Source organism: Miscanthus floridulus, chromosome 8 (genome assembly GCF_019320115.1).
Source record: "Miscanthus floridulus cultivar M001 chromosome 8, ASM1932011v1, whole genome shotgun sequence".
Lineage (NCBI taxonomy): Eukaryota > Viridiplantae > Streptophyta > Magnoliopsida > Poales > Poaceae > Miscanthus > Miscanthus floridulus.
Genome location: NC_089587.1, coordinates 21084229 through 21226973, shown reverse-complemented (window position 1 = coordinate 21226973; position 142745 = coordinate 21084229). Strand labels below are relative to the sequence as shown.

The window sequence follows — 142745 nt, the reverse complement described above, 5'->3', positions numbered from 1 at the left end:
TTCGCCGGTCTAGAGCCAGCCCGGATATCCAAGGTGTGCTCGGTGACCTCCCTCGATATGCCTGGCATGTCCGAGGGACTCCATGCGAATATGTCGACATTCGCACGGAGGAAGTCGATGAGCACGGCTTCCTATTTGATGTTGAGGGTGGCGCTGATCCTTAGCGCCCGGTCGTCGGGGCAGGCGGGGTCGACCGGGATGAGCTTGATGGCCTCCGTAGGCTCGAACGTCCCTGTGCGATGCTTGGAGTCAGACGCCTCGCCACTGAATTGGTCGAGGTTGGCGATGAGGGTCTCGGCCTCGGCGAGAGCCTCGGCGTACTTGATGCATTCGACGTCACAGTCGTATGCATGTTCGTATGTGGACTCAATCATGATGATACCGCTGGGCCTGGCATCTTGAGCTTGAGGTAGGTATAGTTGGGAACTGCCATGAACTTGGCGTAGCACGGCCGCCCCAGGATGGCGTGGTAGGTTCCTCTGAACCCGACCACTTCGAAGGTAAGGACTTCCTTGCGGTAGTTGGAGGGGGTGCCGAAGCAGACGGGAAGGTCGATGCGCCTGAGGGGTCACGTGCGTTTCCCTGGCACGATGCCGTGGAAGGGTGCGGCATTGCCTTGGAGCCTCGATCGGTCGATCTCTAAGAGCTCCAGGGTGTTGGCGTATAGGATATTGAGGTCGCTACCTCCGTCCATCAACACCTTGGAGAGTCGGGTGTTGCCGATGATCGGGTCGATAAAAAGTGGGTACTGCCTGGGATTCGGAACATGGTCGGGGTGGTCGTCTCGATCAAAGGTGATCGCCTCCCGAGACCAGTCGAGGTACCGGGGGGTGGCCACCTTGACCGAGAAGACCTCTCAGCGTTCCCTCTTTCGCTGCCACGCCGTAAGGCATGCCGAGGGTCCACCGAAGATCATGAAGGCGTTGTGTACCTCGGGGAACCCATCGTCCTTGTCATCATCTCGGTCGCCGGTGCCCTTCTGCTTGGCGTCGTCATCGGGGGGCCCGAGCCTGGCGTAGTAACGCCGCAGCATGGAGTAATCCTCGAGGGCGTGCTTGACCGGGCCTTGGTGGTAAGGGCAGGGTTTCTTAAGCATGTCATTGAAGGGTCTAGAGCCCCTAGGGCCTCAGAGATTCTTGCGTTCTGTGATCGCGACCATATCGGTCTCGAGGACGACCCGCTTCCCCTGGCGATCCTTCTTCTTCCTTTTGGGGAGGTGGGGAACCAAGGCCTTGAGGGCCTCATCCCTCCGCTTCCCCTTGGTGTCGTCTGTGGGGAAGATGGCCCCTACAGCCTCCTCACCTGAGGCGAAGTTGGTGGCGATGTCGAGGAGCATGGCGGCCAAACGCGGCACGTTCCGGCCTAATTCTTGGACCAAGTCTCGGCAGGTGGTGCCAGAGAGAAAAGCCTGGACAATCTCTGAGTCGCCGACGCTGGGCAACTCGGTGCATTGATTCGAGAAGCACCAGATGAAGTCTTAGAGAGACTCGTCTGGTTTCTAGCGACAACTCTTAAGGTCCTAGGAGTTTCCAGGGCGCACGTATGTGCCCTAGAAATTCCCAACGAAGATCCGAACCAAGTTGCGCCAATCGTGGATCTGAGAGGGAGGAAGGTGCTCGAGCCAGGCTCACGCTGAGTCTGATAAGAGCAATGGAAGGTTGCGAATGATGAGCCGGTCATCGTTGGCACCGCCTAGCTGACAAGCCAGGCGATAATCGGCGAGCCAGAGCTTGGGGTTGGTCTCACTGCTATACTTGGTGAGGTTGGCTGGCTGGCGAAACCGGGCTGGAAACTGAGCGTTGTGGATGGCTTTGCTGAAGACTCGGGGGCCGGGTGGTTCGAGAGAAGGACTGCGGTCCTCCTCGCTGTCATAGCGGCCACCCCGATGCGGATGGTAGCCTCGGGCGGGCCCCTCACTGTCGTGGTGTCGTCGTCGGCTGGCCACCTCATGTTCACCCTGCGCCTCGCGTCGGTTATCGAGGCGGTCATGGACTGGGGGGACCCTATTGATTGCTGGTACCTGAGCAGGCTCGGGATGAACCGAGGCCTCCCTATCCTACCGATGCGGTGCTGAGGGGAGGTCCGAGACAGCATCGCGCCGCCGGGAGGTAGAACTCTCGGCCTGCTGCACCGCGGCGGTCTCGAGGAGATCCCGGAGCTCACCGCGAACCCATCGTCCTTCTGTGGTGGAGGGCTTGGGCATCGCGCGCACTAGCATCGCCGCAGCCGTGACATTCTGGCTAGCACGATTGAAGATTGGGGGATGATCATCCCCTTCGTCGTCGTTGATGCGGTGGTGCACGTCGCGAGCCCATCGCCGGGCTCCTCCGCCGTCACCACGGCCTTGCTGCTCCTGCTCGAGAGTGCTTCAGAGCTGTTGCAGAAGGAGTCGATCTTGCTCGACCTTGGCTTGAAGCTCGCGGAGTTGCTCTAGGTCCGGGCGTCGAAATTGTCCGAGGGCAGGGCTCTTGTTCCATGCTGCCGGTGGGACAATGCATGAAGGCGTGGCATCGCCCATTCCCTGATGAAGCGGAGTGCGGTTGCCTACCCCCTCGTCCTCGTCGCCCGTGCTTGGCATCCCAAGTCCAACGTGGAAGCACTCACGAGTGGGATCGTAAGTATCCTCATCGTCGGAATCGGAGTAGCCAAAGCAATAGTCACTCGTGGCCAAGAAGCGGCGCATGGTCTCACGGTCATGGAGGTCGGAGAAATCTGCTCCGGCCCATGCCTCGTCCTCCTCTGAGGAGCCGACGTGGGTGCGGGTCGACGCGATGGTGTTGAAGTTGAGGGCGAAGCGCTGACGGCGCTCCGAGAGATCCACGTGAGTAGAAGCATAGGCATAAACATAAGAAGCGGTGGTATTTCTCAACCCGAAGGGGTATGGAGATAGTGCCGTCGCCGGGCTTTGCTCCGCCGGAGGTGGTTCCTCAGAGAGTGGTGGAGCGGAGCTTGATGTCGGGGCGTCATCAGGTGCCACCGGCGTTTTTCCCTTGTCCAGGCTCAGGCTAGACAGATCCCCAACCAGGGACCCTACGCCAACAGCTGGTCGTGGGGTGCCGGCAGAGAGCGGCGAGCCGCCCTAGGTTTGCGTGGCATCGGGATGATCTTGCTCACGTCGTGCCTGGCGAGCGCGGCGAGAGCGGCCGCCCGGGCGCCGCCTACGCCTGGGCTGCCGATGCGTGACGTCGTTATCGTCAGGCGGGGCTCGGGGTGTGAGAAGTACCATGTCGTACTCGTGCCCTAGAGACATGAACTCTAGGCTCCCAAACCACACCACCGTGCCGAGACGCAGTGGTCATACGGGGTCTGCCATCCGGAACCTGTTGGGATGATGAAGCTGACACGCAGAGGCCCATACCTAGCGCGCCAACTGTCGGTGTTTTGGACCGGGGGATCCTCAACCAACTAGTGAATTTGTGCTGCGTGTTCCTAATCCCGGATGGTGATGCAAAGAGACACAAGGTTTATACTAGTTCAGGCAATCGATGCCCTACGTCCAGTCTGAGAGATCGATCTTGTATTCCTTGAACCGAAGTGCTTGTAGTAGGGGGTTACAAGCTAGGTGAGAGAAGGAGTTAGTCCCAGGTCTCGGCGGGGAGTGATGTGGGCTGCTTGAGACGTTGCTCTCAGGCGGCCGGGAAGTGTGTGTGTTACCGGGTGTTCTTCTTTCAGCCCCCCCTAAATGGCCCAAGTCCTTTCCTTTTATAGTTGAAGGGAGGACAAGGACAGTACATGTGCTAACTATACGGTGTCGTGCGAACAGAGACGGCGTGTCCAAGCCCTGTAGCCTGTTCCTGTGGCGGTGTGGTCGTCAGAGTGGTCCATCCTTGGAGCGCTGGGGTGACGTGCTGGTCACATCAGATCCTATGCGTCATGGGAGCTCCAGGGCTGCCTCGGGGCGGGTGCGGCGGTCAGCGTGTGGGTCGTTGTGGATTGACTGTGCGCGCGGCCGAGGCTCGGTTGGTGCCGAGGCCGAACCGTGGTGGGGGTCTCGGCAGACGTGAATCCCAAGATAGCCGAGACCCTAGCGTAGAGTGCCGAGGCCTGGGGGGAGCGGTCGACCTGGTACACTAGCTCGGGGGTGATGACGATCCGGGCCAGTTCTCCCATGCTGCGTTGTCTTCGGGGCGGGAGTTACGGGGCACAGTGCAGTGCAGGCGCTGATTGCGGGCACAGCGTTTGGGCACAGTGGCCGGTAATCCCCGCCACACCCTGTCTCAGCCGGTATGGCACTGATGCGACTTCTTGTCCCGTCGGCCTCTCCGCGGTGTCGAGCCGTCGTCCGGCTAAGATTGCGGGAGTGGTTGACGCATTAATGGGACGCGACATGCTATCGGGAAGACCGGTTGAGGCGGGAGCGACGGGTTGTCGTCCAGCCTCGAGCGATACGGAGGATAGCAGTCTCATCCGAGGCTGGACGCACAGGGCCTCGGGCGAGACGGAGATTGGGCTCCTTGCCGAGGCCTCCCGCGAAAAGCCTCGCGCGAGGCGGAGATCGTGTCACTGTGCCGAGACCTCCCGTGCGAGGCCTCGGGCGAGGCGGAGAGCCGGTGGGCTCGGATGAGGCTGGTGATGAGCCCATGGCTTACCCTCTAGCTTTGTTGATGGGATTTAAGTGACCCTTCTGGTGTACGCTTGGGGTACCCCGTTTTATGGTACCCGACACCATGTTTGGCTCAACTCCACTTGTGGACTAAGTCACCTGTTCATCTCACATAAAAAACATTAGTCCGCCTAATATTGTCATAAAATTATCAAAACTAAACTGGAGCTTTCACCTTGCTATGTAGACATCCCTCTGCTTCGTGTCTAGGCCGCATGTGGCCTCGAGCAATTAAGCCTTACCTGGTGTGTGACCATCCATGTCAATAATAACCTACAAAGGAGAAAAAGTTATGTTTCTCTTCGAACGCTAAGTCATTTTTTGCACAGCCAAAGTGAGTAATAAGTGTGTGATGTTCTTCTAGCAGGACTAGTGGCCTCAAATCCTTACTAACTCCATGTAGCCAACTACCGAATAAGTGTAATACACTTTAAGGTTGTTTAAGACTAGAAGCCACCTGAATTATTGCCTGCACAGCACGAGTAAAACGGTACTCCGGCTAAATAAATCAACTCTTAGAGTTGTCTTAAGGCAAACTCTTTTAGTTTGCCCAAGTTTATATAAAAAAAAGTGCCAAGATTTATGAAACTAAATTAGTATCATTAGATAGACCATAAAATATATTTTTTATGTGCTCATTTGGTGTCATAAATATTTGAGCTCTTTTCATAAATTTAGTCAAACATAAAAAGAAACTTTGGCTTAACACAACTTCAAAATTGACTTATTCAGAAACGGAGGGAGTATTTAAAACACATGTGCTTACTTATTTATTCTTTGCAAACAAATAACAGTTCCTGTTGCTGTTAACAGTTGAGCTAGATGATCTTTTGTCAAGTCTACTCCTTGCATAAATACCAAAGAGAAATCTTGATTTTTCAAGTAGACTTTTTAATTTCTAAAGCCGCCTATTAATATTAGTGACATCAGAATGGATCGCCAGATAACGATCTAACAATACAAGTTGGCCAAAGAAGAAGCTGAATACCTAGCTGCATGGGTGGGTCTAAAACAGAACGTCTCCGCCTGTAAAGAGCGTCTCTAGTTCAAGTCATACTCCCTCGTGACGGAATATACTCTAAAAGACCCGTGTAGAAATCGCTCCCTAATATGCAATATCACCAAAGAAGCAAAGGAAATCCTTCAGAGTTTTGTTGACGTAGCTCATGAGTTGTGTCAATTAGGTAGGAGAGAGCTTTCTGATGTTTTCGTTGCTAAAGGCATCCTGGCCTGCATGTTGGCAGCTTTAGTCCCTGCGTGTAATTGTGTTCAATTAATATAATTAAGAGTAATTAAGCTCTTCGCATTCAAAAAATAATAATGAAAACATTCTTCTATTTTGATGTAGGAGTAGGTTGCTGATAAATTTGTCTTCCATTTGAGATGGCACGATGTTAGTAATGCGTGAAAGTAAAACGTTCTATTCTACAAACTCATGACCTATGAGATCTCTGCGCCATGAAAGATTAATAAGTGAGGTTCTAAAGACTCTTGGTATGGTAACATCTTTGAATCTAGCAATATTGGTCAACCTTGAGGATTTGTCGGCTCAGTATTCAAAGATACTCATAGGGATAAGGTTTACGTGTGTGCGTTCATAGAGGGTGAGTGTGAGTATGTTGTGCTGTATAATAAAAAAAAGAGAGAGTAAGAGTTCCTTAAAAAAACAGTCCCCGTTTTCCCATCTCTTTATATATCACACATCTATCTATAAATATAGACCAATGGAAACAACTAAAGGTGCATAATTCGTGGGCACCTTAGAGGCCCCATCATCTATAAATAAACCAATGAAAACAATTAAACGTGCATAATTCGTTGGCACTAGCTAGTGTCTACTAGTGGGTAGTACGGTAACTAGTCACGTCGGTGTCATTTGATTCGTCTGGTCACCTTTCCCTCTCATCTGGGAATTAAAAGGCTATTATCAATTGCCTCAGTGCTAACGGACGGTAGAGGTAGTGCTAATATGAGCGTGAAAACAACGTCATCTCAAACAATGACAAGCACTTGCTCGCTGTTGCCACAGGACACAAATATCGATCGTTAGCTCCACAGTCAAATCAATTATTGTCCCTTTCGATTGCAAGTGCGGGTCGTTTTAGCCTCTTCAATCATTCTCACCATTTTTGTATTTTTCCCTTTCTTCAGCCTGTTTGTTTGGCTGTGGCTTATCGTAAACGATCATAAATTTCCAGCTGGAATATTGTTTTTCTCTCACACAAACCAGCCAGCAGTACTTCTTCACGAACCAGCAACGATATGAACCAGCCAACCGAACAGGCTGCTTGTCTTTACTTATTTTTTTATAGCACAAATAAATAAAGGATACCAAGTTCATTTGGTTTTTAGTCCTTGTATATTCGTATTAAAAAATGACCAATACCTTTCTGAATGGAGTATATAATTTTTAGACTACACCACAGGGATGCACAATAAACCAATAAACTCACATATATCGAAATAAGTAAACACCAAGATCTGAATCATGGTGGATGGAGTAGTCATGCACCACACCACATGGCTCCACCGCCTCACCAATTGTGCCTTTTCACTACTATGGGGCTATGACCCTGGATACCCACGGCAGATCACATGGGCTGTGTCTTCAGGGGCGGCCCAGCCCACAAGACGAAACCTTGCAGGGCACGATTCTGGTCGACGCCTTTCGCAAGATATCTGGAAGACATCCTAAAGATACTACGAGATCTGTTAGGATATGTATGATCCCAAGATTCCTGTAGTCAGTTATTACTTTCCGGTTATCTCTCAGATCTAACCGACTTGTAACTCTACTCTCCGGACTATATAAGGCGGGCAGGGACCCCCTCCAAACTCACGCAATATCATACGATAGCTAATACAAACCAACAGACCATAGGAGTAGGGTATTACGTCATACTGACGGTCTAAACCTGTCTAACTCGTGTGTCTCTGCTGCCTTCTTGTTCTTGATCTTACGCTCCTCTGCTGATCAATCTACCTTCATCTGAAGCTACCAGAGGAGGCAGATCAATAACGACAATCTGATCGAGTCCATCGATCGGGTTGGTCTGAAGCTTGCTGATTGCCTCTCCATCGCCGAATTGACCCTGGACACTTTAGTTCAGCACCGACCACCCTCCGATCCAAATCTATTGGAGGCTACTCAAAAAACTCTAGGAGTTGCGGCTCTATCCTTCGGGCTCACCAACGTCGCCGCTACTTACCAAGACACCCTGAGGGGAAATTCGCCGACTAGGTGGGAGACGCCCATCCACTCGCCGACCAGCTCGCTGTCCAGCCTCCGCTAGCCGTCAACATGCTACACATAGGCCGGTGCACTGGAGCGTCCCTCTAGACCACCCCAGAGGAAAATCCGAGCTCTGAGTCTCAGGGCTCTACGAAGACCCTCGCCGAAACCTTCACTGAGAAACTCCTTCTCCCACCCTTTTGGGATGGCGCAATCTTCAACTTCAGCGTTGACAGCCCTCCTCAGAACGGTGAAACCGAGGAGGAACGTGTCGCTCATGAGAACCGGAACGTCAACCGCGCGCAGCCCCGAGAAAACGAGGCAGCCATTGCGAGGGCCGAGGCTGCTCGAAATAATCGGCTTGGCTCACAAGGAAGGCCACTCCCACTCCACCGTGACCTCGACGTCTTCAAGACTCCAAGCGCTAATCTAGTAGTGGCCGCCAACGAGCTCGCCCACCTCCCGCAGATGTCCGAGCTCGCCAAGGTCGCCGCCATGCTTAAAGCGACACACTATCAGGTTAATGAAATCCGCGAGGATCAGAGACCTTTGTGATCTATGAGCATGATTCGTCAATCAGCTGCGCTGAGATCCAATCGCCGCCCCAGTCAAAGCTGTTTCACCGACCAGTCACTGCCTCTCCAGGGGGAGCCGGGGGCCATCGCGCCGAACACCATTGTAAGGAAAATGGACCCTTGGCCCATTTACTTTGGATTTTGGTGCTTGATGACCAACACAACCAAATTGGACTAATGAATTTGCAAGTGTTGTTTTGTAGTCCAATAGGGTGCAAGACGTGACTTGGACGAAGGTGACGTGATGATCCGATGGTCAACACCTCAAGCAAGATTTTAGAAGCACAAGAGAAGACCCAAGAGATCAAACAAAGTCCAAGCATGAAGATTGGAACCAAGTCGTACGCAAGATCGCGAAGAAATGAGCTCACTGTGGTGACCGGACGCTGGACCAGATGCTGGACAAGCGACCGAACGCTGGGTGGAGACTCGGCAGACAAGCGACCGGACGCGAGGACCGGACGCTGGTGGCAACCGACCGGACGTAGGAACGCAGCGTCCGATCGAGTACAGAAAGGTTCTAGAGCGGCATATCTGTGACTGGACGCGTCCGGTGGTAGGTGACCGGATGCTGCCCAGCGTCCGATTAGTGTTTTGCCGTCTCAATGGTCGGGACGACCGAACACGTCCGGTCAGGACGATTCAGTGTCTGGTCAGTAGCAGAATTGCGGGAGTTCGACCCCAACGGCTACTTTCTCAGTGGAGCTTATAAATACAACCCCCAACTGGCCATTTGAGTAGTGTGGAGCTGAGGAAATATACCAAGGGTGTTGATACACCATTTTAGTGATCTCCACTTGCATAGTGCTTAGTGTTTCATCTGGTGATTAGCGTAGGTGCTTTGCGAAGTGCTTAGGTTGATTAGACCACCGCTTATGTGCTTGCTCTAGGTGTATGCCTAGTGTTTAGTGAGGTTTGCATACCTTTTGCCATCCCGTGCTTGCGAGCACAAGAGTTGTACATCGGAGGGGCTTGAAGTCTTGCGAGATCGCACCAACTACGTTTGTGGTGTGGCCGCCACCGTGTACCGAAGGGAACAAGGCCCACGACGTTTTGGCTGAAAGCTTGATAGTGAAGACGGCGGGGAGCATCCGGGAGAGGCTTGCCGGAAGGCACATCGGAGACCTACTTGCACGTGGGGAAGGCCCGAGGCTATCCACGGAGTTACCCGACTAGGAGCTTGGCCCTTGCGAGGGATTCCTTGCGAGGGGCTCCAACGAGGACTAGGGTGAAGCTTGCGCGCTTCTCGATACCTCGGTAAAAATACCAGAGTCATCGACGGGAGTTTGCATATCTCTACCTTGCTCTTTAAGCTTCCGCATTTATATTGATTATATTATTATCATTTGTGGTAGAGATAGCAACACACTAGCAAAACCATAGTTGCACATCTAGATAGATTATATTTTGCATAGGTTTTGCTAGAGGAAGAAAAAGAGGCCATAGTTTAGAGTTAGATTTTTAAGTTGCCTAACTCACCCCCCCCCTCTTAGGCGTCCATGTGTCCTACAAGTGGTATTAGAGCCGGTTGGCTCATTTTGGACCTTTGGCTTAACCACCGTTGAGCTGACGCTATTTAGAGTGGTTGGGATGGATACCGCTAGGCCTCCGCAATTTGATGGCACTAACTTCCCATACTATAAAGCAAGAATGGCTTGTCATCTTGAGGTGGTTGATTTAGGTGTATGGAGAGTCACTCGTGACGGGATGAAACCCATTAAGAATCCCGAAAAACCCACGAAGAGTGATGAAAAAGAATTGCATTTCAATGCTAGAGCTAAAAATTGCTTGTTTGAATCATTAAGTCTGGATGTTTTTAACCAAGTGTTCACTTTAAATACCGCACATGAAATTTGGTTAAAACTCCAAGAGCTCCATGACGGCACAAGTAATGTCCGTGAGCAAAAACATTGTCTAGCTAAACAAAATTATGATTCCTTTACTATGAATGATAATGAGCTTGTTCATGATATGTATTCTCGTTTGAATCTAATGATCAATGAGCTCCATTCAATAGGACTATTAAAGCTAGATGATGCGGACATCGTGAGGAAGATCATCTCCGTGCTACCACAAAAGAAATATGCAAGCATCATCACCATCCTTCACAACATGGAGGACTTGAGCAACATGACCTCGGGCATAGTCATTGGCAAATTAGTGGCATTTGAAATGTCACGTAAGATGGGTCAAGAAGAAGCCTCTTCATCAAGCAAAGGCAAAGCTCTCACATGTAGCGAGAAAAAGAAGATGAAGGGCAAGAAAGTTGAGTCAAGCTCAAGCTCAAGCTCCTCAAGTGAAGAAGAAGATGATGAGGATGATGATGATGAAGAAGAAGAATCAAGTGATGATCAATCTTCCTCCTCCACCTCTGACCTTGATGAAGAATCAATCAAACTTATCAACAAGGTGGAGAAGATGATCCAAAAGCTCAATGTCAAGGGTGTGCCCATCCAAATTGAAGACCTCATTTTCACAAATCAAAGAAACGAGCAAAGAAAGAGATGATGCTATGGATGCGGCGAGATGGGCCACTTTGTGGAAGTTTGTCCAAACAAGCCCACACCCAAGACAAAGAAGAAGGCGTGCAAGAACAAAGCCCTCACATCAATAAGATCATGGAATGATTCTTCAAGTGAAGAAGACCATCACAAGAGGCGAGGGCGCAAGCACTCATCATCAAACTCTTCTCGTGTGTGCCTTATGGCACGAGGTAACGAAAGCTCATCCTCTAGTGAGAGTGATAGTGATGATGATTTGCCTTCTTATCATGAAATTGTGCAAGAAAATCTTAATTATGCTAAAGCTTGCACTAGTCAACATAAGAAGCTCAAAAGTTTAAAAGAAAAGCTAGATAGTTCACAAAAAGCATACAAAACCTTGCTTGAATAATATGAGAACTTTGCTAATCTCAATATTGAACTATCTACTAAAATTGAGAAACTTGAGGCTAGTGCAACAATAAATTCATGCACAATGAATGATGAGCAACTTGTAAAGAAAAATGAAAAATTAAAAGAAAAGTTAGCTAGCTCACAAAATGATTATCAAAGTTTGCTTGCTAAAATGGAAATCATGTGCAAACATTGTGATGAGCTAACTAATAAAGTTGCTAACCTTGAAGCCATTAATAATACCCTCACCAAGGCATTTAAAAAGAAAAGCTCTATTCTTAACATGTCTAAAAAGGATGCCTCTACTTCTTATAATGATTCATGTTTAGACTCACCTTTGTACAACCAAGCTTGTGTTGAGAAAATTATTGTAGATACATGCACACAAGAGGTTGAAAAGGAAAATGAGCATCTCAAGCAAGAAGTAGCTCGCCTCACAAAGGACTTGACCCAAGTAAAAGGCAAGGCAAGGCAAACCCAACTTCATCAAGATAACACCGTCAAGGGAGTGAAGAAGCTTGATGAAGGACAAACCATGGTTTGCTATGTGTGTCACAAAGAAGGCCACAAGTCCTATGAGTGCAAGGTGAAGAATGGGGGAGGAGCAAAGAAGCAAGAGAAAAAGCCAACAAGCAAGCTCTCCAATACCTACACCAATAAGGTGGACAAGAAGGCCTCCACACCTTATCTCTTGAAGAAGAAGAAAAATGATAATGTGGTGGCCACCAAGGTGAACAAGCAAGCCAACGATAGGGTCAAACGCTTTTGGGTGCCAAAGGAAATCATTTCCAACATGAAAAGCACCAAGAAGGTTTGGATCCCGAGAGAGAAGTGAGAAGTCCAATGGACTACGGGGAATTTGGAGACTTGGCAAGGTGTGGGTGCATTTCATGGGGTGCATCATGATGGACAAAATCATTGCCAAGTGAGTTAGTGAATACTATAGACCCAAATTCCCCTTCCCATGTTAGGTAATTAGATGTTATTGCTTTTTAATTGGTACATCTTGCAATTAGTTTTTCCTACAATTGGTATCTTTAAGCATCTAGTTACTTTTCATGTCTAGGTTTGCTTTTGCATGCTTATATCTTTTATCATGCATACACTAGGTATATCTTATGGTAGGCTTGCTCGGTCTCATTTTTAACCCTTGGAGCAAACCTATATGGTTTAAAATTGCTTAGAAGCACGGCGCATAGCTTGTCTTACTTTTATTCATCTAATATGTGCCAAAGTCCAAATTGTAGATAATTTCTCCCGGATATCTTTTTGAAAATGATTCTCACATTCATGAGATGTCTTCTTTCAAGTGGTATTTTTTTATTCTAAAATCAATGTGCATGATTTCTACAAAGTATTCTACATTTGTGTGCACATATTTAGGGGGAGTATTTCTACAACTTGGATGCTTTGAGACTAACACTTTTTTTAAATGGTATCAATTTTTCAAACCTATCATATGTGTAGTAGTCTCATTGCAAGGAAAAAGGAGTCCCTAGAGTTAAGCATCATACTTCAATTAGTATCATCACGTTGATTTCATTTCATATTTATATGTTTTCTCCATGCATTATATAGATTAAACTCTCTTATGCAATCAATTGCTAATTATGCATATGTTTTGCCTTCTATCTTATGTATGCACAAATTTAGAGGGAGCTTAGTCTATATAATGTGAGAGTCAAATTTTATGATCTATTTCATTCAACACACAAAGGATCACAAAGTTTGACCCTCCCTTGTGCTACTAATGTCTTCCTTTTCGGTGTTTGATGCCAAAGGGGGAGAATTTGAAGGACCAAAGGCAAGCATTAAGTTGATGTCTACAAGTGGTAATGGTCCGAGAAAGGGAGGAAAGTGGATTATGGATTAGTCTAAGTAATGGTAAAATTTGTAGGAATCCATAATGCCACAAGGGGATTTTTGCAAGGGCAAGATATGCGTTCATTTAGTTTTAATTGGTATCTTTTAGTCTTTCAATTGATTTCAGTTGGTATCCCTTAATATCATAAATGATTTCAATTGGTATCTTTTAAAATTGCCCTTTGCATTGCATCCTAGCAAGTAGATAATTTTTAATTTCCAAATTCTTATTATTTGCTTGCTTTGGTCGTGTTGGCATCAATCACCAAAAAGGGGAAGATTGTAAGGAAAATGGACCCTTGGCCCATTTACTTTGGATTTTGGTGCTTGATGACCAACACAACCAAATTGGACTAATGAATTTGTAAGTGTTGTTTTGTAGTCCAATAGGGTGCAAGACGTGACTTGGACGAAGGCGACGTGATGATCCGATGATCAACACCTCAAGCAAGATTTTAGAAGCACAAGAGAAGACCCAAGAGATCAAGCAAAGTCCAAGCATGAAGATTGGAACCAAGCCGTACGTAAGATCGCGAAAAAATGAGCTCACTGTGGTGACCGGACGCTGGACCAGATGCTGGACAAGCGACCAGACGCTGGGTGGAGACTCGGCAGATAGGTGACCGGACGCAAGGACCGGACGCTGGCGGCAACCGACCGGACGCAGGAACACAGCGTCCGATCGAGTACAGAAAGGTTCCAGAGCAGCATATCTGTGACCGGACGCGTCCGGTGGTAGGCGACCAGGCGCTGCCCAGCGTCCGATCAGTGTTTTGTTGTCTCAACGGTCGGGACGACCGAACACGTCTGGTTAGGATGATTCAGCATCTGGTCAGTAGCAGAATTGCGGCAGTTCGACCCCAACGGCTACTTTCTCAGTGGGGCTTATAAATACAACCCCAACCGGCCATTTGAGTTGTGTGGAGCTGAGGAAACATACCAAGGGTGTTGATACACCATTTTACTGATCTCCACTTGCATAGTGCTTAGTGTTTCATCAGGTGATTAGCGTAGGTGCTTTGCGAAGTGCTTAGGTTGATTAGACCACCGCTTATGCGCTTGCTCTAGGTGTATACCTAGTGTTTAGTGAGGTTTGCATACCTCTTGCCACACCGTGCTTGCGAGCACAAGAGTTGTACATCGGAGGGGCTTGAAGTCTTGCGAGATCGCACCAACTGCGTTTGTGGTGTGGCCGCCACCGTGTACCGAAGGGAATAAGGCCCACGGCGTTTTGGCTGAAAGCTTGATAGTGAAGACGGCGGGGAGCATCCGGGAGAGGCCTCCGGGATGCACGACGGCATATCAAGCAATGCTGCTTTGGTCACCATGAAGACAAAGTACATCGCTGCTAGGAGTATGAGCAGGAGTACAGAAACCTGGACTTAGCTCTCAAGCCGATCGACACTGGCAACGCTGCGGCCGACACTGACCACAACCCCGAAGGGCCCCCAGCGTTTACGAGGGCGCTTTGAACACTTCAGTGGCCCTAGGGTTTAAAAATCACTAGGGTCGAGCCCTACGAGGGAAAGATGAATCCAACACAGTGGCTATAGGCTTACGCTACCGCTGTCCGCGCCACTAGAGGAGACACTAGTGTCATGGCAAACTATCTCCCCATCATGCTCACGCCACCTGCCATGAGCTAGTTTACTAGCCTTGCCCCGGACTCCATCGGATCCTAGGAAGAGCTAAAAAAGTCTTCACCGATAATTATATGGCTATGTGTACTCGGCCGGGCACCAAGCATGATCTCAACCACATCAACCAGAAGCCATTCGAGCTCCTCCATAGCTACATTCGATGCTTTTCTGAGATGAGGAATTATATTTCCAACTTCACGGAAGCTGAGGTCATCACCGCCTTCATCCGAGGACTCCACCATCGCGAGCTTCGCTCCAAGTTCAACCGCAAGTCGCCCATAGGCATTGGTGAGATGATCACTACTGCCAACCAGTACGCCAACGCTGATGAAGCTAAGGTGCACTTCAATGAGGTTGCGGGCACTCATCACCCACCTCGCCGCTTCAATGACCGCCCCGACGACCGACGCCACAATGACCGTCGCTTCGACAACCACAGTTACCATCATGACAGTGGCCGTGATCGAATAGAAGGACCCAAGTCTGGCCAAAATCACCGCCACTAGCTAGACCACATCGTCGCCGCCGTTAGTCAACCTCGCGCCAAACACAACTACGATGAGTAGTACCAAAAGATCCTCGATGGCCCATGCTCTCTTCACAAGAATGCCAAACACAAGACGAAGAACTGCCTCAGCTTGGCTAAGGAGTTTCGAGACAAAAAGCTGGAAGACGTCGCCAACGATGGAGCCAGAGGTCACCGACCACCTAGGGACAACAACAATGCCTTCTAGGACCACGACAAGGTGGTCACCACCATCTTTGGGGGGCCTCTCCTCCACCGAAAGTAGAAGAGAATGGAAGCTCACTGCACGGCGGGTGCTCTCCGTCACTACGGAAGACGCCACAACCAACCCCAATTATCGCCCATGGTCCAAGGTCCCCATCACCTTCAGCAGGGCCGACCAATGGGCGGACATCCTCTACACAGGGCGTTTCCCCCTCATCCTCGACACAACTGTCCAGAAGGTGCTTTTCAGAAAGGTGCTCGTCGACGGTGGGAGCGCTCTGAATCTCCTCTTCGTCGGAGCCCTAAAGAAGCTGGGCCTTGGGTTATCAGATCTCACACCCTCCGACTCCTCCTTTTGGGGTGTGGTACCTAGCAGGGCCTCCAAACCACTTGGAGAAATCACCCTACCAGTACAGTTCGGCACAGCAAGCAACTACCATGTCAAACACATCTACTTCTACGTCGCTGACTTCAACACTGCCTACCATGACATACTTGGTCGGCTAGCTCTAGCCAAGTTCATGGTTGTACTGTACTACACATATCTGGTGCTGAAGATGCCTTCGCCTGTAGGAGTTCTGGCCCTATGGGCCAACCTCTCCATCGCCTACACCTGCGAGACAGTCTCGCTCTCGCCGAAGCCACCGACCTCTCCATCTAGATGGCCAGCGTGGCCACCGAAGCCAAGATGTTGCCCATCGACGACATGGAGATCCTAGAGCTAGAGCCTCCCTGTGCCTCCGCCAAGTCCAAGGATATAAAAGAGGTCGGCCTTGGCCTCGACGACCCCTCCAAGATCGTGAAGATTGGGGCTCACCTTGACCCCAAATAGGAAAGCGTGCTCGTCTCCTTCCTATGTGCCAATGCCGACGTGTTTGCTTGGAAATCTGTAGACATGCCGGGGGTACCACGGGAGAAGATCGAACACACCTTGAATGTCTCGACGACCGCCAAACCGATCAAGCAGAAACTCCACCGATTCACGCTAGACAAGAAGGAGGCTATTAGGGTAGAAATAAAACGGCTCTTAGCTACCGGATTTATAAAAGACTGAGTGGTTAGCAAACCCTGTTCTCGTTCGAAAAAAGAATAAAGAATGGAGAATGTGCATTGATTACACTGATCTTAACAAACACTGCCCTAAGGACCCCTTCGGTTTGCCTTAGATAGATGAGGTTGTAGACTCCACCGTCGGCTGTGAACTGTTCTCCTTCCTTGGTTGTTACTTCGGCTATCACCAGATCTCCCTCAAGGAAGAAGACCAGATCAAGACGTCGTTCATCACGCCCTTCGGTGCATACTGCTAGAACATCATGTCCTTCGGACTCAAGAATGATGGGGTGACCTGTAACACCCCAGGTGTTTGGCTTCCACATTTGCACTTGCATTTCATGAACATGAGCATCATTCATCCATTCATGAGCTTATGTTGCCTGAAACATGTTTATGAAACATTGCAACGTATCGTTATATTTCATGTGTGTTGTTTCTATTATGAAATGACAAGTGTGCAACACTTAAGTGCAACATGTGCAACTCACTTTAGTGAAACATGGTTAGTTAGTACCATGCAACAAGATCATGAAACATGTGAAACATGACTATGAAACAAGTGTAACATTTCATGTGTTTTTCATTGTTTCAGTACATACCATGCTTGATTCTTGTGTGACCAATGTATGGTGTGGCTAAAAATTCTTTTAAGTAACTTAGTTACACCTAGAATGTCATTTGGAACATTGTTTATGTTGATCATTTTGACTAATTAGGTTCCCAAGTCATGGTTTGACCAATTTTGACCCCTAAACCCTTTGGTTTGACTGTTTAAAAAGTGTAGCTTAGGATGCTTGCATGTCTGAGCAACCTAAAACAAAGTTGTAGCAAATTTTATAAGGAACAAACTTTGTTTAGAAGCCAAGTCATGAAAATGTGCACAACATGTTCAAAAAGGACCCACAAGTCAGAAGTGAAAGCTGATTCAACACTTGAAAATATTTCTAAGTCCTTAATGCCATTTCAGTTTGATTGGGCCAACTTTGGCTTGATACAACTCTTGATCCTCTGTGATTTAGCTATTGATTTCTAAAGCAAAGTTGTAGACCTAGCTTAACTCTACAACTTTCATGTACATTGCTTCCACTAATTCGTCACGGTTTAAGAGATCAAACACTGTCAAACATGGCTGTTAGGCTGATCGAGTTAACTGAATGCGAGCTACAGTACCAGATAGAATTCAGAAAATGAGCGCCGCGTGGGTGACACTCATCGCCGGCCATCTGACCACGCTGCCATGCGCCATGGGCGTCCTGGCACTACTGGCCACGACTTGAACTCGCACCCGCCTGCCTGACGCACTCGCCATTTCATTTTCTCCATTCCAGTCGCCTTCCACCGCGTGCAGCAAGCGAGCTCAGCTGCTCCGCCATTGCCGAGCAAACTGCGCTGTCGCAGAGCTTGCTCGCCGACGCAAAAACACAAACTACGTCTTCACCATAGCTCCGTCGTGTTCTCCTCTACCTCCTCCACCTCTCAGCCATGCCAATTGGGTCTTAGTAAGGGCGTATTTGCCGTTTCCACCACTGCCGCCATGACGGGGTCTCGCCGGAGTTGGAGCTCCACGTGGCCAACTACCACCGAGGCTTTCCCGTCCCCTTTTCTTTGCGTGGGTAGCACGGTAGTGACCTCCTAAAGCTCGTACCGAGCTCGGTTGAGCCAGCCAAGGCTTGCCGTCACCGACAGCTCGCGCCGGAGCTTTGCCGAGCCACCGTGCGCCATGGCCGACGTACCTAGGGTTCGGTAGAGGTTGAAGTAAGGGCATGGATGGGTGCGCATCGTTGTGGGGAGCACACCGGTGCCGTCGGTTTCACCGGAGGAGCCGCCGTCGGTGAGCTTCGCCGTGTTCTGCACCGTCGTAGCCACCTCCCCTGTTCTGTCTCACTGACAAGCGGGTCCGGCTGACAACCGGGTCCCACACGTCAGTGACTGCCTGTTCCATAGGATAGTTCAAATTTTCAGTTTTTAATGCTGTTTTGTAAATTTTGTAACTCCAAATGTGTAGATCCAAATGGTGTGGTTCAAATTTTGTTAGACTCACTGTGAAATCTAGTATTTAAGAAAAATATGTCTTGAGCACATGATGTAGAAATTTTGGATGAATTAAATAGGAACTTGAAATGTGTTTTTGAATGCATGCAAACTTGTTTAAATCATATCTTGAGTTTCTATGATCCAAAAATTATGAAATTTTGTGGGTAAGGTAGTCTTGCTTAGTCGAAGCTCTGGTTAAAATTTGAGAGTCATTGCATGTATAGTTTTTGAGTTATAGATTTTCCTTTTATCATTGATGGATACTTGTATGAATTTTTGTAAATTATCTAGGAATCCTATGACCATGAAACTTGGTGGGTAGTATCTTAGTACCTTAAAGATGAAAGAAAAAATATGAAATCTGTTGCTTGACACTTTTCACTAAGGTTTACTAATTATGCCATTTTAAGCCATTATGCCTTATCATTTTTGTGTAGGCTGTTATACTTACTCAAATGGTGTAAAATTTTTATGGTAGGCTACATAGAGCATGTAGTACCTACTGTAATTTTTGTAGATTTAATGGTGTGGTTTTCATATATGTTTACCATTTTCTCTAATTAATTAAATAAATTAAGAAAGGTATTAAAAGAAATGTTTTGGTGATGAACACCATACTTTATGGTGTTCTTGTGATATGTGTAATATGTGAGTGGAGTTAGTTTTGTTCAATTATGTGTTTACATCATAAGTTAATAATTATTTGTTTGCATTATGTCCTTCTAGACAGATCTGGGGACTTTATAAAGTTCCCTATGATATTTTAGATTTGCTGTGAATGTGATGAATACAAAAGTTGTAGATAATTTATGTATCAAGCTCCTATCAAAATTTAATGGCATTTGGCCTAGTAGTTTGGGAACTACAACTGTTTAAGGTTAGGTTCCAGTTTTACCTACTCTCTGTCTTGTGTGGAAAGATTTCTGTTGATCAAAGAATTCAACTTGGTAAAGTGTTGAATCATGCTTTGAGGTCTGAAAATGAATTGTAGAAAATTTCATAAGCTTTCCAGATTGTCTTGTCGCATGTCATTTGGATGTATAAATCTCCAGTTATGGCTAGTTTACTGTACCGCTACATTGTCTTTATTTTTCTAAAATACAAATGCTTGAGTGGATGCTTGATGCAATGTTCTCGTTGATTGTTTAGGGGTTAGCCTAACTTGAGAATATGCTTAGGTGCAGGTGCTAGGTCATTAACTGAAGATGAGTAGTTATACATTAGGTTGTATCAACGTGGTAAGTAAAGTGATTTGAATAGGGCTTAAGTTGGAATATGCAAACTACAGCGAACATGTGCATTCCCCGAGCATCCCTGACATTCGTTTATGTGCATCCATGATATTTATCTTGCGTATTCATGCAATAGGTGTGCCGGAGGGAGTGACGTTGCTGGAGTTCGAGGGGGGCAACCAGGAGGAGCCCGAGGTGTAGGAAGCCGACGAAGCAGCCGCCACGGAGGAGTTGCCCGAGTGCCCTGACACCAACCTTCCTCGTTCCTGAAAGACAAGCCCCGGAGCATATTAAGCCTCCCATGTTTTACAAATACACTGAGTATCTTTTATTGTTGATGATGCATTAAGTATAGAAATTGGTTGGAACCAATTGCTGCATTATATATCCTTCCTTGTCCAGATATCGCACTAGAATCCTAATTAAGTTCAGGACGGGTCAAATGCTTAGCCATGCTTAGTGCGGTAGAAGTCAGGTGATTTCTTGTCACCTGCGAGCTTTAGGATGAGGTGGATCACGGTTGACTATATTTGCTATCGTGGAAAAGAACCATGTGAATAATGAATTATGACCGGGTGGAGTCTTGTGTAGGTTTGAACATAGTGACTCCGTCTGAGTCGTTTAAAGACCGATACGCTGTACGTCCTCATGTCATGTTGAACATAGCCTAACACTTAGCTGGCCAGATAAGTCGTTCCGACTGCGAAGCCTAGTAGCTCGACTCAGGCCGGGGACGCGAGCAGTGGCGTGCATTCTGGAGGTAATAAGGATGTGTGGAGAGCCATTGGCATAAGTCTAAGGCGGGTTAGAGTCCCGAACAACCTTGGCAGAGTGGTTCTTTGAGAATGTCGATCTGTTCGAACTCGCAACTCCTGAATCGTACCAAAGGTGACTTGTTTGCGACCCTGACGGGGGAAGCAGGGTTTGTGTTTAGGAATACCCCTCCAGCTGGATAGGAATCGATTTGAATCGCTGTCTCTCCCGGATAGTGAGAACTTGACTGAGCAGCGGCAATGTAGATTCAATTAATTTAACAATATGGTTAAATGGATGATGATGATAAAATTGCCACAGTGTATACCTGCTATGGTTATTAATGTTTGCACCCTAATAAAATGATTGCTTAGTACAGGTGCTAATATAGATGACAGGTTAATGGCTAAAAGTCACTGCTAGTCCAGGTTATGAGTTAATCATTATTACTTATGCTTTTCCACAAAAAGAAAGTGTCAGCCAGATCCACTAAATTAAGCTATACATAATCCTTGGTGTCATTTGTTTTGGTTCTCGATTTGTAAGTCTAGCTGAGTACATTCCCGTACTCAAGGTTTATTCCCTCTTGTTGCAGATGACCTTCTATATTAGGGATTCTGTAAGTATTGTCTCCACCCGGCGGGTGATGAAGACTAGATCATGGGCATGATCTCCATTTCTCTTATCTGCATGCTTTTGCAGGATTGTGATCAGTGAACCAGTATGTGTATTTGAACTCGGGTGTGTTAGTTAAACTATTTGCTTCCGCATGTTTTACAAGACTTGTTTTGTAATAACGATGACTCTGTGATGATGTAATCTATTTGCGAACGTCTGTGAAATGTTGTAATGTATGATGTGTTATGTTGAATTACTGTGATCTTGGTTGTATGCAAGTTGGTTTGAAATCCTTCGAGATTTCGGTTGACTACCGGGTTTATATGGGCTCAAGTTTGAGAATTTGATCATTTCGGCGATTATTTTTGTACTTGTGCTCTTATAAATTGGTTGGTTCCATGACATGACCTATCAAAGGGCCATCCAGATGTGCCTCGATCAATAGATCGGCCACAACATCGAAGCTTACATCGACAATGTGGTCGTCAAGTCTAGGACCACCGACAATCTTATTACTGACCTCAAAGAAACGTTCGTCAACCTGAAAAAGTACCGATGGAAGTTGAACCCTTCAAAGTGCATCTTTGGAGTTCCATTCGGTATACTGCTGGGCTACATCGTCAGCGCTCGTGGCATCAAACCCAATCCTAACAAGGTCTCTGCCATCACCAATATGAAATGGTCAACATGCATTAAGGATATACAGAAGCTCATAGGCTGCATGGCTGCCTTAAGCCGCTTTATATCGCGCCTCGGCGAAAAAGGGCTACCTTTCTTCAAACTCCTCAAGGCCTCCGAGTGCTTTTCCTAGTCAGAAGAGGCAGACACAACTTTTGAGCAGCTTAAGTTGTTCCTAACAAAGCCTTCGATCATGACGGCGCCACGGCCAGATGAAACTCTCCTGATCTATATCGCCGCTATTTCTTGAGTCGTCAGCACAACAATTGTGGTTGAACGTGAGGAGGCCGAGCACGCCTATCAGGTGCAACGTCCTATATATTTCATCAGTGAGGTTCTTAATGAGCCCAAGACTCGTTATCCTTAGGTCCAGAAGCTATTGTATGCCATCCTGATCATGTCGCATAAGCTTCGTCGCTACTTCGAGTATTACAAGATCGCCATGGTCACCGAGTTCCCTCTAGGGGACATCCTCCATAACAAAGAGGCCAACTATTGTATCATCAAGTGGGTTGTCTAGCTCAGCATGTACTCCATTGAATTCATAAGCAGGCCTATGATCAAGTCTTAGGTGCTTGCTGATTTCGTCCCTGAGTGGACTGAGATCCAAGAGCCCATCGCTGCCACCTGCCCTGAGCACTGGGTGATGTACTTCGATGGCGCCCTTAACATCAATGGTGCTGGTGTGGGCATTCTATTCATTACACCACCAAGGATAAGCTCCGATACGTTCTCCGGATACACATTTTGGCCTCCAACAACGCCGCCGAATATGAAGCATGTCTCCACGGACTTCGTATAGCCATTGAGCTCGACGTCAAACACCTCATGATATACGGGGACTCCGTGCTGGTCATCAACTGGCTCAACAAAGATTGGTCTTGCTCCGGCGAGAAGATGGATGCATATTGTGCTGAAATTAGGAAGCTTGAAGAAAAATTCTACGGCATCGAGTACTACCACGTGGTACGCGACCAGAATCAGCTCGCCGATGATTTATCCAAGTTGGGCTCTTCTCATGCCGCGATTCCGCCGGGGTCTTCATTCAAGATCTCCTGGCGCCATCCATTAAAGAAGATAAGGAAGTTCAGGAAGTTCCCCCCGCCGAGCAGCTGGTACTGGCGGTACCTTCGCCAGCCGCCGATTAGAGGGAATAATTCATCAAGTACCCTACCAGCACCGAAGTACCCACCGATAAGACTGAAATCAAACACCTAATCCATTGAAGCAAACATTATGTGCTGGTGGACGGCAACTTGATGAGGAAAAGTGCCACGGAAGGGATTCTGCAAAAATGCATCATCCAAGAAGACAGAGTGAAGTTACTTCTCAAAATTCACTCTGGTTCCTGCAGCAACCACGCGGCTTCGAGAACACTGGTCGGCAAAGCTTTTCGAGCTGGTTTTTACTGGCCCACATCCATCTCCGATGCAGAAGACCTCGTTCGACGTTGTGAAGGATGACAATTTTTTGCCAAGCAAATACACATGCTGGCACAAGAACTACAGACCATTCCAGCTTCTTGGCCCTTTGCATGCTAGGGACTAGACATGATTGGCCCTTTTAAGCTAGCACCAGGTGCCTTCCAGTACATATATGTCGCCATTAATAAGTTCTCCAAGTGGATTGAGTATAAACCGCTTGTCTCGACTACTGCAAAGAAAACAGTCGAGCTCTTCGAAGACATCATCCACAGATTTGGTCTCTCGAACAGCATCATCACCAACCTCAGAACTACATTTACTGGCCATCACTTTTAGGACTTCTGCGAAGATCGTTGCATCTCCATCAAATACGTCTTTGTTGCTCATCCTAGAACCAACGGCCAGGTCGAACGGGCGAACGGCATGATCCTTGATGTCCTCAAAAAGAGACTATATCAGAAAGAAGAAAAGCACCCGGGCAGATGGCTCAAGGAGCTACCAGCTATAGTCTGGGGACTGCGTACTCAAGCTAGTTGCAGCACCAGGGTGTCTCCATACTTCTTGGTCTACAGCTCAGTAGCCATACTACCAGTGGATATTGCCTTCCAAGCACCTAGGGTGGAAAATTATGATGAAGAGTAGGCCATAGCTGTTCGGACAGAGGACATCGACTGGGCCAAAGAAGAACTCCTAATCACCTATGCCCACATAGCCAAATATCTAGAAGGCTTGCGGAGGTACTACAATCGCAACATCAAAGGTCATTCATTTGCTGTCGGCGACCTTGTTCTCTGCAAAAAAACAAAAAACCGAAGGGATGCACAAGCTCTCCTCCCCTTGGGAAGGGCCTTACATCGTCAAAGAGGTCACCCGACTAGGGTCTTATCGCCTATGTGACTTGGACGGAATCGATGTTCCTAACTCATGGCACATCGAGCACCTTATACGTTTCTATCCTTGAAACGCTCTAGATATGTACTCTCCACTTTATGTTGAATAAAGTTTTGGTCTCCATAACTTGTCTCCACTTTTTCTCTATTGTGGTTTAACCCCCCTTATGGTCGCTGAGCTCTATGCTACTCCATAGCAAACTCCAATTCGAAATCGCCATAACTGCGCCAAAATAGTTTCTCCAAATCTCCAACGTTATCGCCGAACATGTTTTTGCCAAAATCGCCGAACACGTCTTCTCCAAAAATCGCCAAATAAGTTTTCTCCAAATAGCCAAACGGTTATCTCCAAATCGCCAAACACTTTGCTCCAAATCTCCAAGATATTTCATCGATCAGCGAGCCGCATACTTTCTTTTCTATTCTTTTTGGAGAAGATCCAGTCCCCGATCTCTCCCTACACGTGCCACAAGCTCCACGCTCTGCGTTATGGGTGGTCAGCTGTGGTTTCTTGGTCATGCCTGTTCCTCCTACACGTCCATGGGCTCCGCGCTCTATGTTATGGACTATGGGCTAGCCAAGGCTGAGAGCTCAGCACAGAACTAATTGCTCGGACATCGCTTATACTACCTATATCTCCAAGTTATTTCGATAACCGCCGAGCAGCACATGTTCCGCTCTGTTCTCTATGGAGAAGACCTAATCTTTGATCTCTCCCTACATGTGCCACGGGCTCCAAGTTCTGTGTTATGGGTGGTCGGCTACGGTTCCATGGTCACGCCTATTCCTCCTACACATGCATGGGCTCTGCGCTCGACGTTATGAACTATGGGCTAGCCGAGGCCATGGGGTTCAGTAGCAAACCAACTGCTTGGACGCTACTTGTACTACATATAATTGCATTATGGTTAAAACTATGAAGATTTTTTCACTGAAATACAAGCTAACTGCATACAAATGCATCTTATAACATTTATCATATACAAAAGTGTTTTTTGCGCTTTCACGCGTTCTAACTACACTGTCCAGAAATTATAGATAATACCCTCCGAGTATATCATTGTGCTCTGCCATCATCGTCCGTCTCACCAAAGAAGTCTATATCACCGGTCAGCTTCTTCGCAGCATCCTCCACCTCATCCTCCAGCTGCTAGGTTTCCGCCTCACTCAGCCCTTCAATGAACCCGCATCCTATTGCCTGAAGGTAGATGGCTGGGTAGTGGGACCAAATCACCATAAGGACGTGAGTAGCGATGGACATAATGGCATCGTGGTTGAGGATCTTCAAGTTCTCCCACGCTGCTTTGCACCTCTGGATGATGGTGTCCGAATGTTGCCGTCTATCGATGGGCAAAGGAGCCAGTTCTAGGTCGACATAGTCGAGCATCGGTTTAATTGCGGCGACTACAGCATTGAAGTTATCCTTTTGGGTCCCGGCCTCTTGCGCCAGCACATCAAACTATGCCTTGGCTTTATGATGGTAGCCTGCAAGCATTACAATGTTCCATCATACAAGGAAATTACTTCAACAGTAACTCCGACCAGGAGGTATTCACCTTTCAGCTCCTCGGCCAATTTGTCTGCTTGGTCTGACTCCTTCGCCTTCTCCTATCGGAGTTGTTTGATGGCTTGACACAGTTGGCCAAGCTCCACGTCTTGCTCTACAAGCACAACAGTTATCACAAAAAATATGGCTGTTCAGCAATACAAAGTACATTCACCGATATACCATACCTGTTTTCTGCTTGGATACACTTCTGAGCTATTCGGATTTCTGTTTCAACTGTTCGGAGGCATCCCTCAGTTGTTCGGAGATAGTGGTAAGCTATTTGGACTTGCTCCATAGCTGCTCGGATGCAGCCGCCAGCTGCCCGGATAGGACCCTCTCTGATATTCCAGGTCCCACATGTTGGACTCTACAAGGTCTTGCTCGCGTCGGGCCCTCTAGATGTTTCTCTCCAAGAGGTTCATCAGCTCCCTAAGTTTCTCATTTTCCTCAGCAAGGGGTTCCATCCTTTTTATCAATTGGTGCCGCTGCTCGGTAGTCCGAGTTATCCCCTACAAGTGTACAATGCTAATGACGAAGTCCGATCTCTAACATCATAGTCGAGCAATCCAAAAGCAGTACTGGCCCCGATTTGTTTCATTACTCCAGCGACGGTGGATTTAAGTCTCTTCATCTCCCTAGTGGTGTCTTTCTCCTCGATAACCACCACCTCGTCACCACGCTTGCGGAGGATTCGGACGGATTGGAGTCGATGTTCAGCACGCTCGATCTCTTCCACCTCATCCTCTTCCGTCGTAGCTCGAGGCACCATTGGAGGGCTCCGTGGCTAGACAGCGGGTCTGACCATCCCTGGCGATGCCTCAGGGGGCGCCGTTTGCTCCTCGGCCACCACCAGCTTCATCGCCCTAGACTCTGGCGCATCACCGATAGCTCCAGCTTCTGCTCCTGAAGACCCGACGGTTCCCACCGCTGCCTTGGGTATCATCGCCGACTCATCTGCTGTTGGCATCAATTGTTCACCACTGCCAAGTCCGCCAGTGGCGGTGGTTGACTCCTCCACCGACGTTGCTTCCACCCCGGGTTTAGCCCCCAGTTGTTCGATAGTCTGGACTGGCGGGGTCAGATCCTCTGTACGCTTTGCACTGCATCAAATTGGCTTGTCAGTCACTAGAAAAATTAAGAAACTATAGCAAAGTAACTCCAAGACAAGGGTACTTATGGTTTGGTTTGCCGGTTCAACTTCTTGAACCGGCGATGCCTGCCCAAGCCCCTAGGCGCAGCCATGGGGTCAACTCCCATGCTTTGGGGAGAGGTCCTTCTTCCTCCACAGTCGACCTCTATTCTACCTACCGCTCTAGAACGCTCTCCGCCTACCGTGCCGGGTTTACCTCTGCCTATTGCTTAGGGACTCCCGTCGCTCGCCTCATAGGGACTCCCGTTGTCTACTATGTGGGGACTTCCCTCGTTCGCTGCTCAGGGACTTCTTCGCCTCCCCTTGATTGATCCTCCACACGCGTGCTGCGTGGAGGCTCCTTCGTACTCAGTGGAGGAGCCATTGGAACGTCGTCGTCATTAGACCAATCGAACACCACGGTCCTTCACGTTCGAGTGGTCTGATCATCGCCAAGCGAGATGCCACCTAGTTTTAAGGGAGCAGCAGCCGCAGTCTTCCTCTTCTTCTGGGCTGGTTCGTCTGCTGCTGCCCTCTTCCCTCAGGCTTTCTCTAACACCGGGGGAGGACTCTCTGTCCGACCAGCATCCATACCTTTGGACTTTGAAGAAACACCGACAAAACTTTCTTCAAGTCAAGCCGATGGTCGTGCATCCACCATTGGCGGCCAATCGCCTTTTGGCACACTAGAAAATTACACCGCCCTATCCTATGAGTGGATCTTCGCATAAGTGAATCAGTCCACTGCTCGGCAATGATAAAGGATAAAAAGCATCAGGAATGCACAACTAAAATGTTTACCTAAGGAGGTAGATTTTTGCAGTTGAAGGGCTTCGTATACCCTAACATGTTGAATGAGGCAAACGGAGCGAATAGCTCTGTAGCCCGCTCTTCAACAATGTTCCTCGACAGCATCTTCGGCCTCTCCTAGGTACCGTCGGTCTCCCCCTTGAACTCAAAGGCTGGGTGCGCCCTCTCCTTATAGGGCTACACGCAGCATACTATAAAGCTCGCTGCTACCAATCCATCGTTGGTCCTCACGCCCTTTATTAAGGCAAGAAGCTCCCTCACTTGCTCCATGTCAGTGCTGTTCGATGTCTCCGACCAGCTCCTCTGGCTCTCCGGGATGTGGTCGGTGTCACAGCGGACAACTAGGTGGCTCTATTTCATGTAGAACCACCTGGCGTTCCACCCCTTCAATGATGTGTTCAGCGGCACAGTAAGGTACTCGCCCGCCATCCCATCGTGCAGCTGAAAGTACACCCTGCCGACCACCTTGGAACCACCACCGCCTCTCTTCTTTAGCCAGAACAGGTGACGGAAGAGGTTGAAGTGGGGGAGGATTCTGAGATATGCCTCACAGAAATGGATGAAGATTGAGATGTGCAGAATGGTATTGGGATGGAGGTTGCACAGACTAACCACCCAGAGCTCCAACAGATCCCTCAAGAATGGATGAACAGAAAATCCCAACCCGCGCCAGAAATAATCCTCGAATTTCACCACTTCATTAGTATGAGGCGATGGGAAGGACTCACCGAGGGCCAGCCACCATCCAGCGGTAGCACGGTCAGGAAGAACGCCAGTCTCCACCAATCTGTTAAGCTCCGCCTCTCCCGTTCGCGATGGCACCCACTCTTCATCACGCCAGGCACCGGCGCTCGCCTTCTTGGGGCTTGTTTTCTTTGATTTGGCAGCTCCCTTCTTTGGCGCCATCTCTCAGATGTGATTGGGGTTTGGCGGCGAAAGCAAATGTGGATGCGAATCTAGAAACGCGAGGATTGAGGATGTAAACGGAATGGCAAAGTGGCAAAGGTGGGGAGCGAAGGATGCGGCGTAGTAGTTATAAAGCACTTTCCCCACCCTTTCGCATTCGAGGGTTTTTGGGGAACCGTTCCCATGATTTGCGCCCCTCCGAATTCTCCGGCGCGGCTTAATGGGTCATAACCTGGGCTTTCATGCAACTACAGCCCACGTCGCTCATTTATCGCTACCATTGGTTATCACTCGCCGAATAATCACCGACTTCTCCGCCATTTATTAAGGCTCGGTAACAGTTACTGTACAGCCGTTACTCCATTTTTTTCTCCACGGTTGGGTTTTTTAGATATCTCCATAAACGGCTCGGGGACTGGCTGGCTGCTCGGCTGGCTTTTTTATTATTTTTATGTTTCTGACCCTAGCACCATGTGACTGTGTCACCTACTGTCAGGCTCGGGGACTAAGTGGGCACACTTCACCTTGCAGTGAATGTGCTCTCTCTCATTTTAGGGCTTCGCTCGAGGACTGGTTGCCTTCTCGACTGGTATTTTACTATTCTTCTACTTTGGACCCTGGCACCACATGACTATGTCATCTACTGTCAGGCTCGGGGACTAAGTGGGCACACTTCACCTCATGGTGAATGTGCTTGCTTTATTCCGGAAGACTCCATGCCTCTTGAAGTTGAAGAAGACTATCTCCTTTTCTCGTGGTCGGACTCTAAGTGGGCAGACTTGTTCCACTACGAAGAAATTTTTGGTTTTGAACATGAGCTCCTTACACCCTTATGGCAAGCCATGCTTGGGTTATGCTGCTCAGCTATGGTTCAAGCTGCTCAGTGACAGTACACGCTGCTCGGCAACTGCTCACAACTGCTTGGCAACTCATCATGGTGGTCGGACTATGAGTTCGACTGCTCGGCTTCATTCGCACCTGCCCGGACAAGCTCAAGGCGGCGTTGCACGATGGGTACAAGGTGCTCGGGGACTAGCTATGGGGGGTATGACCCCAGATACCCACCGACCACATGGGTTGCACCCTCAGGGGTGGCCCAGCCCACAAGACGAAGCCTTGTGGGGCATGATTCTGGTCGGCGCCTTCCGCAAGACATCTGAAAGATATCCTAAAGATACTACGAGATCTGTTAGGATATGTATGATCCTAAGATTCCTGTAATCAATTATTACTTTCTGATTATCTCTCAGATCTAACCGACTTGTAAGCTTACTCCTTAGACTATATAAGGTGGGCAGGGACCCCCTCAAAACTCACGCAATATCATACGATAGCTAATACAAACCAACAGACCACATGAGTAGGGTATTACGTCATACTGACGGTATGAACCTGTCTAACTCGTATGTCTTTGTTGCCTTCTTATTCTTGATCTCATGCTCCTCTACTGATCAATCTACCTTCGTGGGATACCCCTCGGAGGACTGCCGATGATATTCTGTCGACAACTACCTTATATTTTTACCACCCACAACTAAGATCCAAATGCTCTTTTCACTACATCTAGATATTGCAAGAAACAAACATTTGAATATTAATTGTATGGGTTATATTGCCTCAATCATCATCATCAGATCCCATTCCTTGCAGATTATGAATGAACCCTCTAGCCATCTAACTAGAGTGGCTCTACACTTGACCTCGCTTTTGTCTACCAAAATTATAATTTCTTGAACATTTAGAAGAAAAGGCTGACCTAGGAAGAATCAATGGCATGTAGCCCATTGGTTGCCTTTTATTTTAGAAATTAAGATATTTATATAAGTTTTCAGATTTGGCACATTATGTATCTTGTGAAGTATAGGTTGCATTTACGTGTGTTCTCCAGTACTATGAGGACAACAGCAAAACAATATCGTGTCAATTTTAAGTGGCTTTTCATAGTATAATTAAGTGTTTTATCTAGAGAGACTTTTTCTATTAGTGGCAGGTATGATATTGCTTCATGACTTTGTAACAACACAACACATGGGTTTATTTGAAGATAGGAATCAAATGAGCATCAAAGTAATCATGGTGTCCTATTTTATCATTTGCCTTATGGTCAAACTTGTGACTGCAATCATCAAGGTTAAGTACCAAGGTAGTCATCATTGGCAAATAAGAATATGGTACTACATGTCAAAGAACATACCACTGTGTCAATTCATCATGCATATATCCATTCAAAAATTAATACGCTAACTCAATTTCGTCCTCAGTTAATAAGACCTCCGTCCATTCATCCATTTCTACAAATGATTTCTAGCATTGATCGAGATTCAACATATCTATTTGTCTAAATTTGGCCTATACTTACTCACTAAAGGTGAGTGATGAAGTGATCACGGTGACGAGGATCATTGTGAGGATAAAACCATGTGGGTGGCATCTCAGACTCTAGTGGAAGTGTGTTGATGAGTAGGTCGTTGGCGTGAATGTTATTCTACCGAGCAGCAGGCCTGTAGAGCGCACGAGGAGGATGCTAGGGTGGACTCATTGTTGAGGAGGCCGGTGGCTTGAGGTTTGGGTAGGCGTGATGAGTATGTAGGCTAGGAGAGCATGAGAGACACTAAGCGAGGTGTGTTGAGTAGGACACGGTCACAAGAAGGCTGTATCAAGCAGTAGGCCTATATGGCACACGAGAATGTGTTGTTGAGATGGCTAGAGTCAACTTAGGGAGAAGGGGTGATGGCTTGGGTGACAAGGTAGTACTTGTAATCCGACACACTGGCAACAGGAGATGTCCAAAGATCACAATGTATTAAATCAAAAGGTTTACACACATGAGTATTTGGCATGCTAAAAGGAAGGCACAAATGACGACCTAACTGACAGGCATGACATATATGATCAGAGGTGCATTTATTACAAGAAATATCATTGGAACTGGCAAGCTTGGACAAGGCCTTATGACTGGTATGATCGAGACGACGGTGCCAAAGAGTGGTGGAGGACAGTATGGCGGCGAGGGTGGGAGTGCTGGCTACTAGTGGAAAGAACAGGTAGAGGTCGCACATAATATTGCACCTGGCGATCACGCTCTGAGTTTGAAGGTCCTTCATAGAGAGGCCAAATGGGTCAAACTCAATAGAAAAGTTGTTATCAGTGGTAAAGTGATGAATGGAAATTAAGTTCTTAATAATGCTAGGTGTGACTAAAACATTAGAAAGAACGAGTGATCGTTGTCGCTTCGAAAAGGAGGATGACCCAACAGAGGTAACAGGAAGCTAGGCCTCTTTCTCGATAATGATAGATGAAGGACCAAATGAAGAAGGGGGTGGGAGGAAGTGAGTATACCAGCACTGTTAGTCATGTGAGAGCCAGCCACCGAATCAGTGTACCACTCAGCGGAAGATGGCGGTCATGAACATGGTGTTGAAGTTGCTGATCAATGATCCCTGATTCAAGGAGCCGCCCACCATTGGCGTCCAGGAGGGATGGGGTGGCTGTTGGGGAGGTGTAGTGACGTAAGCAGGCATCAAGGTAGGCAAGCCCCCATAGGCAAAGCGTGGGGGAGAACCAAGGTGGGCGTCGAGGCCCTGCTGTGGCGCGTAGTTGGACAGGAATTGCTGGGGTACTGTGGTGAATGTTGCCTATGGCTCAAACGACGAGAACGGACGGCGCGACACCAACCCAGATGGAGCACTAGGGCCATAGGGGTGGGGCCACAACTGCATAGTGCCCACCCAAGGGTTAGGGATCGGGGCGAGCGGAGGAGTGGCGCTAGGGCGGGTTCCTCCAGAGCTATAACCATCGGTACCAGGAGCAGCAGATTTTTCGCCATGCCCGCGGCGATGGTTGGTGGAATGCTGGTGGGAACCACAGTTAGGATTGTCGCCCGGGCCACCGAGCACCCCACTAGGAACACCGCTAGGACTGCCACCAACGGATCTGCCTAGTGGGAGTTGGGGATCAGGAGGCGCAGCGACAAAAGCAAGCGGTGGAGCATCCTTGGCGGCGGCGATGTCGATCTCTTCGACGAGGTGCAGGGTGTGGACCTCCTCAAAGGTTGGGAAGGCACTCAATCTTCATGTTAGAAATCATATGACAGAACTTTGATCCCATTGAGCCCGCGAAGGAGTGTCAGCACGAGGGTCAGAGGGTGAGATCGCCGACGGGATCCCCGAGCTCGGTGAGGGCGCTGTCCATCGTCTCGAGTCGACGACAAAAGTCGGTGATGGGCATCACCCCCTGCTTGATCGTGCGAAACTCGACGGAGAGGAGGGTATGTGATTCGCGCTGGCCAAGAAACTCATATTCGAGGACCGCCCAGGTGACGTGGGCGTTCGGGTTGCGAAGCATTACCATCTGTTGAAGATCGCCGGTGATGGTGTCGTAGATCCAGGTGACGATGGTGCAGTCCATCTGCACCCACGCCGAGCGGTCGGGGTTGGCTTCATCGGAGAGGACGTGATCCATGAGGGCGTACTTGCCAAGGACGACGAGGAAGAGGGTGCGCCACCAGCTCTAGTTGTTGGTGGCGCGATCCAACGTCACGGGGACAAGCACCTTGATGTTGAGGACGGCGAGGGCCTGCGCGTGCACGGCGGCGCTTGGCCCCATACGCGTCAAGAGCGGCGGCGCGATCGGCGGTGGCCTTGGCTTCGGCGCTGGAGGCATAGCTGTTCGGCGGCAGCGGCGTCGGGATCGGCCAGCGCCATGGAGACCCGGTGTGATCTCTGTGGCGGCGGCACGAAAGAAGATGTGCATGCGGTCGGCGAGATCGGACAGTAGTAGGAGGCGGACGCCGACGAGAGGACTCAGCGATGGCGAACTGGGCAGCGAGGGGCTTAGCGGCAGCAGTAGGGTTTGCGGAAGCGAGGAAAGGTCGAGGAGCGAACCGTCTCGTTGATACAATTAGAGAGTATTAAGGTTTTGATAATGCTCGATTAACACTGATTAGTGACAATCATTGAGTACATATAGGCAAGATGGGGAGCCTGAGTCGGCAAGCCCATGGCCCATGGGCTTACACTCTAACAAGGGAACGCTTATGATGTGAAGTGATGCCAGGGAATGGCGAGGAACGGTGATGAACGACGACAAGTTTCGGCGATGAACGCCGAGTGATGGTGACGAAACGGAGACTGATGGCAACGCCGACGAGAGACGATGATGGATGGCAAGCGGTGGTGTCGTGGTGACGAACGATGACGAGTGTTGGTGACGAACACCGAGTGACGCAGTGGGAAAGCCGAACAGACGCACTGATTGTCTTATTTCCTTCACAACACCTGGATTGCAATCATATGGTTGGAGACGTGCAGTCGTGGAGTCACGCGGGCCCCACGCGCCCGGCGCCCCACTCACCAATGGTGCTCTTTGAAAAGATCGGTAATGAGAAGCAATATAGAACTGACATGATGTGCAGCATGCCCTGCTGACAAATGGGCGAGGACGGGTCTCCGCAGTCCGTGGAGACGAAGACGGCGCCGCCGATGTTGAGGACGTTCGCGATGGTGTTCAAGCACGCAGATGCAGTGGACGTTGCGCTGATGGTGGTGGGCCTGGTGGGCGCCATCGGCGACGGCATGTCCACGCCGGTGATGCTGGCCATCACCAGCCGCGTCTTCGACGACGCCGGTAGCGGCCCTGATCATCTCCAGCAGTTCGTCCCCAAGATGAATGAGGTGCGGCCGAGTTAGTTCCATCTCTTATCTCCGTACAAATCCTAGCAGGCAATGTTACATGAACAACAACACTGACGCATCCACCGGGTCTCTATGATCAGAACGTGAGGTATACCCTCTACTTGGCTGCCGCACACGGGATCACGGCGTTCCTAGGTGAGCGTGCACAGCGCATGCATACATGCCGCCAATGGTCCGGCCGGCTGCTGGCTCTCAGCCTCTCACACCGTAGATTTGCCGTTCTTCTTCGTGCAGAGGGGTACTGCTGGACGCGGACGGCGGAGCGGCAGGCGTCGCGGATGCGGCTGCGATACCTGCGGGCGGTGCTCCGGCAGGACGTGGAGTACTTCGACCTCAAGGAGGGATCCACGTCGGAGGTGATCACCAGCGTCTCCAACGACAGCCTCGCCGTGCAGGACGTGCTGAGCGAGAAGCTGCCCAACTTCGTGATGAACGTCACCGCGTTCTTGGCCAGCTACGCCGTCGCGTTCCTCCTGATGTGGCGGCTCACGCTGGTGGCGCTCCCATCCGTGCTGCTGCTCATCATCCCCGGCTTCCTCTACAGCCGCGTCCAGATCAGCCTGGCGCGCCGGATCAGGGAGCTGTACACGCGCCCGGGCGCCATCGCCGAGCAGGCCGTCTCGTCGGTGCGCACCGTGTACTCGTTCGTCGCCGAGAGGTCCACCGCGGCGCGGTTCGCCGCGGCGCTGGACGAGTCGGTGCGGCTCGGGCTCAAGCAGGGGCTCGCCAAGGGCCTTGCCCTCGGCAGCGGTGGCATCCGCATCGCCATCTTGGCCTTCACCGTTTGGTACGGCAGCCGCCTCGTCATGTACAACGGCTACAAGGGCGGCACCGTCTACAACGTCGCCCTCGTCATCGTATTCGGAGGCGGGTACGTCGGTGAAGCTAGCTGTAAATTCTGTTTCGATATGATGATACTTACTAGACGCCTACACCATTGACGATTGAACCACGCAGAGCACTGGGGACGGCCCTGTCAAACATCAAGTACTTGTCGGAGGCGAGCGCTGCGGCAGAGAGGATCATGGAGCTGATCAGGCGGGTGCCCAAGATAGACTCAGAAAGTGGCGCCGGCGATGTGCTGGACAACGTCACCGGCGAGGTCGAGTTCAGGAACGTGGAGTTCTGCTACCCGTCGCGACCCAAGAGCCCCATCTTCGTCAACTTCAGCCTGCACGTGCCGGCCGGGCGCATGGTGGCGCTGGTGGGCGACAGTGGGTCAGGGAAGTCGACGGTGATCGCGCTGCTTGAGCGATTCTACGACCCGTTGGCTGGGGAGGTGACCCTGGACGGCGTGGACATCCGGCGGCTGCGGCTCAAGTGGCTGCGCGCGCAGATGGGGCTCGTCAGCCAGGAGCCGGCGCTGTTCGCGACGTCGATCAGGGAGAACATCCTGCTCGGCAAGGAGGACGCAACGGAGGAGGAGGTCGTCGCCGCGGCGAAGGCGGCCAACGCCCACAGCTTCATCTCGCAGTTGCCGCGGGGATACGACACACAGGTAGCATCTTCTCCTTATTGCACTAGCGCTTTCTCCTTTTTTATTAAAAAAAACTACTTTACGAAAAGCCAAAGCATTATAAGATTTTTTTTCTTTTCCTTTTTTGTTTCTCCACATATACTAAGTTGAGTTTTAAGTAAAAATTGTGTAGGGTGATAGCGGACATATCATAAGTTAAGTTAGAAAAGTAGAATGCATTTTTCGTAATCATTATTCATAAATTTTGTATCTCTTGTATTAATTTATAATTGATGTCCTAACCTATCAAACTAATGACTAAAAATCTATAATTTATTTTTTCAACGTAAGTTATGATGTCCGCCGTGACCCTTAATTTAACTTAAAAATCAATTGGTAGGTGGATAAATGAAAAGTATAAATCTCATTAACAGGTCCAACAATAACAACGAAGCCTTTCACTCCCAAGAAAGTTAGGTCGGCTAGAGTTGAAATCCATTATGAGCCCCTAGTTACGGTTTGGGCACGTCAGTATCTGCTTTAGAAGCACTCATATCCAAATACAGATCTATAGGTGTATCACAACCTTTCAAATCTATTTTTATTGCCTATTAAAATAGTTGGCGGTAATTTGAATTGAAAATTATTATAGAGGTTATCAAAACACAAGTCTTACTTGCTATAATAATTTAGACTTTATACTTAAAACTATAATGTTAATGTGGTTCGCCATGTAGCCAAACATCAATGTCGATAAAGGATGATAAATATCAAAGAAAAATTACAAATAAACAAGAAGAGTAGTTGCATTGAAGTCAATATTATTGCAAGCTATGCGTAAATAATGCACACAAAAGGTTAGAATGTTCACAAAGAAGATGACGAGACCTATCTGGTATATTGAGCCAAAGTACACACTTATTGAGTAACCTTATCATCTTTAAAGATGGGTAACCTTAGCATCTTTCGATTGTAACAAAAGCACACACTTATTGAGTAGAATGATCACTTCAAAGTTCAAACAATCACATATTGAGCCAAGATGCTTAATTTATTGATGTTTTAATCATTGAAAAAGATAAAGAAGGCATATGCGGGCCCTTGACAACTTATGTATTCAGTTCACGACAATGGGAAGGTAAATGCATATAAATTAAATATGCAATAACTCGTTAAAACAATATACCATTGAGCAAAAGTTTCAAGAGACAAACTGAACAGACATGTCAATTTACATGTGTCTATAACACAAAACTTCAAATATATATATTCTCTTCTAACTAGGGGATGTCTTGACCATTTTTCAATAGTCGTGTATCGTGCAATGTACACACTTACTATTAAAAAAGTTTTTAATTGGAATAAAGAATGTTGTACAAAGTTACAAACAAAAGTTTGCTGAGTCAATTAGCTAGCACCAAACATGCCAAAATTGCTAAAGTAATTAACAAAGTCAATTCTCTATATTCATGCCACAACAAACTTCGGTTAACCTTTTTGTTTCAAGAAACTACATATGGTTACAAGTGTTAGATCAACATGAAACAAGTTCATTTTATTTGTATACATTGTCCAAATCCTTAGAACTTAGACCTTTGAATGAAATATAAGTTTTTTTTACTTGGACACTAATGAAATACATACTAAAAACAGGTGGGTGAGCGTGGTATCCAAATGTCTGGAGGGCAGAAGCAAAGGATTGCTATTGCTAGAGCAATCTTAAAGTCACCCAAGATCCTCCTCCTTGATGAAGCTACTAGTGCATTAGACACTAATTCAGAGCATGTGGTCCAGGAGGCACTTGACCTGGCCTCCATGGGCCGAACTACTATTATCATTGCACATCGACTCTCCACCATACGAAATGCTCATTTGATTGCTGTCATGAAGTCTGGTGAGGTCAAGGAGTTGGGCTCCCATGATGAGCTCATTGCCAATGAGAATGGCCTTTACTCAACTCTTGTCCACCTTCAACAGACCAGAGATCCAACTGAGACTACTGAGGTTTGTGAGACTAGAAATGCATATGTTATGTTGCAATCAAACAACCAAAGTAGGGGTTTCTCTGCAGCAAGTAGGTCGATCTCAACAAGGTCAATGGTTGATACAAAAGACAATGGTAACATAGAGAATCCAAAGCTTCCTGTGCCATCCTTCAAGAGGCTACTAATGCTCAATGCACCAGAGTGGAAGCAGGGGTTGTTGGGGAGCTTTAGTGCAGTTGTCTCTGGAGGCATACAACCTGCATTTTGCTATTTCATGGGCAGCATGATTTCGATCTACTTCTCTACAGATCATGAAGAGATCAAGGAGAAAACAAGGACCTACGCACTTATCTCCATCGGCCTTGCAATGCTCACGTTCATGGTTAATATTGGGCAACACTACAATTTTGCTTCCATGGGGGAATACCTCACCAAGAGGGTCAGAGAACAGATGCTCGCTAAATTTCTCACTTTCGAGATTGGGTGGTTTGACCATGATGACAACTCTAGTAGTTCCATTTGCTCACGGCTTACCACTGATGCCAACATTGTAAGTACAAAATAAAGCTAGTAATATTTAGAAGAGAATAATACTTGACTAGACATAACATTTGTGTTGCAGGTGAGGTCGCTTGTGGGTGATCGAATGTCTCTAGTGATCCACACAGTTTCATCTGTTCTAACTGCCTACATCATGGGTCTGGTGATTGCTTGGCGTTTAGCAATTTTGATGATTGCAGTGCAGCCATTTAGCATTATCTGCTATTATACTCGCTATGTCTTATTAAAGAGCATGTCTGAGAAATCAACACAAGCACAAGCCGAATGTAGTAAGCTAGCTGCTGAGGCCGTCTCTAATCTTCGAACCATAACTGCTTTCTCATCCCAGAACCGCATCATGCGCCTGTTTGACGAAGCACAAGAAGGTCCATGCAAGGAAAGCATAAGACAGTCCTGGTTTGCAGGTATTGGCCTCGGCACCTCCACAAGCCTTTTGAGATGCACATGGGCACTCACCTTCTGGTATACTGGCATACTCCTGGCTGGGCACCACATTAATGCAAAGGCCTTCTTCCAAACCTTTCTAATTCTAATAAGCACAACAATGGTGATAGCAGATGCAGGTAGTATGACAGCAGATCTTGCTAAGGGTGCTGATGCAGTTGCTTCAGTGTTTGCCGTTCTTGACAGGGAAACGGAAATGGATCCTGACAGCCCTGAGGGATACAAACCAGAAAAGCTCAAAGGTGAAGTGGACATTAGAGGAGTTGATTTTGCATATCCATCAAGACCAGATGTGATCATCTTTAAGAGATTCTCCTTGAGCATCCAACCAGCTAAGTCAACAGCGCTTGTTGGGCAAAGTGGTTCAGGCAAATCAACCATCATTGGGCTTATAGAGAGGTTCTATGACCCAACTAGCGGGGTAGTAGAGATCGATCGTAAAGACATCAAAGCATACAATCTTCGTTCCTTGCGACAGCAGATTGGGCTAGTCAGCCAAGAGCCAACACTATTTGCAGGTACCATTAGAGAGAACATTGTGTATGGCACAGAAGCAGCTAGTGAGGAAGAAATTGAGAATGCGGCAAGGTCAGCAAATGCACATGACTTCATTAGCAACCTCAAGGACGGATATGAGACAAGGTGTGGTGAGCAAGGTGTTCAACTGTCTGGAGGACAGAAGCAACGCATTGCAATCGCCCGTGCAATATTGAAGAACCCTGCTATCTTGCTACTAGATGAAGCTACTAGTGCATTGGACAGCCAGTCTGAGAAGGTGGTCCAAGAAGCATTGGACCGAATGTTGGTCGGCAGGACAAGTGTAGTGGTGGCACATAGGCTCAGCACAATTCAAAACTGCGACACGATTATTGTGCTTGAGAAAGGAGTTGTTGTGGAGACAGGCACACATGCATCCCTCATGGCCAAGGGTCCCGCTGGAACATACTTTGGATTAGTTAATTTGCAGCAAGGAGGCAACCAGGTGAACAACGCTATGTTTTTGCAAGAGAACACATCAATTCCTGATTAGCAGCCTTAAATCACCACTTTGGATTAACCAGCAAGGAGGCCGCTGTGTCAACCATTGATCAATTAATACATATAGTATAGTAGTGTGTCAACCTTGTAGTTTCTTGATATAGCTGTGTTGGATATGTATTTACAGTTCCAGCTGTGTGAAGGTCAAGGAACATGAGAGAAGATATGCATTAGGTTGTATTTATCTTATTCTTCTTCTACTTGTTTGATGATGAACTTATTAGCCCTATTTGGGCAAACGGATTACTAAATATTTTAATGCCATGAACTCCATCAGTATAACAGGTAGCAAAATGGAAAGTTACAGGAGAAAACACTGCCAAAGAAACGAAAGTGGAGCAGAAGTTATTTCTTTCAAGTGTTACTAGCTTATGATTTGCATGTGTGTGTCTCAAGTGTTACTAGCCATGAAGTCCATCAGTATAACAGGTAGCAAAATGGAAAGTTACAGGAGAAAACACTGCCAAAGAAACAAAAGTGGAGCAGAAGTTATTTCTTTCAAGTGTTACTAGCTTATGATTTGCAAGTGTGTGTCTCATGCAACAAAACGATCAACAAATTTAGGGCGATGAACCATAATTAAGCATACTCGTCACGTCAAACATACATCGATGGGTGCAACTTCTAAGCTCTACCGGCAGTGCTTCTTTGCTGAATATCTTCAAGGAAGAATTAGCAAAAGAGGAGACAGTTCATGGAGCATTACCAAATTCCTATCAGCAGCTCTACCAACCATGCATCGATCCATGATATTTGAACCTGAACGAGTCAGACGAATTTTGAGGGCATCGCCAACAGTCAGCTTGTTCGGCTACAGGGATTTGGGAGAGGCAAAAAAAGCTATAGCTGCAGCAGGAATGGCTTTTTTTAGCAGCCGAACAAGCTGAGTTTCATACATGACTGGTATCAAACAATTCACTACTACATATATATTTGCAACTAACTAAAGAGTGAAAATCAGCGGCTCCACTCAAGCGTGATATTGCTTTGGATTTACTCGTACAGAACTGCAGGTACATGTACTAGAGCCGACATTTCAGTGGAGCCGACATAATATCAAATGTAAAATTGGGAAAATGAAGGTTACTACCGGTTGGAGCCACGTACTGAACCGATAGTGACCCCATGCTATCATTGTTGTCTAGGGACGGCGGTTCTAGACTCGATAATGCATATATGAGTAATTTAAGCGTAACCTTATAGTTCCTTTGTATTATCTTTCATAATAGTATAAATTGATAATTTATAAAAAATACTAGATGATTATTTTAAATTATCTTTCGCAATGGTCCCGGTGTATACATGGCCGGCCATTTTTGTAAATTTATGATACAACATATAAGCGAAGTTGAGGCTGTGTCAAATAGTTTGGCTATGTGATTGTTAGCTGTAGACAAGAAATGGGTTTTCAAGTTTAAAGAAACTTTACATGGAGTAGGTGATATCTGTTGATGTGATAAAAAACTACAAGCTGTCTTGAAGTTCGCTGATTAGTTGGTAACGAGTCACGAAACTTCCAGCAGGAGGCCAACTAATCAGTGACCACGGATTATCTGCAGTTTTTAGAGGAATCGCACTACGGGAGGCGCGCTCTTTGTCGAGTGCTCGGAGCTTTGCCGAGTGTCGAAACACGGACACTCGGCAAAGAGACAGTTTGCCGAGTGCCGCACTCGGCAAAGCCCGTCTTTGCTGAGTGTCAAACACTCGGCAAAGAGTGACACTCAGCAAACGTCCTATTTGCCGAGTGTCAGGCACTCGGCAAAGAACAACCCTCGGCAAAATACCTCAGGCGACGCCGGTGGCCCCTCCGTCATCCTTTGCCGAGTGCTGGCCGTTAGCACTCGGCAAACGTGTTGTCTTTGCCGAGTACTGCAAGCCTGGCACTCGGCAAAAAGGTTCCTTCGCCGAGTGCCAATTGCGACATTCGGCAAAGTATTTTTTTTTAATTTTTGTTTTCAAATTTTTTCTGTGGCATTTATACAGTACCTAGAAGCACATGTTCCTATTTGGAACTTTTCTATGACTTTTTGGTATATTTTTTTAATTTTTTATGTTTACTTGAATTTTTCTCAAAAAAGTAAATTTGAACTGCAGGTGCATGAAATATTAGAATTTAGCGATTTAAAAAATGGTATTCATGTTTTTGAGTATATTTTGAGGCCGTGTGCAGGGACATTCGTGAAATTTCGAACATCTGTTTCACGAAACATGACCACCAACTTGTTAAAAAAGTGTTTTTTAATTATATAAAATGCAAACGAAGTCCGAAAATCACGAAACTTGTCGAGGTGTCGTGTCGTCGCATGTAGAGGTTGTGGTAAAAAATTTAGAAGTTTTCGAGCAAGTTGTGACGTACGATGCCTAAAATCCAGACATCTCCATATGTGATCGTGCAGGATGCCCTTGTGCAGGATGCTCCAGATCATAATGGCATCCGCTCTACAAACAAGGCAGATCGGGTGATTAGGGAGTTGTGGGTAAGTCTTTCTTGCACTACATTCCTCAATCCCTCGTATTCATTGAACATTCTTGAAATAAAATAAATGATATCTCGTGTCTTTATGCAGGACATCTTCAGAATCCAGGAATGACAGGAGGAAAGTGCGTATCAGGTGGCTTACGCTTCCTGTAAAAGGCGTGTCACGGACTTACACTACGAGTCCCGCATCCAGGCCCACATAGACTACAACGCCAAGTTTCTACTCAGGCGTGTCAACAAAGAGGAGGCAAGACGGATGACGCTGACAAGGGAGCAGTACATACAGGTAAATACAAAACATGAATATTCATTTCTTTTGAGATTAAGTATGCCTAATTTGATCTTCTGATATGTCGTCTACTTGATGTCCTGTAGGCGATTCCAAGCTGGTGCGCCACTGTCGGATACCGTGAGAAAGGGTACCCTAAGCAAGAACCAAAAAATGACTGCTTAGACTTCATAAAAATCGAAACCAGCTAACAACCGCTGGCCTCGGCCGATTCTCCGACTCGCCCGAGGCCCCCTCATCACTGGCCTCGGACGATCCCCCACCGAAGGCCTCGGCCGACCCCCTCTCGTCGTAGGCCTCGGCTGGGTCGCCGACCCTCCGCCTCACGCGAGGCGGGCTCGGCAACACTCCGCTGCCTCTTCCTTCACCTGTCCCTCTGATAAAACGTCGCGTCGCATTAACTCAGCCAACTGCTGCCACTGACATCGGCCGCATGCTCGGCACAGTACAGCGGAATGGCCGACGGGACAGGAGGTAGGACTGGGCAGGGGTTACCCGCCACTATGCCCACTGCTATGCACATGGTTGACGCCCATACCTCACTGTGCTGCCAACTCCTGCTCCGAGAATAACGCGGTGTGGGGAGCCACGTCCGGGATACTGTGGCCTCAGAATCAGTACCCAGGACCAATAATTCCCTCCAAAGCCTCGGCAGTTTGCTTCAGGGGCTCGACAGCCTGAGGATCCATGTCCGTCGAGCCCCCCACGATGGCTCGGCCTCGGCATCTGCAGAGCCTCGGCTCCCTACGATGTCATCGTATGATGACCAGCACGTCACCCGCCATGTCCTGCCTCAAGCTGTACTGGAGCCCCACGACGCACAAGATCAAGTATGACCGGCGCGTCACTTCTGCACGACAAGGACGGGGCCACTCCATCGACCATACCACAACAGTGGCCGGCTGCAGGGCTCGGACATGCCATCCTCATTTATAGAACGCTATGTAGCAACATATGTACGTTCCTGGTTCTCCCTTAGAGTATAAAAGGGAGGGACCGGGGCCATTTCTAGGGACAAGAGAACAACGAACAGAAAGAGGAACTCACCAATAGAACTACACACTTCTACGCTGCTTGAGAACAACGCCTCAAGCAGCCCGCACCACCCCTGCCGAGACCTGGGGCTAGCTCCCTCTCTCACCTAGCTTCTAACCCCCTACTACGAGCACTCCGGTGCAAGGAATACGAGATCGATCTCTCAGACTGGACGTAGGGCGTCGACTGCCTGAATCAGTATAAACCTTGTGTCTCTTTGCATCACCATCGGGGATTAGGGGCACGCAGCACAAATTCACTCGTTGGTTGAGGACCCCCCGGTCCAAAACGCCGATAGTTGGCGCGCCAGGTAGGGGCACGCTGCGTGTTAGCTTCATCGTCCCAGCAAGTTCCGGATGGCAGACCCCGTACGACCGTTGCGTCTCGGCACGGTGGTATGGTTCGGGAGCCTAGAGTTCATGTCTCTAGGATGTGGATACGATATGGTACTCCTCACACCCCGAGCTCCACTGCTCGACAACGTTACCATAGACCCACAGCCCAGGCGCAGGCAGCGTCCGGGCCGCGGCTCCCGTAGCACTCGCCAGGCGCGACGCGAGCGGGACCGCCCCGACACCACGCAAGCTCGGGGCAACGCGCCGCGCTCCGCCGGCATCCCTTGCCCAGCTGTTGGTATAGAGCCCCTGGTCGGGGACTTATCTAACCTGTGCTTGGGCAAGGAAAAGATTCCGGCGACGCACGGCAATGCCTCGTCATCGAGCTCTGTCCCGCCACCTTCTAAGGGGCCAGCCCCGGCGGAGCGGCGCCCGGCAATGGCACCATCCCCGTACCCCTTCGGGTTGATAAACGTCGCCGTCGCCTTCACTTCCGCCTACGCTTCCAAGCACGCAGAGCCCTCAGGACTCCACCAACGTTTTGCCCTCGACTTCTCCCATGCAACATCGGTGCACGCCCACGCCGACTCCTCGGAAGAAGATGAGGCATGGGCCGGAGCAGACTTCTCCAGTCTTTGTGACCCCAAAGCCATGCGCCGCTTCATGACTGCAAGCGACTACTGCTTCGGCTACTCCGACTCCGACGACGAAGGGACTTACGATCCGTCTCGTGAGTGCTTCCACGTCGGGCTCAGGATGCCAGGGGCGGGCGAAGAGGACGAGAGGACAGGCAACCATTCCCCGCCTCGGGCAAGGGCGGGCGATGCCACACCTCCATGTCTCGAAGCCCCGGCAGCACGGAACGAGAATCCCACCCGCGGGGAGCATCGACGCCCAGACCTGGAGCAGCTCCGCGAGCTTCAAGCCAAGGTCGAACAAGACCAACTTCTTCTGCAACAGCTTTGGGACACTCTCGAGCAGGAGCAGCAAGGGCGCGGTGAGGGCGGAGGAGCCCGACGGAGGGCCCGCGACGTCCATCACCGCATCAACGACAACGAGGGGGGTGAGCCACCCGCAATCTTTAATCGCGCTAGCCAGAATGTCACAGCGGCTGCGATGCTGGTCCGAGCAATGCCCAAGCCCTCCACCACCGAGGGGCGACGGGTCCGCGGAGAGCTCTGCGACCTCCTCGAGACCGCTGCGGTGCAGCAGGCCGAAAGTTCCGCCTCCCGTCGGCGTGGAGGCACTTCGGAGCAACCCACGGCACAACCTCGCCAGGGCCAGGATGCCTCGGTCCGTCCTGAGCCTGCTCGTGCGCCGACGGCCAATAGGGCCCCCTCGGTGCGCGATCGACCTAGAGACCAATGCGAGGCACAAGGCGACCACGAAGTAGTTGGCAGGCGACGACGCCACGACGATGGAGCCACCCGGGGCTACCACCCACACCGAGGCGGTCGCTACGACAGCGAAGAGGACCGTAGTCCTTCTCCCGAGCCACCTGGCCCTCGGGTCTTTAGTAGAGCCATCCGCAACGCTCACTTCCTAGCCTAGTTCTGGCAACCTGCCAACCTCACAAAGTATAGTGGTGAGACGAACCCCGAGCTATGGCTAGCCGATTATCGCCTGGCTTGTCAGCTAGGTGGTGCGGACGATGACCTGCTCATCATCCGCAACCTCCCTTTGTTCTTGTCAGACTCAGCGCGAGCCTGGCTCGAACACCTTCCCCCCGCACAGATCCACGACTAGCACGACTTGGTGAGGGTCTTCGTCGGGAATTTCTAGGGCACCTACGTGCGCCCCGGGAACTCCTAGGACCTCAAAGGTTGCCGCCAGAAGCCGGACGAATCTCTTCGAGATTTCATCCGGCGCTTCTCCAAGAAATGCACCGAGTTGCCCCGCGTCGGTGACTCAGAAATCGTCCAAGCATTCCTCTCTGGCACCTCCTGCCGAGACCTGGTCCAAGAATTGGGCCGGAACGTACCAACCACAGCGGTCGCACTCCTCGACATCGCCACCAACTTCGCCTCGGGCGAAGAGGCGGTTGGGGCCATCTTCCCCAACAACGACGCCAAGGGGGAGCAGAAGGACGAGGCCCCCGAGGCCTCACCCACCCGCGTCCCCAAGAGAAAGAAGAAGGGTCGCCTAGGGAAGCAGGAGGTCCTCGAGGCCGGCCATGTTGCCACAGTAGATCGCAGGAATCCCTGAGGCCCCCGGGGCCCCGGGCTATTTGACGACATGCTTAAGAAGCCCTGTCCTTATCATCAAGGTCCGGTGAAGCATGCCCTCGAGGAGTGCACCATACTCCGGCGTTACTATGCTAGGCTTGGGCTCCCCGATGACAATGACGCCAGGAAAAGGGGCGTCGACGAGAGGGACGACGATAAAGATGATGGGTTCCCCGAGGTACGCAATGCCTTCATGATCTTTGGCGGACCCTCGGCATACCTCACGGCGCGCCAGCGAAAGAGGGAACGCCGGGAGGTCTTCTCGGTCAAGGTGGCCACCCCCCGGTACCTCGATTGGTCTCGGGAGGCAATCACCTTTGATCGGGATGACCACCCCGATTATGTTCCAAACCCCGGGCAGTACCCGCTTGTCATCGACCCGATCGTCGGCAACACCCGGCTTACCAAAGTGCTCATGGACAGAGGCAGCGACCTCAACATCCTCTACGTCAACACTCTGGAGCTCTTGGAGCTCGACCAGTCACGGCTCCGAGGCGGTTCCGCGCCCTTCCACGGCGTCGTGCCAGGAAAGCACACACGACCCCTCGGGTGCATCGACTTACCCGTCTGCTTTGGCACTCCCTCCAACGACCGCAAGGAGGTCCTCACCTTCGAGGTGGTTGGATTCAAGGGGGCTTACCACGCCATCTTGGGGCGCCCGTGCTACGCCAAGTTCATGGCGGTCCCCAACTACACCTACCTCAAGCTCAAGATGCCAGGCCCCAATGGCATCATCACCGTCAAGCCCACGTACGAACATGTCGCAAGTTCCTGACGTTCTGCGACGACCACCACATCCGGGTGGCCTGGTCGGCCGTAGGACACCCTAGGATGAATGGCCAAGTAGAGCGTGCCAATGGCATGATCCTACAAGGCCTTAAGCCAAGAATATTCAACCGGTTGAAGAAGTTTGGCAAGAAATGGCTTGCCGAACTCCCATCAGTCATCTGGAGCCTAAGAAACACCCCGAGCCGAGCCACAGGATTCACACCGTTCTTCCTAGTCTATGGAGCTGAGGCCATCCTCCCCACTGACTTAGAATATGGTTCCCCGAGGCTACAGGCGTACAACGAGCAAAGCAACCGCACTGCCCGCGAAGACGCCCTCGACCAACTGGAGGAAGCCCGAGACGTCGCGCTGCTACACTCGGCCAGGTACCAGCAAGCCCTATGACGCTACCAAGCCCGGTGCGTCCAAAGCCAAGACCTAAAGGTGGGCGACCTGGTGCTGAGACTAAGGCAGAGCAACAAGGGCCGCCACAAGCTGACCCCACCCTGGGAAGGGCCGTACATCGTCGCTCAAGTGCTGAAGCCCAGGACCTACAAGTTAGCCAACGAGAAGGGCGAAGTCCTCACCAACGCTTGGAACATAGAACAGCTACATCGTTTCTACCCTTAAATTTCCAAGCATTGTATATTTTGTTTCTCGAAATACATTAAAGAAGCGTCTTTAGTTGTTCTAATTTTTCGAGAAACCCCCATCAAGGGGAACCTGTCCCGTACTAGGACAAGTCGATTACAAAAAAACCTAAGGACCAGAGGTTCGCCTCAAGAGCAAAAGGCTGTTCGAGCCGAGAGATAAGCCTACGCCTCCGGGCTACGGCAACTCCCTCACCACCTTTCACTCGAGAGGCAGCCCAGGCTCCGAGGGGGTTTTTTCAAAGGACTTGTCTAGAAATCGAAACAGAAGGTAAAATGCTTTACGATAACGCTTCAAGGGAGACTTGGCCATGCCTCCGCAGGGTCGAGCCTCCCTCGGGGGCTAGAAGGGGGGGGAACCCCCCTAAGTCCCGGACACCATTTCTTAATCGATTTTCAGTTAAATTCCTGCGCCAAACTCTCTCTAGCGTGCTCTAACAGACCATTTGTAAAGAACCTAAAGACCAAAAGTATGTCTCAAGGCTAAAAGGCCAGCCGAGCTGTGAGAACGACCTACGCCTCCGGGCTATGGCAACTCCCTCACCACCTTTTACCCGAGGGACAACTTAGGCTCCAAGGGAGTTTTTACAAATGATACGTTCGGAGGTGAGACAGAGGACAGAGGCTCGGAAATACAATAAAACGATTAGAAAAAACGTATATATACAAGCACCTCACAAAGGCCTCGATGGCCACAAACGTCATGATACAGTAATAAATCTAACTTATTACATGGCCCCCTTGGCCCAGGTCAAGGCGTAGGGTCTCCCGCGTTGGCAGACGACGGCTAGGGCGTGTTTGACGCCTGTGTGTAGCGCCTCTCGCAGTCGCTGACGCGCTTGGCCAATCAACGTAGTCAGGCGGCTCCTAAGGGAGCTGCCCGATTGAACCCCCTCCATCTCCAGGGCCTCGCAGACGGCACGAGCGGCGCTCTGCAACACGTCGTGCTCCTTGATCTCGCGATCAAGCACTGTCTGCAGCGTGACGGAGGCCTTGGTCAACCGCGAGACCTCATCGTCCAACCCTGCGCCAAAACAAGTAGAATGGGATTAAGCGTCAAAGAAAACAAGCCAAACAGGGGTGCGAGGCCTGCGGGACTCACCCTTGGCCTTCTCCTCCTGGCGCCGAACCTCGACCTGAGAGGCCTCGGCCTTCTCCTTCCAGCGCTGGACCTCGACACGAGAGGCCTCGGCTGCCCTGGAAGCCTCCTTCTCCAGTTCTGCGTTGCAACAAGAAGTCAGGTGTCGAACGCATGAAAAAACGAACGAAACAAAGGGAACAGGACTCACCCTCGGCCTTTTCCCTCCATTTTAGGGCCTTGCCTTGGGAAGCCTCAGCCGCCTTGGTAGCCTCTGCCCACCTTTCGTCAGCTCGTGCGCCCGCTGCTCCACACCCAGCTGATCAGCGGTGGCTATGACGGTGGCCCTCACTTCTTCCGCCCGGGAGTTGGAGGCGTCTCGCTCGTCGGCCACACGGGTCAGTTCCTCCTCCAGCTCCTTGACCCGTGCCGCCAAAGGGGCGACCTGCCCCTGAGCCGTGGCCGCCTCAGCCTCCCGGTTGTCACAGCAAAGACGGAGATCCTCCGCCTCCATGCTCTGCACTGATAGAAGCTTGTTGGCGTGGGTGAGCAGCTCCCTCTGCCGACAGAGCTCATCCTAGACGTCCCTCTCCCGCCGAAGGAATAGCGACTTCCCGAAGGACCGGGCCTCGAGCTCCTGGATAGGCAGAACACAAGTTGAGCACTACGAATAAACTCGGAGAAAGACGACGTCACACGAGAAAAGGGGGATACGTACCTGCGAGACCCCGGGCAGGTCATTGGCCATGACGGACAGCGCTGTCCGCAGCGACCATTCCGCCAGGCTGCGGTACTGCTCGAGGGTGTCCCAGCGACCCCCCTCGACCACGTCCTCAAGTGCAAAGATGGGCTCCCCCTCGGGGTCATCCCGGCTCCGCCACCAGACGTGCGGGTGATCCCACCCGTACGGCTCAGGCCGCACTCGCACGAGGGCCGCACTTCCCTCGCCCGAAGCCAAAGCTGGCTGTTCCACGGCGCTGGCCACCCCGGCATCGGCCACCCCCTTCCCCTGGGAAGAATTGTCGGCAGGGATCGGGCGGACCTCCGCCTCCCGAGCGCTCCCCTGTACCGGAAGTGCGCTCTGAATTGGCAGCAGGGTTGAAGCTTGCCTCGCCTCTGTCTTCACCTCCAGGGCCGCCGCCCTCGCCGCGCTCACTCCGGCCTCCACCACTTCGGCCCCGAAGTTCCCGGGCGCTGCGATCTCCACCACTTCGGCCCCGAAGTTCCCGGGCGCCGTGATCTCCACCACCTCGGCCCCTGAGGTCCAGAGGGCCTCGGCAACCGTGGGGGCCTCGACCTCGACTTCGCCCTCGGTGGCCTCGACAACCGAGGGGGCCTCGACCTCGACCTCGCCCTCGGTGGCCTCCACGGCCGAGGGGGTCTCAGCCGCACCCACAGTGGCCTTGACAGCTGCAGGTGCTACGGCCTCGCGGGGTGTAGGCTCCTCCTCCTCCTCTCGCCCCACGGCCGCCTGGGTAGCCCCTACCTGGGCGACCAACTCCTGTACCTTCACCGCCCCTAGGGCGATGGAACCCGTGCCCACCATGAGCGCCTTGCGCGGTGCCAAGGCAGGCACTTCCACCTGACGCTTCCGGCTGAGGGCAAAACACGGTCAGACCCACGACCAAAACAAAAGCAGGAGATGTTAAAAATTTTCACTAGCAAAATGCTCACCTCGAGCGGATGCTCAACCGCTTCTTCACCGCGTCCCTCCTCTGCAACGGCGGCGGTGGCGCGGCCCCCGTATCCGCCGAGGCCGGCCGACCTTCGCCGGACTCCGGCGCTCGCTCAACCCTCGGTGGAGCCGGCCCCACAGCCGCCTGCTCCACCTCTACCGTCGAGCCTAGTGGGCTGACGGCGCACTTTCCCAACGCCCTTGTCCTGGGCATATCGGCCTCGGCCGTGGGGCGGGCGCTCATCTACCCCGAGTCGCCATCTCCTCCTCCTCCTTGGGACGCCGGACCACCCGCCGACGCCCCAAGAACCATCTCCCTGACAACAGGGAGGTGGTCGAGGGGACCCCGCCCCACCTCACCACCATTGTCGCCACTCGAACCCTCCACCGACGTCGACGGAGATGCCTCCACTGGGAGACCCTCGAGCTTCTGCTTCCGGCGATGCTTTTCTAGAGCGTCACGCTCAACGATCTTCTTCTTCTGGGCCTCCGCGTACGCCCGGTTCACCGCCCGCCGCTGTGCGTCTTCGGGGACGGGCAGTGGGGAGGCTCATATGTCCCTCATCCCTTGCAAAAAATGACAAATACGAATAAGGGCTTAGGCCAAGGAGAGGAACAAGGAGGCCTTGGAGGCTGCAGCCGCACACGACTCACTAGGGAAAGGTACCTCGGCATCAGGCGCATCGGGAATGGGGACAAGCCGCCGATCTTCTGCCGCCCCTCGACTACCTCGTTCACCCGGCGTAGAACCTCCTTGTCGGAGAGGGGCGCGGCGGACATCTGGATGCCATCAATCGGCTCGTCCGGCGTCATCTCGAACAAACGTCGCCGCCGCGCCATCAGCGGCAGCACCCTCCGGTGATGGAAGGCCGTCATCGCCACTGCTGCCGTAAGGCCACGATCGCGCAGCCTCTCCAGCGCCTTCAGCAGTGGCCACAGCTTGTGTTGCTCCTCGCTCGGGATGCCATACCGCCAGTGCTCCGGCTGAACCTCCACTACCCTCCCACTATAAGGAGGAAGCCTGCCGTCATCGTTGCAGAGGTAGAACCAGCTAGAGTACCAGCGACGATTGGACGACGTGATTTGGGCTGGGATGTAGAGGTTCAGCTGGTCCTGACACACTTGGAGAGTGCAGCCGCCGGTCCTCGTCGCCTTCCTCGTGCCTGTCATACCCGTCGGCCTGGTGGTATGCGTCACCCGAAATAGGTGAAGCCACAGCTCCCAATGGGGAGGGATTCCCAGGTACCCCTCGCAGACGGCGACGAAGGTGGCCGCCTGTGCAATGGAGTTGGGGTTGAAGTTGTGGAGCTCCACGCCGTAGTAATGCGGAAGCGCCCGCATGAACCGATCCACCAGAAGGCCGAAACCACGCTCGTGGAAGGACACGAAGCTCACGACGTAGCCATCGCGAGGCCTCGGCTCTGGTTCACCTCCTGGAGCCATCCACTCCGGCCTGCTAGGATCGGTGATTGGGCGGAGGAGACCGTCGTCGACAAGCGACTGCAGCACTCCCACGGTCACATCAGACCGATCCCATGGGTCCGCCGGGAGGACCACGACGTTGGCCATGCGCGCGGTGGAGGTCGCGACTATGGTGGTAAGGCTCGCTTTCTGCCTCTCACTCCCCCCTCTCTCTCCCATCTTCCCGGTGCTCTCTGTTTTTCTTTAGCAATAGCTAGAAGGCAGCAAAGGCAGACATAGGCAAGGTAAGGGGAGAAGGGGCGAGGCTCGTTTCGTATTTATGCAGGGAAGGGAGCAAATCGTGGGCGACGAAATCGGGGAAGTTTCCCCCAAAAATCCGATGCGGTTATCCAGATCCGGTCTTACCGCCCACGCGCCCACTCCCTCCTCATTAATCGCGCATACGGTTACGTCCCGTCGGCTGACACCACGTCGCATCCAACCGCAGTAGCAGCAGGCGCCGTTTTGCCTCCCTGAAAAAGCTGCCTCAAAAGACGCGCCTGCCATTGTTAGCCGTAGGGAGAGAAATAACCCCCACCCAATTCCTTTCAGGCAAAGGAACTGGGCACCAAGCCCACTACGGTCCAGGGGTTCGAAGGCTGGGCCCTTAGGGGTTTCGACAGCCGCCCCAGGGCAACAGAGTCAGGGGCGACTACGGGCGAGCCTGTACGAGGCCGAGGCCCAAGCAAGCGAAACGCTTGGGATGCCCTGTGTCGTGTCCGAGACCGGCAGGGAGGTCTCCGAATGGGATCCCACCATAGGGAGGCACCGAGCCACCGAGGCCCAGCGAACGGCCTCGTCACCCACTAGAGAAACCCTCCGGTACTCTTAGAGCGCGTCTCCGGACCGCTAGCCGACCCCCAGTGAACGGGGTACGGGCCTCCACTCGGACTTACCCGATAACAGCTCACCGGAAATGCCATCGCTCGCGCCCACCGAGGGTAGCGTGGCACATTCCACCCCTCCTTCCGAGCGAAAAGGAAGCGCAAGGGTCAAACAAAAAGTCAGGAGAACCCCTGACGGCCCTCTTGCTCCACGTAGAGGCTAAGGGACTCTTCCTGCAAAACATTGCCGAGGCCTAGTGACTTAGGCTCGTACACGAGGGGGCTCGGCAAAACAAACCCTCCTTCCGAGCAAAAAGGAAGCGCGAGGGTCGTTCAAAAAGCCAGAAGAACTCCTGACAGCCCTCTTGCTCCGTGCAGAGGCTAGGGAGCTCCTTCTGCAAAAACACCGAGACCCCGCGACCTAGGCTCGCACTCGAGGGGGGCTCGGCAGACAGACCCTCACGCGCGAGGGGCGAACCAAAAGCCAGGGGGACCTCTGACCGCTCTCTCGCTCCGTGCGAGAGACTCGGGGGCTCCTCCTGCAACTTTGCCGAGACCCAGCGGCTCAGGCTAGCACACGAGTGGGCTCAGCAAACAACCCCCTGTCCGAGCGAAAAGGACGTGCGGGGGATGGACAAAAAAGTCAGGAGGACCCCTGACCGCCCTCTCGCTCCGTGCGGAGGCTCGGGGGCTCTTCCTGCACCCAAGATAAAGACAAGCGACCCAAGCCCGTTATGGTTCAGGGGTTCGAAGGCTGGGCCCCCAGGGGTTTCGACAGCTGCCCCAGGGCAACAGAGTCAGGGACGACAATGGGTGAGCCTGTACGAGGCCGAGGTCCAAGCAAGCGAAATGCTTAGGACGCCCTGAGTCGTGTTCGAGACCGGCAGAGAGGTCTCCGAATGGGATCCCACCGTAGGGAGGCACCGAGCCACCGAGGCCCAGCGAACGGCCTCGGCACCCACTAGAGAAACCCCCTGGTACTCATGGAGAGCATCCCTGGACCGCTAGCCTACCCCCAGTGAACGGGGTACGGGCCTCCACTCGGACTTACCCGATAACAGCTCACCAGAGATGTCATCGCTCGCGCCCACTGAGGGTAGCATAGCATCTTTCACCCCTCCTTCTAAGCGAAAAGGAAGCGTGAGGGTCGTACAAAAAGCCAGAGGAACCCCTGACGGCCCTCTTGCTCCAGGCAGAGGCTAAGGGGCTCTTCCCATAGCATCGTCGAGGCCCAGCGATCCGAACTCGCACCCATGGGCTCGGCAAACACAATGAAAACCCCTCACTCGAAAGAGAAAAAAGCCCCTGAAGAAGTGAAATCACTCCTCCAGGGCCTCGAGGACTACACTCGGCGGGTGCGCTCGCACGTACCCACCGAAACCTTGAGTACGAAACACCATCCCGACAGGAACTATCAAGAGCCAATTCTCGTCAGAACCTCAGGGGGAGTGCCTCCACTCCCCCCAAGGCTCGGGGGCTACTGTCGGATACCATGAGAAGGGGTACCCTAAGCAAGAACCAAAAAACGACTGCTTAGACTTCGTAAAAATCGAAACCAGCTAACAACTGCTGGCCTCGGCCGATTCTCCGACTCGCCCGAGGCCCCCTCATCGTTGGCCTCGGGCGATCCCCCACCGAAGGCCTCGGCCGACCCCCTCTCGTCGCAGGCCTCAGCCGGGTCGCCGACCCTTCGCCTCATGCGAGGCGGGCTCGGCAACACTCCGCTGCCTCTTCCTTCACCTGTCCCTCTGACAAAATGTCGCGTCGCATTAACTCAGCCAACTGCTGCCACTGACATCGGCCGCATGCTCGGCACAGTACAGCGGAATGGCCGACGAGACAGGAGGTAGGACTGGGCAGGGGTTACCCGCCACTGTGCCCACCGCTATGCACATGGTTGACGCCCATGCCTCACTGTGCTACCAACTCCTGCTCTGAGAACAACGCGGCGTGGGGAGCCACGTCTGGGATACTGTGGCCTCAGAATCAGTACCCAGGACCAATAATTCCCTCCAAAGCCTCGGTAGTTTGCTTCAAGGGCTCGGCAGCCTGAGGATCCATGTCCGCCGAGCCCCCCACGATGGCTCGGCCTCGGCATCTACAGAGCCTCAGCTCCCTATGACATCATCGCACGATGACCAGCACGTCACCCGCCATGTCCTGCCTCAAGCTGTACTGGAGCCCCACGACGCACAAGATCAAGTATGACCGGTGCGTCACTTTTGCACGACAAGGACGGGGCCACTCCTCGACCATACCACAACAGTGGCCGGCTGTAGGGCTTGGACACGCCATCCCCATTTATAGAACGCTATGTAGCAACATATGTACGTTCCTGGTTCTCCCTTAGAGTATAAAAGGGAGGGACCGGGGCCATTTCTAGGGACAAGAGAACAACGAGCAGAAAGAGGAACTCACCAATAGAACTACACACTTCTACGCTGCTTGAGAACAACGCCTCAAGCAGCCCGCACCACCCCCGCTGAGACCTGGGGCTAGCTCCCTCTCTCACCTAGCTTGTAACCCCCTACTACGAGCACTCCGATGCAAGGAATACGAGATCGATCTCTCAGACTAGACGTAGGGCGTCGACTGCCTGAACCAATATAAACCTTATGTCTCTTTGCATCACCATCAGGGATTAGGGGCACGCAGCACAAATTCACTCATTGGTTGAGGACCCCCCGGTCTGAAACGCCGACAGCCACCCACCCCGATTGCTGGAAATATATTGTGGACACCTGGTTGGACGGAGAATGGCAGAAGAAGCACGAGGAGGCCCACGATAGGCGTTTGCAGATGGTAGGTGTACCTCACCATCAGGGCAGCCGTAGCCTCAGCAAATATACAAAGGCATATGTAAGTATCCGCCATTGCTCTAATCTAGCCGTGCTCAATTCTGCATCATTTCTAACCACATGTTGTTGTCTTTCTCGTAGTCAGATGCACACGGTGGCCAGCCAGTTGGTCAACTCAAGGCATATGCTCTGGCTCACATGGGCAAGGCGACGGCCGACATCGAGTATGACCCAGATGCCCCGGTTCAGGCATACACCAACTCCAACGTCCACACCCGCCTCTCTTCGTACACGGAGGCGGCAAGGTCAGTCCATGGGCCGAGCTACGATCCAAGAACCGAGGAGCGCCTTGATCCTCAGCTCGTGATGAGGGTGGGGCAAGGCAAGAAGCATGGGCGGTTCTGGATTGGCGACGGTGTCCTCGACACGGCCTCTACTCCTCCTCTCCATCAGCTCCGAGCATCGAGCACGAGCTCAAGCGTGCCCATACGCCAACGGCGGACCGCGGTGTCGGCACCCCAGGTAAGCATTCCTGTTTCATTCGTTGTTCTTTGACTTTTACATACCTTACCTATGCATTATTGAAACATTGGGGTCAAATGTTGTAGGCCCAGGTGCAGGAACTGCAGGCCGAGCGGGAGGTCGAGCGGCAAAGGCTATAGGCTTTGGAGGCCCAGCGGGAGCAAGATCAGCGGCAAATGGCCGAGATGATCAAGTTCATGCAGCAAATTGGCCAGCAACAAGGTTGGGCGATCCCACAGACACTGCTTGCTCCAGATCCACCTCCACAACATCCTGATTCTACCCCGGTAAGTATAAGTATGAAGTTTTACTTTCTATGCTGAAACTTAGAGAAACCTAATGAAACCTAGAGAAACCTAGTGGTGGTGGTGGTGGTGGTGTGGTGGTCATGGTGGTGTGGTGGTCATGGTGGTGGTGGTGGTGTGGTGTTGGTGGTGGTGGTCACAGTGTTGTGGTGCTCATGGTGGTGGTGGTGGTGGTGGTGTGGTGGTGGTGGTGGTCATGATGGTGATGTGGTGATGGTGGTGTGGTGGTGGTGAAGTGTTGGTGGTGAAGTGTTGGTGATGTGGTGGTGGTGGTGGTAGTGGCGGATATTTATCTTGCATATTTATCTATTCTCTTGTCGCTCACGTGCAATCTCTTTTATTTTGTGCAACATCAATCGGGGGCGGCGTCGAACCACCTCGGAGGGTCGCCGGGATCGCACTTTGGGCCATCCCAACCTAGACCGTCGCCGTGAGCTTCAAATGACAGCCGTTGTGATATAATGCACTTGTGAACTTTGTGAACTATGCTTGTGTGTTTGGACTTTGGACTTGGAAGTCGAGATTGTGATACTTGTATGCTATGTTTGTGTTTGTGGTGGATTATGATATACATTTGTATATATTTGTGTGATATATAATTGTGTTATATATATATGATGTATATCTTGTTTGCAACCATGGAACACTAAAAACAAAAAAAATGAATTTTTTTACTTCTTTGTCGAGTGTCATGACCATGACACTTGGTAAAGCTGGGAATCTAGGACACTGAGCTTCCTAGCTTTGCCGAGTGCCATGGTCAAGGCACTCGGCAAAGAAAATCCAAAAAAAAGAAAACAAGCTTTGCCGAGTGCCAGATGCAGGCACTCGGCAAAGCATTTTATAAAAAAAATAAAAAACACATTTTTTTGCCGAGTGCCGTCGTGGCACTTGAAAAATCCTTTGCCGAGTGCACGATATGCGGCACTCGGCAAAGAAGCCTTTGCCGTGAACGGATATGCCGACAATTCTTTGCCGAGTGTAGCACTCGGCAAAGACTTTGCCGAGTGTAATTGTACTCGGCAAAGCACGCGTCTGCTGTAGTGTCGGTGGCAAGATGAGTACCGGGGGCCAGTTTGGTTGCCAAAAAATTTGGCAAAACGCTACTGTGGCGTTTTCGTTGTTATTTGGCAATTAGTGTCCAATCATAGTCTAACTAGGCTTAAAAGATTCGTCTCGTAGATTTCGTCTAAACTGTGTAATTAGTTTTATTTTTTATTTATATTTAATGCTTCATGCATGCGTCTAAAGATTCGATGTGACAGAGAATCTTAAAAAATTTGACGTTTTAGAAGGGAGGCCCTGGTAGCTTGCACTGCACGAACGGAGCTGGCATCGTGGTGTCGCCGGAAGGGCCGTCTGGTAGCTTGCACTGCACGAACGGAGCTGGCATCGTGGTGTCGCCGGAAGGGCCGTCTGGTAGCTTGCACTGCACGAACGGAGCTGGCATCGTGGTGTCGCCGGAAGGGCCGTCTGGTAGCTTGCACTGCACGGAGAACTAGTGGGGACATCTAGCAGCGTTGTCTCCCAGGTGGCGAGAGAAAGAGGGGCACCCTCCGATGTGGTTAGACGGCGGCAGGCGGCAGGCCGGCAGCCTTCAAGAACGTTTCGTGTCAGTTATTTTTCTGGAAGGCTTATTTTAGAATTTCAGTTTTTCTTTTACTTTTGGCATCCTTTGGTAGAATTTCGTTGTTGGGCATTCCGAAGCCTTTGTAAGGTCCCGCGTCTAAAAATTGCTTATATGGTTCAGCTCCGCACATAGAATGGGTCTGTATACGTGTAGCACCTCGCTTCGTATGAAAGGGTTAATCCTCCTAAACTTTCAAGGCGGTACTAAACCCACCAACAACTTGAGGATAGGCGCTGGCCCGCACCCTCCTAAACTTTCAATGTGGTACTAAAACCCACCAATATGTTGGAACGACACCTGGTTAACCCCGCGTCCAAAAACTGCTTACATGGTTCAGCTCCGCACATGGAACGGACCTGCATACGCGTAGCACCTCGTTTCGTGTAAAAGGGTTAATCCTCCTAAACTTCCAAGGTGGTACTAAAACTCACCAATATGGCCTCGTTCACATGCCCTTAAACCTGGCTTGATCCGTTTCTTTTTTTATCCGAAACAGTGTTTTTCTCTCATAAATTCCTTCAGATTCCTCCAGAAATCCTCCAAGCGAACGGGGCCTATGTTGGAACGACACCTGGTTAACCCCCGCGTCCAAAAACTGCTTATATGGTTCAGCTCCGCACATGGAACGGACCTGCATACGCATCCAAAAACTGCTTATATGGCCAAGCTCCGTACGTGGAACGGGCTTGCATACGCGTAGCGCCTCGTTTACATTTCCGTGTCCGCTTCGTGTAAAAGGATTAACCCGGAGTTGCTACGTTTGGAACGATAGGACATATAAGCTGGCCATCACCCTCCTAAACTTTCAAGGTGGTACTAAACTTACCAACAACAACTCTACATGTGCCACTTAGGCTACATGCGCCAACTTGACAACTACTGCATGCTATTAATGGGCTGTGGTGTTACAGCCTTCTTGCTTCGGTTCTCTCAAAGGCTGGCCCATAGAGTTGGGCCAAATGACTGATGCTACTTATCAAAAAAAAATGACTGATGCTACTTATCAAAAAAAAAAGACTGATGCTGCATTACACTGTCAAACTGTTGCATCAATTTGTAGTGTTCCTTTTCAAACAATCAAGTTGGAGTCAGCATGGTTCGAGCGTGTTTAGAAGAAGCCAAAGATGTCCAGTACTCGGTCTCGCAAAAGATGTCCAGTACTCCCTCCGATCTAAATTATAAAATTTCTAGTTTTTTTATCGTGTATCTAAATATAACATATATTTCGTCCGTTCTAAATTATAATGTTTTTTAATTTTTCTATGTACATTGGTTTTAGTACGTATCTAAGTATAGTGTATATTTAAGTGTATAGAAAACACCTAATAAAAAGGTTAATGTATTATTATAAGTGAAGTTAAAAAAGTATCATCTCTTTACTCTCAACGGCTAAAACCTTCACAGTTATCCTATATATTTAGGTTATAAAGGTCAAGATTTATCAAAGCTATAGTAAATAAATAAACAAATAAATAATTCAATACAAATGAAACACTTATGGAAAAAGATAATAGTGTAGAATTAATCGGTGTTATAGATTAAATTTTGTCATGGTAACAAAAATAAGGAGACAATAAGGCTTGAGATCAGCAGGTCATTGATGTTAGGGACAATTGTCTAGCGGATATCCAAAGTGATGGTCGTTTGCTGATGGACATCTCATTTTGACCAGTTTACCAGAAGACACTCTGGTTCGGTGAAATTAGGCCGCAGGACACCGCGGACCGGTTGCAACCGGTTGAGGAGAGAGAATAGCGGTGAAATAACATTCTTGCCCCTGCCGCTTTCTTCTTCCTCTCTCCCTTTCTCTTTTTTCTGTTTCCTGTCCACCGCAGGGGACGTGCCTACCTAGGCTCGGCCACCTCCACAATGTCTCGCTGCTCTCCTCGCCTCCGCGCCCACACCGTCTGATGAGGACATGACACCCATGCACATGACCATGTTTGGCACATGGTATGGAGGGGTAGGAGGGCAGCAAGGGTGTCCAAGTCAAGAAGGAGGCCCGAGGCTAATTCGGTTTGAGTCCCCGAGGTGGAGGCCCAAAGCAACTCAAATTCGAGTCTGTCTCGGCCTCCAAGACCAGTCTGCCTTAAATTGGCCACCCAAGACATATCCGGACTCCGTTTTCGACGATCCATATATGGTTGGAAAGCTAATTTGATAAGGAAGCCAATCAAAGTGGTTTCACATCAAAAGACCTTCGGAATCAACGGGAATCGTCGAAACAAGTCAGCGTCCAGAATCTGTCAGGGTGCTGCGACACCGTCTTTTGGTCTGTTGGACCGTATATCGTGTTTGGGCCCATTAGGGGGCGCGTCCAGGGGGTGACGCCCAAGACTCTATAAATAGCAGCCGTCGCTCTCCTTAGGGTTTGGGGGTTTTGTTTAGTTCTTGATTTCCTCGTGAAACAGATATCGTTTTGCTGCAACTGTCGCCGCCAAGGCCGCTTGCTGTGAACCAGGGCCCTAGTTCTTGATCTTGTTCGTCTGTGGTGATTAGTCCTTTCGAATAAAGACTTGAACTCTTTCTCATTATCATAAGCCTCATATTTATTTACAATTTCAGATTGCGTTTATCTCATTTTTGCTTGTGTTCTCGATTCGCTTGCAGGAAAGCCTTCTCGGTGAGGTCAATCATGTTCACGTGGTTGATAACCAACGGAGCAGTGGTGTAACGGTTGTGGAGGCCTGAATCGGTCTTGGTTCGAAGCCTAGATCATGAACGTCGAGTCTCCACCAATCGATGCTTTCATACCTTTCGGAAGATCAGGCCTAGTCTACATCACCATCCCCATCCTCCTCGCCTCCAACGCATGCCTCCTCGCCTCCGCGCCCACGCCGGCCCCATCATCATCCACCGCCTCCTCCTTTTCCACCGCGGAAGACACGCTTGTCTCCTGGCTCCGCTTGGGCTCTGTGACCTCCCGCGCCACCGGAGCCCTGGTCACTGGATTAGCTGGCGAGCACCGCGCCCGCACTGTCGAAGCCCTTCACGGCTGTGGTCGTCTCCGCAGTGGCGGCGCTGCCCGACTATGTCTCCGCCGCAGCGCAGCGCTGGTCCCACTGATGGCGTCGTCGTGGACGTGCTTAAGGAGGAAGGGAGCTGGCGCCCGCTGAGCAGGAGCTGGCATGCGATGCCCACAGGAAGCTGCACGTACCCCACCGGCAGCTCGCAACACGTACCCCACCGGTGCCGGGCTGGAGGCTGCTCCAGCTCTGCCGGCCGCCCGTCGAGAGATGTAGGGCCAATGCCGAGGCAGAGGGAGGTGGACATTGACGTCGTGGGTGCAGCAGTGGCCGTAGTCGTGGGTGTTGGGTTGGTGCGGGTGGCGGCGGGGACCTTCAAGATGGGCACAAGTAGCTGCGGATCTAGGGCGGGTTGGGGGTGAGGGAGGAGGGTCGTCGGGGTCTGGGCTCGTGCCGGTGCGCCACCAGCGAGGGCGCTGTCGCCCTACGCCCACCGCTGCCTTAGGAGAGATGGAGGGGTGCGCGACGCTGTGGGGCAGAGTCGCAGAGAGGGGAGGGGAGCGGGAGAGGAGTCGTCGAGTCGCATTGGGGAGGACACCAGATGTCCAAAACGAAATTTTCTCTCTCATCAACCGGCTGCAACCGGTTCGCGGTGTCCTGTGGCCTAATTTCACCGAACCAGAGTGTCTTCTAGCAAATTGCTCAAAACAGGGTGTCCGCCAGTAAACGACCATCACTTTAGATGTCTACCTGACAATTGTCCCTTGATGTTAATGGATCTGATGGTCCACTGTTTGTTTGGAAAGGCTTGAGGCGTCGGATATTTATGCAATAATGGAGCATATTAGTGGCTACTTGTACTTGAGGTAGTAGTGGCTTCAACACAGATGTGCAATTGGCGATATTTGTGGGGATGGGGAGTAACTATGAATTTACAAGAGAAGTTGCAAGATGATCCAAAATTTAAATTTACTAGAGGGCCATGGAACTGAATAGCTTGTGAGGGACTCCGGCAATGGTTTAGTTATGGGAATAGAGCTCACCAATAAGAAATTGAAGGCTACCTTGATTTTGGGGGTATTTGGGACTGCTCCGCTCCACGTTTTTTAGCTCCACTCCATAGTTTTTAGCCAAACGCTTTTAACTCCACGCACTCTATTCGAGAGAAAAGAAAAGGGTAGAGTTGTGAGAGCACCTAAAGAGGCACTCCACAAACTTCAGTTTTTTGTGGAGCTGCTCCACTGTGGAGCAGAGTTTGTGGAGCAGTCTCAAACACCCCTTAGCCTCGGAGTTCAGTTGAGACATAAATACTTGAGGGGACATGTAGGACCGAAAATTGGAAAAAAACAGCAAAATTTCAATCGAAATTTTTGAATCTTTATGAAATTTTGGTTGAAGTTTGATAAAAACTGAACGAAATGGAACCGAAATTACCGGTACATATATTTATTGGAGGTCATAAGTAGGATATATAGAAAATCGATGAAAATTGGTTGAAATTCCAAACTCTGTTTGCCCTCGTCGAAATTGCGTGGCCATAGAAAGAAAAGGGAAAAAATAAAGGAAAAAGATACCACGATAACTCTAAGCCAACTTGTTTAAACGGTAGCTATACAGAGGTTAAACCCAACGATAATGTTGACACACGTGTGTCTGTCCAGGCCTATTCTGTCCGAACAGCTTGTTCCCATGCCTGCCCAACGATCGGGCCCAACAAGCCTCCTCCACTCCACCTTCAGTATGACGCGGTTTCTCTAAAAAATAAAAAACACAGCGACACTTCCTTTCCCACTGCCGCGCGCATGCGACCGTTGCCCGCCCGCCGCTAGCCTTCTCCAACACGGCGGCCTTCTCCAGCCGTCACCTTCCTGTTCGAACGCCGCCCGCCCACTCCTCCTCGCTGCTGCCGCACGCCCACTCCACCTGCTACTACCATGCGCCTATCCCGCGCCGCTCGCCCCGCCCGTTGCGCTCTCCCGCCCCGAGCCACTCACTCCCGCCCTGCCCGCCTGGCCGAGCCAAGCTCGGTGCTGCTAGCGATGGTGGAGGTGGTGGTGCATGCGCGGTGTCGGCTCCAACCCCGACGGCTAGAATCACCTGGCCCTGGGCTCTCCTATTTTGTAAGCGCATGTTTCAAGTGTTTCAGATGTCTCGTAGGTATGTTTCAAGTATTTCATGCACGATGTTGCAAAAGTAGATAGGGATGTTGCATATATTGCAATGATTGTGCACGTATATTGCAAGTGTCTGTTCCCCATGTTTATTTGTTTTTTCAGACGTATGTTGCAAGTGAGTTTATTTAGATGTTGTATATGTTTCACACATATATTGCAAGTGTTTTACCTAGATGTTGCATATGTTTGCAATTGTTTTTCAAGTAATTTCATGTGTTTTTGCATGTGTTTCAAACGCATGTTTTGAATGTTTAAGTTGTTTCGTACATATGTTGCAATTGTTGCATTTTGATGTTTCAAAAGTAGATTGGAGGTGTTGTGCATGTTGCAATGTGAGCCACTTGCCGCAGCTGCTGGGGCGCTGTGCATAGAGGGGAGTGGCGCAGCATGCGTGGAGGGGCGCGGGAAGCAGGGAAGCGTGGGGGTGGCATGGGCAGGCCCCTTATGCGTGCAGTAGGCGCTAGCGTGGGCGTCTGGACGCGTTGGTGCCCATCGTGTTGGTGTTCGTCGTTGTTTACATATAACGACGGCTTCAATAGCAACTGCAGGGGCCATCGCTATAGCCTTTAGCAACTGACTGTCCATCGTTGTACACCCCTTTCAGCAACTCCAAGTCAGTCACTGATTAAGGGTTGTGGTGTAGTACGTGGTCCATCCGGACGTCTGGGCGCTAGTGCTGCCCTAAACCCGTTGATATAATGGAAGCATGGAGACCAATCCAATTAAATAAATAAAAACTATTTTTAGTTTTAGTAAAAAAAGTTATAGTCCCTCCGTTCTAAATTATAAGTCGCTTTAATCTTTTGGCTCATCCATTTTACTGTCACGCGGTGTCCACCGTGAATACCTGTTGGGTAAGAAATTACTCAAGTATCAAAGTTTGAATACAAGACAAAATTATATTCATTTCATGAGCGTACTGTATATGTCAGAGGGGTATTTATAGGGCCTCAGTATTCGTATTTTACATGAAATGACTATTTTGCCCCTAACTGAAATATTTACATTCCTTTTGTACCTCAAGGGCGAAGTGGTCATTTTACACTACTTCAGTCTTCGTTCTTCTATTTAGCCATCATTCTTCCAGGAAACCTTGTCTTTTGACTTAGTTGATTTCTGCTCCGCCTTTCTTTGTCTTCGTTACTTAGCGAAGTCGAATTCTTATTAGTGAAGCCAAACTTCTGTCTTCACTCTAGTATTGACTTCTACGTCTTGATTACTCCATCTTCAAGGCGAAGCCGAATCTTTTCATATGAAGTCAAAATGTTGCTTTTGCTCCCTTTTTCCCTGCAAATAGATATTGTTACGGAATTTTAAGGTTTCATCTCGAAAGTTGGAGGCTATGTTTTCTGACGAAGTTAAATTCGCAACAATGGCCCGTTCGTTTCGCTGGAAAAAAAGCCGAAACACTGTTCCGACTAATTTGTTATGAGAGAAAAACACTGTTCCCACTGAAAAAGACGAATTATAAGAGAAGTGAACAGGGCCAATACCCGACCGTTCCATTGCTTTCATGCCTCCAATCTTAACTTGTCCACAGAAAAAAATTGTCCTCGGACAGTTCACAGGAGGTCGCTAGATGCAAACAGTGAGATACGGAGTAGTGTTTTTCCATCGACCCCTTCCACGGAAAGGAGTGTCCTTGGAAAGAAGTGTCCTCGGAAGCTTAATTTGATGCCACTTCCACACACAAAGGCGATTCGGCGACCCCTTCGCCGGCGGAGTGCCCGCGCCGTCCACACTCTAGGGGTGTTTGGTTACTTAGGCCGCGTTTAGAAGCAAAAAAAAATTTGGTTTTGGGTACTGTAGCTCATTTATTTGTATTTGGTAATTAGTGTTTAATTATGGACTAATTAGGTTCGAAAGTTTCGTCTCACGATTTCTCATCCAACTGTGCAATTAGTTTTTTTTTCGTCTACATTTAGTACTCCATGCATATGCCACAAGATTCGATGTGACGGGTACTACACAAAAATTTTTAGGAACTAAACAGGGCCTTAGTCGTTCATGAAATTCATATCACATCAAATGTTTAGATACTAATAAGAAACATTAAATATAGATTAATTATAAAATCAATTATATAGATGGAGGCTAATTTGCGAGACGATTTTTTAAGCCTAATTAATATATCATTAGCACATATTTACTATAGCACCGCGTTGTCAAATCATGGACTAATTAGGCTTAAAAGATTCGTCTCGCAAATTAGTAACAAGTTGTGTAATTAATTTCATAATTCGTCTATATTAATACTCCATATATGTGCCTAAACATTCAATGTGACAGGACTTTTACATGGCACTGTAGGAGACAAACAGGCCTATGCACCCGTAGGTATGCGTGCGTTCAGTGCGGTGCGGAGTACACATGTCCCGCCAGTGCGCCGGCCGCCACGAAAATGGCACGAACGGAGCAGGAACTAGAGACAAGTCAACAGCATGTCCCTGGCGTGTCTCTGCTTCTTCTCACCAAACTGCTTGGAAGTTGGAACGACTTGGTAGTCTCTACGGAGTACATCCGATCCGCCGCCTCCGCTTGAATTTGATGCACTGCACCACCTGCTGATCGAGTCCATGTCTAAGGCTCTGTTTGGCATGGCTCCAACTCTGGATGGAGCTGTTCCACTCCAAAACTTTAGGTAGAGCCAGTTCTAGTTGGGGTTGGAGCTCTAGGTGGAGTCGGAGCTGTAAAAGAGGTGCTCCAAAACTCCACCTCTATTTGCACTATAGCTCCATAGAGTTGGCAGCTCCATAGAGTTTTGAAGTTGAGGTGTTTGGCTAGAAAATTAGCTGAAGTTACTGGAGTTCAGCTCCAGAGCCATGCCAAACACCCCCTAAGTTTCTTTCCAACTTCGACATGAGCTCGGCACGGCAAAACTTGCCGGACTTTCGCTGTCGATGGACGTGACTGTCACTATAACCCAGCACAGATTACGCTCGCTGCCATGGCGTATTGGCGTGTCGTCTGTTGTGATCTTCTGATCGACCAGCTGCTTCTTCGAATAAGTGGGCGTTTGGATGTCTTGCCGCCTGCCCTGGCTTGGCAGAGCCAGTTTTGCCAGACAGGCCAGCCAGATCCGCTCTCTAGCAGTAGCGAACAAAAACCTTGAAAGCACAAGAACCGAGGTAAGCGGCAAAGAAACCAAAGCTTGTTTAGGTCTGAAAATTTTAGCAAAATGGCACTGTAGCAGTTTTCGTTGTTATTTGGCAATTAGTGTCCAATCATAGTCTAATTAGGCTTAAAAGATTCGTCTCGTGGATTTCGTCTAAACTGTGTAATTAGTTTTATTTTTTATTTATATTTAATGTTTCATGCATGCGTCCAAAGATTCGATGTGACGAGAAATCTTGAAAAATTTTGCAAAATTTTTTGCAACTAAATTGGACCCAAACGTTGTGGACTTTCCCAGCCAGGCAAAGCAAGGCCAATCAAGGAATCCAAACGTGCCCTAAGTTGCGTCCGGTGCCAGTGCCATGCGCTGAATGGACATGGCCGTCAGAACAGAGAACCGGAATTGCATGCATACCGCATACACCAAGACGTGTCATGCATGGCAACCTCGAAACTTTCGATAATGCTTAGACGCAGGCGTGCGTCCGTCCGAACACAGCTTTCCAAGCCTACGCAGCGAACTGGCCCAACAGGCCTGCCCCTCTCTACGTCTCCCCATCTCTCCACTCTCTACTGCACCCTCCGTCGAAAATTTCGCCACTCGTCTCGCCTGTCGCGGCGTCACTGTGCCATCCGCCCGCCCCACTCTGCCTCGCTGCTGGTGGTCCCCAGCTGCGTCGCGCCCATCCCCGTTGTGCCCCATCCCCATCCCGCGCCGCGTCGCGCTACATTCCCCGCTGGGCCCCACTCTTATCGAGGCCACGACGTTCACCGCGCCACCACCACCCTGGCGCCACTAAGAGGAGGTCACCGCCGGTCGGGACATCTTCTCCCGCGGCCGGCCGAAGATGTCGCCGCATGAAGGAGAGGCCTGCGCCTACACCTAAGGTGTATGCTGGGTCATTGTTCTCGACGCCCCTCTGACCTGAGCATGCTTACTACCGCAGTTCCCCACTAAGAAGGCTGTGGCCGCCGGCGATGTCGTGTCTAGGTGTTTCAGACGTATGTTTCAAGTGTTTCATCTGGATGTTGCATATGTTGCAATGGCTATACATGCATGTTTTAAGCTTATGCTTCAGGTGTTTCACATGTATGTTTCCAAGTGTTTCATCTGGATGTTGCAAAAAAAAGAGATATGGATGTTGTATATATATGCATGTTGCAAGCGTATGTTTCAATGTGTTGTTCCAAAGTCGTGGGCGACGGCTTGTCCCAAAGGAGCAAAGTTTGAGCTAGTTGGTTACTCCAACTCGGATTATGCAGGATGCAAGGTTGAAAGGAAGAGCACCTCAGGCACATGTCAATTATTGGAAAGATCACTTGTTTCATGGTCATCAAAGAAGCAAAATAGTGTTGCATTATCAACCGCCGAAGCCGAATACATATCCGCCGGTAGTTGTTGTGCATAAATACTTTGGATGAAGACCACCTTGAATGACTTTAGAATCAAGTTCAAGAAAGTGCCATTACTATATGACAATGAGAGTGCAATCAAGTTAACCAACAATCCGGTCCAACATGCAAGAACAAAGCACATTGATGTCCGCCATCATTTCATAAGAGATCACCATGGGCATGTCCCTGATGGTGCTAGACCTGGTGGACGTTGTGGGCGACGGCTTGTCGACGCCGATGATGTTGTTCCTCGCCAACCACATCTTTAACGACATTGGCACTGGACCTGATCGTCTCCTGCAGTTCTGTCGTAGAACCGACCAATTTATAAGAGTACAAGTACAATGGCAGCTCGCAAGCGGTCACACTGTCATACTTGAATCCATATAAACCTGATAGTCCATCGAGTACCACGACAGGTCTCGATAAACGATTTACAACAACCAAGATCGTATATGATTCAACATACATATCACATATTATATAAAGTTCACAGATACATTTTCATCATCAGAGTATGAAACCAAGTTATTACAAACCGAGTTTGATAGATAAAAGCGGAAGCAAATTAAGTTTGAAAGTAAAATTTCCAACATACTTCAGTACAGTGCCGAAGTAGGATCATAGTCCACAAAAGCAAATAGGGGGATTAATAAAGAAGCCTGCCCAAGGCTTGCTCCTCATTCACGGCGGGATAGAAGCAACTCTTGCAATAACCATGATACACAGTGCCATCTGCAACAATGGGAAATAAAACCCTAAGTACGAGAAGGTACTCAACTAGACTTACCCGTCATAAACCAGAAATAAATCGACTCTAAGGATTATGCAAGGCTGTATAAGTGGAGATAGCTTGACAACATTTTGCATAAAAGCAATTGACTTAGTTGTACAATTATGATTCCTTTATCAAGTTAATTATAACTATCCATCTCTAGATTAGCAACTATCCTGTGCCAAACATGTGGTATATCCATTTAAAAGCATACAATAGTAACCATAGCAGGTATTGTAATTCCATATTCATCCGAACCATCATGTTCCATAACACAGTTACTACGATATTGGAGCTAGCCAAGTTTCTCACTATGCGGGAGAGACGGCGATTCAAATCGATTTTCAACCAGCTGGGAATTTATTCCTAACACAAACCTAGGCATATCGCGTGAAGGCAGCCTTAGGTCACCTTTGGTACAACTCAGGTACACATTTCGTGGGTCCGTACCACGCCGCACAATCTGGGACACCAGATGCTAGGATGTTCAGGCCTAGCCTGCCCTTGGGCTCAATCTGATCGCCCCCCGCAAGGAGCGCACAATAGAAAAGGGCCCGGCCTAAGTTGAGCTACTCGGCTTCGCGGTCGAAACGAGTTATTCGGCCAGCTAAGTGATAGGCATGCGTTCAATCTTGTCAGAAGTTCCAACAACGGTACAGTCCTTGATCGGCACAGACGAAATCACATGAGTCATCCTACGCATAGACTCCGCCTGGCCTTGATTTTCTTTTACTCCATGGTTCTGTTCCACGATAGCAAATATAGCCAACCATGCTCTGGTATCCACCTATATCTCGCAGGTGACAGGACATCACCCGACTTCTACCGGTCTAAGCATGGCTAAGCATATATTCGATACTGGACCAATACCGGTTAAAGGTAGTATTTCTGGACAAGGAATTTATATGCATCAAGTGGTTCCATTCAACTCCTATAACATAATGCATCAATCATAAGTACTTAAGTAATCATTTGTAAAATGTTGGGAGACTTAAAATGCTCCGGGGCTTGCCTCACAGAAAGGAAGTGGAGTGGTGGTCAGGGCACTCTGGAAGCTCTTTAGGATTCTGCTCCTCGTCTTCGGGAGCTGTGACTGGAGGATTCTCCTGCTGGTCCCCTTCCTCTACTTCGTCGAATTCTAGCAATGTTATTTCTTCCTTCGATCCTAGATGCGTGAATATGGCATAAGATATTGCGAATGCATATATGTTAACAAGTGTGGTATGATGATACATGAAGAATGCATTATTGCAAATATTCTTAACAGCATGTGGTTTAAGTAACAACAAGTGCATCGCGTTTACTGAGTAGGTGCATATCTCTTCTTGATTATGTAATTAATTACTTCAACAATGCATCTACTATTTCACAAACAGTAGCTACTTGTTCTACTCATAATTGGAGTTCTAATTATCCAAATGCAGTGATCCTAGACTTTCTGCAAAGCTTATAAAATTATCTACAACTCTTATTTAATTCACAAAAGCTAATTCACAACTTATCTTAGCCAAAACAGACAATCATATCAGTGCTGTCCAGAAATTCTAGAGAGCAAGCAATTCAGAAATGCTAACTTTAAACACCTATAACTCCTAAACCATTTGACCTATGGTCCTAAAATTTTAACACAAGACATATGATGAAGTTATCTACAACTTTGTTATTAACTATTTTTACAGCAAACATCATTTTTATCATGCAACTTATCAAACTACAGAATCTGTCCAGAAAATATTCCAATTCGCATTATGAAGCAACAATACTTCTACTTCATATAAGTATTCAAATTTTTACAACACAAAGCCTACCAATAGTTCAAGCATACCAAAAACATTCAAGAACACTTAATGGTAAAGCCAAAACTATTTATTTAAATGCCTTTATTATTTTACTTAGATACATAGGTTAAATAATAAACATATACCAAATGTGCATCATAAATTCTTAAAAATTTACAGTGCCTTACTAAAGCTACCAAAAGACTACTGTAAAAGTTTCATGCCATTTTATATAGTAAAACATTCTATACAAAAAAGACAAGGCATAAAGGCTTAAAATAGCAAAAATAGAAAACCATAGTGAAAAGTGTCAAGCAACATATTTCCTATTTTTATTATCATCCTGATGGTACTAGGATAACCTCCAACAAATTTCATGAATATTGGATTCATAAATAATTTATAAAAATTCATACAAGGATTACTTATTTATAAAAGAAAAATCTATAACTACAAATCTATACACGCACTGATCCTCAAATTTCTAACAGAGCTCATACATGTCAAGAATAGCTTACCACAAAAATTTCATAATTTTTGGTGCATAGGAACTCTAGATATAAAATAAACAAGTTTGCATGCATTCAAAAACACATTTCAAGTTTCCATTTAAATCCTCCAAAAACTCTACTACAAAATCTAGTATAATATTTTTCATAAATACTAAACTTCTTAAGGAACACTACAAAATTTGGTTCACAAATTTTGGATCTCCAGAGCTCAACTTATCAATTTTCCAAAGTTGCACACCAAACTGAAGATGAATGAACTGGCTTCTTTCCTACTATCGCTGACAACCGGGACCCACTGGTCAGCCGGTCCACCTGTCAGCGAAACCAAAATAGAGACGGTAGCGCTGAGCAAGCTTGCGTAGCCATGGCTCATCGATGGCGAGTTCGCCGCTGGTGACATCTTCACAACACGATCTACTAAGCAGCGCGCGTCGAACGACCTAGGTGGTGGCGGTGGAGGGTGGGTGGAGCATGCTTGTCGCCGGTGATGGCGGCACGGCGGTGCGGCACTGCGGTGTGCTGGCCATCTCCAGCCACGGTGAAGTCACATGAAGCGATCTACAGGACTATGGAGACTCTGCGACTGTGACTACGCGACCTAGATGGCTGGAGCGGTTCCGACGAGGCACGGCCACGGCAGCGGCCACGGAGGCACTCCGGCGAGGCATCCCCACGGCGGTGCAAGACAAAACATGGCTTACCAATGGAGTGGCTATGGACGCTGCTGTGAGGGAAGGATAGAGCAGAGGGAGGCGAAGCTTTGGGCGCGACTGATTGAAGAATGGGGCGACGGTGAGCTCAGGCGGGCTCGGTGGAGCGTCGCGATGGCAATGGCGCTGCGGAAGCTCGGCGGCTACGCTGAGGCGAAGGAGAAAGCCAGAAAGGCAAAATGGGAAGCGCAAGGCAGTGCGGGCGAGCGCGGGGCTTGATGTAGTGCGCTTCGGCCTGGCTCTGCCGCGCTGGGCAGGGCGCCGACGACACGTGGCCGCTGTCCTCCTCCATGCGGTGGCTCGGCTCTGAGCCGATCGGCCACTGAACCGGCCAGTTCAGTTCAATCAGAAAACGCGATGGCCGCCTGACAGTGAGTTTTGCAATCGAATTAACTGAAAATCCATGGCTCCAAAGCATAAACGATCTATATGACTTTTGTAGCCCAAAGTACCAGCTCCAATTCTTGTTAAGGAATCATACTCTAATTCACAACCAAAACCAAGTTATATCGCCCTGAAGGTCAGCTTGTCAGGCTGCACCTCATCCAAACTTAGAAAAATAATGTTAAGTGTTGAAATGTTGGTTTTGCTGATTCTTGTGAGCTAATTTTAAGCATGTTAGGAGCTAAACCAGTCAATAACCCAAAAATAAAAGTTGTTCACTATATCAAATACTACAACTTTGCTTTAGTGACCACCTCCATGCAAGGTCTCTAACACATAGTTCAAACTTGGTCAAACATGTCACATTCAAATAATGGTATACATTCAAACTAGAGCTTAGTGACCAAATTGCCCCTAACCATGAATACCAAAGTTGTTCATAATGTTCTTCTAAACCTGTTTAAGCAAATTGCAAGGTCACACAATCATTTCATGTATTAGTTACTCATAGTGCTATCTAGGTTAACACGTGAAATCTTAAGTGTTTGGTCATGAAAGGTGACCTTCATGAACAATGTCCTATTTGCTAACCTAAGTGTTGCTAATATGTTTTTTGTGACCCATATCAACTAATTACATGTATACACCCATGGTCATTTGCATATGTACAAGGAAACATGCAATAACAAGCAAATGTTGCATACATTTCAATCCAATGTTTCAATTGTAAATGCTTGTTTATGAATGCTTGATGCTCATGCTCATGTTATGCAAGTCAAGTTATGCGAGGCTAACACCCGGGGTGTTACAGCCCCTCCCCCTTATAAAAATCTCATCCTGAGATTTGCAAGACCTACTATTCTTGGAAAAAGGCGGGATAAACTTCTCGTAAATAATCTTCTCTTTCCCATGTAGCATCTTGTTCACTGTGATTGTTCCACACCACCTTATAGAATTTAATAATCTTACTCCGTGTTACTCTTTCCATCTCCTCTAATACTCGAATTGGCTTTTCTTCATAGGTCAAATCCGATTGAAGCTGCATGTTGGTGGGTGCAATAGCTTCTTTAGGTACTTGAAGACATTTTTTCAACTGAGAAACATGGAAGACATCGAATATTGCACTCATCTCAGGTGGAAGTTGTAACTTATAAGCAACATTCCCTTTTCGTTCCAAAATCTTGTATGGCCCCACATATCTAGGTGAAAGCTTCTTTTTCATCCCAAATCTCTTCACCCCTTTCATGGGTGATACTTTCAAGTATACATAGTCACCTACTTCAAAAGTCAGTGGTCTCCTTCTTCTATCTACATAACTATTTTGTCTCGATTGAGATGCCTTCATATGCTGTTGGATCACATGTACTTGCTCTTTAGCTTCATTAACAAAGTCAATACCAAAGTATCTCCTTTCACCGGGCTCAATCCAATTCAACGGAGTTCTACATTTTTGGCCATACAAGGCTTCAAATGGAGCCATCTTGATACTCGCTTGATAACTGTTGTTATAGGAGAACTTAGCTAAAGGTAACCATTTCTCCCATGAACCCTTGGAAGATATAACACAAGCTCTTAGCAAATCTTCTAAGATTTGGTTTACTCGCTCCGTCTGTCCGGAAGTTTGTGGATGGTATGCCGAACTTCTGATTAGCTTGGTTCCCAAAGTCTGGTGCAAGTGCTCCTAGAAACAAGCTATGAATTGTGGTCCTCAATCTGAGATTATAGTCCTAGGTACTCCATGCAGTCTCACAATTTGAGAAACGTACATCTCGGTGTACTTTCCCATGTGATATGATGTGTGAACTGGTACAAAATGTGCTGACTTGGTGAGACAATCTACAATGACCCATATTGAATCATGACCTTGTGGTGTCATTGGAAGACCTGTGATAAAGTCCATACTGATTTATTCCCATTTCCAACCTGGGATAGGCAATAGCTGAAGTAATCTGGCAGATTTCATATGAACAACTTTTACTCTACTGCAGTTATCGCACCTAGCGACATAGGCTGCGATCTCTTTCTTCATCTTAGTCCACCAAAAACGGGTTTTCAAATCTTGGCACATCTTACTACTACCCGGATGAATAGATAATTTGGATGAGTGAGCTTCATCTAAAATTTGGTTCCTCAGCTCATGGTCTTTTGGTACCACAAGTCGGTCCTCAAACCATAACACACCTCTTTCGTCCAATCTAAAATGCTTGATCTCTTGCTCGTGCATTTTTCTCTTGATGTGACTTATTCCTACATCTTTCTACTGCAACTCTATGATTTTGCTTTCAAGTGAACAACTGATCGTGATATTGTGTAGTACAACAGGGTGTAACAAGTTGAATCCATCTTCCAATAATGTTTCTATAGTATTGCAATGAGACTTTCGACTAAGTGCATCTGCTACTACATTAGCTTTTCTCGGATGGTAGCGCACTTCTAAATTGTAGTCCTTAATTAGCTCTAACCATCTTCGTTGTCTCATGTTCAACTCTGGTTGGGTAAAGATATACTTAAGACTTTTGTGGTCAGTATATATATGACATACATTGCCCAACAAATAATATTTCTATATCTTTAATGCATGAACAACTGCTGCAAGTTCTAAATCATGTGTAGGATAGTTGACTTCATGCTTTCTCAATTGCCGAGAAGCATATGCAATAACTCTTCCTTCTTGCATAAGCACACACCCCAAACATATTCCCGATGCATCACAAAATACATCAAAAGGCTTTTCAATGTCTGGTTGTGCTAGCACAGGTGCTGTAGTTAATAGAGTTCTAAGGGTGTGAAAAGTTGCTTTACATTCTGGTGTCCATTTGTACTTCTCATCTTTCTGAAGTAGTCTGGTCATAGGCTTAGCTATCTTTAAGAAATCTAGAATGAAACGACGATAATATCCTGCTAACCCTAGAAAACTCCAAACTTCATGAGCCAAAGTTGGGGCTTTCCAATCCATGACCTCTTGTACCTTTGATGGGTCTACAGAGATTCCATCTCTTGATAAGATGTGACCTAAGAAAGGTACTTTGCTCAACCAAAATTCACACTTACTAAACTTTGCATATAGCTTATGCTCCCTCAATCTGGATAGGACAATCCTCAGATGCTCTTTATGATCTGACTCATTTTCCGAATAAATCAATATATCATCGATAAACACGACCACGAACTTGTCGAGCTCGGGCATGAATACCGAGTTCATCAGGTACATAAAGTAGGCTAGAGCATTTGTTAGTTCGAAAGACATAACCAAATACTCATATAAGCCATACCTAGTAGAGAAAGTAGTTTTAGGTATGTCCTCTGGTCTAATCTTTATTTGATGGTAGCCTGATCTCAAGTCAATTTTGGAGAATACCTTTGCCTTCGCTAGCTGATCGAACAAGATGTCGATGCAGGGCAACGGGTATTTGTTCTTGATGGTCACAGCATTGAGTGGTATGTAATCTACACACATTCTTAGTGACTTGTCCTTCTTTTTCACAAACAAGGCTAGATATCCCCACGGAGATGAGCTAGGTTGGATAAGACCCTTGTCCAATAGATCTTGTAATTGAACCTTAAGTTCCGCTAACTCATTGGGTGGCATTCTATAGGGCCTTCTTGATATGGGTGTCGTACCTGGCACTAACTTAATATTAAATTCCACCTCCCTATCAGGTGGTAAACCTGGTAATTCCTCTAGAAATATATCCAGAAACTCACAAACCACTGGGATATCACAAAGTGTGGTGGTTTGGATAGCACAAGCTAAATGTTGGAGTTCAAAATTATGGGAGAGTGGTACTAGAAAAGCATTTCCTCCCATGGGTTCTCTCAACATAATAGTATGGGTGCTGGTGTCAATGAGAACACCATGATCCTTCATCCAATTCATGCCTAAGATTACACTTATCGATAACCCGGGCAATATTATCAAATCTGTTGTGTACTCTCTCCCTTGTATAGAGACGAGCACATTTTTTACTATCTTATTTGTAGAAATAGTTGCCCCTGCTGAACTTATATTATAACCCCTTTGCTTACTTCAATTATTTCCTGATCATGTCTAGATGCAAATGCTTGACTCATAAATGAATGAGAAGCTCCCGAATCAAATAAAACAATAGCGGGATACTTGTTGATGAGAAACATACCAGCTGTGACAACTTCTCCAGCGGGCACTTCCTCAACAGCGGTATAATGCACGTATCCTAGACATGCCCTTGTGTTCGACTGCCTCTGATTGTTCTAATTTGGGTTGCCATTCTTCTTGGGGTGGGGGCATTCCTTGGCCCAATGACCCACTTGATTACAGTTGAAACATGGCTGATTACTCCTAAGTCCTGTGGAGCTCCCCTGACTGCCAGTTCCCTTTGGTAAGGCAATAGTGAATGCCTTATGGAATGGTTTCTGTGGCCTGCTATTCTGAGTTTTAGGTGGTGGAGGCCTAAACTTGGGTGAAGGTGGATGGAATTGTGGCCTAGCTATGATAGGTGCTCTTGACTGTGAAGATTCAGAGGCACCTGCCTCATATGCTCTCTTGCGACCCTTAGCAACCGCATGCATGTTATTGTGGTTTTCTTGGGTCAAAGCATCACTAATAAACTCGTTGTATGTGGCACACCTAGAATTTGCCATGGTCTTCATCAGTTTGGTACCCAGACCCCGCTTGAAGCTCTCTATCTTCTTCTCCTCAGTATCCACAAAACCTGGAGCATACCTGGACAGGTTGTTGAATGTGTGCATATATTCTATGAGGGTCTTCGTTCCTTGAGTGAGCCTCATAAATTCAGTCGCTTTCATGCACATTAGGCCTGGGGGAATATGATGTCCCCTAAAAGCCAGCTTGAACTGCTCCCACATCACTCGCGCATTAGCAGGTAGAGACGACAAGAAATGTGTCCACCAGATCCCTGTTGGTCCTTGCAGCTGATGAGAAGCATACTCAGCTTTTAGATGCTCGGTGACCCTTAGCAGACGAAACTTCTGCTCAATGGTGTTGAGCCACTCGTCAGCCTGTAGTGGTTCCTCAGCCACCTTGAAGATAGGAGGCTTTGTATCTAGAAACTCCTTGAATGTGCTGTGCTAATTTGGCTCAGCCCCTTGTTGATGTGGGTGACCACGAGCGATGTTCTGTGCAATGAGGTGTAGAGCTTCTTCCATTGTCCTTTGGCTCCCCAAGAACTAAGCAAAGAACTCCTGAGCGGACGGTGGCGGTGGTGGTGGTAAATCATCACCATTGCCATCATGGCTGCTACTAGCTCCTACATGAGTGCGCGTCATCTGCGAAGTTGCAACAATAAGCGATTATTGGTTGATGCCACAAGATTGCAGATAAATTATAATTATGCCAAACTAAAATTACTAGAGATAATTCTCAAATTCACAATAAAAATAGAGGCATAACAATTCATTCTCGCAACATGATACCACCAATTTGATCGCTCATCAGACTCATAGCACGTTAATATCCAAATCATGAGCTCAGATAGATCATCTGGAATTAGAGTTTTAGCCTTACGTGCGATAGTCATGCAAATAACAATATTACATGATAGTTCAAATCACCAACACCAAACTCAAACTACAAGTTCATTACATAACCAACGATGATACATTAAGTACTTATACTAAGTACTACGCGATCTAATCCTCATCATGATCACTATCGAGGTCAGAGATAGGCTCATCTCCTTCCTCAGGCTCCACCTCCTCATCTTCTTCCATATTTGGACCATCTTCTTCCCCATCAAGGATAGGGTTCAGCTGGTTGTTCAAATAGTGCACTTCATGCTGAAGGTTCATTACTTGAAGTTGAGCATGTGCAAGCTGCTGACGTAGGCCCCTTTCAGCATGATCCTAAGTGTTGCTCATGTCGCGGTGCCTATCTCGCTCTATCCTTATGTTAGCGACATGGTTTTCTGCTGCATCACGCTGACGTCTAGCTGTGGACACCTCCGCACGGGCGGTCTCCAACTGCTCCTGTAGTCCTGCAAGTACTGCTTGATCATTGGCTCTAGCCTCTTGAGCTGTTGCCCTCTGCTGATCCACTTGCTCCATTTGGGCATGAAGAGTGCCCAAAGCTGCATAGGCTTGGTCAGATTCCCATCGGGCTTTACTTGTGGCTTTCTTTTACTTGCGCACACACTTCTTGAGCTTGTTTTGCGTGGCTTCAGCTCTCATGAGTTTGTCCATGCAGGTGGTGTATAATTCCTGCCAGAAATCCCTAGTGTCCTAGCATGCATAAAACATCTTCATCACGGCAAACATTGCACTCATGGAGGGACTAGAGCTATCTGCTCGCTCATCCTGATCTCTGATCAAAGCATTTTGGCTTCGTTGTTCCCAATTTGTGGTGGATGGATCCACCCAAGGAAACATACTCACTGCACTACCAGTGAGTGCATCCCCATGCTGTTGGCATATTTGCCTCAAAACCTCAAAGGCCACAACTTGGGCAGCCTCCCAAGGAGTCTTCCCTTCCAATTTTGCCTTCCACTCCTGCTAGAAAGGCGGTTGTGTGTGGGCTGGTATAGTGAGCCGCACCTCGTACCATGGCTGTCCTTTCAAGTACTCTTCAATCCAATGATAAAGGGACTGTTTATGGTACCCCGCAAAGTGCAGAACTCTCCACAAGAGGGTAGGTGTTCCAAAAACCATCAGGAAATTCTCACATCCGACGGGTGCTGCCATCTGTACCATCAACATGTACATTTTGTGAGACAATGCCATAATGGATAAGAGTTATATAACTGAGTAAGAAATTTATAAGGGGAGGAATAATGTAATTATGTGAATGGTAATTCTCATGATGCATGCTCGTTCCGTACGTCCTCACAAACTTAGGAAAAATTTGTTTCTAACGGTAGACACGGTGGCATACACACGTTCTCTCATATATAGCGTAACTAGTCGAGCTACACGTTTCATTGTTGGTGTACCTGCATAAAATTTCATTTCAGCCCAAACTCATAATGAAATATGCATAATGTAATTTAAATACTTCCATATATGTATACCCATACATATACTTCCGTATCAAGCTACCCGATAATAATTTAAACCCACAATTAAATATGTACCATATACACATGCAAGCATGCATACATAGCCGTACCAAAGCTAACTCTCCCCGACCACACGCTCACATCTTGCGGTCATACACTCATCATCTTACCTTGTCGTAGAGGCATTTGATCCATATATTACCATTCAAGTGAATGGCATCCATACAATAGCACGCCGTATGGACGATGAAGTAAAACCCCCCATGTTAGTACTTAAATAGCCACCTAATAGTCCTTAATTTGGGCATAAGGAAAGTGATCATTGGCACACTTTAGATTTCAAATATCCATTTATATAGCTATTAGTTGCTAGAGAAGGGTTTTTTTAGAAAACAAAAACTTTTGTTTTAAATACACATGTGACAACTAATGTTGAACATTGCTCTGACACCAGCTGTCGCAGAACCGACTAATTTATAAGAGTACAAGTACAATGGCAGTCCGCAAGCGGTCGCACTGTCATACTTGAACCCATATAAACCCGGTAGTCCGTCGAGTACCACGACGGGTCTCAATACATGATTTACAATAATCAAGATCGTACATGATTCAACATACATATCACATATTACATAAAGTTCACAGATACATTTTCATCATCAGAGTATGAAACCAAGTTATTACAAACCGAGTTTGATAGATAAAAGCAGAAGCAAATTAAGTTTGAAAGTAAAGTTTCTAACATAGTTCAGTACAGTGCCGAAATAGGATCACAGTCCACAAAAGCAAATAGAGGGATTAATAAAGAAGCCTGCCCAAGGCTTACTCCTCATCCACGATGGGATAGAAGCAACTCTTGCAATAACCATGATACACAGTGCCATCTGCAACAATGGGAAATAAAACCCTGAGTACGAGAAGGTACTCAGCTAGACTTACCTATCATAAACCAGAAATAAATCGACTCCAAGGATTATGCAAGGCTGTATAAGTGGAGATAGCTTGACAACATTTTGCATAAAAGCAATTGACTTAGTTATACAATTATGATTCCTTTATCAAGTTAATTATAACTATCCATCTCTAGATTAGCAACTATCTTGTGCCAAACATGTGGTATATCCATTTAAAAGCATACAATAGTAACCATAGCAGGTATTATAATTCCATATTCATCCGAACCATCATGTTCCATAACAAAGTTACTACGATGTTGGAGCTAGCCAAGTTTCTCACTATCCGGGAGAGACGACGATTCAAATCGATTTTCAACCAACTGGAAATTTATTCCCAACACAAACCCAGGCATACCGCGCGAAGGCAGCCTTAGGTCATATTTGGTACAACTCAGGTACACATTTTGCGGGTTCATACCGTGCCGCACAATCTGGGACACTAGATGCCAGGACGTTAAGGCCTAGCCTGCCCTTGGGCTCAGTCTGATCGCCCCCTGCAAGGAGCACACAACAGAACAGGGCCCGGCCTAAGTTGAGCTACTCGGCTTCACGGTCGGAACGAGTTATCCGGCCAGCTAAGTGATAGGCATGCGTTCAATCTTGTCAGAAATTCCAATAATGGTACGTTCCTTGATCAGCATAGACGGAATTACATGATTCATCCTACGCATAGACTCCGCCCAGCCTCGATTTTCTTTTACCCCATGGTTCTGTTCCACAATAGCAAATATAGCCAATCATGCTCCGGTATCCACCTATATCTCATAGGTGACAGGACATTACCCGACTTCTACCGGTCTAAGCATGGCTAAGCATATATTCGATCCTAGACCTATACCGGTTAAAGGTAGTATTTCTGAACAAGGAATTTATATGCATCAAGTGGTTTCATTCAACTCCTATAACCTAATGCATCAATCATAAGTACTTAAGTAATCATTTGTAAAATGCTGGGAGACTTAAAATGCTCTGGGGCTTGCCTCGCAGAAAGGAAGTGGGGCGGTGGTCAGGGCACTCCGAAAGCTCTTCAGGATTCTGCTCCTTGCCTTCGGGAGCTACGACTAGAGGATTCTCTTGCTGGTCCCCTTCCTCTACTTCGTCGAATTCCAACAACGTGATTTCTTCCCCCGATCCTAGATGCATGAATATGGCATAAGATATTGCGAATGCATATATGTTAACAAGTGTAGTATGATGATACATGAAGAATGCATTCAATATTCTTAACAGCATGTTGTTTAAGTAACAACAAGTGCATCACGTTTACTGAGTAGGTGCATATCTCTTCTTGATTATGTAATTAATTACTTCAACAATGCATCTACTATTTCACAAACAGCAGCTACTTGTTCTACTCATAACTGGAGTTCTAATTATCCAAATGCAGTGATCCTAGACTTTCTAGAAAGCTTATAAAATTATCTACAACTCTTATTTAATTCACAAAAACTAATTCACAACTTTTCTTAGCCAAAACAAACAATCATATCAGTGATGTCTAGGGATTCCAAAGAGCAAGCAATTCGGAAATGCTAACTTTAAACAGCTGTAACTCCTAAACCGTTTGACCTATGTTCCTGAAATTTTAACACAAGACATATGATGAAGATATCTACAACTTTGTTATTAACCATTTTTATAGCAAACATCATTTTTATCATGCAACTTATCAAACTACAGAATCTGTCTGGAAACTATTCCAATTCGCATTATGAAGCAACAATACTTCTACTTCATATAAGTATTCAAATTTTTACGACACAAAGCCTACCAATAGTTCAAGCATACCAAAAACATTCAAGAACACTTAATGGTAAAGCCAAAACTATTTATTTAAATACCTTTATTATTTTACTTAGATACATAGGTTAAATAATAAACATATACAAATGTGCATCATAAATTCTTAAAAATTTATAGTGCCTTACTAAAGCTACCAATAGACTACTGTAAAAGTTTCATGCCATTTTATACAGTAAAACATTCTATACAAAAAAGACAAGGCATAAAGGCTTAAAATAGCAAAAAATAGAAAACCCTAGTGAAAAGTGTCAAGCAATAGATTTCCTATTTTTCTTATCATCCTGATGGTACTAGGATAACTTCCAACAAATTTCATTAATATTGGATTCATAAATAATTTATAAAAATTCATACAAGGATTACCTATTTATAAAAGAAAAATCTATAACTACAAATCTATACATGCACTGATCCTCAAATTTTTACCAGAGATCATACATGTCAAGAATAGCTTACCATAAAAATTTCATAATTTTTGGTGCACAGGAACTCTAGATATAAAATAAACAAGTTTGCATGCATTCAAAAACACATTTCAAGTTTCCATTTAAATCCTCCAAAAACTCTACTACAAAATCTAGTATAATATTTTTCATAAATACTAAACTTATTAAGGAACACTACAAAATTTGGTTCACAAATTTTGGATCTCCAGAGCTCAACTTATCAATTTTTCAAAGTTGCACACCAAACTGAAAATGAATGAACTGGCTTCTTTCCTACTATCGCTGACAACCGAGACCCACTGGTCAGCCGGTCCACCTGTCAGTGAAACCAAAACAGAGCCGGCGGCGCTGAGCAAGCTTGCGTGGCCACGGCTCGTCGACGGCGAGTTCGCCGGTGGTGACATCTTAACAACACGATCTACTGAGCAGCGTGCGTCGAACGACCTAGGTGGTGGTAGTGGAGGGTGGGTGGAGCATGCTCGTCGCCGGTGATGGTGGCACGGTAGTGCAGCACTGTGGTGTGCCGGCCATCTTTGGCCACGACGAAGTCACATGACGCGATCTATAGGACTACGGAGACTCTACGACTATGACTACGCGACCTAGACGGCTAGAGCGGTTCCGATGAGGCACGGCCACGGCAGCGGCCATGGCGGCACTCCGGCGAGGCATCCCCGTGATGGCGCAAGACGAAACATGGCTTACCAACGGAGCGGCTATGGATGCTGCTGTGAGGGAAGGATAGAGCAGAGGGAGGTGAAGCATTGGGCGCGACTGATTGAAGAATGGAGCGGCGGTGAGCTCAGGCAGGCTCGGCGGAGCGTCGCGATGGCAATGGCGCTGTGGAAGCTCAACAGCTGCGCTGAGGTGAAGGAGAAAGCCAAAAAGGCAAAATGGGAAGCGCAGGGCAGTGCGGGCGAGCGCGGGGCTTCATGTAGTGCGCTTTGGCCTGGCTCTGCCGCGCTGGGCAGGGCGCTGGCGACGCGCGGCCACTGTCCTCCTCCACGTGGTGGCTCGGCTCTAAGCCAGTCGGCCACTGAACCGGCCAGTTCAGTTCAATCAGAAAATGCGATGGCTGCCTGACAGCGAGTTTTGCAAACGAATTAACTAAAAATCCGTGGCTCCAAAGCGTAAACGATCTACATGACTTTTGTAGCTCGAAGTACCAGCTCCAATTCTTGTTAAGGAATCATGCTCTAATTCACAACCAAAACCAAGTTATATCGCCCTGAAGTTCAGCTTGTCAGGCTGCACCTCATCCAGACTTAGAAAAATAATGTTAAGTGTTGAAATGTTGGTTTTGCTGATTCTTGTGAGCTAATTTCAAGCATGCTAGGAGCTAAACAAGTCAATAACCCAAAAATAAAAGTTGTTCACTATATCAAATACTACAACTTTGCTTTAGTGACCACCTCCATGCAAGGTCTCTAACACATAGTTCAAACTTGGTCAAACATGTCACATTCAAATAATGGTATACATTCAAACTAGAGCTTAGTGACCAAATTGCCCCTAACCATGAATACCAAAGTTGTTCATAATGTTCATCTAAACATGTTGAAGCAAATTTCAAGGTCACACAATCATTTCATGTATTAGTTACTCATAGTGCTATCTAGGTTAACATGAAATCTGAAGTGTTTGGTCATGAAAGGTGACCTTCATGAACAATGTCCTATTTGCTAACCTAAGTGTTGCTAATATGTTTTTGTGACCCATATCAACTAATTACATGTATACACCCATGGTCATTTGCATATGTACAAGGAAACATGCAATAACAAGCAAATATTGCATACATTTTAATCCAATGTTTCAATTGTAAATGCTTGTTTATGAATGCTTGATGCTCATGCTCATGTTATGCAAGTCAAGTTATGCGAGGCTAACACCCGAGGTGTTACAAGTTCAACTCCAAGATGAACGAGGTAGCTATACTGATCCATCCCTACAAAGCCAATGTGATGTGAACACCTTCACTAATGGATGCCACCGGGTCTCTCTATCAGAACACGTGGAACATACTCTACTTGGCGGCCAGCAACTGGGTCATGGCGTTCCTAGGTGAGCTCGCACTCCACTGCACGCTAGTGCCATACGCATGTAGCTACGCCCAGTCTGTGCTCATCATTGTTAGGTTGATCTCCACCAACTTGGCCCAATGGACAATTAGGCCCTTGATCAAGACAAGACTTGGCTTGATGGACCAGTTGTAAGAGTGAAGGGCAAGTTGGAGGCTTTGGAGCAATGAACCGCATGGAGGTGAAGCTTGAGTAAGACTTGGCGCCGATGGACGAAGGCAATGGTGAAAAGCAAGTGAAGTCAAGATCAATGAACCAAATGATCACGTGATAATGTGAAGTGGATCATATCATTGTTGATCATGTTGGTGCATGTGTTGCATCGATGTTGGAGGAGATGGAATGGAATGCGCAAGGCAAAGGTATAACCTAGGATATTTTATTTCATCGGTCATATGTGTATAGAGAAGTTGATGATCGTATTTAGGATAGATGGTCATACTATCAAGAGGGGCAAACTTGTTTGCATATCGGTCATCTAATGCCACTTGAGTGATCTAACTTTGCGTCGTCGCTAGGATCGAGTGGCGTGGCATGTTGAGTGGCTAATCCTTTGAAAAATGTTTGTGAAAAGCTAACACACATACACATGGTGGTGTACACTTGGTGATGTTGGCACATTTGCAAAGGAGAAGAAGTTGGAGTTGATGAGGATCAACTTGGTGAAGAAACGGAGGTGAGAAGATGTCACTGTGAGTGACCAGACACTAGTCTCAGTAGGACCGGTGCGTCCAATCAGTGACAGCAGAGAGCACGTAGGTGTCGGTCTTCGATCGGACGCTAGGTGAAGAAGTGATCGGATGTGCAGGACCTACGTCCGGTCGTGTGAGATGTATGGTGACGTAGCATGGGCAGCAGAGGCAGCGAGGACCTGGCGCTAAGCTACATCTAGTCACCTATGACCGGGCGCGTCCTGTCACAAAATAGAGGCTCCATGAGCTCTTTAGAAACGACCAGACTCTGGCTGGTCTACGTCTGGTCACGCAGGAGCGGACGCGTCCGGTCGCAAAATAGAGGCTCGGGGAGCTCTCTAGACACGACCAGACTCAAGCGTAGTAGCATCCGATCATCCTAACTATGCTACATCCAGTCGTCGTGTGACCATTGGCGCGTGAAGTTACCGTTGAGATCGAGTGGCTCCGGTTGAACACAGAGCGACACATGGATGGCGTAGCGCGACCGAATGCTGGCAAGGTGCATCTGGTTGATCCAACCAGCGTGTCCAGTCACCCCTAGTTTTGCCCGTGAGGTTATAAATAGAAGGGTGTCACGGCCATGGCTGTTGCTGAGCACCTTGGGAGACTTTGTGTCCATTCTTGAGAGTGCTTGGGAGCCCTCTAACTCACTTGAGCTTGATAGTGTTCATCCGATCGAGTGAGCGAGCGATTCTAGTGCGATTGCATCGTGAGCTTGCATTGAATGGCACTAGGTGATCGAGGTGCAAGCTGGTGGTGCTTGTTACTCTTAGAGGTTGCCACCTCCTAGACGGCTTGGTGGTGGTCTCTGTCGAAGCCCGTAAGAAGCTTGTGCGGTGCTCTAGAGAAGAGCTTTGTGAGGGGCATTGTGTTCGCCCCACGGGAGCCACGAAGAGCAACTCTAGTTGAGCGTGTCATTGAGCTACCCTCACTTTCAGGGTAGGTTCTTGTGGTGCTCGACGTGCGGGCTTGGCGGGCGAAGCCAATTAGCCACTGAACCACCAAGTGAGCGGCCGACACAACAGGGACATAGCATGTTGGCAAGCACGTGAACCTTGGGAGAAAATCACAGTGTCAACATTGTTCTTCCTATTGGTTTGCAATCCCCTTACACAAGCTTGTAATTACTTTTATATATATTGTGCTTGTGTAGTTGCTCTTGTAATTAGTTAGCCTGTGTAGCTCACTAGTTACCTTCTTGCTTGTGTAGCATAGAAGTAGCTCGCTTGCGTGGCTAATTTGGTTTGTGTAACCTTGTTAGTCACATTGCTTAGTTTGTGTAGCTAAGTATTTGTGCTCTTTAATTTGGTATTGGTTGCCTTGGTATTGAGCATTGCTAGTGAGCTTAGGAGCTTTGTGCTTTTGCTTACTAGAATTATGTAGGAGCTCCCCGGTGTGTAAAATACTAGTGGCATAGGTTTGTGTGACATTGCTCCTAGAATTCGATAGGTAAGCTCTAGCTAGCCCGACACCTTTGTTGCCTAATTAGGATCTTTATAAGGTGTTTGTGAACTTCGATAGAGGGGTATAGTCTTGGCTAGACTGATTGTTTTAATTTCGCATTTGTTTCGGTTAGCCGGCATGATTAAATTTAAAAAGGACTATTCACAACCCCCTCTAGTCCGCTATCCTGACCTTACACCGTGGCACAAGGTATGAGATTCACCTGCACTGCCACAACCCCACCTACATCTTAACCCTAAGCCGATCTAGAGAGGGGGCGCTGCCAACGACGGGAAACACAGCCACTGGCCACCATCGCCTCTGCACCATCGCCTCTGCACCGCTGACTCTGCACCGCCTCTCTACGATCGTGCCTCCACCGTGTCACCAAGACTGATGTGATGGCCAGCTCGTCTTCCTCGAAGGCGGCTGATGGTTTGCTACCCCACATCCCTCTCTCTCTCTGTTTCCTCACACTAGATCATGTTCTAGGGTTTACTCCATATCCTAAATGTCAGTTTGACCCGCTAGATCTATGGCTAGTGGATTTGTTAATCTATCAATGGTATCACAGCTAGATCAAAACAAGAAATTTAGAAGGAGGTGATTTAAATTGGATCAAACTCTAACCCTAACCCTAACCCTAGAAGAATGGACGGAGAGGGGAGGGACCTACCCGGTTTTCTCGCCGCTATCACCACCGTCGTCGCACGAGAAGAAGCTCCGCCACCGCCTCGCCGGCATGCGAGAAGATAGCCGAGCTGCGCTCATCGTCGTACGCGCGAGCCTCGGCCGAGCGCACCATCATAGGACTGCTCAACGGTGGTGCGCTCATCCACTAGGGAGCGCACGCTCTGGCGAGGGGACCCGCGGTGGCGCCGCACTTCTTCTCTAGAGTCTGCTGCACTGAGGGCTGACAAAGGAGAAAGGGGGAGGAGCTAGGGTTTAGGGTGAGCCCCACCATAGCGTGTGGGGGGACTAGGGCACCATCGCCCAGACCGCTCGGCGACGACGCACTCAGCCTAGGGCGAGCGTGTGCGTCGACGAGGGGACCGGCGGTGGAGCCGCTCCGCTGCTCTTTCCTCTCTGTGTGCAGCGAAGAGAGAGAAGGTGGGGGAAGAAATGAAACTAGGGTTTGGGTCGCTAGCGAGGACACGCACGCGTGTGGGTGTCATAGCGGTGCTACTGGACAACACGGCACTAGGGTAGAACATGCGCGTTGCTGCGGTTACAGGCTCGACCATGTGCTGCTGCAGCACCACGAGCAGAACGATGATGAGGCAGCGGGACCCGAGGAGGGTGGTGCGCATAGCAGTGGCGACGCGACGACAGCGGCAGCAGCGTGGCACGGCGACAGGACAGCCAGGCGTAGGTGAGCGGTGGGCGTGGCGGCTAGCGGCGTGCCCACTGTGGCCAGGCTACGGTAGCAGCAACCGGCCAGCGTGGCCACTTACGCACATGCGCGAGCGCCCATTGCACCGACGGCGGGACGTCGGGGCTGGACGTCCAGGTGACCGCGCCCAACATGTGAAGACGGCCCGAGTTCATGCTATGCACATATTTTAAAGCGTTCAAGACGTCTAAACCGTTGATCCAATCCACAAACCACTTTTGCTATACCTTAGAGGGTATATTAGGCTACTAAAACAAGCCATAATACTACCCTACTCCTTAACCCAATTTCTCTACAAAAATTGCTAAACATCACAATGCCGAACCTTCCAAAAGTTCATGAAATTTTCTAAGTGTTAAATGGATTTCTATTTCTAGTTGCACTTTTAAGCTATTGAATATAGTACTTAACAACATTATCTCTCAACACCAAGTATTTCGTTGTCACCTACAAATCTCACATTTCAAACTTTATTAAGGTGTCACGTGTATGTTTTATAGCGTTTTTGTTCAATAAAAATTAGTTAACATCCCTACTTGCTAACTTTATAAATCGCGAATTAACTTTTCATTTTACATCTTTACGACTCGTTTAAGTTACAATGCTTTACCTATTCATCGCACCACATGCAATATCACTTAAGTATGATACTCATGACATGTTTTAGCAAGTGATTCACTGTGTAACACCGAGGGTGTTACAGAGCTGTATCATGGAAAAGCTCAAAGAAAATCGTCACTACATCGTCTACAATGTATGCCGAGTTTATAGCATGTTATGAGGCCACAGGGCAGGTGAATTGGCTGAAAAAATTTATGCCCGGGTTGAAAGTGGTAGACGACATACATAAGCCACTCAAGTTACACTGCGATAATAATCCAGCAGTATATTATGCTCACAAAAAATAAGTCAAATGGTGTTGCCAAACACATTGACATAAAGTATTATGTTGTGAACGACAAAGTCCGGGATCATATAATTAGTCTTGAGCATATAAATACAGAAAAGATGCTCGCGGATCTACTTACTAAAGGCTTACCACCCAATGTGTTCAGAGAACACTTAGCCGGCATGGGTTTAAGGAAAAGTCTATGATTCCTAGACAATAAGGGTCTAGTTGAGAATCTATTTTAAAACAGAGAGGTGCATTATAGCTGTTAAATCTAATGGCAACTGACCATGACAATGAGGCACGCTCTATGCACTAATATGTGATGGAATGGAAAAAAGATAAAGTAAATTAAGTTTAAGTCATAAGGTGAGATCAAGGGGGAGAATGTTAGGTTGATCTCCACCAACTTGGCCCAACGGCCAATTGGACCCTTGATCCGCGCCCTGATCGAAGACGTCCAACCATTCCATGGTTGGTGGGCCCCCGTCGCACAGCGCCATAAAAGGGAGGTGGGGTCGGGGCACAAGGCACGAGATTCATCTGCGCCGCCATAACCCTACCTACATCCTAACCCTAAGCCAATTTAGAGATGGGGCGCTGCCAACGACGGGAAGCACCACCACCGGCCACCGCTGCCTCTACATCGTCGCCTCTGCACTGCTGACTCTGCACCGCCTCTCTACGACCGCGTCACCAACACCGACGCGATGGCCAGCTCGTCTTCCTCGAAGATGGCCGATGGTTTGCTACCCCGCATCCCCCTCTCTCTTTATGTTTCCTCGCACTAGATCATGTTCTAGGGTTTACTTCATATCCTAAATGTCAGTTTGACCCGCTAGATCTATGGCCAGTGCTGTTAATCTATCAATCATGTGTTCTTCTTGCCACGTCTGACGTGCATGCAGAGGGGTACTGCTGGACGCGGACGATGGAGCGGCAAGCGTCACGGGTGCGGATGCGCTACCTGCGGGCGGTGCTCCGACAGGACGTGGAGTATTTCGGCCCTGTTTGGTTGAGCTGTGGCTGTGGGAAAAAGCTGTTGTGGGCTGTGAGCTATGGAAAAGCTGCTGTGGGCTGTGAGCTGTAGAAAAGCTGAAAGCTGTTTGGTTAAACAAGTATAAAATATACCTTTTATCTTTATCTCTCTTGAAACAACTATGGAAGAGCTTTTTATTCCACCAATTTCGAAAAGCAGAAAGCCAAAAACCAAAAGCAGGATCAAATCAGCTTTCAAAAATGAACTACGGAAAAGCAGCTGCTTCTAAAAAAGCACCCTAAAAAAACAGCCCCTTTAGTTGAGCTTTTGACTTTTAAGACCAAAAGACAATTCGACCTCAAGACAGGCACCACGTCGGACGTGATCGCCAGCGTCTCTAGCTACAACCTGGTCGTGCAGGACGTGCTGAGCGAGAAGCTGCCCAACTTCGTGATGAACTGCTCCATGTTCTAGGGCGGCTACGCCGTCGGGCTCGCGCTGCTCAGGCCGCTGGCGCTCGTGCTGCTTCCGTCCGTGCTGCTGCTCGTCGTGCCCGGCTTCCTCTATGGCCGCGTCCTCATCGGCCTCGCGCGCCGGATCAGGGAGCAGTACACGCGCCCGGGCGTCGTCGCGGAGCAGGCCGTGTCGTCGGTGCGCACCGTGTACTCGTTCGTCGCGGAGAGGAGCACCATGGCGCGGTTCTCCGCCGCGCTCGAGGAGTCCACGCGGCTCGGGATCAAGCAGGGTCTCGCCAAGGGTGTTGCCATTGGCAGCAGTGGCGTCAGCTTTGCCATCTATGCCTTCAGCGCCTGGTACGGCAGCCGGCTGGTCATGTACCACGGCTACAAGGGCGGCACCGTCTACGTCGTCTCCACTGCCATTATCATCGGAGGAACGTACGTAAATACTACTAGCTAGCTAGCTGCAAACCAAACCGTTTTTTTTTTGGTTAACATTGTATTGCCATCTTCCGGAAGCTCGGCCTCAACGGCGTGGAGAACAGCGGTTCTGCCTGTTTCCTCCGAGGCGGCGCGCTCCACTGCTTCGAGTACGGCGTCCCCGTCGCGGCGTTCCTCGCCAAGCTCCGCGGGGGCACCTGCACCATCGCACGCCCGGACACCACGGAAGCCGCCGTGCGCGGCACCATGAACCTCCTCCACGGCCACGACTCCACCTGCGTCATGCTCATCCCTAAGCCGGATTACTCCGTCCTCGGCTTCGCCTACACCGAGCCCACCACCGCACCCGCCGGGAAGCTCTTCCAGGCGGCCTCTGCCGGCTTCTACATCGACGTCGCCCCCAGCAATACTGCTGACTACGTGCCCACCATGTGTTCGATGTATTGCCGCATTGGCTTCACTTCCATGCTGACCACAGCACTGAGCAGTTCTACTCCAACCTGGATGTCTGTCGAGTTCGTCAACAGCTTTGACAAGCGACCGTGGCCACCACCATCTCAAGCTCCAGTGTTCAGTGAACAAGGTATGCACAAACTAGCGGTTGGTACTCTTCTTGACGCTAAGCCGTATGTCATATGGTCAAAGCCCCCTTGGCCACCACCACACATGCACATTGAGTTTGAGTGTGGCAGTGAAGATATACGTCCATTTCCATGGCCATCTTTCACCACAATCGTTCCTGAGCTTGCTATTTGGAAGTGTTGCACTTTGCCCAGGAAGCCTCCATGGCCACCCCCAGCTCATCAATATTTTAGAACTGTGCATGCTCAAACTATGGAAGGTTGGAAGCACAAGACAGTGATAACAGAGTGGACTCTCCATGTGCTCATTCAGGAAGGAAGGCGACAACAGTGTGGTGGTACTTTTGGGCTTGTCTGGCATAAGGATAGATTAATGGTGCCCAAGTGGCTTGCTGATATAGTGATGACATTTCTAGTGTTCTATGGTGAGACCATTACAGTTCTTCTCTGTTGTGCAATCACTACTGTGCTGCTATTGCTAGAATTACTCAAACTCAGGAAGATCTGTGCTGCTGCTGTTTGCTTGGAGCCAACACATCTGGGTGTCGCTGGAGATTGCTTCCCAAATGGGTGTTTCAATGACGATCTATGTTGTTGTGTGGTACTGACAGGATGTGTTCATATGGCCAGTGATAAAAATGTGCAAGTTCTGTTGATAGCTGGTGAGCTAATTCTAGAGCAAAAGCAAAAGAATCACAATGGATGTAGTAGCAATACAAATGTCATATTGTCAATTCAAGAAGACTCAGTTCAGTTCTGTAATTCTTTCACCTTGACCAATAGTTGTTCCATGAGTCTGGTTGTCAGTTGGAATCCACCATGGCCACTTCAACCTCGACAGGACATCAGTGTTGGACTGCGACCAATACCATGGCCCTCCTTCAGAGCATTCCATGAAGTTACTGCAGGGTGGTGGTGTTCCAGTTTGCTCCTACTGCCAACAGGGCTACCTTCAGCTTGGTGGCATTCTGGGTAACAAAGCGAGGTGCTGGCAAGCGCAATTCACAAGTGCTGTTGGAGATTTCGGCCCTGTCTAGGTCCACAAAATTCCCAACTTTGACACTATGCAAAAAGAAGATTCCCCGTCATATTAAACTTGCGATGCATGTATGGAGTACTAAATGTTGACGAAATCAAAAACTAATTGCACAATTTGGTTGTACTTTGTGAGACGAACGTTTTGAGCCTAATTAGTCAACGATTGGACAATTATTACCAAATAAAAATAAAACGACACTGTAGCTAAACGTGGCCTTCGTCAAAGGAGATTGAAGAAGGGAAGGCAACTTTACAGGCAGAATGCTGCCGCAGGCACAAGCCTTCTCTGAACAAAGCATGCACAGTGCCCTGGGATCGATCCAGGTGACCTCCATTTCCAGACTCTTGTCCATTGGCTTGAGGGCAAGCCAATTTTAAGGGAGGGAATGTCAGTACACTGCCAAGTGGGGCCACCTGTCAGGACAGCTGTAGCAATGATACAAAAGGGAATCGGTCATCAAGAGGAGGCCATCGAACATAATTATCAGAAACACAATATTCCTTCCTAGTCTACTGTTCATCTTCCTCCCCAAGTCTCTCTCTCTTGTACCCGGATTACCTATCTCTAGTTCCTTCTAGAGCCTTCTAGATCCTTCACCTGCTTCTTGCTCCTCCGATCTGTATTCTGTGCTGCCTCCTTCCCTTGCTCCAGTTCATCTCGGTTGTACCAAATCGATACTGTTGGTGTGTGACTGAGTTGTCAAGGTTAGGGTTGCTAACATCGCTCTGCTCGAGCGGTTCTACGACCCGTCGGCTGGGGAGGTGAGCCTCGACGGCGTGGACATCCGGCGGCTGCGGCTCAAGTGGCTGCGCGCGCAGATGGGGCTCGTCAGCCAGGAGTCGTCGCTGTTCGCGACGTCCATCAGGGAGAACATCCTGCTGCTCGGCAAGGAGGACGCAACAGAGGAGGAGGTCGTCGCCGCGGCGAAGGCGGCCAACGCCCACAGCTTCATCGCCCAGCTGCCGCAGGGCTATGACACGCAGGTACTGTGGCGGCTTCCTGTACGTGTGTTGTCGTGCTCGTGCACATGTCCTCCCAAGTCCCAAGTCCAAATCTAACAGCAGCTTTTCTGAATTGAATCTGAAAACAAAAGAGTAAAAAAACAAAGTTGAATGGTTCAAACTGAAATATTGATGCAGATTTCCATTGACGATCAAAGAACAATCCAAGAATAGTTTCCTCAAAAAAAAGAACAATCCAATAGTAGTAGTGGCATCAAACTCAACAATAATGCCAACTATGTGTAAATACTGCACAAATATTTTTTTCTAAAAACATGTTCACGAAGGATCACTTCCAACAATCTAATACTATCAATCCAAGATGTTTACTTATATCAGCTAAATGTGGTGTCCATTCCCAGCAAACAGAGTCCGACCATTGACAGTACTCGGTTTTTTAGGCAACCTACATAGGGAAGGCGAATTTGTATACATATCTCTAAACAGTACAATAACTGAGATAGAAGATCGAAGTTACCTTCGACATTGAAATGGCAGAAATACATGACAGTTTTGCACAAGTGTCGTACCAACATTTCAGATATATTATTCTAATAACCAGGGGAGGTCTTGACCAGTTTATAACAGTTGTTAATAATGTAATGCAGATATTAGCTGCTATATATAAGAAAGTTTTTGAAACAGAAAAAAGAGGGGAGACCTACAAACCAAAATTTGCAAATGAAAATAATGCTCAATTCTTTATCTTCTTGCTACAGCAAACCTGAATTATGTTTTTTTTATCACACGAAATTACAGACTTTTACAGTGGTTCGTCGAGAAACTGTTTCGTTTTGATCTATTGAAATCACCCACATCAATGACCTTGGAACTAAGTTTATCTACTTCTATGAAATGTAGGCCATCCTTTAGTAATTTGACACTAACTATGTCTGGAACAAAAAACAGGTGGGTGAGCGTGGTGTCCAGATGTCTGGAGGACAGAAACAAAGGATTGCAATTGCCAGAGCAATCCTAAAGTCACCCAAGATCCTTCTCCTTGATGAAGCCACCAGTGCATTGGACACTAACTCAGAGCGTGTGGTACAGGAGGCACTTGACCTGGCCTCCATGGGCCGAACTACTATTGTCATTGCGCATCGGCTCTCCACTATCATAAATGCTCATTTGATTGCTGCCATGAAGTCTGGTGAGGTCGTGGAGTTGGGCTCCCATGATGAGCTCACTGCAAATGAGAATGGCCTCTACTCATCTCTTGTCCAACTTCAACAGACCAGATATTCAAGGGAGGCTACAGAGGTTGGTGGAACTGAAAGTACATCTAATATGGGACAATACAGCAGCCACAGTGTGAGTAGGAGACTCTCTGCAGCTTGCAGCTCGAGCTCAAGGAGGTCAGTGGACAATGCAAAAGATGATTACGACATAGACAAGCCAAAGATACCAGTGCCATCCTTCAGAAGGCTACTTATGCTTAACGCACCGGAGTGGAAGCAGGCACTGATAGGAGGCTCTAGTGCAGTCGTGTTCGGCGGCATACAACCTGCGTATTCATACGCCATGGGGAGCATGATCTCTATCTACTTTTTGACAGATCATGAAGAGATCAAGGACAAAACAAGGACCCATGCACTTTTCTTTGCCGCCCTTGCAGTGCTCACATTCCTGATCAATATTGGGCAGCATTACAACTTTGATGCTATGGGGGAATACCTTACCAAGAGGATTAGGGAACATATGCTTGAGAAAATTCTCACTTTCGAGATTAGGTGGTTTGACCGTGATGACAACTCAAGTGGTGTCATATGCTCACAGCTTGCCAAGGACACCAACGTTGTAAGTATAAATATTTTGATTGAAGCTTATGAGTACTTAGAAAACAAGAGTAACTTACAGGACATAATATTTGTGTTGTAGGTGAGGTCACTAGTGGGTGATAGAATGTCTCTGGTGATCCAAACAATTTCTGCGGTTCTCATTGCCTGCATCATGGGTCTGATAATTGCCTGGCGTTTGGCCCTTGTGATGATAGCAGCCCAGCCTCTTATCATCATCTGCTTTTATGCTCGTCGTGTCTTACTAAAGAGCATGTCAAAGCAATCTATACAGGCACAATCTGAATGTAGTAAGCTAGCAGCTGAGGCTGTCACTAATCTTCGCACCACCACTGCTTTCTCATCCCAGGAACGCATCTTGCGCCTCTTTGACCAAGCACAGGATGGAACACGCAATGAAAGCATCCGGCAATCATGGTTTGCAGGTCTTGGCCTCGGCACGTCCATGAGTCTTTTGAGATGCACTGCAGCCCTCGACTTCTGGTATGGTGGCTAGCTCATTGCTGAACATCACATTACTGCTAAGGCCCTCTACCAAACCTTCACGATTCTAGTAGGCACAGGACGTGTAATTGCAGATGCAGGTAGCGTGACAACATACCTTGCTAAGGGTGCTGATGCAGTCGCTTCTGTGTTTGCTATTCTTGACCGGGAATCAGAAATTAACCCTAACAGCCCTGAGGGATACAAACCAGAGAAACTCATGGGTGAGGTCAACATTAAAGAAGTTGATTTTGCATACCCATCAAGGCCAGATGTGGTCATCTTCAGCGGATGAGGTATGGGTTGCACGAGGTTGACGACTGCGCCCTCTGTGCTCAGGCGCCAGAGACGGAGGGACACTTGTTCTTGGGATGCGTCTTCGCAAGAGAGCTATGGTTCTCGCTGTTGTCCCCAATCGGCCTGGTGATGATCATGCCGGAGCACGACGAAAACATCGGGGAATGGTGGCTGCGCCAGCGGCAACGTCTTGACTCGTCTGCTCGTCCGGTACTCGATTCCATGTTCCTGCTTGTCGCTTAGAACCTATGTAAGGAAAGGAACAACAGGACCTTTGGGAGAGCAGCCGCGGATGTCAACGTACTACGGCAAGCCGTCGTGCGGGAGGCAGAAGATTGGGTCGCGGCGGGATTCACGTCGCTCGCTGTTCCATCTGCAGCTTACAGCCGGGGCCAATGTAACAACGACTTGAAACTCCAGTAGATAGGTCCTAGTCGCTCGATGTTCGGCTGGTCAGCTTCGGCTGGCTGGCTGGAAATTTTTTTAGTCGAGTAGTGTTTTTCTCTCTTCAGATTCCAATATAAACAATGTTTTCCAGCGGCTACGGTAGCTGCCAGCCGAACACTCTCCACTGTCCGTGATTGCTAAGTAACACTTGGTTACTTTACTCTTAATGATAAAACGGGTTGAACATCCGATCGAGAAAAAAAAATTAAGGGGCTGATGAAACGTCATGCTGATCTGAATCTACTAGCGCAGGAACCGAAGACACGTAGTACGCTACTCTACTTGTTAGCGTAGTACAGGTGGAGCCAGCACCTGTGCATCTCATGGGCGGAGCAAGAGAGGAGCCGGTGTGGCGCCGCGTTGGTGTCGATCGTCGAGAGATGGTGGAGCGCAATGGCACCTCACTCACAGAGCTGGGGCCTGGGGCCGACATCGACACGACGCGCCGCGTTGGTTCGCGGCAGCGACGGTTAGCGGCGGCGGCGGCGGACTGACGCGGCGGAAGTCGGCGTTAAACGACTCCGACGGCGTCCAAGCCGCGTTGGTTCGCGGCAGCGGCGGTTAGCGGCGGCGGACTGATGCGGCGGAAGTCGGCGTTAAACGACTCCGACGCCGTCCGAAGCCGTTTAGGATTCTAATTTTTGGGCTCTTGTGGAAGGGAGGCATGGTTAAGGCCCATGGAAATTTGGCCCGATGGTGTATGTTGAGTGATCTAGCAATCATGGTATCACGAATTTTATTTTTTTCCTAAAAACGAATTATATTTTTATTTTAGTAAAACAATACTAATATTTTTTATAATAGTTCCTAAACTAAATTCTAGAAACTCTCTCTTTTAGCCGCACCAAAGGCGAGCTCGCCACTTTGGTCGCGCTACATACATTGACATGACTTATTGAACATGCTAGCGTCATCGCAAAAACTTTTCTTGTAAGTTGCTGATATGGAGGTGAGACTGGCAGACTGCTGAGTCACATCATCCTACTTGCATGACTTTACAGAAGTGTGACTTATTTGTTTACATTTTTTCGAAAAAATCTTAATTTGTTTACATAGATACTAAAAATCAAAGGTGACCATTTTATTTGGAATAGGTATCATATCTTTGTAGTTTTAAAACTATTTTTTTCCCTAAAATTCTATATTTGAGTTTCTGTTAAGTTATTATTTTCTTATCAATCCAAAACAAAGGTCTAAGGACCTCCAAAAATCTTGTCACTTTTCAGATAGATGCTAAAAACAAGCATGGTTATTTTGCTTGTATATATCTGGCATCATAGCTTCTGTTGTTTTGAAATTAAATTTCTTTTTGGAATGCTATATTTGAGTTTTTGGTAAAACAGCTTAGCACCAAAATGGTTCCCAAAAATCCTAAAAAATCATCTAAATTCTTGGTCCTGAAAATAGTATTTTGTTCGTGCTAAGAAACTTTGGATTTCCCAACACGGCTTCGCTTGAACTTTGCTGTAACCATTGTCGTTGTTCTAGACACCTCTGTTGTGCCTCACAACCAAGCTACATTCAAGTCTCAAGCCCACGCACCGGGTCGACAGGGCTTTGTGGTAGGCCCATCATCAGGCCATGAGGCCATCAGCGTCAGGCAACCATGAACCCCACTGGCACAGATTCGGCCCAAGAAAGTCTACATTCGGCCCGTCGCATATGATCTACCACCTTCGCCATCAGCAAGAGTGCTGCCGCCAGAAGCTCCATACCATTGATGCACCAAATATATATATATATAAATAAATAAATAAGCACTAATATTCATTATACCAACTAAATATCATTAGATTAATTATATTATATATTTTTATAAGAATCTGTTTGGATGCATAAATGTTCATACTATTTTCTACAAATATAGTCAAATTTAAAACCGGTGAACCCCTAAAATGTAAGACGTGTATCTATTTTTGGGACGAACAGAAAATAAACCAGTATTCCGGTGCCCTGCCATCAGCCACGGTTTGAGTTTGCTTGTCATGTTGTCGTCAATAGTCAAAATATCTTATATATAATTTAAAATAGGAAGAGTAGTTGTCAGTTGGGACTTACGAGGGACAGTACTGCAGACACATTTAGCTTTATATTCGCAAACCGCAAAACAAAATTAGGTGCATGTTTGTTGGAATCCATATCTCGTGCAGTTGCGCCGCCGTGGAGGACCACGCCGGCATCATATGGGCATTTGGGAGGAGGGTCGTCGGCTGGCTCATCATGTCGCTCCCAACGCCAGGAAGAAGGGTGCGCCGTGCGAGTGCGACGGCGTCCGACGCCTCATCATGACCACGCGCTCGATCGCGGGCGTGTCGCATCATCGCCCATCCTGCGCGCGGGCGGTACATACAAGCGTTTATGACGATCCCGCGCTGTACCGTGCACGTAAGTTATTTATCATGGACCCAGCTAGCTAGTCACGGTTGACGGTTCAAACTTTAACCTTGATGATGATTATGGTAGCACCGGCTCCTGTTTTAATGTGAGGATGAGGTTATGTAATTATTTATCAACTAGCAAAGATGGCCGAGCGTTGGAACGGGAGAAAAGAAACAACAGTATCTCTAGGCCAATAGATTTAATTCAACTCAAATGATTACCTCACCTTTCTCCGTACCTCACCTTCCACCGTTGATTACTACAGCTCAGATCCAGAGTACGTGTTTCTCTCCCATCCGCAACTGCGTATCAAAATAATGTTAATTTGGTGTCATAATAGTTATACTCTTTTCTAAAAATATGGTCAAAACGAAAATAGTTTTAATTAATATAATTCTAAAAGTTGATTTCATTTGCAGCGGAGTAAGTATAATAAGAAAGAGTCTTCTAAACAATCGTACGGCCTGTTCGGCTGGGCTTATACGATCGTGGATTATAAGTTGTAACAGTATTTTTCTCTCACACCAAATCAGCCAGCAGTAAATACTCAACGATCATGTACGATGAAACGAGAAGACTGGTAGTAGTTACATGCACATTATTTTTCACTACTATGCAATATCTATTTTAGGTAATAGTATATCACGCGCTCATACATATATTATCATGATATTATGTGTTCCCGTTGCAACGCACGAATGTTTACCTAGTGATAGGGAAAATACCCGTGTGTTGCTAGAAAAAGATATAGCAAACTTATATATGACTCAACTCTAATATATTGCAAAAAGTAAATATGGCACAAAGTTAATATTTGAGAAAGATTTTTTTTCCTGGAACATGAATCTTGTCGTCATGCTGTGCAAGAATTATGAAAAGGACTGTCGCACAGCTTATTTGAAGGACTTTTTGTTTGGACGGCCTCAAGCAAAGTTTTTATAGTCATGATGTCATTTAAATTATTGCAGCTGAAAATATTTCTTTTATGGTCTCGAGCTTCTTGTCATCAAACTATATGAATTTGAACTTCGAGAACCATGAACTAAATATGATATATAATTAGGAAAAGAAACATATGTTCAATTAAGGGTGTTTTACGGACATCGACAGGCAACAACACCCTATTATTCCAGCACAGCAGCAAAAGACCCGACGTGTGGGCTACATTTTTACATCTGGAATCTTTGAGTTTCTCAAATTCAATTTAGACGATCCTACCTTTTCTTTCTTTCTTACACTTATCCACCTGGAACCCTTTCTTATCTTCTATTTCTTTTTTCTCATCCTTTCCCCGAAACCACCGAACTGAGGCGCCCAATATCAAGCCGAACCCTGCCGGCGGCGGCCTGATCGGCTGTGAGGAAATTGTGGCAGAAATTTTGCAGAGAGAGGCCCGGCCTGGGTCTAGTTCCATCGCCTTGCTCGTCTGCCTCCTGTGCCGAGCCGAGACCAGGATGGATCGAAATGCAGACGCAAACCAAGGTAAAACGTGAACTACACAAACAAGGAAGACAGAAAAAAATAGTGGCAGAAATCTTACCTCTTTATTATTAGGGATAGAAATAGTGTGGGAAAATGTACCATTTCGTTACACGTTGCTTTTTCTAGTGTTGTGTTCAAATAGGACGAAACGAGTGACAACGTGCTTACATTAAGTTAACTTTCTTGTGGTGAAATATGTCTAGTAGGATTTGAATTGCTTTTTTACTTTGCCAATTCTATTTTTGACAGTTGACGGCATGACTCCTAAGAATAAGACGACGTCTATAATGATTTTATCAATAGCAACATCCATCAATCTTGTTTTAGAGATATGCTCGTAGAAGTAAGGTGTGTATATACATACCATGGGGTGTACACACGTGTATGTACCACCTCCGCTCTAAGTGCGTGATTGGTTGCCTGTTTTCATCTTAGCCTGGCCCGTCGCATGCACCTAGCACTCGTTTGGTTGGCCGAAGGACAGGGCGGATCAAGCGTGCGGTCTGTGGGCGCTCAAGGGCCCCTACGTGCTGGAGCTCTACAGAGTTAACATAGAGAGAGGAGAGAGGAGAGAGGAGAGAGGAGAGAGGAGACAGGAGACAGGAGAGAGAGAGGAGAGAGGAGAAGACCGAGGAGAAGGGAGACAAGGAAGAAGAGGGAGGCTAGAGCAAGGAGAAGGAAGCTAGATGAGCCCCCATCTAAGGTTCACGAGGCTTTTATATGTATGTCATTAAAAAAAATTTATAATTACATACAAGTTATTAAAAAAAATTGACCGCACACGAGTGCAATCGTTCTGAACTTCTTTGCTCTCCAAGCCATTCCGTCGGTGTTCTATTCGTTTTTCACCGTTTGGGAGTCCTGACAAGTGGGTCCGGTCAGTCAAAACTTCCATAATACCCCTCTCATCCATATCCTCTCTCTCAAACTCTCTCTCTCTCTCTCAAACTCGATCTCTCTTCTCGTGCGTACGGCCGAGGCGGAGCTCGCCCGCGCCCGTGCCCGCGGCGGCTAGCCGGGGCCAAGCTCGCCCGCGGCGGCTGGCTAGGGCCAACCTCTCCCGCGTGAGCCCGCGACGGCCGGGGCGGAGCTCGCCCGCGCTCGCGGCAGCCGGGGCTAGGCTGGGCGGCCGCGCGGAGGGCAGCGGCGCCGAGGCGGTCACCTTGAGGATGGCCGCGGCCAGAGCGGCCACCATCAGCAGCACCGCCATATCCTTCTTCTTGGCCGCGACGGCGCGGGAGGCGCGCCTGCACCTCGCCCGGGCGCGGAGCGCGCGGTGGGCACGCCCACGGTCGCGAGCACGAGCGCTGACGGAGGGGATGGCGGCCGCGAGCTCCGCCGAGTGGGGCTCTGCCGGCCGCAAGCATGAGGGGAAGCCGGGCGTGGACGAGGACGCCGCTGCCGGAGGGGATGGCGGCTGCGAGCGCGAGGCCGGGCGTGGACGACGCTGCCGCTGCCGGAGGGGATAGGTGACCACGAGTGTGAGCGCGAGGCCGGGCGTGGACGCCGCCGCCGCTGACGAAGGGGATGGCGGCCGCTCGGCGGAGCGCGAGCTCCGCCGGCCGCGGACGCGAGCACGAGCTCCGCCGGGCGCGGACATGAGTGGAGGAGGAGATGCCAGATGACGAGAGCAGGCGGTGGCGAGGGCGGGGGCGCCGTGCGGGGCGTGCAGGACGCTGCGGCGCAGGTGTGTGTCGGGCTGCGTCTTCACGCCCTACTTCACGGTGGACGACTTCGTAGCCGTGTACGGCGTCTTCGACGCCAGCAACGTGTCCAAGATGCTGGAGCGCATCGAGCTCCCCGAGCAGCGGCGGGTGGCCGCGGCGACGGTTGCGACGCTCATCGAGGAGGCCAAGGCGCGGCAGCGGGACACCACCTTCGGCCGCGTCTCCTACATCTGCATCCTCCAGGAGGTGAACGACAAGGCCAGGGAGCGGGTGGACGCGGCGCGGGAGGAGATCGCCAGGGAGTTCGGTGCCGTGGCCGAGGCCGAGCCCATTCCTGTTCCCGGCGTGCGAGCGCGAGCGTGAGCTCTGCCGGGCACGAGTGCGAGCTCCGCCGGCGTCGGACGCGAGCGCGAGCGGTGTGGACTAAAGAAGTAAGAGGATAGGACAAGAGAATAGTATTTTGGACCTTTATACTGACCGGGTCCACATGTAACGGTGAAAAACGAACAGAACACTGACGGAATGACTTGGAGAGCAAAGAAGTTCAGAATGATAGCACTCATGTGCGGTCAATTTTTTTAATAACTTATGTGTAATTATAAACTTTTTTAATGGTGTACCTGTAAAAACCTGTATTTGCCCCACCGGATGGCGAGGCACCGAGCGTGTCCGACGCGATGTAAAAAAGGCAGCGAGCCTGGTTCCACGGGTACGTGAATGGTAGTGGTTGTGCGGCGCAGACGGGCGCGGTGTGCCGGACGAGAGAGCATTCGTGCAGGGTGAAAGAACAACCGAACACCGTTTCGTGTGGCTTGACTGGACAGAAGCGAGAACCAAACAAAGACGGTTGTATCTGATAAGACTAACTGGGCAGAGCATGGATACGAGCCAAGTCTCTCTCGGCAGCAAACTAATGACGTCTAAAATAATGCACATATCATTTTTCAAAGACTCGAGCTTTTTAAGTTTAACCAAATATATGTAAAAAATACTAAATATTAATTTATAATATGTAATAAGTATCATTAGATTAATAACGAAATGTATTTTTATAATAAAATTATTTGGAGACATAAATTTTGATGCGTGTTTTTTTATAAATCCATTTAAATTAAAAATGTTTAACTTCCGGAGAAACGAGATGAGTACTTTTTTTTTTCTTCTAGGACAGAGGAATGGACGTGTTGCGTTGGATGCTATGCCCTTGTTTAGTTCCACCATAACTTTCAAAAAGTTGCTACAGTACCTGTCACATCGAATGTTTGCGGCCCGTGCATGGAGCATTAAATGTAAACGAAAAGAAAAACTAATTGCACAGTTTGGTGGGAAATTGCGAGACGAACGTTTTGAGCCTAATTAGTCCATGTTTGAACACTATTTACCAAATAAAAACGAACGTGCTACAGTAGCACCAAAATCCAAATTCCTACAACTAAACACACTCTATGTTTTGCCAGAGGAGAAAGAAATACGCAACATAAGTAGGGGCAAAATAGATATTTAATTTCTGGCCTGGTTTTTGACTCACGTCATCAGTTTATCACGGTGAACATACTCCCTGCGTATAGGATTTAGAAGTCGTTCTAGCGCAGAAGCAAAGTTGAGGAAAGGAAGTCGTTCTAGCATAGAAGCAAAGTTTTGGACAACGCTGCCCCTGCATGAGCTCGCTCTGGCTCCCGCGCCGTGCTCGGGCTCCCGCGCCACGTCAATATCTGCTCGCTGCTTGCGCTCGTTCGCTCGCCGCTGGCCTCTCGCGCTCGCCGCTCATCAGCTCTCGCCTCCCACTCCCGCCGTTCCAAACCATGGAGTTCAAGCCGGAGCTCGTCGCGCCGGAGTCGCAGGAGCTGGAGGAGGTCGCCACAGCAAAAAATATGTGTCCGCCGAGTTTCGAACTCAGCTTGCCAACCTCATGTTCCATGCACTAGCCATCTCAGCTACACAAGTTTCTCGTATGGAATACACCCGCAAACGCATTTAATAAGAGCAAACAGGGAAAATACCTCATAATTAATCACTCCTTGGTAAGCACAATCATATCCTAAACGACTTCTAAATCCTATACGGAGGGAGTATGCTGCAGTACTGTAGGCAGGGGGGATAAACAGGTCAGATTCAGATGGATACTTATAAATACGAATATAGGTATATTTTTCTCAGATTCAAATTTGATTGTTAATGATAACTGTATCGAATATAAGATCTAAATCAATGTGACATCATATTTATTCGAATTTGAATATTCAAATGCAAATATGGTTTGTATATTGAATGTTCTATTTAGTACCTGAACCCCGATGAGTCATAGGTTAGAAAATATGGGTATGATTTTACCCTTCATTCTTATATTTGTATTTTTTTTTTGCAAGACATTCTTAGGCCCTGTTTGGTTTTCTCTTGCTAAACACTAGTAGCTGAACCATGAACTAAACTTGAGTCACTCGATGTTTGGTCCGGGTGACTAAAAGAGGCCTTTTAGTTAGGGTGTTGGACTCTAAAGTAACTAAATGGTGAGGTTTAGTCCCATTTAGTAACATCCTGGTGACTGGTTTAGTCCCATTTAGTCATAGTGTTTGGGTAAAAAATGACTAAATAAGACTAGATTTAGCTGACCGGAGTTTAGCATGGAAACCAAACACTCATATTTGTATCGTGGGTGATAATCACCCGCAGTGTGATGTATATAGCCATTATAATAAACACTCCTTAGACGTGTTTGGGTTGCCATTGATTTTGATCTGCTGGTGCGTGGCTACTGGCTTGGACCACTGTGGCTGAACCGCTTCATCATCAAATCAAAAACTCCAAGAGCTCGCCACGGTCCACGGGTGCAACTGCAGGTTGGCGTGATCCAATTAAATTGCCTGCACAGAAAAGCCATGAAGCGCGGCGAGTTGTCAGCGGAGCGGCGATCGAGCGCCTGCCCTCTGTGGCTGGCTGTGTCCTCTGCCGCGGCTCACATCTTCTTCCTCCTCTTGCTCTCCCAGGGGCAGCGTCAGGAGTCGGGCCCCATGCATGCATGCACGAGCAGGCGAGCACGATGCCATCCATTGCCACCCAGGATCGTGCGCGCGCGCGGCTTACGATGATGCCCAGTTGTCCACACGGAACGGGACAGCGGCGCGCCGCTAGCTAGCGCACATGGCGCGCCAGTCGCCCACCAAGCCACCACGCACCCGTAGCCGTAGGCCGCTGCACCTCACCTGCACCTGCACGCACGCCACCCGCCGATGGCGCGGCAGCCGCTGGATTCGTCGTGAATGAATGAAGCACTCAGTTCCAAAAAGTTTTTCAAAGAGTGCTACAATAGTCATCACATCGAATCTTACGATACGTGCATGGAGCATTAAATGTAGACGAAAAAAACTAATTGTACAGTTTGGTTGAAAATTACGAGACGAACGTTTTGAACCTAATTAATCCATGATTGAACACTAATTATCAAATAAAAACTAAAATGCTACAGTAGCTAAATTTCAAAAAATCGTGAACTAAACACAATGGACACTGTACGTAATAAACAAATCGGTCTCTCTCTGCGCGGGCTCTGTTTGGTGTTGGTTGGCTAACCAAAGCCTAGTTCCTCCTATAAGCGAAACGAGCAGAGCCGCCTCTCCCTGCCCAACCCACCGGCCGGACGACGTCTCTTCGCGACCTCGCCGGCCGCACTCGTTTCAGCCACCATCAGAAGCAAAGCAGAAGCGGAGAGGCCGACCATGACCAGACGCTCACGGAGCCCCGTGTGCAGTTAGGCCTCCTATGTGCAGTGGCAGACTGGCATCCCACTCACCCTCAGGCTGCCTGCACAGCACAGCACAGCGCCACAGCGTGGGCTGGCGAGGGTGGAGTGGAGGCCACGAAGTCATGAACGAAGTAGTCCACATGAATGAAGAGGGAAAAAAAACAGAGGGAAGAAACAGGAAAGCGGAAGGAGGAAGCAAAGAGGAAAAGTGAGAGTGAAACGGTACATGCAATGCGAGATTAAAGGAGGAGCAGATCGTGCTGCTTTGTGTGTGTATGGTCGGTGATTGCTTAACAGCCTTAACTTAATCTGCGGTGCAATCGTGGATATCGCTAGTACTGATGAGTGATGATAAGAAAATGTTATCATCTCTCGATTGATGACTATGCAAGTGTATATAGGAAGCTTTGGGTCTCTCCAGCTGCAGCCTGCAACTGTTACAGTACATATGTTCGTTTCACTGAATTTTGGCTTATGCTGATTTGTTGTCGGAGGAAAACACTGTTCGTTCGCTGAAAAGTACTGCTGAAATAGTTAAGCTCGTCTAAGATACTTCGTGCTACTGTATCCAATAATAGTATCCAAAACACATCTTGCAGTTAAGTCGCCTAATGTCTGTCACTAGAATTTAGAAAAATATGATCACTCACGAAGTTAAGAATTTGGATCCTAATAAACTGGTTCCAAGAACCAACTAAACTATTCTTACTGCTGGTTCGGCTGAGCTGAAATTTTCACTGTTCATACTGGGAAACACTGTTCATGCTGGAATGTTGTAAAAGGAAAATACTGCTCCGACTGAAAAAATAAGCCAAACAAGCCCAAGTTCAGCTCAGCCGAGTTCACGAGTAGTTATTTTGTTTACTCGCCACTAAGAACGAGTACTTTGTTTAGCTCCCTAGTGGGTGTTAGCAATAGGCTTTGCCGTGCATTGCCAGTCAGCCTGTTCGATTGTTGGTTTCAGCCAGCCCAAACCAGCCAGCCAACAGTGTTTTCCTCTCCAAACAAACCAGCACCAGCCAGTCCAGGAACCAACCAGCAAACAGGCCCAGTGTCTCTTCTGTTTCGAGTTAAGTGAATGTTAAAACCTTAAAGGGACCAATGTGTCATAAGGAAATGATGATGTGATGCACGAACCTACCAGTATGTCCTCCCTTTATTTGATGGGTAATGGGTTTCATGATGCCCACCGTACCCTACAACATTGTTTGTAGCTCTAATAACTGAAAAAAAAATTATGGTTAAGAATACCAAGGATTTTCTAAGGTGATGACTGATGAGGGAAGAAACTACTTTGTTTTATGGGATGGTCTATAATTTTAATTTTTACTTAGTTCGATGGTTCTTTTGAAACTATCGAGCAAGAGAGCTTTACCAACCATATTGCTAAAGAGGAAGGCTTAGACTAGGCAAACAATAGCTTCTGAAGCGGTAACAACGAAAAACACCATCTACCACAACTAAAAAAAACTCTAGTAATAACTGAAGGACCGCCATGACACGTAAGAGAGTGAGGTGAATTAGACAACTTAAAAACTAATGGCCTCTAAGAAAACTACTTATCAAAACACATATAAGATATCTATCTAGATATGCAACTAAGATTTTGCTAAGTGTTTGCTATCTCTATAGTAATTCCGTCACTAAGCCTAGAGCAAAACGCCAATTGGGTGATCTAACTAGCTTAAACACTTTGCAAAGCACTACGCTAATCACCTACTTCGCAAAGCGCTACAGTCAGAGGATTATCACTTCCGAATAAATCAACAAACCGGTGGTGACATGACGTCATCACACAACCGGATTAAGCGACGATGACAACCCATGACTTCTACCGGTTTCAAACCATTGGTGATAACCATGGTTATCACAATCGACATTTCACTGAGGGCCAAAACCAATGTTTCTGTAGTAGTCCTTGTGTTCATCAATAACCAAAACCTGAACTAAGAGCCTTGATACGTTCAACTACTAACTCAGAACATGTAGGATATGATGCTTAATATATGTACTCCTATAATGGAGAAGAGGTGTTCAACGAGAAAACAATTCTTATTGTGGTGATACTAAGTTTGCTCTTGATGGTTGAATCTGTTAGAAGGTGATTACAGGAATCAGTTATTAAACTTACCTAAACATCTTAGATAGTTGAATTTTCTACAAGATAGTTAAACTTACTCATAAACACCTTTTCGGGTTTGTTTGGCTACACATGTATTTACCTTGATTAAGGTGAATACATATATAGCCAAACAAAACCTTATATTGCATTAAAGGGATCGACATTAGACATGTTTAACCTGGCTCATTGAGGTGCAGTGTGCGGAGGAGGTAGAGGTGGGATGAAAGAAAAAAATTATGGCTTTACCCATTCCTAGTTTATATTAAAAAAAAAACTAAAAACAACTCCGCATCACCGTAGACGCAAAGCCTAAGCTTCACCAGCCTTTTATATTAGAATTTATGGCCCCGTTCGGTTGACAGAATTTTAACTGAAACTGGCTGAAAACACTGTTCTGGCTGAATTGTTGTGAGAGAAAAATAATATTCCGGCTGAAAAAAGAAGTCGAACAAACCGAATATAGGGTAAGTCGATTGTTGCAAATTTCTCCTTCCACTACTAATAATGTTTAAGAACATTTGAAAAATAGAGTTATGTATCAATCTTATTTACTTGCTATAATAATTTATTTTAAGGAGATTTTAAAGATGGTCTACACATTGCAAACTCTCCCAAACGCTAAGGAGCCGATGTAAACCGGCGGCGCCAACCGGCAAGGAAAAGCGCTGCATCATCGAATCAAAAAGAAAGAAAAGCAAAGCTATAAAAAACAATTTAAATTAAATCGTAAAAAGACATGTCTACAGCTACAGGTGAAGGAAAGAGAAGAAGAAGGGTCAAGGGGGGGAAGAGGAAAAGAAAAGAAAAGAAGATTGAGAAGAAAAAGTCAAGGCGGGCAACGGGCAGGGATGGTGGTGGTGGGAGGCGAGCCGCGAGCGGGTGGGGGGTGGTGGGGTGGGCGTCGTGGGCGGTGGCAGCGCAAACTTCCAATTAACTCCTTCCCCTCCTCCCCTCCGTCCTCCCTCCTCCGGTTCCCAAATCCTCGCCTCCAATTCCGATCCTCCGATCCCCGTTCCTGCACCACGCACCCTCGCGCTCGGCTAATCCGGCGGCATGCGGCGCGGCGGCGGCGTGGCGGCGGCGGAGGCCGAAGGTGACGTGGAGTCGCGGTTCCGCGGGGTGCGGAAGAGGCCGTGGGGCCGGTACGCCGCGGAGATCCGTGACCCGGCGAAGAAGGCGCGCGTCTGGCTCGGCACATTCGACTCCGCCGAGGACGCCGCCCGCGCCTACGACGCCGCAGCGCGGATGCTTCGCGGGCCCAAGGCCAGGACCAACTTCCCGCTCCACGCCGCAGCCGCCGCCGCCCACCACCATCACCTCCACATGCCCACCGCCGCCGCCGCAGCCGCAGCAGCACCGTACACGGCATATCCCACCGCCACGGGCGTCTCGACGCCGCCGCCGATCGCCAGGCCGGCTTGCAGCAGCCTCAGCTCCAACGTGGAGTCCTTCAGCGGCGCGCGGCCGCGGCCCGTGCTCCCGCCGCGACCTCCACCGCCGCCGATCCCAGATGGCGATTGCCGCAGCGACTGCGGCTCCTCGGCCTCGGTCGTGGACGACGACTGCACGGACGCGGCCGCCTCTCTGTCGTGCCCGTTCCCGCTCCCGTTCGACCTCAACCTGCCCCCCGGCGGCGGCGGCTGCGGAGCCGGCGCCGGGTTTTACGCCGATGAGGAGGATGAGCTCAGGCTCACGGCGCTGCGGCTGTGACGTCGAGCTCAATTGAGCGAACCACTGCTTAGAGAAAGAGGAAAAGGAGAAAAATATTTGGTTCTTCCCTTCTCTCGTAGCCGACACGAACTCTACCTCCACTACGATGTTGTTGTTGTTGTTTACTTGATCTGATGATGATTACTATTTGCCTGAATCCTGGTCGACTTATCTGCATGCTTGCCTGCTTGTTTTCGGGCGATTGAGGATTATCGCCAAATCTTGCAGCAGCTGTTGTACTGCAATATAGCAACATTTTACTTCCTTCCTCTTGTGAGGAAAGAGACAGACAAAGTAACTTATTTGAATTTTTAGCTACATTTTCCATTCTTGTTTTTACTTTTTAATCTTCAAGTATCACTTGTTTGGGATTGATGAACTGAAAAAAAAAAATCATTCAAAAGGAATGGCCAAAATGTTGAGATCAAAGTTGTGTTGAACAAATGAAGTTCAACCACATTTCTACTTCTATATATATTTTTTCCATTCTCAAATACCGTGAACAAATTTACTATGCTATCCTAAATTCCTAGTGCTTGTGCTGCTACCTTGTCATTTACAGTGATCCATGATTTCAGTTTGTCATTTACTACTAATAATGCATTGTAGTAGTTTCCCATAATAGAATAAATGTTGTTTTCTCTGTTTAGGTTGATGCTTCTAATTGTGCCATTGAAAGTAAATTTAGTGTCTAACTTTTGATTTCTTAGGCTGTAAACAACATTGGCTACAGATAGTTAGTCTGTTGGAAACTGGAACCAAAACAGTTTGCATAAATAATTTGGAATATGGTTATGCATTAAGCATTAGCTGAAAACATAAAAAGTCACGCTGAAAGTAGAAGATTCTACTTGGTGCTGTAACTTCAGCTTTACTGCCTCATGGCACATCTGACACATTCATATAAAGCATCAAGATGCTAAGTTATCCGCAGGATCGATCAACTACTACAACTATCAAAGCAATGCTAATAGCATCAAGTGGGGTGGCATAGCATAAAAAGTGCAAGGTATTATCTTTCGGCAGTTTCTTCTGTCTGTTATTTATATTTACTAACGAATTTAACAAATGTTCTTACATTTCAGGTTAGATTTGTTCTGTCATTTGTACGTCGGAGGATGGTGCCACAATGGTACTCATATTCTGTCTCTTATGGTTTTGAAGCAGGAACAAATATTGTGACCCTTGTAGATATTGCTTGGTTACCTTGTCATGCAATATTATATTTGCTTGGAGTGATATTTTAATCACAAAGACTAAAGCCTCTGCTTGGAAGTGATTTTTAGCGCTTGCCTCTTCTACACAAAAGAAACTTTTCAGCAAAAAATATGGCTTAAATCTTGCTTGATACACAAACATTTGTAGTGTTCAGTAGGTAGTAATATTGTCTTGGTCTGATTTCCACTTGTACTGGGACAAAACAAAACTGCACTGTCTCCTTTATATTTCCCTCTGTTCCAAAATTATAAGCACTTTAGCTATGTAAAGTCAAACTTCTCTAACTTTGACCACTTTTTTAGATAAATAAATGCACCAACATCTACAAAATCAAATGAGTATCATTAAATTATCCATGAAATATGTCTTGATAGTGCATTTATTTGAACTTGTAGATTTTATAATATATATTTTCTAAAAAGATTAAAAGAATGATCAAAGTTAGAGAAGTTTAACTCTAGAGTCTAGACAAAGCAAAAGTGGCCTCTAATTTGGATAAGAGGCAGTATTATTAACCCTGTAGTATCTTCGTTTATGTGAAATTTGGATTTAGGCGTCTCCTAGAAGGCATGCTCTGGCTATCACTATGGCAAGCAAAACTGTCCTATTGTTGACCCAGTAATCCTGGTAGTATTCGGCCAGTGGACCTTAGCATGATGAATTGAACCAATGAAGAGTAAGTATAAACCTAGAATGCATTCAATCAAACCATTTCCACTTCGACCAACAGTACCAAGGTTATATATTGTTAGCTGTCAGCACATGACTACAGCTTCTTGATGACTGCACTGACTCTGGGTTGAGTGAAGTGTAGAATAAATATGGAATGTGAGAATAACATATGATAATATGACAAAGGCTGCCTAGTTGTATTGAAGGCAAGGGAATATGGCATTGTTTCCTTAAATGTTCTATTGGATAGTGATAGTGATGGTGGTTAAGACTATAGTAATGTACACCCAGGTTCAGGTTGTTTGGAGAATGGACTTTCTTAAGTTTAGCATCTCTTCTTAGAATCACCTTTTTCTTTCTCTATTTGTGTAATTTTCGTGCCATTTATGAATATTTTACTCATTGAAATAATATACTAAAGATAAACTTTTTTTTTTCTTTTGAGAATCTTAAATAATTATTACTATGACATTTTTTCTGGCAGCTTCTGCTAGCATACTGGTTGACAATGACTTTTGGAGCCCCTGCCCTAAACACACCATGACGGTGCCCTCATGTGATCAGACTGTAAATTGCAGTGTCCTCTGCTGATTTGCTGGGGGCAGAGTGCCAATCGTTGAAAAGAGTGTAGGTACAAGAATACCATGGAACTTGTTTGTCAGAGGCACTCGTTTGTTGAGTCTTAAAACAAGGGGCTATGTTGTCACTTTAAAGCAGTTTCTCCTTGTTAATATCCAGAGTGAAGGTGCAAAGACAATGTAAAAATTACCTCATTACTATTGAAGGGCTGAAGAATTTTGTAAGATAAGTTATGATTATTTATTGATTTATTGAAAAGTATTCAATACTTTGATAAGAATTGTACTATGCAGTTGATTTTTCCTGAATAATGATGCAGTCGTATTTTAGTGACTAATCACTACTCGTTAATATTATTTCTTTTCTTGTTAAAATATAATGTCTTAAAGGTAATTTAATGGTACATGCTGTTTTTTTTATGGTGTTGGTGTCTTGCTTCTGCTGTTGATCTAGATGGTTATCTCAGTAACTTGAGTTTCTTTTTCTGAATAATGATGCAATCATATTGTAATGACTAATGACTAGTCGTTTATTTTATTTCTTTTCTCATGTCTTACAGTAATTTAATGGCTCGTACCCTTTTTTATGTCGCTGTTGGTGTTTTGCTTCCACTGTTGATCCAGATGGTTATCTCGGTGATTTGTAAGTTCAATGTAGATGGTCATGAAATCTATTTTGCCATGTCTGGTCTTAGCTGTGCTTTCATGAACGGACCAGATTTGTCTTTCCTACAAATCATTACTCTTATTGAATTTGTTTATTTCTTTGACCTGTGATTTCATCATAATATATCTTATTTTTTATAATATAGATAGTTTGTTGGTAATATTTATTTGTTTCTGTTTTACCTTTTCAATTATGAGCTAGTTTTGCTTGTTAGCTCAGGATTTTGTCAAACGCAAATATACTTTGTGTTTGTCTGTTCCACTCTCTGACATGTAGTTTGATCCTTTCCCCATCAAAATCTGTTTGGGCATTATTTTGATTTGCCACTTGTTCCAGTAGGCCCAACAACTTAGTTGTCCACTTGTATGGGGTTACGATTCAGCACTGCAAAAATACTCTATTATCGATTCAGCACTGCAAAAATATCTATTATCCGTGGTTTGCGGTAGCCTGAATTTTCAGGGAGCTAATGGCCATCCTGGTGACCATCTTATGCTGGGCCATCTATGTTTGTCAGATACAGTGCGCTCTGTTTCTGTTTTCCCTTTCTTTGTTATGTGCAAGTGCATTTGTAGTACTCCTATTTGTTACTTATTATTAGCTATATATACAACAGAAATAGTAAATAGAAAAAGAACTGATGGCAGATCGTGGTGGATGAATGATGCCGCATCATTATCATTAGTACTTACTCCTATATCAGACCAAACTAGCTATTATGGCGCTAAAGGCTACTGGTTGCCAAAGATTCCGGAAATTTTGCCTGCACCACCGCACCTTGTTTCCCATGGTTATGTGGACACTAGCTGGTAGTAATCAATTAGCCTTGCTTCATTTTATTTGAGCTATCAATCATTGATGACCATGACCTGGTGGTGATTAGGTGACTGACTAAACCATTTCTCTGTTCCTTTGTTTCAGCTGCGGCAGATCTTGCGGCCTGATGTCTGCCGATCAACATGCAGGGGGGCAGGGGCAGGCAACAAGGGCAAGCGAGAGCGTCTCCCGTCTCCGCCCCATGTGCCATGGTCCGCGGCGGTGGATGCGGACGCACCCAGATCCTGTTCGCTCTGCAGCTGACAAGGATGTGGGTGGGTCTGTATGCGCGCTGCATTTAGCAATTTGCGGTGACAGAAACCGAAGAAGCGTGCAAGTGGTTGCTTGCTATACAAGGACGCCAGTAATACATCTACTGGTAGTCGTCCCTGTTCTTGATCCGATGGTTTTGCTGTGTGCTGCGTACGTGCTCTCCAACCCATCACACTCTGACACCCGGGAGCCTCAAGCAGCTTGTTCGTTTGGCTGTGGCTCGTCGTAAACGATCGTAAATTTTTAGACGGAACAGTATTTTTCTCTCACACAAACCAGCCAGCAGTATTTCTTCACGAACCAGCAACGATACGAACCAGCCAACCGAACATGCTGAAGAAATCGAGATTGCCGCCAACTTGTGTTCCAGGAAGATGCCATATAAGGGCATGCTTGGTTCGTCTAGTAACTACTAAATTTAGTAGCTTTTAGTCATTTTAGTAATTTTTTAGCCAAACGCTATGACTAAAAGCTATTAAAAAGATTTTAGTCATCTCTAGTAACTCTGGAGTTACTAAAAATGACTAAACCGTTTAGTAGCTACTAAAGTTTAGTAACTCGAACCAAACACCCGTTGGGTTGAAAGTTACCAGATTTGATGAGTTGGGATGTACGGAATTCCATTTTGAAATGAAAGATCGCAGACGCTTGCTTATTGGATCAGCAATCAGGAAGCCCATTCAATGTTCACACCGCATGTACGAAAACCGGACCCCCGAGTATATGTGATGGGCGTAGGTTAAGGGAGCAGGGAGGTCAAGGGCGGAGGCGGGCAAGGCCAGGGCCAGCTGCCACGACCACGAGAGAGCAACTGAAAGCAAGGATACGACGGGGCAGCAGCCAACCACTGTCCATCCTCGGTAGGTACTGTAGGCAGGGCAGGCGAGGAGGTGTTAAGGCCCTGAGCTGTCTCCTCTCCTCTCCTTCCGCGTCGTCTCTCCGATCCGCGCATACAGACAGATACAGCGACGCGCTGCCACGCTGTTCCGCAACGCCGCAGACCCGCAGTTACGAAGGTTGCTGCTAGCTGGGGCCCGTGCGTGGCTGGCTGCTCCGGCGGCCGGTTGGCCGGCTGGGGCGCCTCTAATTAGGGAGGGCTGCTCAGTTGTCGATAGCTCTCCTCCCAGCTGCGCAACGCAACCAACAAACCCAACCATAAAGGCGTCTCCTCGGCAGACTCCGACCGCTGCCCTGCCCTGGACATCCATCGTCGTCACACCCCCGCCTTCTCCTTCCTCCGGCCGGCCCGCCCGCCGCGTGCGTTCTCGTCTGGGAGCGGCGCACGGAGAGGAGGTCAGGAGGAGGAGGACCGGAGGTGGTGCAGGAACGAACAACCAGCAGGGTCCGGCCGGCCTCGTCCGTCGGTCCGTCGTCGTCGTCCTCTCTGGCGGCCAATCCTTCTCCAGGCGCGCGCGCACGCAACAACGACAACATGGCTGCTGTAAGTAACATTTGCCATAGGCCATAGATTACGCATGGGTGGCACCGTTTGCTTATCCCTGCATCCACCAAAATGATGGCACTTGGACGGTTGCTCCGGCTGGCATCGGCGATCACGCGTGTTTAATGCCATCTGCTTCATTACTAGCAGTACTCCATCTCCATGCATGGCTGCTGTAGATTCATTATTCATACGTGTCGTAAATGTGTTTTTATTACTACTACAACGAAGCTAGTAGGAGTACTGTGTGCTACGCTGCATGATGATCACATTGGGATCATATCATATATGGCTCCATCATCCCAGAACCCTGCCCATGTGCCCCCATGTTGTTGTTAATGATGATTGCCACCTTCCCCCAACCGCGACGGCGCCATCACACAATTCAGAATTCTTTTTTTTTTTTGAGACAAGAGAATCATACACTCTAGAATTAGCGCGGGGCATCGGTTTGGTGGTGGTCACTGCTCACTTGCGCAGTCACCAGGATCATTTTATTCAGCAAGGCGTAAAGAGCATGGCTGTTGGCTATCAGCCAATACCATGTCACCTACCTACTGTTAGTCTAAAATAAAACAGCATGGCTGTTGGCTTGGACGCATCCAAATTCAGGGCGCCGCTCCTGACTTTCCCAGGCGGCGCCGCCGGCACATGGCGTGTGATCCCGTGCTTGCATTGGATTGGACGGCTCGCCGCTCGCGTGGGGCACCCACCCATGTGCCGGGACTCCAAGCCCGCTGCCGTTGGTGGAGTGAGGTCAAGCTCCAGCACACAGGAAACGGACGGAAAGCAGCGAGCAGCGACGAGGAGTACGTACGCGCCAGACGTCGAGGCGGCGGCGGCTCCTCGATCACACGGGAAGGCGACTTGGCACGATGGATCCGTCTGCCATCGTTACCGACGATGGTTGCATTGACACGAGTGGAGTGGAGTGGAGTGCGTGCATCCGGTCCGGATGGATGAGTTTAGTTTAGCCTACGTACGGTGCCCTTCGAGGCTTTCAGTCTCAGCTACGGGATGCACGATTCAGATTTGCGATGCACGATTCAGATTTGCGATGCACGAACCTGATTAGTACTGATCCTACTAGCTGTACCTGTTTCTTTGACGTGCCACTGCTCGCACGCATGTATGATTTGGTGTCAAGCTGCAGGTAGCTGTCCAAGCGGGCGGCTACCCTGTCGTGTGCTTTTCTCTTGGAGTTCAAGGCAAATGCTGCTAGTAGCGGTAGTTGGTTAACACGTACTCCGTAGTACAACTTTCATTTTCACGTAGCCAGACTTCTTTGTTTTTTTTAATTTAAATTCGTAGATTAAAAAACTGTGACGGCATCGAAGATTGTGTGTTACTTAACCGTAGGTCGTTCCAGCAAATTTTGCAAAATTTTTCAAGATTTCCCGTCACATCGAATCTTTGGACGCATGCATGAAGCATTAAATATAAATAAAAAATAAAATTAATTACACAGTTTAGACGAAATTTACGAGACAAATCTTTTAATCCTAATTAGATTATGATTGGACACTAATTGCCAAATAACAACGAAAAGTGCTACAGTGTCATTTTGCAAAATTTTTCGCCATCCGCAGTTCGCAGCAACTGTTCACTGAGACTCGTGCATGATTGAATGCAGGCCGGGCACGCCGTGGTGCCCAAGTTCGGCTCCTGGGACGCCGAGAACGTCGGCTACACCGTCTTCTTCGAGAAGGTGCGAGACAACAAGGCACCGCCGGCGCCCGCTCCCAAGCCTTCCGCCACCGGCGGCGGCGGAGGCTACGACTTCGACCCGTACGAGCACTACGAGAGCCTGAGCAGGAAGGTGCCGTCACGCCAGCCGAGCTCGCACGGCCACGGCCAGCCCGCCGCCGCAGCCAGGGCGCCGCCGCCGGTAGTGGCCGGTGCCGGCTACGACTTGGACCCGTACGAGCACTACGACAGTCTCAGCAGCAGGAACGTGGCTTCCCGCCCGCCGAGCTCGCACGGCCACGCGCCTGCTGCTGGTTACGACTTCGACCCCTACGAGCATTACGAGAATCTCAGCGCAAGGAGCGTGCCGTCACGGCCGCCGAGCTCGCACGGCAACGGCCTCGTCCACGCGCCGGCGCCGCAGCCGCACCACCGGCCGCACCCACACCCCGGGCACGGGTACCACCGCCGGACCGGGAGCAACGGCAGCAACGCGGCATCCGAGGCCAGCAGCCGCGGCAGCAAGTTCTCGCCGCCCAGGCCGTACCAGCCCAGGTACACCAGCAGCAACAGTAACAGCGACGGCGGCAGCTTCCCGCCGCAGACGCACGGCAGCGGCCACGGCCACGGCCACGGCGCCCAATACCACAATCACCACCACCATCACGGTGCGCCGAGGGCAGCGTCCGCCTCAGCGTCGCCGCCGCGCCACCATCACCCGCCCCCGCCGCCGCTGCCGCGGCGTCCCAAGCCGTCGGCCGTGCCGAGGTTCGGCGTGTGGGACGAGCAGAACGCGGCGATGGCGGCGCAGGGCTTCACGGTGCAGTTTGAGAAGGTGAAGCGCCACCGGGAGGAGGCCAGCAGGACCGCCCCCGCGCCGCCGCCCAAGCTGCTGTCGCCCGACCACGAGGCGGCGGCACCACGCGCGCGGCGACACGGGAAGAGGAAGGCCGAGAGGTCCTTCATGTCCAGGATGTACAGGTGCCTGTTCCCAAGGGTCAGAGAGTGAGTGATCCGACGACCGACGGTAATTACCACCACTCAGCCGTATACGTGTTCTTCGACAGTGATTGTATTGTACTACTTCAGGATTTGTTCGTTCTTTGTTCATTATGTTGGCGCTGCCTCCTCCTCCTCCGGCATTCAAATTTGTCTCCAGCTGCAACCTTTGGCGCGTTGGTTACGGAGTCCATCAGCAAACATAGCTCATAATGAACTGTGTTTGAGTGATTTATATATATAATATTGAGTCCATCAGCAAACACATTAGCAAACACATGTAGCGCCTGGAACCATGGCCCAGCTTCTGTTGGAAAACACTAGAGGATAGGATCGTATGTTCATGCTTCGACGGTGGAACACACTAGGCATGTGATTTATGGCCCTGTTGGTTTCTTTTATAATTCTGTCTTTTTCAGTTTGTTTTTTTAGTCGGAACGGTATTTTTCTCTCACAATATATCGTCGGACTTCTCCTCGCTCCGATTGTCCACCAATCTCCTCGCTCATTCTTCCGGCCCAACATCCCGCGCCAAATACTCCTAGTAGATGTATTTTTCTTGGTATTATTATTATAGTTAAAAAAAAAGCGGACCTATACGAAACAAGCTGTAGATGAGGTTACGGAGTCCATCAACAAACACAGCTCATAATGAACTCTTGGACCGTGCCAGCCCGCATCCCCTGTGATTGTGACCTGTTCTTCCGGCCCAACATCCCGCGCTGGAGTTCCACCTCTGATTCCGCTGGATGTATCGGAGACGGTAAGATGGAGGTGTTGGCACTTGCCGATTTTGCCGATTTGCCATCGTATGAGGAGAAGCACGTTCTGGGTAACTCAGACGTGTTTTTCGCTTGCTGGCCCAAGCAAACAATCTACAGATTGTGATGTCCGCTTGCAGCCCCCTGTTTGCCGCTTATGGCCCGCTAGTGTTGCTTCAGTCCACTGGCAGTAGTAGAACTACTGGGCTTTTGGCGCTGCCTCCTCCTCCGGCATTCAAATATGTCTCCAGCTTCAACCTTTGGCGCATTGGTGACGAGGCAGCCAGCGCCTTGCACCATGGCCAGTGCAGGCCCAGCTTTGCGACCGGCCGGCCAGCTTCTGTTGGAAAACACTAGGGGATAGGATCGTATGTTCATGCTTCCGGTGGAACACACTAGGCATATAGGATCGTATGTTCATGCTTCTACGGTGGAACACACTAGGCATGTGATTTATATATATATATATTGTCGGGCTTCTCCTCACTCGATCGTCCATCAACCTGCTCGCTCATTCTTTTCTTCAACGTACAAAAACTTCCACAAAAGAAAAAAACAACAACCAATGGCGCATTCAGGAAAGAATCTCTCTGCAGCCGTGCTCCTAATTGTCATCGTGGCCGCCGGTATGTAAGTGCACATATATCAACTGTTGGAAATATAAGTGTCTCTCCTAACAGCTTAAGTTTTGGCGCTGAATTGGCTAGTGTATGCACCTTAATATGTTGTTTTGATTAATCTTTGGGCTAATTAACCACATTCTTGCATGTGCTAGTATGTTCAATGCCTGCATACACGCAGCACCTTAGCGGCAATTATCACGGATTGTGCTGGACCCTTGACAACAATGTCGATTGCGATAATATATGCCAAGAAGAAAGCTCCGAGAACGTGCACGGCGAATGTTACTGGTTTCAATGCTGGTGCTTTACCGCATGCTCCTCTGATATTGTTGGTGTTGCTCGCGCTCCGATCCAGCCATGATGCAACGGTCTTCTTAAATACAATATAAATCATCCCTTCCTGTCTCTTATGTAATGATACATATATAGGTGTTTAAAAGGATGGGTTACCTCTGCTAGTTAAACATAGAGTAAAGTGCACTATCGGTCCTTCAACTTGTACCGCTATGTCATTTTGGTCTCCAAACTTGCAAAACTTTCATCCAAATACCTAAACAATGTATGTTCGGGTCTCACTATAGTTTTATCGGGTCTCAGTATGGTCCTTGGATCTATTTTAATATGTCATCCGGGTCCCAGACTATCAAAACTCTCACTCCTGGACACACCCGGGTCAATTCCAATGATCCTCTCACTACTAGAGAACAGACTTTAGAACGGATGTCCCAATTTAGCATTAGCCTCGGCATTTTTTTGCCCCCGGGACTAGAAGGCCTTTAGTTCCGGTTGGTGTCTCCAACCGAAACTAAAGGTCCCTGCCCAACGGCTAAACCGGGACTAAAAGTCCTCCAACCTTTAGTCCCGGTTGGTAATACCAACCCAGACTAAAGGTAGACCCTTTAGTCCCGGTTGGTAACACCAACCCGGACTAAAGGACCCTTTAGTCCCGGTTGGTAACACCAACCGGGACTAAAGGTCCCCGGATATGTTAGTTCAAAAGGAAAGCATCCCATCCATCGTTAGATGTGTTGTGTAGGTGGGGTGGTAAGCTACACGCGAGGCAGTGCATGAGGTCTTTGGTTCGAATCTCACAGGGCGCAGCGGTGGGAGGTATTATTTTTTTTAAAGCAGGGAGGATCTTTAGTCCCGATTGTGGCAAACCGGGACTAAAGAACAACACCTTTAGCCCCGGATTGCTAGTCCCGGTTGGGAAACCGGGAGTAGAGCTAGTTCCCAACCGGGACTAAAGCTCATTTCTGTAGTAGTGTCTATCTGTCCATCTCTCCCCCGTCCCTTGTTGTATGTCGTCGAGGCTAGGTTCGTTAGAGCAACTCCAACAGTTTGCTAAAAGGACTTGGCATCCTAGGATTTTTGCCAAAAACAAAAAATGAGCCTCCAACAAGTTGGCAAAAGTAGTTGGCATTTTGGGGAACTTGGCATCCTAGGCCCTTCCACGCGCATATTTACGCCTGCTTCGGTCGCTTGCCATCGCGAATTCGGGCGACGCCGCTGCTTGTCCTATGCGCGCGAAGCAGTCCCGCCTTTCCTTTCCCGCGCGCGCGAACAGCCAGGCGCGGCTTCCTTTATCTCGCGTGGCAGCGTCGCGAGGAGTAGTAGACGGACCGCCGGCGCCCTTCTTCGTCGCGAGTTGGAGGAGACGGCCGGATCGCCGACGGATGCTGTCGCGAGGAGACAAGGATCAACGCGAGCAGAGAAGGTAGGTTCTTCCCTCGATCTCGTTTCATCGATCTTTATTATCGTTGGCTGTCGGCGGCTGCTAGGGTATTGCTAGGATCCGATCAGCTAGGTCTGATGAGCTGCACTTTTTTGTTATCCCGATCAAGCACCGTAGATCGATCTGCAGGTGCACGCTAGGTATCAGCTAGGCAACATCGATCTACACCGGTGCACACGCGAGTCCTTCCCCGTCGAGGCACTCGATGTTCCCGGGGATCCCAATGCAACGCGAGTAGGCAACTTCTGCGATTCTTTTCCTTCGACTTCTACGCGACTTACTTTGGACTTCCTTTCGCCCTTTCATTCTACACGACGGCAGAGGGAGGAAGAGATGGGCGGCGGCAGAGGGACGAAGAACGGGCGGCGGCAGAGGGAGGAGATTGGCGCCGCGGCCCTGTACACGCGTCGAAGATGGACGGACGCGCCGCGCGATCTCCTTCGCGCGAGATGAAGGGGCGTCGCCCCAGCACCGACCCCGCAAAAAATTAAGACATGTGGGCCACCAATTTTCAATTTGCCAAGCCCAAATAGCAAACTATTGGAGAAGGCCTCTTTTTTCACTTGGCATTTGGTTTTGAGACTCGGCAAAACTATAGATTTGCCAAGTGATGCAAACTGTTAGAGTTGCTCTTACAGGCGATCGCGCTAGCCTCCTCACCATCTACGGCCGTTGTCTGCTACAATGCCGAACTACGTGCCACCGCAGCCCATCCGCGCTAGCTCCCCATCCTCAATATCCGTAAGGCCTCAAGAAAGCAGGCTAAAAGAAGCCCAATAGAAGTTTTTCAGCCCAAACCCAAAGCGTGAAAATATATAGTGCATCACGGCGTCACCCTAGCCCCAATGCTCCTCTCCCGTTCCTAGCCACCGGTTCCCCTCCCCCCGACGCTTCATCCGCTCCCTCAATTCCTCTCTCCCCTTCCGCTGCTGCTTCCCCTCGCCCTTCTCCATCCCCGTGGTGATCCTGGCTTGCTCCCGCTGTTGTTGCACCTCCTCCTCCTTCCTCATCCCAAATTGCAGCGCTAGTTGCTCTCGCTACCGATGCATCTAGGTGCTCCCACTACAGCTGCTTCATTGTCAATGCGCCTGGGCGGGATGAGGTACCTTTGGGCTCACCTCCTCACTAGCAATCCTCTCTTTCTCGCTAGGTTGGCTCCCCCACTGGTTTCATCCTTGCCCGAGCTCCCTCTCGCCGAGATCCATCCTGGGTTGTGCTCGCCACCCTCTGCCGAGCTCCTTTCGACTAGGTGTCAGTTATATGGACTCGGGGTACCTCATCACCTGAATGTGAGGCCCAACTCAAGCAGGTGCGTCACAGACCTAAAGGGCAAGCAAGCGACTAAATGAAGCTTGGCGATCAAGATGTACCTACTATTCAATAAATTTTCTTGCAACCGATGAAGAACCCGTATCTCAACCGAATGGGATCAAAACATGTATATACATGAACTAATGGCTAAGGTACCTACGTAAGCAAAGGAAGTCAAGTCGGAGATGTTGGCGTGGCACACTTCTGTAACACCCCAGGTGTTTATCACCAGTTAGGCAATGGGTTTGAGCTCAAACATGACATGTCAAGTGGTAATCAAGGTGTAAAGATCAAATCTACATGATGGAGCTCCAACTTAAACTTGGGCCACGCACAAATGCTTACATATGGACCCTTATTAAGATTATGCAAGAGTAATGCTAAACATGCTTCTTCCATGTACATTACATCCACATGCATCCATCTAGACCCGTGGAAAAGTTTCATGAAGTTTGGAATTAAAAAGTCACATGAAATGATAAGTCATATCTTTGCATGAATTGCTTTATCAAGTGGATGGAAACCTATGAAGCCAACCAAACCTTGGTACCTTGCTCAAACAACTCTAATTGAACTCTACAACAAAAGTTATGAATGGTTCGTGTTGAGCGAAGGTGGAGAAAATGTCCGAAAATAATGGCAACCCTATATTTTGTAGCAGAAAGGACTTTGCGTTGACCGAGAAATAAAGTTGACTTCTGGACCAGATATGAGGTTTGACCAAAAATGAAAGTTGAAGAAAAGTTTGAGTATAACAAACTTTGTTAAAGGACCAAGTCATGATTTAGCTTTGAAATAGATCAAAACAGTGCTCAAAGTATAAGAGAAAAAGCTGAAATCAACCCGACCGTGTTTGCAGTCCGGATTTCACCGACATCGACGTTGACATTCCGCGTTCTCCAAATTTTGCTAAGCAACTTGAGTTAGTCTAAAAATAAAAGTTCAAGGTTATGTTATGGAGAAGAGAATGCAAAAAGTTGCACTAAGTTTGATCGAGTTTCGACCTCCGAAAGCGAGTTTCCGTGATCGCTGTTAACATATTAACACTATCATCTTGGAGCTTAATTATCCGCTGTTACAAAGCTCAAATGGCTGGGCACCTTAAATAAGAAACGTAGAGCATGTCGAGGTGAACAAACTTTGTTTTGGGCCCATGAACCAAATCGGCCCGTAGCTAGCCCAAACTCACGCTCCACGCCGGCCACTCCGTCGCCCGCCAAGTGTTCGCGGAAACGCCTCAAAGGACGCCGCGTGGCCTGCTCGTGGCGACCATGCGCGCGCTCACGCCCCACCATTGCCGAGCGCTGCCGCCGCGTGGTCTGCCGCTCTGCCGCGCCCCTGCCCCTCCAAAGCGGACGCCCGAGCCTCCCCACTCCTCCTTCCTCGCGCGCGCACTCGCCCTCCCCCACTCTGCTGCCGTGGGTGCCATGCCATGGCCATGGCCGCCATTGCCGCCGAGCGAAGCTCGAGCTCCCGCTGCTGCTCGCGCCAGGCTGCAGCCGTGCAGCCACACCGCTGCTGGCCGAGCCAGGCCCCGGCACAGCCACTGCTTTCCTTCGCAGCCAGCCGGACAAGTCCCTGAGCTCGCGCCCACTACACAGTTCGTCGCCGCCGCTGCATGTCAACGGCTGTACGTGGCCGGGCCACTGCAGGCCACCGCGGGCCCTGACGAAGCCATGCACCGATGCGCATGAGCCCACGCGTGCTGCGCCGCCACTCCTCGTCGCCGACGGACCGCCAGCCAACCCCGCAGCCGCTGCCGCCGGAGAGGCTGCCATGGCTATCGCTGGCTCACGTGGCCAGGCCACGCTGGGCCTCCGCGGAGCAAGCTGCGGCCACCTACAAGTGCGCACCAACCTCCTGGTGCCTCCCCACCATTCCCCTGCCACCGCCGGCCCTTCTCCGGCCGCCACCGACCGATTCTCCGACGTCCTCTGTTCCAGTTCGCGAGCAGGGACCTTGCCTTCGAATTCAAGTTTTGGGAGGGGCCTTTCTGTGAACCTGTAGACTCAGATGAATAGTGCCGATAAGGACCTAATTGCAGTAAATTGCTGAATCTTTGGAAATTCATAGTAAATCGTAGAAAATTCGTAAAATAGTAAATGTAGACTTTTTGGAATCCTTGTGAAATTCTCTATGAACTAGATCTATAATATTACATGTTTTACTTTAAAGTTTTAGCTGTAAAAATATATTTATGCAGCTAGGTTTGTAATGCTAGTGGTATTTGTTTTTTTTATAACTGTAGATCTAGGGCTCCAAATGAAGTGAAATTTTTGTGGCATGCTACTCATATGATAGTTGATGTGTGGTAAAAATTTCATGAGTATTGGATGAAGTATGAGTGAGTTATTAGTTTATCTTGCTCTCACATGATTTCTTGTTTTAGTAGCTTGTCTTTTTCATAGAGGTTGCTATACATATTCAAATAGAGTGAAATTTGTACAGTAGACTATTGAGAGGATATGTGAGCCACTGTAATTTTTGTAGAATTTATTATATACTTTTGGTATATGTTCATTAAGGCACCTTGTTATCTAAAATAAATTAAGAAATGTATTAAAAGAATTTATTAGGTCATGGACACTAGGTTTTATGGTGTTCTTTAGTCATGTGTGAAATGTTGGTAAAGTTGGTTTAGCCTAATTATGTGTTTGCAATATAAGTTAATAATTATTTTCTTGCCGATGTGGTTTATGGACAGATCTGAGAACTTAGCAAAGTTCTTCATGATAATGTGCTTTGTTGTGAAACTTGTTAATACAAAAGTTGTAGATAATTCATGTATCTAGCTGCTATTAAAATTTGGTGTCATTTGGCCAAGTAGTTTAAGAGTTACAATGGTTTAAAGTTAGAGTACAGGATTTGTTGCTCTCTGTTTTGTATGAACCAGTTCTGTAAAGGTATAATTTCAACCTACTTAACTTGGGAATCATGCTGTGATGGTTATGTATGAAATGTAGATAATTTCATAAGCTTTTCAAAATGTCTTCTTGCAAGTCATTTGGATTTGTGTAACTACAGTTATGCTTCTCTGAAGTTGCAATCAGTTTTATGTCCATGTCTGGATAGGTCTGAAACATCTACATGTTTGACCTGTTTAACTTTGTAATTAGCTTTTGATGTAAACATCAATATGGTATACAATTTCTATGGATTTTCATAAAGTCTTAGATCATCCTTGTGGGATGTTTGTAGCTTAAGTTATGTTTGAAACAAGTGACTGTTTGCTGCTGTCTAAATCTGCTTGTATCTAGAATTGTTTGCTTCTACTTGCTCTTGTTTGTATGATTGCAAATGGTTATCTTGGACACCTAGAGTTAAGGTAGCATGCCTAAAATGTTTTGCTAAATTGTGAAGTACTTGATCATGTATAGCTAGCTGGTTGTATGACATGCTTATGTGTGTATAGTGTAACATATGCTTGTTTAGTATGCTTGTTGCATTCCTTCATGTGTATTCTTTATGTTCATGCATCTGCATCTATGCATCTCATCCTAGGTACGCTAGGTACAGCACGTGGACGTGGGGCGCATGATGTGGAGATAGATGACGGTGTATGGTGGACCTATCCTGAAGGTGGAAGGACTGGACAAGTGCTAGAACGGGAGATGCTCACTTAGCGAGTGTCGTCTACCTAACACTGACTTGTGTCGGATCCCAGGCAAGCCCCGGAGCATATTAAGCCTCCTAATTTTCGAAATGCAGTTACAATATTATTGTTACATATATATTGTTGCATTAAGTTTAGGCGTTGGATGAAAACACTTGCTGCATTGGTTACCCATTCCTTGTCCAGATATTGTTACCCTGAATCCTATGTAGCTCAGGCTCGAGTAGTGCTTAGCCCTGCTTAAACGCGGTAGAAGTCGGGTGATTTCCTGTCACCTGCGAGATATAGGATGATACATGTGGCACGGTTGGCTATATTTGCTATCGTGGAAAAGAACCAGTCTTAATTTGAAATGAAGACCGGACGGAGGCTTGCCGGTTTGCAGTGACTCCGTCTGTGTCGATTAAGGACTGGATCTTGGAGCCTTTCCTGTTCATGTTGAACGCATGCCTCTCTCTTAGTTGGCCGGCCCGATGACCGACCGCGAAGCCGAGTAGCTCACCTCAGGCCGGGAGTCGATAAGTATAAAGTGCGCCTCGGAAGGGAGCCGTAGGCGTGAGTCCAAGGGCAGGTGATTTAAAAGTCCTGATCGTCCTGGCAGAAGGGTAATCCCTGAGAGTGCTGGCGCTGATCGAACCCGCGAATTTGGTTCCTGAGATGTCCCAAAGGTGACCCACGGCTACCCTTGCTAAGTATGCCAGGGTGAGAGTTAGGAATACCCCCTCAGCTGAGTTGTAATTCGATTCGAGTCGCCGTCTCTCCCGGTTAGTGAGAACTTGACGGGCTTATCTCCAATGTAGATACACTAAATAACCTAATGGTTCGGAAATGATGATATGATGATGACAGCCTTATTATACCTGCTATGGTTAATATTGATTGCTCCTAATAAGTGAGTGCTCTAGTACAGGTGCTAATCTAGTGGACAGGTAAATGATGATAAGCTTGATGCTAAGTTTAAATTGGTTACTATGTTCATAAGCTCTTTTATGCAAAAGTGTCAAGCTAGCCCACCTCATAAGCCTTGCATGACCCTTGGTGTCTTTTATTTTTGGTTTTCGACGGGTAAGTCTGGCTGAGTACATTTGAGTACTCAGGGTTTATCCCACCATGTTACAGGTGAAGTTCTCGGCCTGTGAAGATGGTGGTTAACCGCCGGTGGCTCGGTGATTCTATAGTTACTTCTCATCTATATGCTTTTGTCGGATGATGTCACTTATGCTAGCAATGTATTTGGAACATATATTAAGGTAATCTTTTGAAAGCTATGTTGTTTTCACTAATCGGTTTTGAAACCCAAACTTGTACTATTATTTGCGAAATCCATTTGTAATATTATTTTCCGCTGCAACCCTGCGTATGTGATGTGTATTTGCTTAATCACGCGATCTTGGTTGTGATGTTGATTTACCGAGGTCTTTCGGGACACTCGGCGGACTACCGGGTTTATATGAGTGAAAGTATGTGTGTGTCAACGTATTAGCGGGGACAGCCGTACTTGATCTTGTATAAATTGGGCGGTTCTGTTACAACTTCTGGGTCACACCATTCAGTTTGGCGTGTCTCAGCTGATCAATCACGACATCCACGGTGGTGCGACTCAATTGCATTCCATATCGACAGTTTATGTGGAAAGTGTTCTCTTGACGTGCTAGTGCTAGTTAGTCACTGTAGTGACGAGTCGCTCCATAACTTTTGGCTAGTTCCCAAAAATTTAGTTTGGGATGTGCTCTTTTTACAATATTTGTTTTTTGGGCTAAAATAAAAATCCTTCTAGAGGAGACTAGGTTGTCTGTCCGGTCTCTCCCCATTAAAATATTTTTTGCCTAATTTAATAATTCGAGAAAACTATTTCTAGAGGAGGCTGGGTTACGGTCCACCTTTAGAAATCGATCTCTAGACAAGGCTAGATACTCGCCTCTGAAAATCAATGATTCGTAGAGACGCATAGGTAGAGGACGAGCAAGTAGCTGCCTTTGCGAATGGTTTGTGGTTACCACTAAAAGAGAGAATTACCTCCTTGGTCTAAAACTACTTTCTTTCTAGGCCCTTTTAGTTTTAAAGTTATCTATTTGGTCCAAAATATATATAACTATGCTTCCTTATATGGCCCTTCTGTTAGATTTGGACATTAACGTGTTGAGTGAGGCATGAATTGACCTTTTTACCCTAAGGCGAGGTAGGCAAGAGTGTAGAGTTCAGTTTAAATATGTTTCATTTTGAGATAGCCCTAAAAATAGTCTAAACAATCCTCAAAATGAAAGATATCAAAATTGAACTCTACACTCTTGCCTATCTCATCCAGGGATAAAAAGGTCAATTCACGGCCTGCTTAACACCGTTAGTGGCCAAATCTAACGGAAGGGCCATATAAGATAGCAAAGTTGTATTTCAAGCCAAATAGGTAACTTCAAAACTAAAATTAAGGTCCAAGAAAGGAAGCGAAACATTTTAGGGCCAAGAAAGTAATTATCTCCCACTAAAAACCTTGTTGTAATAGTGGCAAGGCGGTAGACTATAAACCTAGAATTGCAATGTTTTCAATGGTACGAAGGTAATACTAGTAGTGCCACTTAGAAAAATACACAATTCCTTTCGTTTCTTTTACTTAATGCATGAGACACTCAATTCTCGTTGTGTATCTGTGTATGTACCATATATCGATATGCATGCCTTGATTCTCTTTTGCAAATAATGTATGAGCCACAAACAATGACTCAAGTGTATATTATATGCACAAAAAGCTCAAGCGTACGTTGGTACCACACACCTCTGTTTTCGAATGCAAGTGAGCCATGCACTAATTCGTGGAGAGGCATGTGTGGTGATACTATTCGGCAATGATGACTATACACACAACTGATACATCGCGGAGATGAGCGTGTGCCTGTCACAAAAAGTGTAGCGCTCAAACTGGTCGCCACATTTTTTTAAAATACTTTGGTAATTAAAGAAATGAGGCAAAACGTATGAGACACATAGCTATGAAAGTTTGGCAAGCCGCTGTGGCATGAAACCAAACACGAGCTTAGAAACCAGCAGCATGCCTAAGGTGTGTGTCATGGCAAGATTCGGTAAGCAACCAAACATGCTGTTAATCGTTATCCTAAGTTAAGCCATCTTAAATTTCATAGAGGTTGTTTGAATCCACTAAGCAAATAGTGAGCAGCTAAAAATTAGCTAGGTGGCAGTGGCACACTAGTGGAGGGATGGGCTTTACTCCCGGTGGAGAACCCCCTCTAGTCCCGGTTCTCCACCCGGGAGCAAGCATCCGGGACTAAAGGATGGTCCTTTAGTCCCGGGTCACCTTTAGTCCTGGTGGATAACACCAACCGGGACTAAAGGTCCTCCCAGCTTTAAAAAAATAATGTCTCCCACCACTGCGTCCCGTGAGATTTGAACCCAAGACCTCATGCATTGCCTCGTGCATAGCTTACCACCTCACCTACACAACACATCTAACAATGGATGGGATGCTTCCCTTTTGAACTAACCCATTGGGGGACCTTTAGTTCCGGTTGGTGTTACCAACCGGGACTAAAGGGTCCTTTAGTCCGGGTTGGTGTTACCAACCGGGACTAAAGGTTGAGGACTTTTAATCCCGGTTGGTGGCTCCAACCGGGACTAAAGGTCCACCTTTAGTCCCGGTTGGTGTCTCCAACCGGGACTAAAGGTCCCCTACCACTGTGCCGAGCGCAGTAGCCGTTGGGCAGGGGACCTTTAGTCCCGGTTGGAGACACCAACCGGGACTAAAGGTCTCTCTAGTCCTGGGCGCAAAAAATATCGAGACTAGAGCCCATTTTGGCCTCGGATGAAAGGTCTGTTCTCTACTAGTGGCAGCAGCGAGCGAGCCTTGGATGGGTGGAGGAACTCCCGAGGTGGAAAAGGCGCCTACATTGGTGGGGTGTCGCTCGGCAGGGGAGACTAGGCCTCATTGAGGTCGATGTCAACATGTTGCAAGCGATCCATGATGAGGTGGGGATCGGGCTCGTGCTTATGCAAGAATGAGGGCCCTCGGCATGGCCTTGAGGAGGTGGTGGGTGGGGAGCGTGAGGGGAGTTTTTTTGGGGGGGGGGTGGAGCGAGAATGGCGAGAGAGAGCCGCACGAGCAAAGCCACACTAGGGTTAAGGAAGGGCGGCAATTCGGACGGGAGCACAGATGAGCCACGCAACGCAGGTCCAGGTGCCCCAGAGGAAATGAAAGGGACCCAACATGCCTAATAAGCTAGCTAATTGTTAGCATTGAACCCCACCTAACAACAATCTTACTATGGCCATTCCATCTGTTGGTGTTTTGGTCCAACGGGTCCTCAACCGACTAGTGAAAGTGTACTGCGTGCCCCTAATCCCAGATGGTGATGCAAAGAGACATAAGGTTTATACTGATTCAGGCAATAGGTGTCCTACGTCCAGTCTGAGAGAGCGATCTTGTATTCCTTGCACCGAGGTGCTTGTAGTAGGGGCTTACAAGCTGAGCGAGAGAGGGAGCTAGTCCTAGGTCTCTGCGTAGAGTAGCGTGGGTGGCTTGAGATGTTGATCTCTTGCAATGAGGGAGCGTGTGTGTTACAGAGCATTGTACGTTGCTTGTACGTGTGTCTCCGATCTCCCCCAGAAGCGGCCCTGGCCACTCCCTTTTATAGTCGAAGGGAGGCACAGGGGCGGTACATGTATTTGCTATGTGGCGTTTTATGAGCAGAGGCGGTATGTCCGAGCCCTGTAGCTCGTCACAGTGGCGGCATGGTCGATGGAGCGGTCTTGTCCTCGGTGCACTGGAGCGACACGCCGGTCATGCCTGATCCTGTGCGACGTGGGAGCTCCTATGGTGGCATGCGCGCCTTCTTCTGTTGGAGGCGTGCTGGTCACTGTATGTTTGATCGGCGCGGAGAGCCGAGGCTGGGTAGATGCGACGGTGCGGGTGCGCTGACTCTGAGGCTATAGGAGCTTGGCCTTGTGCACGACGTGAGAGCTCCTGCAGCTTGACGCAGGGCATGGCGCGTACTACGGACGACGTGTCGGTCCCAGAGTGCTTACAACATAGAGAGCCAAGGCCCAGTCGGTGCAGAGGCTGAACCATTGTGGGGGGCTCGGCGGCACGAGTCCCGAGGCTATAGGAGCCTAAAAGCGGATAGCCGAGGCTCGGAGGGAGCAGTTGGTCTTGTACGTCGATTCCGAGGCTATAGGGACCCGGACTTGACTTTCCACGCCGCGCTATCCTTGGAGCAGGGTTAGGCAGCACAGTGCAGCGCGTGTGTCAGCCGTGGGCATAGTGGCGAGCACAGTGGCTGATAACCCCTGCCCTATCCTGTCCCGGATGGCATGGCGTCGATGTGACTCCCATCTCATCGGCCACTCCGCCGTATCGTGCCGTCGTTCGGCTGACGTCGCGGGAGTGGTTGGACGCGTTAGTTGGATGTGACGTCCCGTCAGAGAAGTCGATCAAGGCGGTGGTGATGAGGTTGATGCCGAGCCGGCCTCGAGCGAGTCACTAACTAGGTGCTCGTCTGAGGCCTCATGGCGCAGGGCCTCAGGCGAGTCAGAGAATTGGTACCTCGTTCGAGGCCTTGCGCGCGGGGCCTCAGGCGAGTCGGAGAACCGGTACCTCGTTTGAGGCCTTATGGCGCGGGGCCTCGGGCGAGTCGGAGAATCAGTACCTCGTCCGAGGCCTTGCGCGTGGGGCCTCGGGCGAGTCGGAAAATCGGTACCTCGTCCGAGGCCTCGTGGTTTCATTCCGGACCGAGCCCGCTTCGGGTGAGCCCGGATATTGTTCGAGGTGGGCCGGGCGGTCCAGCCGGGCCTCGGATAAGGTGGGGGTTTGCCGGTGGTTGTCTCTTGGCTTTGATATTTACAAGGTCTAAGCGATTTTTTTGGTTCTTGCTTAGGGGACCTCTTTTTATGGTACCCGACAGTAGCCCCCGAGCCTTGGGGAGAGTGTGAGTGCTCTTCCTGAGGTTTTGACAAGACTTGGCTCGCGGCAGCTCCTGGCGGGATGGTGTTTCGTACTCGAGGCTTCGGTGGGTGCGCGCGAGCGCACCCACCGGGTGTAGCCCCTGAGGCCCTGGAGGAGTGGATTTATTCCTCTAGGGGCTTTTTTCATGTTGAGTGAGGGGTTTTATCGTGTTTGTCGAGCCCCTGAGTGTGAGTTCGGGTCGCTGGGCCTCGGCTTGGTTGTAGGAAGAGCCCCCGAGCCTCTGCTCGGAGCAAGAGGGCGATCAGGAGTTTCCCTGTCTTTTTTGTGCGACCCTCGCGCATCCTTTTTGTTCGAAAGGAGGGGTGGAGTATGCCAGGATACCCTTAGTGGGCGAGCAGTGACACCTCTGATGAGCTGTTATCGGGTAAGTCCGAGTGGAGGCCCGTGCCCCATTCGATAGGGGTCAGCTAGCGGTCCAGAGACGCACTCCAAAAGTACCAGAGGGCTTCTCTAGTGGGTCCTAGGGCCGTTCGATTGGCCCCGGGGGCTCGGTGCCTCCCTACGGTGGGATCCCATTCAGAGACCTCCCTGCCGGTCTCGGACACGACTTAGGGCATCCCAAGCAATTGCTTGCTTGGGCCTCGGCCATGTACGGGCTCGCCCATAGTCATCCCTAACTCTATTTGTCCTGGGGCAGCTATCGAGACCCTCGGGAGCCCAGCCTTCGAACCCCTAGACCGTAACGGGCTCGGTGCCCAGTTCCTTAGTCTAAAAGGAATCGGGTGGGGGATATTTCCTTCCCATCAGCTGACGACGGCAGGTGCGCCTTTTGAGGCGGTTCCTCAGGGAGACAAAACGACACCTGCCATCACTATGGTCGGATGCGATGCGACATCTGTGGATGGGACGTTATTGTGTGCGCGCGGTTAATAAGAAAAAGGTGGACGCGTGGGCGGTTTGGTTAGATCTGGATTAACCGTGCTAGATCTGAGGGAAACTTTCCTGGTTTTGTCGCCCACCTGTTTTGCCCTCTTTCCTCCCTCATAAATACATGATGAGCCGCGCCCCGCCCCTCCTTACCTTTTCCGCTTGCGTTCGCCCTTTCTGCCCTCGAGCGGTTGCTAAGAATAGAGGAAGAGAGCGCCGGGGAGAAGGAGGGAGAAGGGGGAGGAAAGGAAAGAGAGAGAGAGAGATAGCGAGAGCACGCCTTACCGCCATAGCCACATTCTCCACCGTACCCATGGCCGGCGGCGCTATTGTCCGATGTGTACGCGGCGACACTGCAGTCGCTCATCGACGACGGTCTCCTCCGCCTAGTCACCGACCCCAATAGATCGGAGTGGATCGCTCTAGGGGATGAGCCGGAGCCGAGGCTACGCGATGGCTACATCATGAGCTTCGTGGCCTTCCACGAGCATGGCCTCGGCTTGCCGATGGACCGGTTCATGCGGGCGCTCCCACATTACTATGGCGTGGAGCTCCACAACTTCAACCCTAACTCCATCGCATAGGCAGCCATCTTCATCGCCGTCTGTGAGGGGTACCTAGGCATTGCCCCCCACTGGGAGCTGTGGCTCCACTTTTTTGGGTGGGGCTCACCACCAAGCCGGCGGGCACGAAGGGCATGCAGAAGGCGTTGAGGGCCGGTGGCTGCACTCTACAAGTGTGCTAAGACCGGCAGCCCTTCTACATCCTGGCCCAGCTCGCGTCGTCCAACTGTCACTGGTACAATAGCTGGTTCTACCTCCGCAATGATGATGGCAGGCTTCCCCCCTATACCGGGCAGGTCGTGGAGAGCTAGTCGGAGAGGTGGAGGTACGGCGTCCCGTTGGCTGATCAGTCCAAGCTACAGCCGCTCCTGAGGGCGCTGGAGAGACCATGCGGCCGCAGCCTTACGGCGACCATGGTCATGGCGGCCTTCCACCACCGGAGGGTGCTGCCGCTGATGGCTCAACGACAACGCCTATTCGAGAAGACACCGGGTGAGCCGATCGACGACATCCGGTTGTCCACCGTCGCCCTTTCCAACAAGGAGATTCTACGTTGGGTGAGAGAGATGGTGGAGGGGCGGTAGAGGAGCAGTGATCTGACCCTGTTCCCGATGCGCCCGTCACGGGGGTACATCTCTCTGGTGAGTCACATGTCGCTACAGCCCCCGAGGCCTCCTTGCTCCTTACGTTTTCAATATGTTCCCTTATTTGCGTTTGTCGTTCATGCAGGGGATGAGGGATGTGCGAGCCTCCCCGCCACCCGTTCCTGAGGATGCAGAGCGGCGAGCGGAGAACCGGGCGCACGCCGAGGCGTACAAGGAGCGGAAGGATGCCAAGGAGGCAAGGCGTAAGAGGAAGAGCCTTGAGCGCAACGAGCTAGAGAAACGTCGCCGGCAACAGGGGCATGACGGTCTCCTGGAGGAGCCGTCTCCGTCATCGTCGTTGATGGATTTTTCGAGTGATGACGACGAGAGCGAGGCGGGGCGAGGTCCCCTGGACCACCTCCCTGATGTTAGGGAGACGGTGCCTGGGGCGTCGGCGAGTGGCCTGGTGTCTCCAGGAGGAAGAGGAGAGGGTGCCTCGGGGCTGGCGATCGCCTGCCCCAGGGCCGAGGCCGACACGCCCGAGACACGGGCGTCGGGGAAGCACGCCGTCAGCCCGATGGGCTCGACGACGGAGGTGGAGCGGGCGATGGTGGGGGCGACTCAACTGCCCACGTAGAGGGCCAAGGGGGCATTGGAGTCTGGCGAGGGCTGGCCGGTACTGTCGGACACAGGGGCCGTGCCACTGCCGCCGCCACTACCATTGCCGAGGACGAGGGACGTGGTGCAGAAGCTATTGCTTCCCCGTTTGAGGTAAGTGTTTTGTTAGTGGAGTTTGTAGCATCTCCCACTCGTTCTTTGGTCATATGCTGACCTCGTGAGTGTTTTGTCTTCAGCCAGAAGCATCAGGCAGAAGCGCCTGCCCTGGCGCCACTTAAGGCGCTCAAGGTGAGCACCAGCTCCACTGCTCGATGGGTGGTGGATGCACAGGCCGCCATGCAGCGTGGCACGGTGTCGGCCCGGGCCAACTTGAAGGAGCCAGTCACCCAAGAAGAGGTTACCAAGGTAGCCACGAAGCAGGCGGGGGAGGAGGCGCCTACGCCCCGCGAGGTCGGGGCCACCGAGGGCGAGGCCAAGGCCCCTAGGACCTACGAGGCCGAGGTAGCGGAGGCTGAGGCTTCCAGGGCTTCCGAAGCCAAGGTGGCAGATGCCGAGGCTCCTAGGACCACCGAGGCTGAGGTGGTGGAGGCCAGGGCTTCCAGGGCTTCTGAAGCTGAGGTGGCGGACACCGGGGCTCCTAGGACCATCAAGGCCGAGGTGGCAGAGGCTGGAACTCCTGGGACCACCGAGACCGAGGTGGCAGAGGCTGGCTTGGACGTGGCAGAGCCGACGGCCTAGGATGTGGAGACAGAGGCGGGGCAAGGTTCGGTACCACCCCTGGTCCAAGACCCGCCGTAGTCGTAGGAGAGCGCCCAGGAGGTGGAGGTTCATTCAATCTCCTCCGATGATATTTCTCGGGGGTAGGAGGTGGCGGACACCGAGGTGGCCAGCAGCGCGGAGCAGCCAGCTCTGACTTCTGGCGAGGGGAGCTCGACCCTCATCCAGGTATGACCCGAGCCCCGCAGGTGGGATAGCCCGCGTGTCTTGTGGCAGAGCCATGATGACCCTGAGGGGGAGCCTCTGTTCGCCCTCGAGGATGCAGATGAGGGGGACACTAGGGTTCCCTTGAGCAATTCCGCCAGCTAGTGGAGCAGTCGCTGCAGACAGCGCTATCCATTGTGGCTGACAACCTGCCTGGTGTTGCCTAGGTACGTGCTTTCTTTTCTTGTGCTGTGTCGTCTTTTTCCTGAGTTTTCTCGCAGTGCTTGACATTTGTTCTACATATCCATGAGCTCGAGGCCCGGTCCCTTGAGAAGTCGATGTTCCTTCGGTGGGAGAGGGACGTCTGGGACCAGCTCTAGCAGCAGAAGGACCTGCTCGCCAATGCTAATGAGCTTCTGTTGGCGTGGAGCGCGGAGGTGGAGGACCTCCGCCTTCACTATGCTGACATGAAGGCTGAGGTGGCCATGGCTTGGGAGTAGGCCACCCCTTTGGCGGCATGGATCTAGGAGCTAGAGGAGGAACTGACTCGGGTGGCCGGCGAGCGGGGTACCTTTAGGTCCTAGGCCGAACAAGAGGCAGCCTCTGCCAAGGCCCTCGCCGAGCAGCTAGAGGCGGAGAAGGGCGCGCACCTACTGATGAAAGGTGCCCTGGCGAGGGCTGTCAAGGTGGCCAAGGCCTCCCGGGTCGAGGCCTTAGCCTGGTAGGAAAAGGCTGAGGGTGAGTCCTGTTGAGCCGCGCCCCTTGTTTTATTTGTTATTCTTGCGTTCGAGCCCTAACTCCCCGACGTGATGTAGAGATGGAGAGGGAGGCTTCCAGGGCGGACAAGGCCTCTCGGGTCGAGGTCCAAAACTAGGGGGAGAAAGCCGAGGGTGAGTCTCATAGGCTTGCGCCCCTGTTTGGCTTGTTTTCTTTCGTGCTTAACCCCATCCCGCTTGTCTTGGCGTAGGGTTGAAGAAGGAGGTCTCTCGGGTAGCTGAGGCCTCCGTCGTAGTGCAGGCGGTGCTCGAGGCCGAGATCTAGGAGCACAACGCGCTGTAGAGCGCCGCCCGTACCGCCTGCGAGGCCCTGGAGGTCGGGGGGGTCGAGTCGGGTAGCTCTCTCGGGAGCCGCTTGATCACGTTGAGTGGCTGAGTCCACGAGCGGATCTAGGGGGGCGCTGCATACGGGCGTCAAGTGCACCCTAGCCGTCGTCTCCTCGCACTATGCCGGCATCGACCTCGAGGCTGTCAGCGATGGTTACGTCATGGCTGAGGATGACGAGAAGGCCGAGGAGGAGGTCATGAAGCTAGTGGAGGCGGCTGAGGCCCCTGGCACGGCACTGGCCAGGTTGTTCAAAGAGGAGGTGGTTCCTCCTACGCCGACCGCCGACACTGGCGACCCTAAGTTTTGACCTGGGCCAAAGGGGTCATGCAAATAGATTAGGACTTACATCATTGTACCATGACACTTGTGGCCATCGAAGCCTTTTAAAGTACTTATGTGTATATGCTTTTTAATCATTTTTATTGTATTTCCGAGCCTCTGCCCTTTGTCTCATCTTTGAACATATCTCTTGCAAAAAACTTCCTCGGAGCCTAAGCTGCCCTTCGGGCAAAAGGTGGTGAGGGAGTTGCCATAGCCTAGAGGCGTAGGCCGTCTCATAGCTCGGCCAACCTTTTGGCCCTGAGACAGACTTTTGGTCCTTAGGTTTTTTACAATCGATTTGTCAGAGTACGCGAGAGAGTTTGGCATAGAAATTTTTTCAAAAAGCGACTAAAAAATGGTGTCTGGGACTTAGAGGGGGGTCCCCCCTTCTAGCCCCTGAGGGAGGCTCGGTTCTGTAGAGGCAGAGTCGAGTCTTGTTCGAGCCCCGTGGTGGGCACCTCTGCAGAGGTAGAGCCGAGTCTCCCTTATAGCGTTATCGTAACGCCGATCACCCATCGATGGGCTTGGGGGGTTTCTTGAAAAATTAGAACAACTAAAGAACGCTTCTTTATTGTATTTTGAGAAACAATGTATACAGTGCTTGGGAATTTAAGGGTAGAAGCGACATAGCTGTTCTATGTTCCAAGCGTTGGTGAGGATTTCGCCCTTCTCGTTGGCTAGCTTGTAGGTCCCAGGCTTTAGCACTTGGGCGACGATGTACGGCCGTTCCCATGGCAGGGTCAGCTTGTGGCGGCCCTTATTACTCTGCCTCGGTCTCAGCACCAGGTCGCCCACTTTTAGGTCTCAGCTTCGAATGTGTCGGGTTTGATAGCCTCATAGGGCTTGCTGGTACTTGGCCAAGTGTAGCAGCGCAACATCTCGGGCTTCCTCTAGTTGGTTGAGGGCATCCTCATGGGCAGTGCAGTTGCTTTGCTCGTTGTAGGCCTATAGCCCCGGGGAACTGTACTCCAAGTCAGTGGGGAGGATGGCCTTGCTGAAGACTCAAGGGCCAGGTGGCCCAGGAGAAGGACTGTGGTCCTCCCCACTATCATAGCGACCACCTCGGTGCGGGTGGTAGCCTCAGGCGGGCCCATCGTTGTCGTGGCACCGTTGCCTGCTGACCACATTGTGGTCGCCTTGCGCCTCGTGTTGGTCACTGAGGCGGTCGTGCACTGAGGAGGCCTTGTTGGCTTTTGGTGCCCGAGCAGGCTCGGGACGAACCGAGGCCTCTCTATCCTACCGAGGCGCTGTCGTGGGTAGTTCCGAGGCGCCCCCATGCTGTCGAGAGGCAGAACTTTCAGCCTGATGTATCGTGGTGGTCTCGAGGAGGTCCGGAGCTCATCGTGGACCTATCACCCCTCCGAGGTAGAGGGCTCGGGCATTGTCTGGAGTAGCATCACTGCTGCCATGATGTTCTGGCTAGCGCGATTGAAGATAGGGGTTGCTCGCCCCCTTTGTCGTTGTTGATGCGGTGGTTGACGTCACAAGCCCTCCATCGGGCTGCTCCGCCATCACCGTGACCCCACTGCTCTTGCTTGAGAGTGTCTCAAAGCTGCTGCAGAAGGAGTCGGTCTTGTTCGACCTTGACCTGAAGCTAACGGAGATGCTCTAGGTCTAGGCGTTGAAGTTCCTTAGGGGCGGGGTTCTTGTTCTGCGCTGCCGGGGGCTCAACGTGTGGAGGTGTGGCATCGCCTACCCCCTCGTGGGGTGGGGAGCAATTACCTACCCCTTCGTCCTCATCGCTCACGCTTGGCATCCCGAGCTCGACATTGAAGCACTCACGAGTGGGATCGTAAGTGCCTTCGTCATCGGAGTCGGAGTAGCCGAAGCAGTAGTCGCTCGTGGCCATGAAGCGGCGCATGGCTTTAGGGTCATGATGCCCAAAGAAGTCTGCTCCGGCCCATGCCTCATCCTCCTTCGAGGAGTCAGTGTGGGTGTGGGTCGAGCTTGTGGTGATGAGGTCGAGGGCAAAACGTTGGTGGCGTCCTGGGGGCTCTGCGTGAGCGGAAGCGTAGGCAGAAGCGTAGGCGGTGGCATTGCCTAACCCGAAGGGGTACGGGGATGGTGTCGTCGCCGGGCTCCGCTCCACCGGAGTCGACTCCTTAGGAGGTGGCGGGGCAGAGCTTGATGACGGGGCGTTGCTGCGCGCCACCGGCGTATTTCCCTTGCCCAGGCTTAAGCTAAACAGGTCCCTAGCCAGGGACTCTGTACCAACAGCCGGGTATGGGATACTAGGGGAGCGCGGTGCGTCGCCCTAAGCTCGCATGGTGTCAGGGTGGTCCTACCCACGTTGTGCCTGGCGAGCACGACGAGAGTGGCGGCCCGGGCGCCGCCTACGCCTAGGCTGCTGGTGCGTGATGTCGTCGTCGATCGATGGGGCTCTGGGTGGGAGGAGTACCATATCGTACTCATATCCTAGAGACATGAGCTCTAGGCTCCCGAACCAGATCACCGTGTCGAGACGCCGTGGTCACAAGGGGTCTACCATCCAGAACTTGTTGGGATGACTAAGCTGACACGCAGTATGGCCCCTACCTGGCGTGCCAACTGTCGGTGTTTTGGTCCGGCGGGTCCTCAACCGACTAGTGAAAGTGTACTGCGTGCCCCTAATCCCAGATGGTGATGCAAAGAGACACAAGGTTTATACTGGTTCAGGCAATAGATGCCCTACGTCTAGTCTGAGAGAGCGATCTTGTATTCCTTGCACCGAGGTGCTTGTAGTAGGGGCTTACAAGCTGAGCGAGAGAGGGAGCTAGTCCTAGGTCTCTGCATAGAGTGGCGTGGGTGGCTTGAGATGTTGATCTCTTGCAGTGAGGGAGCGTGTGTGTTACAGAGCGTTGTGCGTTGCTTGCACGTGTGTCTCCGATCTCTCCTAGAAGCGGCCCTGGCCACTCCCTTTTATAGTCGAAGGGAGGCACAGGGGTGGTACATGTATTTGCTATATGGCGTTTTATGAGCAGAGGTGGTATGTTCGAGCCCTGCAGCTCATCACAGTGGCGGCATGGTCGGTGGAGCGGTCTTGTCCTCGGTGCACTAGAGCGACGCGCCAGTCATGCCTGATCCTGTGCGACGTGGGAGCTCCTGTGGTGGCATGCGTGCCTTCTTCTATTGGAGGCGTGCTGGTCACTGTATGTTTGACCAGCACGGAGAGCCGAGGCTGGGTAGATGCGACGGCGCGAGTGCGCTGACTCTGAGGCTACAAGAGCTTGGCCTTGTGCACTATGTGGGAGCTCCTGTAGCTTGACGCAGGGCATGGCGCGTACTGCGGACAACATGCCGGTCCTAGAGTGCTTACAACATAGAGAGGTGAGGGCCAGTTGGTGCAGAGGCTAAACCATTATGGGGGGCTCGGCGGCATGAGTCCCGAGGCTATAGGAGGTCAAAAGCGGATAGCCGAGGCTCGGAGGAAGCAGTTGGTCTTGTACGTCGATTCCGAGGCTACAGGGACCTAGACTTGACTTTCCACACCGCGCTGTCCTTGGAGCAGGGGTTAGGCAGCACAGTGCAGCATGGGCGTCAGCCGTGGGCATAGTGCCGAGGACAGTGGCCGGTAACCCCTGCCCTGTCCTGTCCCGGATGGCATGGCGTCGATGTGACTCCCGTCTCGTCGGCCACTCCGCCGTATCGTGCTATCGTTCGGCTGACGTCGCGGGAGTGGTTGGACGCATTAGTTGGATGTGACGTCCCGTCAGAGAAGTCGGTCAAGGCGGTGGTGATGGGGTTGATGTCGAGCTAGCCTCGAGCGAGTCGGTAACTGGGTGCTCGTCCGAGGCCTTGTGGCGCGAGGCCTCGGGTGAGTTGGAGAATCGGTACCTTGTTCGAGGCCTTGCGCGCGGGGCCTCGGGCGAGTCGGAGAACTGATACCTCATCCTAGGCCTTGTGGCGTGGGGCCTCGGGCGAGTCGGAGAATCGGTACCTCATCCGAGGCCTTGCGCGCAGGGCCTCGGGTGAGTCGGAAAACCGGTACCTCGTCCGAGGCCTCGTGGTTTCATTCTGGGCCAAGCCCGCTTCGGGTGAGCCCAGATATTGTTCGAGGTGGGCCAGGCGGTCTAGCCGGGCCTCGGATAAGGTGGGGGTTTGTCGATGGCTGTCTCTTGGCTTTGATATTTACAAGGTCTAAGCGATTTTTTCGGTTCTTGCTTAAGGGACCCCTTTTTATGGTACCTAACACCATCCTAGATAATAGATTTGACAAAAAGACATTTTTACATCCCACCCATATCCTCCTCTCAAAGTTGACAAGTTGAGTGTACAACTCACCAACTAAGATGGGTTCGACCCTGGCGGCGGCGACAGACACCACCGGGTTGAAAAAGAGATCTAGGACAGTGTGGATGTAAGACACCAGCTCTTCGTCTTCAAGCTTCTTCTCTGCAAATGCCATCTCATCTGCAAGGGCCTTCATCTTCGTGAAGTACTCGTTAATCGATGATGTTCCCTTGGACGCCATGGCGAGCGCCATCCTTGTGCTGATGACACGCACTCACGATTGGGACGTGAACATCCCTTCAATTGTGGCCCATGCCATGACGACCGTCTCGGTTGACAAAACCCACGACAGAATGTCACGCGAGAGCGAAGATAGTAGATAGTTCAGGACCTGCTAGTCCTTCGCTACCACTATTTCATACTCTAGATTAGGTGTGGGTGGCATGTCCTTGTTGTCACCCTTGGACAGAAGGAAGGCTGGGGCGCCTACACCATGGAGTTGATGTAGCCGGCGAGTTGCACCTCCCTCAATGTCGAGAGAACTTGGAATCGCCACATCTAGTGATTCCCGCGAGTCAGTTTGTCGCTTATGAGAGAGAACCCTAGTGAGGGAGCAGAAGACGCAGCGGAGGTCGATGGGAGAGCCATGACTAAGTTTCGTTAGGAGATTGGCTCTAATTACCATGTGAAAATGGGTGGAATGAGTTGCCTCTCTTGAGGACTCGATTGCGTGTTATATATCTAAAAGCCCTAGTTTGGTTTTGGCTAATTGATGAAACCTAAGTACTAACCTATGTCATGAGTGATGAATTGAGCTAGGTTGGTACATTCAAGTGGTGGAGCAAGTTAGAGGTCCATGGTGATGAAGGTGGACATGAAATGAAGATGATCAAGCTCCAACTTGGAAAATAAGAATGAGAAAAACAAAACCAAGGAAATCAAGGCAAAGGTATAAGATAGGTTTTGTTTTTGGTGATCAAGACACTATAGAGAGTGTGATCACGTTTAGGATCAATAGCCGTACTATAAAGAGGCAAAATCTTTGGCTAAATGGTTTATCGAGTGCCACTAGATGACATGACTCTTGCATATGCATTTAGGAACCTAGTGTGCTAACTTTGTCCCTTGTAAAATGCTTTGAAAAATGCTAACACACGTGCACACAAGTTCCACGCTTTGTGGTTAGCAAGTTGGAAGCAAGGGCAAAGCGGTTGCAGACTTAGAAAAAGAAAAGGAGGTGTTGCACTGTGACCGAACGATGTCTATGTCCTGACCAGACGCTGGCTGGCCGAGTATGGTCAATTTTAAAACTTGGTGCGAAGTTGGCCGAGAGGGCAGAGAAGGACCGGACGCTAGACTTCACTACACCGGTTCTTCGGTCACTTGTTGGCTGCGACATAGTGGCACAAACGGATGCGTAGGAGGAGCGTCAGGTGGGTGTTGACGTATGATGGCGTCATCCTCGCTGACGCGCACTAAGAAGAGGTGCACTGACCGAACACTAGGGCACGTTAGGTCATCATTGACCTGACGCATCCGGTCGGTAATTTTCTGCTCTGGGAGCTTACTGGATCTGACCTGACGCCAAGGAGCCTAGAGTTCGGTCACTCGAGCGGTGCGTTCGGTTAGTCTTTGATAGATCACGCCAATCATTTTCGACCGTTGGCAATCGACAAATGATATTTAAAGTGATGACACATGGCGTAGGATCATCGACCAGACGCTGGCTCAAGCGCATCTGATCAACCCGACCGGCGCATCCGGTCAGCATGTAGAGAGCTCCCTTGTGACCCTAACAGCTCTATTCTTTTGGGGTGCTCTATAAATAGTTGGGGGTTGGCTCCTAGGTGTCTCTCTTGGCATTTTGATATACTTGACATCCTTGTGAGCTGAGCATACTCCCTCCACTCATCTCTCTTGCTTGATTGCTAATCCAAAGTGAGATTGAGTGATTCCAAGTGCATTTGCTTGAATGATTGCATCTAGTGGCACTTGGGGATCATTGTGGCTGTGGATTTCTTGTTTCTCTTGGTGGTTGCCACCACCTAGACGGCTTGGAGCAACGAAGGAGCTTAGGCATGAGTTGGTGATTGTTCGTGGCTGGCTCCGATGATTGTGAGGGGTCTTGCACCTTTCCCAGCGAAGAGCCACAAGGTAGCTCTAGTAAATTGCTCGTGTCATTGAGTTACCTCACTTGCGGTAGTTTCTT

At 49.0% G+C, this 142745-nt stretch overlaps 7 protein-coding genes, 1 non-coding gene and 1 pseudogene across 8 annotated transcripts; 5 read left to right on the top strand and 4 right to left on the bottom strand.

The window, feature by feature from the left end:
• Window positions 1-32750: 32750 nt before the first annotated feature.
• On the bottom strand, window positions 32751-33275 carry LOC136468675 (uncharacterized). Its single transcript, XM_066467164.1, has 2 exons — window positions 33165-33275; window positions 32751-33122 (listed from the first exon to the last, which is right to left on the bottom strand). The coding sequence occupies exons 1-2, from the start codon at window positions 33273-33275 to the stop codon at window positions 32751-32753; spliced, it is 483 nt and encodes a 160-aa protein (XP_066323261.1).
• A 668-nt stretch (window positions 33276-33943) lies between these two features.
• Window positions 33944-40066, top strand: LOC136475940 (putative multidrug resistance protein). Its single transcript, XM_066473598.1, has 6 exons — window positions 33944-34285; window positions 34387-34441; window positions 34541-35177; window positions 35264-35804; window positions 37416-38297; window positions 38370-40066. Exons 1-6 carry the CDS (start codon window positions 34043-34045, stop codon window positions 39780-39782), a joined length of 3771 nt encoding a protein of 1256 aa, XP_066329695.1. The 5' UTR covers window positions 33944-34042; the 3' UTR covers window positions 39783-40066.
• A 7697-nt stretch (window positions 40067-47763) lies between these two features.
• Window positions 47764-49163, bottom strand: LOC136468674 (uncharacterized). Its single transcript, XM_066467163.1, has 4 exons — window positions 48932-49163; window positions 48674-48790; window positions 48462-48595; window positions 47764-47823 (listed from the first exon to the last, which is right to left on the bottom strand). The coding sequence occupies exons 1-4, from the start codon at window positions 49161-49163 to the stop codon at window positions 47764-47766; spliced, it is 543 nt and encodes a 180-aa protein (XP_066323260.1).
• A 63-nt stretch (window positions 49164-49226) lies between these two features.
• Window positions 49227-50568, bottom strand: LOC136468673 (uncharacterized). The gene is made up of 3 exons (XM_066467161.1): window positions 50324-50568; window positions 49368-50244; window positions 49227-49286 (listed from the first exon to the last, which is right to left on the bottom strand). The coding sequence occupies exons 1-3, from the start codon at window positions 50566-50568 to the stop codon at window positions 49227-49229; spliced, it is 1182 nt and encodes a 393-aa protein (XP_066323258.1).
• Window positions 50569-67693: 17125 nt separating this feature from the next.
• Window positions 67694-96006, top strand: LOC136468672 (putative multidrug resistance protein; annotated as a pseudogene).
• Window positions 96007-108093: 12087 nt separating this feature from the next.
• Window positions 108094-109296, top strand: LOC136475939 (ethylene-responsive transcription factor 3-like). Its single transcript, XM_066473597.1, has one exon. The coding sequence runs from the start codon at window positions 108332-108334 to the stop codon at window positions 108986-108988; it is 657 nt and encodes a 218-aa protein (XP_066329694.1). The 5' UTR covers window positions 108094-108331; the 3' UTR covers window positions 108989-109296.
• A 4834-nt stretch (window positions 109297-114130) lies between these two features.
• LOC136475938 (uncharacterized) lies at window positions 114131-117473 on the top strand. The gene is made up of 2 exons (XM_066473596.1): window positions 114131-114653; window positions 116287-117473. Exons 1-2 carry the CDS (start codon window positions 114645-114647, stop codon window positions 117346-117348), a joined length of 1071 nt encoding a protein of 356 aa, XP_066329693.1. The 5' UTR covers window positions 114131-114644; the 3' UTR covers window positions 117349-117473.
• A 15719-nt stretch (window positions 117474-133192) lies between these two features.
• On the top strand, window positions 133193-134719 carry LOC136468671 (uncharacterized). Its single transcript, XM_066467160.1, has 3 exons — window positions 133193-133336; window positions 133509-133996; window positions 134218-134719. The coding sequence occupies exons 1-3, from the start codon at window positions 133193-133195 to the stop codon at window positions 134717-134719; spliced, it is 1134 nt and encodes a 377-aa protein (XP_066323257.1).
• Window positions 134720-140554: 5835 nt separating this feature from the next.
• Window positions 140555-140693, bottom strand: LOC136478856 (small nucleolar RNA Z247). Its single transcript, XR_010764526.1, has one exon. It is a non-coding gene; the product is annotated as a small nucleolar RNA Z247 (small nucleolar RNA).
• Between the last annotated feature and the right edge of the window lie 2052 nt (window positions 140694-142745).

Coding starts and splice junctions, on each gene's coding strand:
- LOC136468675 (XM_066467164.1), bottom strand. CDS start 33,275: ATGCCTCCAGCGCCGAAGCCAAGGCCACCGCCGATCGCGCCGCCGCTC. Junction 33,123..33,164: donor TCGCCGTCCTCAACATCAAG/GTGCTTGTCCCC, acceptor ACCAACAACTAG/AGCTGGTGGCGCACCCTCTT.
- LOC136475940 (XM_066473598.1), top strand. CDS start 34,043: ATGGGCGAGGACGGGTCTCCGCAGTCCGTGGAGACGAAGACGGCGCCG. Junction 35,805..37,415: donor CGCGGGGATACGACACACAG/GTAGCATCTTCT, acceptor TACTAAAAACAG/GTGGGTGAGCGTGGTATCCA. Junction 38,298..38,369: donor TTACCACTGATGCCAACATT/GTAAGTACAAAA, acceptor TTTGTGTTGCAG/GTGAGGTCGCTTGTGGGTGA.
- LOC136468674 (XM_066467163.1), bottom strand. CDS start 49,163: ATGGAGGCGGAGGATCTCCGTCTTTGCTGTGACAACCGGGAGGCTGAG. Junction 48,791..48,931: donor GGCGCACGAGCTGACGAAAG/GTGGGCAGAGGC, acceptor GTTGCAACGCAG/AACTGGAGAAGGAGGCTTCC. Junction 48,596..48,673: donor CCAGGAGGAGAAGGCCAAGG/GTGAGTCCCGCA, acceptor GTTTTGGCGCAG/GGTTGGACGATGAGGTCTCG.
- LOC136468673 (XM_066467161.1), bottom strand. CDS start 50,568: ATGAGCGCCCGCCCCACGGCCGAGGCCGATATGCCCAGGACAAGGGCG. Junction 50,245..50,323: donor CGGTTGAGCATCCGCTCGAG/GTGAGCATTTTG, acceptor TTTTGCCCTCAG/CCGGAAGCGTCAGGTGGAAG. Junction 49,287..49,367: donor ACCTGCCCGGGGTCTCGCAG/GTACGTATCCCC, acceptor CTGCCTATCCAG/GAGCTCGAGGCCCGGTCCTT.
- LOC136475939 (XM_066473597.1), top strand. CDS start 108,332: ATGCGGCGCGGCGGCGGCGTGGCGGCGGCGGAGGCCGAAGGTGACGTG.
- LOC136468671 (XM_066467160.1), top strand. CDS start 133,193: ATGGTCATGGCGGCCTTCCACCACCGGAGGGTGCTGCCGCTGATGGCT. Junction 133,337..133,508: donor ACAAGGAGATTCTACGTTGG/GTGAGAGAGATG, acceptor TCGTTCATGCAG/GGGATGAGGGATGTGCGAGC. Junction 133,997..134,217: donor GGGGCGACTCAACTGCCCAC/GTAGAGGGCCAA, acceptor TTTTGTCTTCAG/CCAGAAGCATCAGGCAGAAG.